At 35.5% G+C, this 144179-nt stretch overlaps 1 protein-coding gene across 1 annotated transcript; it reads right to left on the bottom strand.

The window, feature by feature from the left end:
- Nucleotides 1–58528: 58528 nt before the first annotated feature.
- LOC110660558 (lecithin-cholesterol acyltransferase-like 4) lies at nucleotides 58529–129604 on the bottom strand. The gene is made up of 11 exons (XM_021818906.2): nucleotides 129084–129604; nucleotides 128382–128473; nucleotides 125913–126031; nucleotides 120421–120556; nucleotides 120229–120280; nucleotides 105307–105407; nucleotides 104475–104657; nucleotides 103910–104067; nucleotides 90565–90619; nucleotides 90288–90341; nucleotides 58529–59182 (listed from the first exon to the last, which is right to left on the bottom strand). Exons 1-11 carry the CDS (start codon nucleotides 129328–129330, stop codon nucleotides 58763–58765), a joined length of 1617 nt encoding a protein of 538 aa, XP_021674598.2. The 5' UTR covers nucleotides 129331–129604; the 3' UTR covers nucleotides 58529–58762.
- Nucleotides 129605–144179: the final 14575 nt, after the last annotated feature.

The following is a 144179-nucleotide window of genomic DNA, read 5'->3' as shown; positions in this document are numbered from 1 at the left end:
AAGATGTTATTTCATGTTTGGTTTATGGAATATTAATGTTGAATTATGATAGTTGTTATGGCAGCTTGGGTATATGTATGATGGTGTGAGGTTGGACATGTAAATGAGCTAGGTTAGGTGATTGAATTGTTGTAATTTGAGCTTGAAAAATTCTATACTAAATGGTGCATGTTGAGTGTGATTATAAGCTGCCAAAATGACCAACAATATGTTGTGAAATGTATTTAGGTTAGGGTACAAACCAGAATTGGCATGAATGTATAGTTTGGTAAGTGTTGAAAGTATCCTTTGATGAGTAATGAACAAATGCAATACGGCAATTTATGTTATGGGCCTAGAACCTTAAGTGTGTGGCTCCAATTGGTATGAGACCAATTGAAGGTGAAACTAGGCACAAAATGTGCCAACTTTCATGAAGAAAGCTTCCTAAAATTCTGCTTGTAAGGCAACTTGAAAAGTAACCAAATCCGGATTAGTGCATTTAAGGCCTGAAAATTGACCATTTGGGCAGCAGTTAGTATTTTGGCCATAACTCACTCAAAACAGGTCCAATTGACCTAAAATTTTGACCATGAATAGTTAAGACATATATCTACAAGTCTTATGAAGACACAAAAGCCCAGAAATGACCATAAGCAAGTCAAATAGCTAGCACAAGTTCGGGTCCAAAAATTGGCCGAACCAAAATTGACCTAAAATAACTTAAAGTGACCAATTTTGGTACATTCTGACCAGCAATAGTAAAATGACCATAACTTGGTCTAGTAAACTCAGAATGACCTGAAATTTTGCCCCGCGTGCAATAAGACATAGATCTACAAGTTTGTAGTTTTGACTAAAACTCGAAAGCCGAGGGAACTAGGTCATCTGGCTAGGTCAAATTAGTATACTGAGATTCGACAAATTGCAATAAAACGCAATATACATGGAAATGAATTTGGTAACATGTACCAATACTAAAAGGCTACAAATGTGACATATTGGTAACATTGAAACCTAATTCACCTAGACTGCATCGAGGGTTAACATCTTAGGTTGACTAAGGAAATAATAGAATTCGATAAATTAATTATTGAACCTTATTCTGAGAGACAGTTTAAATGAGTACTGAAACACTTCAAAATTGTGTTTCTCAGTTAGCAAAGACTTAGGGAAGGGGAAGGAAACACTGAGTCAGAGCCAAGAGACAAATATCAGAAGTTTGTGCACAACTAGTTTTTAACTGATTTTGTTTTGAATATTTCATATGATTAAATGACATATTTTTCTTATGTATTATGTTTAACAAGCATTGATTTAATTCAATGATTATTGAAATTGTTATAGTATGTATGAATTTAGCTTTGTGAAATGGTATTTCCACAAGTATTAAGCATTGTTATAGATTGAATAAATTATGTTTTGGAAAATTATGATAGAACATGTTTTTAATTGTGATGGTAATTTTCATAGAAAAATGCAAATTTATGATTTGAATTGTGATGAGTATAAAAATTATTGGATATTGAAATTGAATTTGAATCGAATTATATTGTGATTTATGCTCACTAAAAGGATTGTGATATTGTTTTATATCTCACTATAGATGCTTGACTAGGTTATTACCCGTCTCTCTCATTTGTTGAGAAGACAATGGAGTTAGTTGTGTTTTGATTACCATGGTACGTGCACAGGCTTAGATTTTCCTTTGATTTGAGGTTAGATCTAAGTTTTTTTATCGTTATGACCCTTGCGGAAGATTCATTATTGTGGTGTGTACTGTGCACGATGATTCAACCTCCCCGACCATAGGGAGTTAGAATCTGATTCAACCTCCCCGACCATAGGGAGTTAGAATCACTTCGAACATGGCCCTTTCGGATTAGTCTTGCATAATTAGTGAGATAAAGAATGATTTTTGAGATACAGCATGATTTTTGAGATAAAGAATGATTTTTGAGATACAGCATGATTTTTGAGATACAGCATGGTTTTTGAGATACAACATGGTTTTTGAGATACAGAATGTTTTTGAATAGTAAAGAATTGTGATTTCAGTTATGATTTGTGTATAATTGATTTTGTTGGAACTACCTTAAATGATTAGTCATGATTTGATAAATTGAATTTCGTGATCAAAGTCATTTCATACAAATGATTTACATTATTGGCAATGAATTTTTTGAGTTTTAGAATTTGATGAGTATTCAGATTTCCAAATTATTTGCTGTAAAATTTGTCAATGTATATTGTACTATGTTTTAAATTATAGTTGTGTACCACTGAGTTTACCACTCAGCGATAGCTTTGTATGCTGTCGCAGGTAAGAAGAGCATAGAGCAGTGAGTAAGTTTCTTTGAAGACACATTCAGATAAGCTCTAGGTATATCATAGATATACCCATGTACATAAGTTTTGATGTATGCATGTAATAATATGTATGTAAATTATTTGAGCAGTTGTATAAAAACTCTTGTAAAATATTTTGTTATGTAATTAAATGTAAATTATTGTAAATGTAAATTTGGGATTTCATTTATTTGAATAGTTTTGTAATATTAATTTTGAGTCTTGTAATCAATGAAATGTTTCTTTTATGAGGAGATTGATTTGATTATTGAGATTTGAATTATGGGTTCAAATGAAGTTATTGAAGTTGTATTTGAGAAAACATATTGGGAGTGTGTTCTTTGTAGGTTTTGAAGAACTGTTTTCTCAAAATACAACCAGCACCTTGCCAAAATTTTGAAAAAAATTTTATAACACTAGATTTTAATCGATGATTTAAATTTCATGAAAATTGTTTTAAAATCCCTTTTAGTATATTTAATGGATTATCGGTAGGCGAAGTACAGTAATTCATTAGGTGTACTACGGGATCATGTTACATCTTACAGGGGAGTAGGGTGTGACAGTGCCCCGGTGATGGGCAACCTAACGGGAAGTTGCTGTCTTCACAGCTAGTAGCCCTAAACCCGAGGGAAATTCCGTGAAATAATTTTTGGGACTCTAGAGAAGAGTGACTGAGGTTTCGATGGCATTAGAATGCCAAGAAAATGCTTAAAAAATTTTATCAATCGGTAAAGATGATTTTAGCCTGTTAAGCCAAACGAAGGGCATTTTGGTCATTTCGCCTTTAGAGACGATTTTTGACCTACATGTCCATTTAATTATGTGAATTATATAACCTAAAATGTGAATAAATATTGATAAAAAATTAATTAAAAATGAGTAAAGAAAGAAGAAAGGAAAAGAAAACAAAAAATTGAAATAAAAATCAAATTATGACATAGGATGATGTAATTAACACAATATCAACCAATCATATTTAACCAAGCATAAAAGTAAAAGCCCAAGGACCCTAAATTAAATCATAATTTTTCATCTTCTTCCTCTTTTCCATTAGGTCGAATCCTCTCTCTAGAATCCCCCATTGAAGCTCTTGTCTTAAGCTTGATTCCCTTCACTCCCCACCGTAAAATCCCTTCTTCTCTTCATTAAAACTTGTCCACTCATCTTGGGAAGGTGTTTGGCAGCCAGAAAAGCCAAGAAAGTGAAGGAAAATTTAAGATTGGATGAGGGAAAATTCTACTCACACAAGGGTTCGTGCCTAATCCTTCTTCTTTTCTTTAGATTTTATATTAGTCTCATGAATTATGCTAGGAAATTGAGAAATTAAACAAATATGTGCATGTTAGGGCAACTCTCCATTTTTGGCAGCCATGAGAGGGTTAGGGTTTTGAAGGTTTAGTTTTAATTAAATTTGTAGATTAATGTTAATTGATGTGTATATTGAGTTGGATGATGTTGTATATGTGTTACATGAGATTTACAAAAGTTATAAGTTAAGGTTTAGTATAGAAATTGGGAATTTGATGATATGTTAATAAATTGATGTTGTTGAGATCAATTATGGACTATTTGAAGTACATGGAATGTGATTTGAGGTTGGAAGTAGTGTGGAATGGTGGTATTAGGAGTGTTGTGTTTATGCAGGATTTTCTGGACCTTGAGTCCAGTGTGGTTTTTAGGCCATAAGTAGAGTTGTGTTACTCCAATTGGTGTGAGACTAATTGGAGATGAAACCTAAGACAATTTGACACAACTTTGATGAAGCAACCTTGCCCAGAAAACAAACTTAGAATGACCTAAAAATTGGTCAAATTCGGGAAACCAATTTTGGACCTGGTAAAAGTGAGCAAATGAACAGTGTTTGTTCATTTGCTCATAACTCAGTGTAGAAAGGTCAAATTGACCTAAAATTTATATCAATGGAAATCTTAGACAATTTAGAACAACCTTCATGTAGAACACAAACTCAAATTCTGAACCTAACCAATTCAAATTGCTAGTCCAAGTTAGGATACCAAATCTAGCAGAACCAAATTGCCCAGAAATTCAGGGTACAAGTCAATTCGGCCAGTTATGGTAAAATGGCCATAATGTGAGCTACAAAACTCCAAATGGAGTGATTTAAAAAGGGAATTAAATAAGACACATAAAGGAACAACTTTGATGAAGAAAAGTTTGCCAAATTCTCACTGTATCTTAGACCAATGGAACAGTAAACATAGGACACAAAAAGTAAATTTTTGAAAATACTTTTAGGAGGCTTTGAATTGTAATTGGCAATCAATGCCAACAAACTTAGAACCCAAAATGTGATATAAATATGTATCAAACATTTGTGTACATATTATGAATTAAAAAGTCAACCTTTGAAGGGAAATGGTCAAGTGAATAGTAATTACCAAAAACTTAAGTTGCTAATGGGGTCAATGGTACCCCACTTAAAGGACTTAAATGTATACCTAAATTATGAGAATAGATAGATGGAAATTGTATTCTCATCACAAATAGAACTTAGGAGACATTGTTTATATATTTTGAAATGTAGTTTAGAAATCAACATAAATGAAAATGTTGAACCTAGGGACATGTAAAATGATGTAATAAATTAGTTAAGGAATTAGAAAGGAAAAATAGAGGATATAATTGATAAATTGTGAAGTATATAAATGATATTCATGAATATATGCATTAGATGAAAATGAGTCTAGATATTGTATTTTCACTAGGAAATAAAGTTTAGAATATTGCAACAAATATATATAATGGAATATATAATGAAATAATTATTATAAATTGTGATCATATGAATGACATAGTGAATGAATAAATGAATCATATTAATGTATGAATGAGACATTGGTTCTTATTATTGTGAAAAGGACTAATACTTTGAGTACAATGGTATAGAAGGATAATTGATGTGAATTGCGATCATATGAATGATCAAATGAATGTATAAATTATAATTGGAATTTGTCATGAAATAATGAAGTCATAAAACACAATCTATTAATATTTAATAGTACTATGTGCCCATGTATTACCTAGACACGTGTGCCAGATTGGATAGATTGGCATGTTAGTAGGGTATTGTTTTAGCAGTACTGCATAAGGCTTTATGCCTGTATTCATGGCTATATGCTCGCACTCATGGCTTTTATGCCCGATTATATGTTATCATAGCTTTTTAGCCATACTAACTGCATACGTAGTTGACGTTCCGCGTCCCATGGTATGACGGCCCAAGGCACCGCGGTGTCCAGTGCCAGTGACCCGTTATCCAGTTTAATCAGCCTGTCGTAGGTTACTTGGGCAATGAAATTTATCGAAATGAGTTAAGAATATTAGCAACTGAAAATATTAGTAATTAAATAAATGAGTAAGAATATTTAAAATAAATTGAATTAGTTATTTAGTAGAAAGAATGGAAATGAATTGGAACGATATTAAAATTTAATTATTATGAAATAATCTGCGATAACCTAGAAAGTATTGAATGAAATGATAAAAGATTTGCAAAAGAGATATAAGTATATTACTACTATGAATTTATGAATAAATTGCTTCTTAAGAGGAATAAATTAGAACGAAAGATAGTTGATACTAGAAGTATTATATTAAATTAGATTAAATTCCAGAATATCCAAAGTATAATCCATTTCTTTCTTTATTTGTATATTATTTTCTTTGTTATATTATCACACCACTAAGTAGCAATGCTTAGCGTGATGGATTTGTTTCCTCTTGCAGGTTCTGAAGATAAAGCCCAGTGGATATTGACTGGGATTTTTGGAGTCCGGATCTATAGAAGTGTCAGAAGTGCTCAAGGTTGTCACCTCCTCAGCAATGCATATAGATAGGGCTCACAATAGTCGTATTATGTAATTTGTGAATTATAATTATTTATTATGTTTAATGAAAATTAGGAAATTGTATGTAATATGCACCTGATGTAAATTATGAATTTATGTAATCACTCTGTAAATCATGTAAATTAATGAAACTTGAGAATTTATATATATAAATTGTGCATAAATGGAAATGCATGGAAATTAATATGAAATTGAAATACATAGATGATTTTTGAAATATGAGATGATTATGAGAATAATAGATGAGATTTTTATTGTAAAATATTATTGAAAATTTCAAGCAGGTGAATAATGAAATATGCTAGCTGGAAATAAAATAGGGAAAACTCCACTAGTTTCTCCGTAGAAAAATAATTGATATTAAAATATAACGAGAACAAAATTTTTAAAGGAACAAAGTAAGATAAAATAGGGTGCTCCGACACCGAGTGTGACATGCCTTGCTCGGCTATACTGTAGTTGGGTGAGGGGTGTCACAATTAGGGTTCTTGACTCTTAGGGTTTTGGGGGAAAAATTTGAGAATTTGGTAAATTGATGTACTTTGACCTAGTTGAGGTTTAAAATGGTTAATTGCTGTAATTTAGAATGTGTTTGAATGGTTAAAATTGAAATGAGATTGTGAATGTGTGATATCCAATTCTGGATAGCTTGACCCTTACCCATTCAAATAGGTATAACTGGAAATTGGTTGCTCCAATTTGTGTGAGGATAATTGGAGATGAAAATTAAGACATAATGCAACAATTTTGGTGAAGAAACCTTGTCCTAAAACTGAACACAAAGTAGCATAAAATTAGGTCAAATTCGGGTAAGGTACGCTGCCACTATACAGAAATGACTAAATGAACAGTATTTGTTCATTTGGCCATAACTTGGCCTAGACAGGTCCAAATGATTTGATTTTTAACCATTAGAAAGACATGACATAGTACTACAACTTTCATGAAAAATATAAACCCAAATTATGCCCATAACCAAGTCAAATTGTCAACCAAATTTGGTTGCTCAAAACTGCCAGAACCAAATTTGGTACCTAGAATCTGGGTTTGGACCAATCCGGCCAGCTATAGAAAAATGGCCATAACTTGAGCTACAAAACTCCAAATGGAGTGATTCAAAAAGGGAATTAAAGCTAAGATAATAATGAACAACTTTGATAGGGGATATTTAGCCAAAATTCTACTGTAGATAGACCAATGGAATAGTAGAAACTTGTGACCTAAAATTGAATTTTTGGGATTTTACTTAAGTAGTTTGAAAATTTAATTGGCAATCAACGCCAATAAATTTGATACTCAAAATATGATATGTGGGTGTAGTTAGAGTTAATAAACCTATTAAGTATGGAAAAGTCAACATTTTGACTTGAATAGTGTCATGAATAGTATCATTATACACAATAATGCAAAGGACCCAAATTTATAAACTGTAATTAGTAGGATATGTCTGTAAAAAAATTGTTGGAATTGAATTATTAAAAATAGATACTGAAACACTTTAAATTTATGTATTTCAATTGAAAAGGGATCTTTGAAGGAGAAACGAAAATTTGAGTAAATTGAGTCAACAAAAGAGGTTTGTGCATAACTAGTTTTAAATCGTTCATGTTTTGCATATTTTATTTGATTAAATGATTTTAGTTTCTTTATGTATTATGTTTATCAATTATTGAATTTATTTTAATGATTATTGAAATGTGTTATGGTATGAATGAATTTAGTTTTGGAAAATAAAATTAATTATGATTTTATTTTATTATGACTTGAATGAAACTAGTTTCGGAAAAATTTTGATTGAAATACGTTTACACGGTTTACATGGAAAATTTGATTTGAAAAATGATTTATACTTAGCATGGGAAATGGATTAAATATGTTTTGAATTGTGATGGGCATAAAAAAAATTATTGGATATTGGAATTGACTTTGAATTAAGTTGTATTGTGATTTATGCGCACAAAAAGGACAAAGAGATTCATGATGTGTTTTATATCTCATTATAGATGCTTGACTAGGTTATTACCCGTCCCTTATTTGTTGAGGAGACACTGGAGTTAGCTTTGTTTTGATTGCCATGGCACGTGCACATGCTCAGATTCTCCTCTTATTAGAGGTTAGATCTAAGTTTCTCATGGCCCTTTCGTAAGTTACATTATTGAGTTGTTGTAATGTGCATGATGATTCGATCTCTCCGACCATAGGAAGTTAGAATCACTTTGAAGATGGCTCTCACGGATTAGTCTTGCATAGTTCGTGAGATAAAGAATGGTTTTTGAATAGTAAGAAATAGTGATTTTAAAATAAGATTTTTGCATAATTGATTTTTGTGAAATTAATATTTATTTCCACAAAATGATGGAATTAATTTAAATGTTTTGTTATGATTTGACAAATAATTGGTATTAATGGCAACGTTTATTTTAATCTTTAGAATTTTTATGAATTTCAAGATTTCCAAATTCTTTACTATTATTTTTATCAATGTATAGTATATTATGTTTTAAATTATAGTTATGCACCACTGAGTTCACTGCTCAGCGATAGCTTTGTATGCCGTCGCAGGTGAAAGGAATATAGAGTAGCTGAGTAAGATTCCTTGAAGACATATTGGGACTAGCTCCGAGTATATGATAGGTATACCCTTGTACATTAGATTTTGATGTATTCATGTAATAATATGTATGTAAATTATTTGAGCAGTTGTATAAAAACTCTTGTAAAATATTTTGATGTGCAATTAAATGCAAATTATTGTAATGTAAATTTGAGATTTTTATTTACTTGTATAGTTTTATAATATTAATTTTATTACCTTAATGAATGTAATATTCAAAATTCTTTCTGAGTTTGGTAATGAATGAATTGTTTCCTTTATGATGAGTTTGACTTAAAAATTGAATTGAGTTGCTTGTATTGAATTGGGAGATGAAATTGAGTTTATTTGAGTTGTGGTTGAGAAAACATAGTGGAAGTGTTTTTCTTTTAGGTTTTGAAAAATTGTTTTCTCAAAATATAGCCGGCACTCTGCTGAAATTTTGAAAAAATTTCTTAACACCAGATTTTAATCGAGAATTTGATCCATGACCAAAATTTCAATTAAAGGCTTTTTAATAAATATTCAATGTTCCCACCACTATAAAAATGATCGAAAATTATTTTAAAATCCCTTATAGTATATTTAATGGGTTACCGGTAGGCGAAGTATGGTAATTCATTAGGTGTACTACGAGAGCATATTACATCTTATGAGGAGTAAGGTGTGACAAAGGTATTGTTCTGGGACATTTGATATCAGAAAGGGGAATTGAGGTTGATAAGGCAAAAATTGAGATCATTAAAAACATGCCTCCACCAACATCAGTCAAGGGAGTGCGAAGCTTTTTGAGACATGCAAGGTTCTATAGAAGATTCATTAAAGATTTTTCCAAAATAGCTAAGCCACTTACCAACCTGTTAAGTCAAGATGTTCCCTTTGATTTTGATGAAAATTGCATTGTCTCTTTTAATAGGATCAAAGAAGCCCTGATCTCAGCACCAATAATGTAGCCACCAGATTGGGAGCTACCATTCGAGTTGATGTGTGATGTGAGTCACTTTGCAGTTGGAGCGGTGCTCGGGCAAAGAAAAGATAAAAAGCTCCATGCCATTTATTATGCCAATAAGACACTCGATGATGTGCAAATCAATTATGTCACCACAGAGAAGGTATTCCTAGCAGTGGTGTTTGCAATGGACAAATTCAGATCCTACTTAATTGGGTCAAAATTCATTGTATTCACAGATCATGCTGCCATCCGATACCTTTTGAACAAGAAAAAGGCGAAACCAAGGCTGATTCGATGGATTTTACTCATGCAAGAATTTGAACCTAAAATCAAGGATAAAAAGGGATCCAAAAATGTAGTGGCTGACCATTATTCCAGGCTGAAATTGGAGTACACAGGGGACTTCGAGGATTTGCCAATTGATGATTCATTTCCTGATGAGCAATTACTAGCATTCTCCCAAGCTCCATGGTACTCTGACTTTGTTAATTTTCTTGTATGTAGGGTATTGCCTCCAAACATGACTTATCAGCAAAAGAAGAAATTTCTGCATGATGTGCGGTCCTACACATGGGAGGAACCTCTGCTGTACAAGAGATGTAATGATGGGTTGATAAGAAAATGCATACCGGAAGAGCAAATAGAGAGCATTCTGCAACACTGCCACTCATCATTATATAGGGGACACTTTGGCAGCTCAAAACAGCAGCCAAGATCATGCAAGCAGGATTTTACTGGCCACATTTGTTTAAGGATGTAAAATCCTTTATGTTAGCTTCTGATCAATGCCAAAGAATGGGGAATATTTTAAGAAGAAATGAGATGCCCCTGCATGGCATACTTGAAGTCGAATTGTTTGATGTGTGGGGAATAGACTTCATGGGCCCATTCCCCTCTTCTTTTAGAAACAAGTATATCTTGGTTAGTGTCGACTATGTAACTAAATGGGTGAAAGTAATAGCCACACCGACCAACAAAGCCAGAGTGGTCACAAAGTTCCTTAAGAAAATCATCTTCACAAGATTTGGCACACCACGAACAATAATCAGCAATGGGGGAAGTCACTTTTGCAATCAACAATTTGAAACACTATTAAAGAAGTATGGAGTGACTCACAAGGTAGCCACACCTTACCATCCTCAAACCAGCGGGCAAGTGGAAATTTCAAATCAGGAGCTAAAACAAATCCTTGAGAAAACAGTGAATCGCTCAAGGAAAGATTGGGCCATAAAATTAGATGATGCATTGTGGGCATACCTCACTGCATATAAAACTTCCATTGGAACAACACCTATCCGCTTAGTCTATGGGAAGGCCTGCCACCTACCCATCGAACTTGAACACAAAGCCTATTGGGCCATCCAAACCCTGAACTTTGACCTTAAGGCTGCTAGTGGAAAAAGACTTCTACAGCTCAATGAGTTGGAAGAGATCAAACAGGATGCTTATGAAAATGCCAGGATCTTCAAAAACAAAACCAAAAGATGGCACGACAAGCACATCTCAAGGAAGGAAATCAAAGAAGAGGAACTTGTCCTGTTGTTCAACTCCAGATTGAAACTCTTTCTTGGAAAGTTGAAATCGAGATGGTCTGGACCTTTTAAAGAACCCACATCTTCCCATATGGAGCAGTAGAACTGTGGAGCGAAACCTCAGGTGCATTTAAAGTCAATGGGCAGAGGCTGAAGCCTTACTTTCAAGGAGAACCCGTAGAGAAGGGAGTCAATTGCACATTCGAAAACCCTCCTAACAGACCATGAAAGATGAAAGCAAAGTCCAGCTAAAGATTATAAACAAGCATTTTTTGGGAGGCAACCCAAAATTTTTTTGAACTTTTCTTCTTTCCCTTTCTTATTTCATATTCATTAGTGTTTCATTTTGTAGGACCTTCTGGAAAAGCAAGGAGCTGGAAGCAAGAGAGGAGAGGAATCATCAAGTCAAAACCATAAAAGAGAAAATTGAACAAAATTGGAGAAGTAGCTCTATTGCTAACCTTTACATCCATTTTATGCATTGTGGTGAGAAAAATTTTTCATAAGGGAAAAATTGGAGAATCAGGAAATTACACAGGTTGTGTATAGGTTTCACACGCCCCGTGTAACTTTCTGGAAGTTCGTAAAACTCTTGTAAATTTTAACTCTGAGGGAGACAGGAAGTTACACGGGTTCATAGCCCAATTTACACAGGCCGTATACTATGACAGAACTTAAAATTTTCGAGCAGAAACTTACAAGACCCTACATGTCGGGACTTGTGTAGTGATACACAACTCGTGTATCTCGTCACAGAAGCAACTCCTGGGGCACGAAATGAGCGAAACGAAGGGTCACAATGTCCCTTTAAATGCACCTCTCTTCCTTAAACTGCTCCCTATGTAAAAACCCTTCCTCTCCACCCCTCCTAGTCTATAAAAACCCCTTAAATCTCATCTCCCTTCACCAAACCCTAGCTTTTCATCCTCCAAAAGTCTCCCATGGCTCCTGCAAAGCAACCAGCAAGAAGAGTGGGCTCTTCCTCGAGGCAAGGAGGAGAATCCTCACCTTCTCCCCCTCAGCCATCACCACAACACCCAAGAACAAGGGCTGCACCACCTCCAAAACCCCAACCCCAACCCCAGCCACAAGCACCTCCTCCACCACCCCAACAGCCACCACGATCGGAAATCTCCATCCCTTGGAGATTTCGAGACGATGCCCACAGAGCTTTTTGTACTCAGCTCTACACCCGAAAGATCATCTCAACGAAATACATGGATTTCAGGCTGTTGGAGCAGATAGGGCTGCGAGAAGAAATCAACGGCCTCCTTAATAGTATTGGGTGGACAAGATTCGTCCAACTCCAATTTCCTGCCTACCGGGACACCACCTTAGAGTTCTTGGGGAGTTTCAAGGCCACATTATGGCCCAGGGATAGAGAGGACAGAGGAAGGGTTGAGTTTCAGCTTCTTGGTGTTGATCGGGTGTTGAACATGGATGAGTTCAATGCCATTTTCGGATTTTACAGCACCAGACACTAAGAAATTTCGCAAAACCAAATGGTCTACAACAACATTGACTTCTGGTATTCTATAGCCCCGAACGCGGAGCCTTACAACTTTAACAAGTCAAAATCTTCAGGCATTACTAGCCTTGCTCTACGCTATATGCATTGGTTGGCCGCACACACTATCATGGGCTGTGGGGACAGCCTAGGTGTAGCAAACGCCAACGAGCTATTTTTTCTTTGGTATATGGTGACTGGGCAGTGTTGTAGCATCGGCTCCTTTTTCTGCAACCATCTTTGCTGCCTCTGTCACTAGCCCACAGTGCAAATTGTGCTCGGTGGCCTTATTACCACCATCGTGCTCCACTTTGGATTCGTTTCGGGTCATCACAGGCTGCGCTCTATCACTGGGACCTCAAAGATCGGTCAAACCATCTGTGTATCCATGGGGATATGCAAGAAGATCGGCAAAACATGCTACTTGATCGAAGCCAAAGGGAAAGTCATCCCTCAGAGAGACAAAGAGCAAGAAGGCCCTGGTGAACTCTCACACGCCCAGGAGGAAGCCCAAGACCCACTCTATCACAAGTCTCCCACTCGAGTGCCTCCACATACACCACCATCTGCAGACCCGATCCTTGCACACCTGCAGCGCATGGAGACTATGCTTAACACCAGGATGCAGGCACTTGAGGACAGCCTCTAGGAAGCCCACAACAAAGTCGGCATGATTATGGAGAGGCTAGACAGAAAGGGACCATCCTCACCTTCGAAGACTTTTTAGAGCTAGGACTTAGGATAGGATTTTTCATGTACTAATTTATATGCCCTAATCCTACTCTTGTTCTTTTTGTCCAAACTTTTAATTTCTTAATGCATAGTATGCTTTTTGATAATTTTGTGTGCTTTTCTTTAATTTTGCATATTGTGCTGACATTGAGGACAATGCTCATTTTGAGTTTGGGGGTACATGGTCATTCCATGCATTGCATATCATTACATTGCTTAAAATTATCTATATTATACTTGTGTATCAAAATTCTAGAAAAATTTTACAAATTTTGAACCTTGAGTTTTTAAAACTTAGAACTATAACCTCAATGATCAATGAGCTAATAATTGGACTCCATGGGATGAGGAATGAATGTATCTAGATAGGCAAAGAGGCTTTAATTTATTGTCTGTGAAACAACTTAATCACCTTAGTGGAGCTAGACTAGTTAAAACCCCTTCATAGTTATTAATTTGTCACACTTGACTTGCAAAATCGGGAGAAAATTTCTGAAATACAAACAAACCTAAACTTGCCTTACCAGCTGTAAAACATGTCTCTTGGACTTATCAAGGCGAAATTTTAGCATATGCTTGATAAAGAGATGATTAAGGTATTCTTTGATATAGCCTCGCTAAAGCCTTAGCCATTCCTAATTGAGATATATACCCTTAGTAGCCAACTTGAGACCCGTACAAGTTTCTTTGTCCACCCACAAATTTTTACCTAACCCCTAGCCTAAACACCTACCCTACCCTTTTGAGGAAGCTAAATGCATAAGTAAAAAGTATATTAAGTGCAAAAAGGAAAATGGAGAGAGGATGAAGAACTCGAGAATGAATGCAAGTGTGAAATTGAAACCAAAGAAAAATTTGCCTTCCTAACCCAGCAAAAGCAATGAGTTTGGGAGAGAGGACAAAGGGACATAACAAAAAAAAAAAAAAGAGAGAGAAAAAAAGAGCAAAAGGGAAAAAGAGTCCCAAGATAAGTATCATGGAAGCATGCTTGGCACTATAAGAAATCAAAAGCCCTTAATTTTCGTACAAAATCAATAGAATAAACTTAGTATACTTGATATTTTATGCACACAAGCTATCCTCATATTTGCATTCCCTAAAAACCTTTCATTGATAACTAAGTCATTATCCCTTTAGCTCCATTACAACCCTTTTAAAGACCTTTTGATCTTTTGAAAAGTATATGCTGCATTAGTGGAGATAGAAAATTGAGATATGCCTATGGAGTTGGAATTCAAATACTTCATTACAATCATCCACAATAGAGGCAAATTTGGGAGAGTAAGTGTTTCTCAAGTCTATCTTGATAAAACAGGTTATTTATGACTTATTAATAGCCTTACATAGAGAAATAACTAGTTGAAACACCATGAAGGGAGAGCAAGTCCTAAGCAGGCAACTATTGAAACTCTTATGCCTTGAAAGAGGGTAATTGGTATGAAGGATTGGAGGAGTTCAATCATGTGCTTATTGAATTCTTGGTTATACTCCTAAGTTATCCCCTGAAATGCATCTTAAAATAGAGTTTCGTTTTGCTTGATGATAAGCAAAAGTTTGAGTTTGGGGGTATTTGATACACTTGTATTATGTAGATATTTTTAAGCACATTTGTATAATATTTCAAGGCATTTAGAATAGCAATCTCATGCATAGTTATTGATTTCATTAACTTTTGTAAATTCCAATGCCAGGCTTTAAATTCCATGTTCTGCAGTATTTCAGGTGTTTTGGTGAAGTCCCAGAGCATAGGAGTGCGAAGGGAAGCTTGGAGAGGTCAAAAGACTAAGAATTGCTACTGATACAAAGTACACAGGCCATATAAGAACAACCATTGACCCATGTAAGATTCTGCCAGAAGAAATTCAGAAGAGCCGGGGAAGAAGCCAAGTACACGGGTCGTGTACCTCGACCTGTGTAATATCCCCGGACCCGTGTAAGTCTCTGTCGGGCCAGGCTTGAAAAACTTCCAGAAGAACAAAAGTACACGGGTTGTGTACTTAGATGCGTGTAACCTCCTGCGACCCGTGTAACCTTCTGTGCCAATGCAAGACAGACCCGTTCAGCTCTAGCAAGTTACACGGCCCTGGGCGTTGTAGTGATACACGGGCCTTGTATCTATCGGCAAACAGTTTTCCTAATTTCACTCCAGTTGCAGTTTTTGATAGGGAACAAGACTCCTAACATCTCAAGGACTCTAAAAAAAAGCCTAACCCTAAGACATTCATTAAAAGAGGAGGAGCTGTAGAAACACGCAGAAGAGGTCAAAAAAAAAAAAAAAACACACAGCAAAAGACAAAGAGAAACAACAGAGAAGAGGTAAAAACAGCAGAAAGAGATCTAAGGTTTGAGGAGATAGAGATCCAGACACAGCAATTCATTACTTTCTCATAGCCGTCTAGAAGAGCAGGACATCAGTATCAAAGAGGAGCCTTCAGTCAAAGTTTCAAAAGATCAAATCTGCAGATCCTTTTCTAGACGATTTCTTTTTTACTGTCTTTACCTTTTTATCATGATGTTTGCTGAACTCACCATGAGTGAGTAGTTTTCATATTCTGGAATTGGGAGAGTAACCTTATAATCATTATTATGGATAAACATTAAGTTTTGTTTATTGGATTCGAAAATTGTTTCTTGATTTAATTTCTTGTGAACTTAATGCATGCTATGTGTTGGTACCCACTTAGTATTAATTATAGATATTAATTAAAGGACTGAAAGGTGAAGATTAATATTAGAAAATCAAGATTTTGAACCTAGGAATTCTGACCTAGACATAGGCTGATTACCTTTGTGGAATTTCAAAATTGGTCAATGACCTTAAAGGGTTTTAATTAATTTGATCGCCATAAAAGTCGGGTTTAAGTTAATTGAAATACACCCTAGGTGCCTTGAGAGAGGACTTAGGATACCTTAGGATTAATTTCCATCAAGGCAAACGATTCTCAATCCAGTAAATAAACAAGATAACATCCATAGTAAGATTCAAGTGTGTCACACCGTACCCCTCCGTAAGGCATAACATGATCTCGTAGTATACCTAATGAATTACAACCTTCGTCTACTGATAACCCATTAAATACACGACAAGGGATTTTAAAACTCTTCTTACTTCTTTTTACGGTGGTGAGCACTATTGATAGGTGTTAAAAAATTTTTTTTAACTGAAGTGAAACTATATAACACATTTGAGGTATTAATAATTTCTGTAAAAATTTTGGCAGAGTGCCATCTGTGTTTTGAATAAAACAGTTCTTCAAAAACCTGTAAAAAGTACTTCCAATATTTTTCTCAATCCCAAACTCCAATATCCAATCAACACAATAAGTTTCTCAATATTTGCCAACTCAAATCCATGATAATTTTCCAGTGTTTTCAAAAGCTGAGATAAAAGAAATATATCACAATATTTACAAGCCCAAATAATTTACAAATTTAGTTTACAACTTTAATGCACAATTTTAATGTACAATTTTAATTTATAACTGCTCAAAACCAAGAACAATATATATATATACAGTGAACATACATTACAATACAAAATGCAAAATATGGTATACTTAATATACCCGATGAACTCTCAATGTAGCACTAGCAGCCTAGTCTCACGCCTCTATCGACTGTCTACCGCGACAAAGAATGAAAAGCTATCGCTGAGCCAATGTCTCAGTGGTGCACAACATTAACAAAATGCAACTTTAAATCATAAATCATAAGTCATATAAATAGTGGATACTTAAAACCATAGTTAAATTCAAAGACAGTGAATGTCATAAAGAGTTTAAACTCTATTTCACAATATCACAATAAATATCAATAAATCATACACTCAGCTTAATCATGTTGCCAAAGTCCAATTCGTCCCAAAAGCCGATGGCTAGTGAGGAATAACATATCTAGCTAGCACTAATATGAGTACTCATTCTATTCGTCATCAACTGACACACACCTCAACACTTCAGTCAGAGAGGGAATTCAAAGCCAATTCGTCCCACTAGACAAGCTAGCGAGGAATTCAATCAAATATACATGATAGCTGCAGTTTCAAACCAATTACAATATTTTCAAACAATAAGTATCCATCAAATTTCCATTCAAATAATTTTTCACAATTCAAAACAATAACATACAAAATTCTCATAATTTATTTCAATTGAAAAGTCAAAAGAAATAATTGTTGTGCACAAACCTCTGAAGTGTAGCCTCTTAGCCTTGACTCAGTGTTTCCTTCTCTTTTCCTGAGTCTTTGCCAACTGAAACACATAATTTGAAGTGTTCCAGTACTCATTTAAACTGTCTCTACCAATAAAGCTTAATAATTGATTTATTAAATTCTATTATTTTCCTTAGTCAACCTAAAATGTTGACCCTCGATGCACTTTAGGTGAATTAGGTTTAATGTTACCAATATGTTGCATTTTATAGCCCTTTAGTATTGGTATATGTTACCAATTTATTTTCCAAGTGTATTGCATTTTATTGCAATTTACCAAATTTCGGTGTACTATTTTGACCTAGCCGGACGACCTAGTTCCCTAGGTTTTCGGGTTTTGGTCCAACTAAAAACTTGTAGGTCTATGTCTTATTGCACGCGGTGCAAAATTTCAGGTCATTCTAAGTTGTATAGACCAAGATATGGTCAATTTACCAATGCTGGACAGAATGCACTAAAATGGTAGGCTTAGGTCATTTTAGGTCACTTTTGGTTCGGCTGGTTTTGGTACCTGAACTTGTGTAAGCTATTTGACTTGGTTCTGGTCATTTCTAGTGGTGTCTTCATAAGAATTGTAGATCTATATCTAAACTATTCATGGTAAAAATTTCAGGTCAATTGGACCTGTTTTGAGTAAGTTATGGTCAAAACACTAACTGCTGCCCAATTGATAAATTTTCAGGCTTTCAAGTCACTAATCCGGATTAGGTCATTTTTCAAGTTACCTTCTAGGCAGAATTTAGGTAAGCTTCCTTCATGAAAGTTGGCACATTTTGTGTCTACTTTCACCTCCAATTAGTCTCATACCAATTGGAGTCACACACTTAAGGTTCTAAGCTAAAACATAAACTTTCCTACTACACATTCTTCATCACTTACCATTTACACATTCTATACTTACCAAGCTAACTCTTTCATGCCAATTCTGGTTTGTACCATACCATTAACACACTTTACATTACATTTTGGTCATTTTGGGCAGCTTGTAACCACTCTCAACATACACATTATAACTTAGAATTTTCAAAGTCTAATTACAATAATTTAACCACATGAACATACCCAATTTACATGTCTAAATCCAAGCAATTATTCACATACACATGCTGCCACCGTAAGCAATATAATTCAACAATATTTCATAAACTTAAACACTTCAATCTTCTTCATGAGGCTGCCACAAGTTTACACATACCCATCAACTTCCATTTTCACTTTTCAAGCTTACAAATCAAACTTTACACATGGAATTCAACTTCAATACAATTAAAGATTTAAATCAACATCCAAACAACCATTTACATGCAAGGACAAGCTATTCATGGTGAGGTTTCATGGCTGCCGAAATGGCTCAACTCCAATAATTCATCAAACATCAAAAATTCTTCCATAAATCAGCTACCCACAACCTTAGTTACACTTTTAATGAAACAAGAATTGAAAACACCCACTTACCTCTTTTGGACTTGTTCAAAACCTCACAAAAACTTATCTTTCTTGCTCCAAGTATGCTGCCCAAGGTATGTAGGTAAGGTTTAGTGAAGGAACCTAGTGAAAAATATGGCTAAATCATGGTTGCATGAAGCTTTCTCTCAATCGGCCATGGAGGTTTCTCCCAAGGAAGTTTCGGCTCGTTGGCTCAAAGTTGAAGATGACAGAATTTTCTATCCATATGCTGATTAAAAGTCCACTTAGGTGATGTTAGTGGAGCACTAATGAAGTTATAATATTTGTTAAATCAAAAGTTTCACATTTCCCACATTTAGCCTCATTTCTTTTACTATTTAAATTATAGATCACCATTTTAATTTTCATGATATTTTCAAAGTTTAATATCATTTATTTTTAATGGAAATTTAGGTCAAAAGGCAACTCGGGTGTCAATTGACCACAATGCCTTTATTCGGGTTGCATTCCCAATTTTTCGATAACACCGAGTTTTGTCGGTTTCTCGATTTCTCGTTTTTATTTATACTAATTAATTAACTTTTCTTTAATGTTTCTAATGACATTTATACTTCAATAAGTCTTTAATTATGTCTCAAAATTAAATTTCAAGGGTTCCCTGCAGTCCTGGGCTAGTCAGCGGTCCACACCATAATTTTCGGTGCGGTCACCCATCGCTGCGGTGCTGGCTCGTTTAACTTGGTTTCATTTCATTGCCATTATTTTTCCTTTGTTTTTCTTGTATTTTCCTTTCTTGTATTTCATTATTTTATGTCTCCTCACTAACATTTAAATGTAGTTCTAAGCATCCTAGCTATCCGGACCGATACTGGTCACCGGAACAGTAGAACGCACTACCGAACATAGGGGTGTTACAATTCCCCCCCCCCCTCCCCCTTAAAATAAATTTCGTCTCGAAATTTTACCTGGCATCAGTGTTTGAACAACTATGGGTGCTGTCTCCTTATGTCCTCTTCACATTCCCAAGTAGCTTCCTGGCCTAAATGATGGTTCCACAGCACTTTAACTAAGTGCATCTGTTTATTCCTCAGCTGCTTCACCTCATATGCCACAATTTCTATGGGTTCTTCCTCATATGAGAGGTCTGGATTTACCTCAATGTCTTCAACTGATAGTACATGAGATGGGTCAGATCTGTACCTCCATAACATGGACACATGGAAGACACTATGTATCCTTTCTAGCTTTGGAGGTAATGCCAACCGATATGCCAAAGGACCCACTCTTTCCAGAACCTCATATGGTCCGATGAAACGAAGACTCAGTTTTCCCTTTTTGCCAAATCTCGTAATCCTCTTCCAAGGAGAAACTTTGAGGAATACCTTATTACCCACTGCATATTCAATATCTCTTCTCTTCAGATCAACATAGGACTTCTGACGGTCTGATGCAACCTTGAGTCGATCTCTGATCAATCTGATCTTTTCCTCTGTTTGCTGAATAATTTCTGGCCCAATCATTTTTCTTTTACCTACTTCATCTCAACATAGGGGAGTTCTGCACTTCCTGCCATACAAAACTTCATATGGAGGCATCCCAATGCTTGATTGGTAGCTGTTGTTATAAGCAAACTCAATCAAAAGCAAGTGTGTATCCCAACTACCTTCAAACTCAATCACACAAGCCCGTAGCATATCCTCCAATATCTGAATTACCCTCTCGGGTGGCCATGCATGCGTGAGTGGAATCTTGTCTTTGAAGTTCAATCTAGTTCCTAGGGCTCTCTAAAGACTATCCCAGAATCTAGAAGTGAACCTAGGATCTCTATCTGATACAATTGATACTGGCACTCCATACAGTCTTACAATCTCATTTATGTATAATCTAGCCAATCTCTCCAAACTATAGTCCATCCAAACTGGCAAAAAGTGAGCAGACTTGGTTAGTCTATCAACTATAACCCATACTGCATCATGACTATTCTGTGTCCTCAGAAGTCCCATCATAAAATCCATAGTTCTTCGTTCCCATTTCCACTCTGGTACTGGCAATGGATGTAACAAACCAGCTGGAACTTAATGTTCTGCCTTTAGTTGCTGACAAGTTCGGCATTTGGAAACAAAATCAGCTATATCCCTCTTCATACCCATCCACTAGTAATGCTTTTTCAGCCCTCTGTGCATTTTAGTTCCACCAGGATGCATAGCAAAAGGAGACTCATGTGCTTCCTTCATAATGATCTGTCTCAAGTCAACATCATTAAGAACGCACATTCTTCCTTGATGTGGAAGTAAACCATCATTTCTCACAGAAAATTCAGGTTTCTTGTCCTGCTGGACTTCTTTCAGTAGCTTCTGATATTTATCATCACTCTGAGCAGCCATTATGATCTGATCAATCAACATTGACTGTACATGCCATGCAACTGCTGTTTGTCCCTCATCATCAGTCTCCAAACTGGCATGCTGTGCTTTCAAATCATGTACCATGGACAAAGGAGAAACTAAGAGACTTGCTATAGTCTTGCGACTTAAGGCGTCAGCCACCATATTTGCTTTCCTTGGCTGATAGTCTATTAAGCAATCATAGTCTTTAATCAGTTCTAACCATCTCCTCTGCCTCAAATTCAATTCCTTCTGAGTGCCCAAATACTTCAAGCTCTTGTGATCTGTGTAAATGTAGCATTTCTCCCCATACAAATAGTGTCTCCAGATCTTCAGAGCAAAAACAATAGCTGCAAGCTCCAAATCATGTGTTGGGTAGTTCCTTTCATGCGGTTTCAGCTGGCGTGATACATAAGCAATGACATTCCGATCTTGCATCAGTACACAGCCTAACCCATTGTGAGAAGCATCACTATAAACTGTGTATTCTTTACCCGCGGTAGGTAAAGTAAGGACTGGAGCTTCAGTCAAACACCTCTTCAACTCATCAAAACTCTGCTGGCATTTATCTGTCCACTGAAATTTTACATCTTTCTGAAGCAGCTTGGTCAGTGGAGAGGCTAACATAGAAAACCCTTTTACAAACCGGTGGTAATATCCAGCTAAACCCAGAAAACTGCGAATTTCTATGATATTCCTAGGTGGCTTCCAATTAAGGATAGCTTCTACCTTGCTGGAATCTACCTTGATTCCTTCAGTCGACACAACATGTCCCAAGAAGGAGATTTCTTTCAGTCAAAATTCACATTTCGATAATTTGGCGTATAGCTGTTTCTCCCTTAAAGTCTGCAGTACAATCCGCAGATGTCTGTCATGCTCCTCTGCATTCCTCGAATATATCAAAATATCATCAATAAACACCACCACAAATTGGTCGAGATATGGTCTGAAGATAGTGTTCATCAGATTCATAAAAGCAGCTGGAGCATTAGTTAACCCGAATGGCATTATCAGAAACTCATAGTGGCCATATCGAGTTCTGAAAGCAGTTTTTGGAATACTCTGCTCTTGCACTTTCAACTGATAATAACCAGATCGCAAATCAATTTTGGAGAATACAGCTGCACCCTTCAACTGATCAAACAGATCATCAATACGAGGCAAAGGATATCTGTTCTTTATTGTCACCTTATTCAACTGCCGGTAGTCAATACATAAGCAAGAGTGCCATCTTTCTTCTTAACAAACAATACTGGCACTCCCCAGGGTGACACACTAGGGCGGATGAAGCCCTTTTCAAGTAGTTCTTGCAACTATACCTTCAACTCCTTTAACTCTGCTGGTGCCATTCTGTATGGTGTTATGGAGATTGGATCCACACCAGGCATAACATTAATTTCAAACTGCACCTCTCTTTCTGGAGGTAATCCTGGCAATTCATCAGAAAACACATCTGGAAAGTCATATATTGTAGGGATGTCCCTCAATGCTGCACTCCCTACTTGGGTGTCTACCACATGTGCCAAGTATGCTTTACACCCCTTTCTGATCATTTTTCTGGCTAGTGCAGCCGAAATAATGTTTGATGGCAATAACTGCCTCTCCCTGTGTATTACCACTTCTCTATACTGATGGAGACCAAAAGTGACTGTCTTCAGTCTACAGTTAATCATGGCGTGATGCCTAGCTAACCAATCCATGCCCAAGATGATATCATAATCTTTGAAGGGCATTTCAATGAGATCAGACAGAAAAGTGTGTCCTTGGATCACCAAAGGACAATCCCTATACATTCTATTGACCCTGACCTCCTGTTCTAGCGGACTTGTTACTAGCACCTCAAAGTCCATTTTCACACACGGAACAGCAATGCAATCAATGATGCTAGTACTCACATAGGAATGGTAGAATCCAGATCAAATAACATGAACACATCCTGATTAAAAGTTGAGAAGGTGCCAGCCACAATATCAGATGTCTCTGCCTCTTCTCTCTGTCTCATTGCGTAGACTCTGACTGGAGCACTGCCTTGCTCTGATTGATTCATTGTGCCTTGGCTACCTGCTGGACTACCTCTACCCCTGCCTTTACCTCTGCTAGGTTGTTGTGAACCTCTGGTGACAGGATTCTGAACGGACCCTTCAGTAGTAGTAGGAGGTGGCCCAACTCTACGGGCACTGGTGCAGTCCTTAGCAAAATATCCTGTGCCTCCACAGTTATAACAGGCTCCTATGGCCTTATAGCATACCCCACCATGGCTTCTACCACAAGTTTCACATTGGCGGGGAGGGCAAGAACTTCTAGTACTCTGCTAGCTAGATGGAGGAGGTTTCTGTCCTGAATATCTTCCCCTACCGGACTTTTTACCACTTCTGTTGTGTCCCCCAAAGTTCTTTCTCTTCCCAGTAGGACCACTGGAACTCTGATCTACTGACTTCCCCTTTTTCTCTTTTTCTATCTTCTCTGATTTCTTTTTCTCTGGGGCTGCTTCTGACTCAATTCTCTCTAATTCCAGTGCTTGAGAAATAAGCTTAGAAAAGTTACTATGTTTGAATCCGACCACTTGTAATATGATATAGGCTTCAAGCCGGTTTCAAACCTCTTACATCTTTCCCTACTGGTAGCAAGGAGACTCCCTGCATAGTGGCTCAGGCGGGAAAATTTCCTTTCATATTCTGCCACTGACCTACTTTCCTATTTCAGACTTAAGAACTCCTGTAGCTTCTGGTCCACATAGGCATCTGGGACATAATTTTGTCTGAACTCCCATAAAAAGTCATCCCAGGTTAGTGCTGGAGGTTCCACCAAACTATGAGGAATGATTTTCCACCAGTCATATGGGTCTCCCTGTAGTAGTGGCACTGAATACTCAAATCTAAGCTCCTCTGTACAATGTAGTTTCTTGAACACTCTATCCATTCTCTCTAATCATTGTTCTACCTCTAGAGGATCTACTGTCCCCTTAAACTCAGTAGCCCTATATTTAATCAGCTTGTCATACTGCCTAGCTGAAGACTGTGGTTGTACCACTGGTGTCTGTAGTGGGACTTGAGTAGGCATGTTACCAGCCATCTGTTGGAACATTGCAGCCATCTGCTGAGCGAACTGAGCAGGGAACTGCGGTACTGAGGGGGTTGGTGCGGCTGATCCCCTCTTCCATAGTCAGTTTAAGGATCTTAGACCTCTTGAACAAATAACACAAGGAGATTTCCTCCCGTTAGTGCATATTTATAATGTAATGTACTATATATATCAAACAATGACATTGAGCAGTTGTACTATGAAGAAAGAATATTCAAATTACAGGTGAAAACAGAATTTAAAAACTAGCTCTGATACCACTAAAACATGTCACACCCTACCCCTCTGTAAGGCATAACATGATCCCATAGTATACCTAACGAATTACCAACTTGTCTACTGATAACCCATTAAACACACTACAAGGGATTTTAAAACTTTTCTTACTTCTTTTTACAGTGGTGAGCACTATTGACAGGTGTTAAAAGTACTCAATGAGTTTGTTTCTAATAATAAAATCTAACATTTAAATTTTCTTGGTACTATTCCCTTTAATTCATTTCATTAGTCAACCTATAATGTTGACCCTTGATGCACTCTAAGTGAGTCAATTCTAATGTTACTAGTATGTCACATTTTATAGCCCTTTAGTGTTGGTATATGTCACCAATTTCATTTCCAAGTGTATTGCATTTTATTACAATTTATCGGATTTCGGTGTACTATTTTGACCTAGCCGGACGACCTAGTTCCCTCCGTTTTCGGGTTCTGGTCCAAACTAAAAACTTGTAGGTCTATATCTTATTGCACGCAGGACAAAATTTCAGGTCATTCTGAGTTGTATAGACCAAGATATGGTCAATTTACCAATGTTGGACAAAATGCACTAAAATGGTAGGCTTAGGTCATTTTTAGGTCACTTTTGGTTCGGCCAGTTTTGGTACCTGAAATTTTGCAAGCTATTTGGCTTGGTTCTGACCATTTCTGGGCATTGGTGTCTTCATAAGAATTGTAGATCTATGTCTAAAATATTCATGGTAAAAATTTCAGGTCATTTGGACCTGTTTTGAGTAAGTTATGGTCAAAACACTAACTGCTGCCCAAATGGTCAATTTTCAAGCTTTCAATTCACTAATCCGGATTCGGTCATTTTTCAAGTCACCTTCTAGGTAGAATTTAGGTAAGCTTCCTTCATGAAAGTTGGCACATTTTGTGCCTAGTTTCACCTCTAATTGGTCTCATACCAATTGGAGTTACACACTTAGGGTTATAGGTCTATTTGCACACTGCCCTCTACATGCTTTTCAAACACCACACCAAACACATGTTTACCAATTACATTTTCACTTCCCATACCATTCTGCACTTGGCACTAACCAAAGCCATTTAATTCTCTACATTATAGGTCAACTTGGACAGAATATAACCACTTCAAAATACACCAAATGCAGTCACAATTCACAAAGTTCAATCTCAATAATATATACACATAAATACTTCTAATTATCACACAAACTTCCATCAACAATTCACATACATTATCACTGCTATTCCACACACATGTGCTGCCATTTTTTTGTACAATACCTCAAAAACATTTCATGAATTTGAACATTACCAATTTCCATTTTGAGGCTGCCCAAAAATCACACATACATATCAAACTTCCATTTTCACTTTTCAAGCTGACCATTCAAACTTTATACATGGAATTCAACTTCAATACATATAAGCACTTAATTAACTTCATTACCCATCAAATTCATATAAGAACAAACCACTTACCTTACCCTTCCATGGCTGCCAAAAATGGACAGTTTATAACTCAACCATTTCTTCAAATTTCTTCACCCAAAATACTACCCATAACCTCAACACAAGTTTTAATTAAGGAAGGGAAGAAAATAAGCACTTACCTCTTATTGGAGCTTACTAAAACCTCACCCAAACTTCTTCTTTTTGCTGCCAATGTCTTCCCCAAGCTGAGTATGCAAGGTTTAATGAAGAAACTTAGTGTAAAAGAGGGCTAAATGTGGAGTGCATGGAGGTAGAATGAGGTTTGGCTATGGAGGATTTTCTTTTGGGAGGATGAATTCGGCTGGTTTGCTTGTGAGGTTGAAGATGATAGATTTTCTGTCCCAAAATGTTGTATTTTAATGTCCCTTCATTCCCCTAAGTGGAGCACTAACTTAGTTTTAAGATTTAATAATCCAAAATTTTCAATTTTGCAATTTTGTCACCGTTTTTCCACTATTTACATTATGCACCACAATTTTAATTTTCATGACATTTTCAAACTTTAATATCATTTATTTTTAATGAAAATTTAGGTTAAAAGTCAACTAGGAGTGTCAATTGACCGCAATGCCCCTGTTCGGGTTATATTCTCGATTTTTCGGTAACACCAATTTTTGTCGGTTTCTCGATTTTTCGTTTTCCTTTGTAACAATTAATTAATTTTTCTTTGACATTTCTAATGTCATTTATACTTCAATAGATGTTTATTTAAGTCTCAAAAATATTTTCCAGGGTTTCCCGACGTCCAAGGCTAGTCAACGGTCTACGCTGCAACTTCTCGGTGCGGTTAGCCATCGCTACGATTTTTGGCTCGTTTAACTTGGTTACATTTCATTGCTATTATTTTTCCTTTATTTTTCTTGTATTTTCCTTTCTTGTATTTCATTATTTTATGTCTCCTCACTAACATTTAAATATAATTCCAACCATCCTAACTGTCCGGACAGACACTGTCACCAGAATAGTAGAACGCACTATTGAACAGAGGGGTGTTACAAGCAAAGAGAGTCATGGATCTGAAGGTGGTGGAGCTGATGGATCTGATGGAGGGAACTCGGAGGATATATGCTAGAGTAGAGAGAATATCTAAACCATATGCTCCTCCATGCCCTGCTATCTCTCTAGCATCTAAATTTGTCTATTCTCCATCTGCAATTGTTTATCCTCCATCTAGATTTGACAGTCCTCCATCTGGATAGATTAAAGCTCCAAGGGAGCCAAGGCATCATAGATATCATATGAAGACCGAGAAAACTTGTCCTGATCCGTAACTCTACTGGGACCAGCTACTCCTGTAGCTGTTACACCCTGATCTATAGGCTTTAGCACAATTGCTCTCTGAGTTTTTGGCCTCTGGGATGGTATGGATCTGTTTTTCTGATACACATGTATCATATAGGTATTTTAAGACTCCTTTGCATTGCATTTCATAGCATTTAGGTAATTAATTGCATGAATTTTACTTAGGATCATTGGTTTTTGTTAAGTTTGATAATCTTTGCTTGATTTCATATTTTCTACATCTTTTCAGGTGTTTTAATGGAGATCTAAGGCATAGAAGTCAATTAAACAGATTGAGAAGTTAGAAGAGTGTAGAAAGCTTGTTGCATAACAGTACACGAGTCGTGTAAGCTAAAGGCATGACCTGTGTAACCTCCTAGCTAAGGGAATTTGAAAGAACATGGAAGGATTTTAGTACACAAGTCGTGTACTAGACCCTGTGTAACACCCAAGACCCGTGTAACTTGCTATCCACCCTAAAACATGAAGAACAAAATGGTCCAAAGATTTACACGGGTCAGGCTCGTGTAGTGCCACATGGGTTGTGTACCTTATACCAAATAGACTTCTACTTTAACCTGGATTCTACTGCACTCGTTCTGAATAGACTTCTAAGGCTTTTGGAACTCTAAAACATGACCTTTAAGCACCTGATATAAGTACTAAAAGATCGAAATAGGCAAAAGAGGATGAAGAGTTTTGTAACATCCTCACTTTAGCAATTCTGTACATTCTACTGTTCAGGTGACCAGTGTCAGTCCGAACAGCTAGAAAATCAGGAAAAATATTTACACTAAAGTCAGGAGCCATAATTAACTCAAATATTAATAAGAAAAAAGTAGAAAAAATTTTAGAAATAAAATACAACCAAGTTAAATGAGCCGGGGCCCTAGTGATGGGTAACCCAGTGGGAAGTTACGGTCATTGCAGCTAGAAGCCTTAAACCCGGGGAAAACTTCATGAAATAATTTTTGGGACCTCAGAGAAGGATTATTGGGGTTTCAATGACAATAAAATACTAAGAAAACACAAGGAAAATTTAATCAATCGGTACACATAATTTTAGCTCGTTAAGCCAAATGGAGGGCATTTTGGTCATTTCGTCTTCAGAGATGATTTTTGATCAACTTGTCCAATTAAGTACGTAAATTATATGATATTAAATATGAATAAAAATTGCTAAAAATGAAATTAAAAGTGAGTAGTAAAGAAAAAGAAAAAGAAAAGAAATAAAGATAAATTGAATTATGAGGTAAGCATGAGGTCATTTAAAAATTTTTTGCCAGTCAAATGCAATAAAAATCATTCAAAATACATTAAAAAGAGAGGAAAGAAGTCAAAAATTTGGAAACAACTATCAGCCACCTTCCTCCCAAAGAAGCCGCACCATAGTCTCTATTCCTCTCCTCTATTGCCAAGCTTTGGAAAACTTCATTTCCATGGTTTTTCTTCAACCAAACCCTAAGTTCCCAACACAAAACCTTACTCTTTTATCTTAGTGAAGCTTTTGGGAGCAAAAAAAAGTAAAAAGGAAGAGCTTTTACAAGCTTGAGATTAATTCCATTAAAGGTTAATGTCCAATCTCCTACCTCTCTTACTCAATTAATGTTTAATGCTATGAGATAAGTGGAAATTGTAAGAAAAATAAAATAAAATAAAATATATATGTATTCATCCCTACAATTTTGACAGCTTAGCGATGGTTAGGGTTGATGAATTTTCTTGAAGCAAAGTGGTTTATGAGCTGCCCTTAGCATGAGATGAGTGATTGAACATTTAAGTGTAAGTGTGATGCAAGTGTAATGTATAAATGGAACTTGAAAACTTGGACACTTGAACAAAATTAGGGTTTGCTCATGTAATGGTATATAAACATTGTAATGGTCAATTAGTGACCATTTGACTATGTATGAGGAGGAATTGAAGTGAGTTAGGACAATGGAATTGAGCTTAGGCATGCTGCCCTTGGTGACCTGCAGGACTGGGTGTGAGTCCAATAGGTTTGGGTAGCTATAACTTGAGTTGTGTAGGTTCAATTGGTGTAAGGCCAATTGGACATGAAACTAGACACATAATGGCACAACTTTGGTGGAGAAACCCTACCCAGAAAACCAAACTAAGTTGACCTAAAAACTACCCTAATCCAGGTGACCAACTTGCTATCCCTAGAAAATGACTAAATAAACAGTGTTTGTTCAAATGGTTATAACTCAGTGTAGAAAAGTTCAATTGACCTGAAATTTTACCAGTAGAAAGATGAGACATAGCCCTACAACTTTCATGAAGAAAACAAACCCAAATTTTGACCATAACATATCTAAAAACTGACCTACAATCAGTATACAAAAACTATAGAATTAATTATGCCCAGAAATTCTGGAAAAATTGCAATTCGGCCAGTTATGGTGTTTAGGCCATAACTTGAGCTAGAAAACTCCAAATAGAGCGATTCAAAAAAAGAAATGTAACTAGATATAATAAGGAACAATTTTTATGAAGAATATTTGGCCAAATTCTCACTGTAAGATGTCCTAATGGAATAGTGAATTATAACTCTCAAAACTAAAATTTCTGAATTATTCTCCATTGGTTTTAAGTATTGTTTGGCAACTAATGCCAACACTTTTGTAAACCAAAATGTGGTATCTTGGTGAACTTAGGTTCAATAAATCTATTATAAATCAAAAAGTCAACCTTTAAGTAAAATTAGCCAAGTAAATAGTGACCTCTACATTACAAAAATAAATAATTAAATCATGAACTGTGTAAAATGCCCTAGTATGCCTAGAATGATTGGTTTGGATAGGTTGGCATGCCAATAGGGTTTAGTTAGCAGTACTGCACATGGCATTATGCTATTTTGTGATTTTATGGCTTTTAGCCATTCTGATATCAACGTGATACTTGGCCCTTGCCCAATGTTTATTACGGCTTATTAGCTATTCTGTTGCACACCGGGAGATACAATGTGACCGATGGTGTGCTGGCCCGAGGTACTTGGTATCCAGTGCCAGTTTACCAATTTATCTAGTCCAATCGACTAGTATAGGTTACTCGGGTAATCAAAATAAATCTTACTAAATTTTAATCAAATAATACTATAATAATTGCTAGGAATTTAGTCTACATAAAATGTCAGTATACATTCTGCATATCCATTTTATTTTAGTTATTTTATTTTATATTGGCACCACTAAGCAGAATTGCTTAGCGTGTCACTTTTGCCACGCGCAGGTACTGGAGACATAGCTGGGGAGTCCAGCAGACCTCAGACCGGGTGATTTGTCAGATCTGCACAGAGTCCAGAGTCACCTCATATCTGCAGTGCACTTGGTAGGATATTAGGATTTTGGATTGTATTTTGTACTTTGCATTTTGTACTAGTTTTGATTGTAATTACAAACTTATGAAATCATATGATAATGTAAATATATGAAATTTCATGTTATTGTAATTATCAGTATATTTTGTTGAAAAGTAAAATGTTGAGGAGTTATTCATGAAATTAATTCAAATTGTGATGTGAACAAAAATTTTGAAAATTGTGTTGAGATTTGGAGATTGAGTTGATATGGATGTATACTGGAGTTCTGAATCTGAAAACCATATTGGAAGTGTCTTTTTAACAGGTTTAGAATAATTGTTTTCCAATTTACAGCCGGCACTCTGCCGGATTTTCTATAAAAATTTATGAAAAATTCTGATTAATCAAATTTGTAAATAAATGATATAATTGGTAAATTTTGCACTTGGTGCATAATAAATACATAAATTATGGAGGGTAAATTGTTATGAAATAAGTTATGGTGCTCTGCACACTGTGTGACATATTTTGTTCGGCTACACTGTAGACGAGTGAGGGGTGTCACAAATTCACTTTACTTACAATTAGTTTTCTAAGCAATTTGGAGAGAATCTGCATCAAAGCTCTAGGAGAAGGACTCTCAGCTGAGGTTCCACAAGTTTAAGGCTGCAGATCTTTGTTTTGGGTTCTTTTATTTTATTTCTTCATATTGTCTTATGTTCTTTTGTTTTAATTTTGTTATGTTTGTTAAACTCACCATGAGTTTAACATAACTCACCATAAGTGAGTAGTTTGTTTAATTCTAGGGTTAGGAGAGTAACACTTTCAATTTCTATTATGGATCTATACTAAAGTTATTTAATGAATTTGAGTTTTGTTCTTTGATTCAATATTTTGTGTTCTTAATGCATGCTATATATTGGTACCCACTTAGTTATGATATAAGATACTAATTGATGAACTGAAAGGTGAAGGTTAGTATTGGAAATCAAGATTTTGAATTTAGGAAATCTGACCTAGAGATAGGCTGAAATCCTTTGTGGAGTTCCATAATTAATCAAAGAGCTTAAAGAGTTTTAATTAAAATTGATTGTCACGAAAGTAAGATTCAGGTTGATACACTTGTATCATATAGGTATTTTAAGGTATTATTAGATTATATTTCACAGCATTTAAGTAGTCAGTTACATGCATATTACTTAGTTTGATTAATTTTTGTTAATTCTACTAATCTTTACTTAATTTTGTGTTTTATGTATCTTTTCAGGTGTTTTAAGGAAGATCCAAGGTATAGAAGTCGATTGGACAAGCTTGGGAAATAGGAAAAGCAAGAAGGACTGCTGCATAACATTACATGAGTCATGTGAGCATGGAGCTTAACCCGTGTAACTCCTTGGTCAAGAGAAATTGAGGAAGGCATGGAGAAACCATAGAACATAGGTCATGTAATAGTACCTGTGTAATGCACCAGACCTCGTTAACCTTCCGGAGTTAAGACTTAGAGAACCAAGGAGAGATGATAGTACACAGGCTGTGTGAATTACCCTATGTAACCTTCCTACCCCCATGTAACTTGTTGTCTCCCTCATGTACGAAACTTGAAGTAGTCTAGAGACGTACATGGCCCTGGGCCATGTAGTTCCATACGGGCTATGTACTTGGCCGTAGAAAGACTTTTATTTCAACTTAAATTCTCTTCCACTCATTCTGAACAGACTTCTAAGGCTTTTAGGGTTCTAAAACATGACTCTAAGGCACCTGATATAAATACTAGAATACTAAAACATGCACAGAGAGAGAGTTCAAGTTTGTTTAATTTTAGTTCGATGAGTTCACCTCACATACAAACCCTAGTTTTCTAAGCAATTTGGAGAGAATTTGCATTAAGCTTTAGGAGAAGGACTCTCAGCTAAAGTTCTATGAGTTTAAGGTTGTAGATCTTTATTTTGGGTTCTTTTGTTTTATTTCTTCAAATTGTATTATGTTATTTTACTTTAATTTTATTATGTTTTTTAAACTAACCATGAGTGAGTAGTTTGTTTAATTCTAGGATTAGGAGAGTAGCACTTTCAATTTCTGTTATGGATATATATTGAGGTTATTTAATAGATTTGAGTTTTATTCTTTGATTTAATATTTTATGTTCTTAATGTATGCTATGTGTGGGTATCCACTTAGTTATAATATGAGATACTAATTAAAAAAACTGAAAGGTGAAGATTAGTATTAGAAGTCAAAGTTCTGAACTTAGGAAATCTAACCCAGAGATAGGATAAAATCCTTTGTGGAGTCTCATAATTAATCAAAGAGCTTAAAGGATTTTAATTAAGATTAATCGCTATGAAAGTAGGGTTCATGTTAATTAAAATACACCTTAGGTACCTTAAGAGAGGGCTTAAGATATCTTAGGATTAATTTCCATCAAAATAAGAATCCTCAATCTATTAAATAGGTGAGGTTAAGTCCATAATAAAGTTGAAGTGTGAAATCTTAATTCTAGAATTGTTTTAGTGAATTGATTTACAAATTAACTTTTTGGCTTTGTCTTCCTTTAATTCTCAGCATCTGTAGTAGTTTAAAATTAATCTCTCAACACATTTGGTAGTTTAAACAGTTAAAATTACTATCTAGCTTGGTACTTATACCTATAAATTTCTCGTGAGAACGATACTCTACTCCCTATTATATTACTTGTTCATAATTCGTTACGGAGTTATAAACTAATAAATAAGTTTTTAGCATCGTTGCTAGGGAATTTTAGTAATATTGAGTAATAGGCAATTTAGCTGATTTAGATATTTATTTTTGTTTATTTTATTTATTTCTATGTTTTATTCCTTTTTCAGGCTTTCTGTGTAGTTTATGACTAGAACAAAACCTGAAAAGGAACTACTTGAATTGGATTCCGAAATAGACAAGACTCTTAGAGCCATTAAGAAAGGAAAAAGACATCAAGAACCAGAACCTGCAACTTTTGAAACTCCAGTCATGGCCAACAACAACAATAGGCCAAGACCCTTGAGGGACTATGGAGCCCTAACTTTCCAAGGATTCCAATCTAGTGTTACCAAGCCTACAATGGAGGCTAACAACTTCGAGCTCAAACTGGCATGGGTCCAGATGATTCAACAGACTCAATTTGGAGGTTCGCCTATGGAAGATTCACATTATCACCTTCAATGCTTTCTTACTTTGTGCGACACCTTTAAGATGAATGGAGTCTGTGATGAAGCTATTAGACTCAGACCATTCCCATTCTCTTGCAGAGATAAGGTAAGAAAGTGGTTACTTTCTTAACCAACTAGAACATTCACCACCTAGGAGGATCTTTCACAAGCCTTCTTAGCAAGGTACTTCCCACCTGCAAAGACTGCAAAATTGAGAATAGAGCTGAACACTTTCAGGCAAAGGAAAAGTGAATCACTCTATGATGCATGGGAGAGGTACAAAGACCTACAAAGGGAGTGTCCACACCATGGCATAGAAGAGTAGCTCCTAGTTCAAAACTTTTTATAATGGATTGCTACCATCTATAAGGAGTACAGTTGATTTTGCAGTAGGAGGAGACCTCATGGAAAAGATAGTTAATGAAGCTCTTAAACTTCTAGAGAAGGTTGCTTGTCATAATTTCAAATGGTCAAATGAGAGAGGTGATGGCTTAGGAAGCGTGGATTTGGGCCATTAGTAGGTTGGATTTCAAAATTTTATCTAGGGTTACACGCTAGCATACCATAGTAGCTTATGAACCTAGCCAACCTTCTATGCCCATGGGTGTGCCAAAACACCTTTTAGCATGTTTTATTAGTTCATTTGCCATTAAGGATTAGTGTTTAGTATTTAATCACATTAAATGCTAATTAAAAGAGGGATGAAGTTCAACTAACCTCCAATGCACTGAATCAACCTTCTTAATTCCCTTTGGGAGTTTCCAAGAGCTACAATTGTAGCTCCTCTAGCTTGTCCACCACAAGCTCACCAAGGATCACCAAATTGCAGCCCCAATCCTCTCTTGAAGCTTGCCAATCACTAAAAACTTAGGGTTTTACTTTTGGTGAAGATTTTATGAATGTAATGCACTAGAAACCCTTTCTAGTATTTTTTATTCAAGAGAAAAGAAAGCTTTCTCTTAGCTATCAATGGAAGAAAAATAGAGGAGGGAGAGAGAGCTAGTGTGCCGGCCAACAAGAAGAGGATGAAAAAGATTGCTTCTTCCTTTTGTCTTGCATTTATATACAACAGACAAAATCTAACTAATTGGTGCCACATGTCAAGCCATGATTTAATCTTCCTTTTATTTGTCTCAATCTCATTAAGACAAGTGTCAAAGCTTGATTAAATCATCATAAAGTTGTCTTCCATCATAGGAAGACAAGTGGCATACTCACATGGGTGCCACATGTCACCATCTCATGGTGCCACGTGTCAGCATATAAAATTACCAATTTGCCCCTTGTTTGCAATTTTGAGTTCTCAATCCAAAATTGTATTTTCTCCTTTAAATTAATTTATATCACATATAAATTAATTAATCTCCATTAATTAATTTTACCATTTGATTTATATTTAAACTCTTTAAATATAAATTTGATTTATGTTACACATCCAATAACCTAGATTTGGTTTCAAGTCATGCTAGGGACTTTGCAATCTCATTACAAACTAAACCTATTTAATTAATTAATTAAACTCTTTAATTAATCAATTAAATCATATTTTACTTAGTGATTAACTTGTGTATATGTGTGACTTACTATTACTAATTGGCAATAAGAAATGATATCAACTCTTTAATATCATTAGAACTCTTTCTTATCATAAATAATTTCTCTAAATCATTTTAGGCATCTCATAGACCATTGTTAACACTTAGCATAGCATGCCATGGCCACCCAATCAGTAATAAGAAATACCTTAAATAAACCTTTAATCATGTGTTACCATGCACTAAAATCTTTCCGTTACAAAATTCCAATTCTAGCTGGAGTCATGGTTAATGTCAAACTCCATGTGCTATGAATCTTATGTTCTCTTTTAATTCCAGTTCTTGATTAATTAGACTTTCTTGTCAGAAACACCTTTCTGGCTAAGTCTATCTGTCCTAGCCAGGAACTTGAATCATCAAGAACAATTAAATGAACATAGGATTTTATCCCTATTTACTTAGGGTAATGGATCCCATCTTGATCAATGCCTATCTCCATATATAACTAGTAGGAGCCAACACATGCCCGTATACCCATACACAATACGAGTATGAAAGCAGTATCAAACTCAAACCACCTATATACAAGATAACTGTGTTATCTCAGGTCTAAAGATTATATGCACTGATATGATATATGACAATGCATTAATAAAAGTAAACTCCACGTGCTTATCATAAGCGTCACTAGTTCGGCCTACTTATCATCTATAAGTGCATATCTTGTTTGTTATGTGACATGAGACTCACCACTCTAACTTATTTATATCTCATAGTAATACTTTGAGAACAAACATGATTACAATCTTTCTGGATAAGTCATGTCCTTTGTAAAGTATCCTCGATTGTGAACCAATTTATGATACTTTGTACTAGAAATACTGTCACTTATATTCTTAACAACTTAAGAATAGTATTTTTTAGCCAAAATATCGATGGACCTTTTCAATTACACATAAATAGATTATGTAAATAGAAAAGTGTAATTGTCTTTTATTAATAAAATATATACAAGATACATACAAAATGATATGCTCTAGGGCATACTACTAACAAGAGGAGATATGAGGAGAACAACATGGATCCTAAAATTGGATGCTCTAAGCATGATCAATGCTCAGTTTGACCAACTTACAAGGAGACTTGACAAGATGCAAGCTAATGCAGTAGGGTCAAGCAATCAACACTATAACAATTGTAAAGGAGGCCACATGACTTTAGAATGTAGCAACTACAGTAAGCCCTCCATAAAACAGATAAACTATGTGAATAACAAAGGAAACTTCAACCAGAGGCAGGTTAATAAGCCATACTCAAACACTTACAATCCTAAATAGAGGAACCAAAAAGAAAAATAGCACCAAGGGTGCAAACTTAACAATTTTAAAATATTTAAACTCTAATGTTTTATGCAATAGGCAAATTCTTTATGCTATTATAAAAACACATATTTTAGGTTACAACACTTGTAACTTAATTGCTAAAAAGCCTATTTGCCATTAGAAAACTTAGACCTTAAAATTATTAAGATAAAATTAAGGACTTTACCCATATAGGCACAGAATCACATTCAACACCCTATTTGGGAGGCTAAGATAGCCAAGAGTCGATCCTTTTGTCCGTCCACATGAACAAGATGACCAAAGCACCAATTTTTAATCAAAAATCCTTTGTGCTTCCTCTCCTTGTCTTGACCAATCTTGCACAAAGATGAAGTTTAAGGTTTTTATTAGTTTTAAGCTTATGAAAGTATATAGAAACAATTTCTCTATCTTTAATTCAAGAGTGACAACTTCAAATTCCTCTTGAATTAAATACAAGGAAGAAGATGGGAGAGCTTGGTTTTTGAGAAAATGGAAGATGGAAAGAAAACAATTCTCTTCGAATATATTGTCTTCTAATATCTAACAATTGGAGATAGTAATTCCTTAAAGTCAATTGGTTGTTGACCACTAATGATTATCAACTTTATAAGTGTCTATATTTAATTCACCAATTAGATGTGTTTTCTAATTTTGATTTGGCCACTTGTCAAGTTTAAGTAAATTAGGGAATTAAAACACTAATTAATTAGTATTATGGAAAACACTAATTATGTAACACCCCCTACCCAATCTACAGTGTAGATGTGCAAAGAAATGCCACATCCTGTGTCGGAGCACCTAGTCTTGCTGTAGTTTATTTCCTTGTCACATTGAGTCTGTTACAATTCAGTTTAGAATTTTTTTTTTCTTTCGAAGAAACTGTAAGAGTCTCCCTTGTTTTATTGACATTTTTCCTGTTAAAATCTTTACCTGTTTAAATATTTCAATAATGTAAATCTCAATTTCATAACTACTCAATATCATAAATCATGTTTCCATTTCATTCGCATCCATTTCATACATGGATTTATCTCATTTCCTTAATTGACTCAATGTACATTGTTTGCATAATTTTTATACAAACTCAAAATTTAATTACAGATTTTACATTTAATTATAATGTGCAAAATATACATTGCTTTGGAACCGTGAGCCCTACCAAAGTGATATGCTGAGGTGATAATAATACTGCAGATTTGTCTCAAAATCCCAGTCTGATATCTATTGGGTCTTATCTCTAGTACCTTAGGGAGAAAAAACTATCGCGCTAAGCATTTCTGCTTAGTGGTGCAATAATATACCAAAATACAATATGTAAAAGTTAAATTAGCTAACATGTTGTGAGGAGTAAGCATAATTCACATATGAGTTTTAATAAAACAATTTGATTGTAATATAGGTTTCATGCGGTCAAATGTCTATAGCTTCTACATAGGTTTACTATGTAATAAATTCTGGGTACTTTTCATATTTTCATGATCTTTGGATTCATTCCTTTTAGAGGATCTTTACTTTTTTTTTTTTTACTTTGTTGTACAACTTTTTTGCTTACTTTCAGTGCCCAAAGTAACCTCTAACAAATTGTTAAGACTGGATACACTGGTATATTAGCACTGGATACTCGGCGCTTGCTAGCCATCTTACTATCGAACACTCGGTGCCTATCGTGTAACACCTCTCACTCGACTACAGTGTAGCCGAGCAGGGCGTGCTACATTCGGTGCCGGAGCACCCTAACTTATCTTACTTTATTTCTTTAAAAATTTTGTTCTCGTTATATTTAATATCGATTATTTTTCGACGGAGAAACTAACGTAGTTTCCCCTATTTTATTATCGTTTGACATATTTCACTATTTACCTGCTTGAAATTTTCAATAATATTTTACAATAAAAATATCAGACATTCATGCTCATCATATTCATCTCACTTTCAATTCTTGTAATTCACATCTCATTCATATATCTCAATTTCATATTCATTTCCATTCATGCACAATTTATATATATAAATTCTCAAGCTTCATTAATTTACACAATTTACAGAATTAATTACAGTTCCATAATCTATATTTCAACATACAATTCATAGTTTACATTACAAATGATAACTAATTATAATGTACAAAATACATAATATGATCTATATGGGCCCTATCTACATGCATTACTGAGGAGGTGACAACCTTTGATACTTTGCAGATCTGGACTCCAAAATCTCTGTTTAGTATTCGCTGGACTTTAACTTCAGTACCTGCGCGAGGAAACAAAATCCATATCGCTAAGCATTGCTGCTTAGTGGTACAATAATATAATGAGAAATAATGTATACAAATAAAGATAATTGGAGTATATTTTCTATACTCAAGAATTTTACTGGATTCATATGAAATTTGCCATACAGTATATTTTTTGTCATTTATGTTGCTCTCTAGAATCACTTTTATCATAAGTTTACAATAATCATTTATATAATGTATAAATAAATCTAAAATTTAAACTTATACTTATATTCTTATGAAAGTCCCATTTGTAATGTTATTATGTCACAGAGGTGACTCAATCCCACATCGGCCAAGTATGGGGGAGTGACTGGGCTAATATGAAGGGGGTGGCCTTACTTGGGTAGACGCGTTTTGGGTTGGGCAGAGGCTTGGCCCAAGAACAAAACCGTGCGGGCCGAGGCCCAAAGCGGACAATATCTACCCACGTGAGGCCCTCGTGGCAGTTGGTATCAGAGCCGACCCATCTTGGTCGACTCAAGCCAAGTGCACAGAGGTGTAGGCAGGGTGGCCGGACTGCAACGAGGTCGTTGCAGGATTGGGTGGGGGAGATGTCACAGAGGTGACTCAATCCCACATCGGCCAAGTATGGGGGAGTGACTGGGCTAATATGAAGGGGGTGGCCTTGCTTGGGTAGACGCATTTTGGGTTGGGCAGAGGCTCGGCCCAGGAACGAAACCGTGCGGGCCGAGGCCCAAAGCGAACAATATCTACCCACGTGAGGCCCCCGTGACAGTACTAGTTTTTTTATCACTTCCTTGATATTTTCTAAGTTGTTTACAATCATTTCATAATATTTAAAATTTTTAGAACTAATTTTATTTACATCAGATCATTCTAAGAAACAAATCTTTTTGAGCTAAACTAATTTATTTTAGAACTTCTTACTCATTTATTTGCTTTCTAGCATTTTTAATTGCTAATATTTGTAACTTATTTTAATAAATTAGACTGCCCAAGTAACCTATGACAGGCTGACTAAACTGGATAACGGGTCGTTGGCACTGGACACCGCGGTGCCTCGAGTCGTCATATCATGGGGCGAGGAACGTCAACCACGTATGCAGTCAGTATAGCCAAAAAGCCATGATAACATATAATTTGGCATAAAAGCCATGAATGCGGGCATAAAGCCATGAGTGCAGGCATAAAGTCATGAGTGCGGACATAAAGCCATAAATATAGGCATAAAGCCTTTCGTAGTACTGCTAAAACAATATCCTATTGGCATGCTAATCTATCCAATCTGACACACGTGTCTAGGCAATACATGGGCACATAGTACCATTAGGAGTCTATATGTTTTATCATTTCATTATATTTTTCGTTTATATTTTTATAGCATTCTAATTTTGTTTATAGTGGAAGCATAATTTCCAAATTCACATTTCTGGGTAATTTATTCATTCATCGTAATATTCATACTAATTTCAATTTACATTCATTTGATTTCAAGTACCATTTACATTCAAACATCTTTCCTTTCTCTCTTTGATGGGAACCTAAATCCCAAATGACACTTTTATCTCATTTATACATTCAACAATCTATTCACGTAAAGTACATTTCATATTCAAGTGGTATCACTTATATTTTATTAGACCTACTAGTAATGGGAATACAAATCTTAACTATATACTCACATAACTTAAATGTTCATTAAGTCATTTAGGTAAATTACTATTTCTATTCCAAGTAATCCATGAACATTTCATGGATTCCAAATTTCATACCTTAATTTCCTCTACCAATTTAGTTCTTACACTTTGTGTCTTTATATTACTATTCACATTACTATTCACCCAAATTGTTGACTTTTTAATACATAATAAATTTATTGAACCTAAGTTCACCAAGATACCACATTTTGCATTCTATTTTTGTTAGTATTGATTTCCAATACCATTACAAAGCTTATTTTATGTTATTCAAAATTTTCAGATTTCATACCCTAAGTTCACTGTTCCATTGGTCATTGTTACAGTGAAAATTTGGAAAAATTCTCTTCATCAAACTTGTTCCTTTATGTATCTTCTTTAATTTCCTTTTTAAATCACTCCAATTTGAGTTTTGTAGCTCAATTTATGGTAATTTTACCATAACTGGCCGGATTGACCTGTACCCAGAATTTCTGGGCAATTTGGTTCTGCTAGATTTGGTGACCTAAGTTTGGTTCACAATTTGACTAGGTTATGGTCAGAATTTGGATTTGTGTTCCTCATGAAAGTTGTAAGGCTATGTCTCAGCTTTCTTCTGGTAAAATTTCAGATCAATTGAACTTTTCTACACTGAGTTATGACCATTTGAACAAATACTATTTATTTGGTCATTTTCTAGGGACAGCATGTTGGTCACCCGGATTAGGGTAATTTTTAGGTCATCTTGGTTTGGTTTTCTGGGTAGGGTTTCTTCACCAAAGTCGTGCCATTATGTGTATAGTTTCATGTCCAATTGGTCTTGCACCAATTGAACCTATACAACTCCATTTATGGCTGACCAAACCTGCTGGACTCATATCCAGTCCTGCAGGTCACCAAGGGCAGCATGCCTAAACTCAACTCCATTATCCTTACTCACTTAAAATCCTCCTCACACACATTCAAATGGTCACTAATTGACCATTACAAGGTTAATATACCATTTCATAAGCAAAACTCCTATTTTGTCACAAACCCTAATTTCCAAGTGTCCATTTCATGCTATCCATACCATCCAACACATCCAACACACATAATTCCACATCTAACTCAAGTTATCTCATCACAAACCACTTCTAAACAATTCAAGTCATAAAAATCAACAAATCTCATCCTTCTCCCATGGCTGCTAATTTCATACATACTTCAATATAATTGTTTTGCTCAATTTTACAATAAATTCTCATTTAATTTGTCTTCCTAACAAAGATTAAAAAGATAGGGAAGTTAGTATAGGCACTAACCTTGTTGGAGCTACTCCCAAGCTTGCCAAAACTTTTCTTTTTCCTCTTCAAATTGCTGTCCAATGCTTGCTCTAGTGGTAGGGACAATTTTTCATGAAGAGAAATTAGGGTTTGGAGGTGATTTGGTGGGTTTGCTCAAGCTTGATCAAGCTTCCATGGAGTTTTCTTTCCTCTCTCTCTCTCTCTCTCTCTCAATGTTTTTTGGCTGGCCAAAGGTTGAAGATGCAGATTTTTTGTCAAGTTTTGGTCTTCCTTATCCCTTTTAATGAGTTTAATAAATTGTGATTGGTGAAGGAAATTTAAATGACATCATATGATGTCATAATTAGCATTTTCTTTCATTTTCTTTTCTTCTCTTCTCTACTCATTTCTAATATAATTTTTAGCAATATTTATTCATATTTTATGTCATAATAATTATTTACTTAACTGGACAAGTCAGTCAAAAATCATCTCCGAAGATGAAATGACCAAAATGCCCTCTGTTTGGCTTATTGAGCCAAAATCGTCTGTACTGATTGAAAAATTTTTCTAAGCCTTTTCTTAGCATTCTAATGCCGTAGAAACCTCAATGACTCTTCTCTCAAGTCTCAAAAATTATTTCACGAATTTTCTCCTGGGTTTAGGTTTTCTAGTTGCGAAGACCGCAACTTCCCACTGGGTTACTCATTGCTAGGGCACCGGCTCATTTAACTTGGTTGTATTTTATTTCAAAAATTTTTCCTAAATTTTTCTTATCATTATTTGAGTTATTCATGACTCCTCACTCTAGTCTAAATATTTTTCCAGACGTTCTAGCTATCCAGACTGACACCGGTCACCAAAATAATAGAATGTACGGAATTACTACAGTGAGGGTGTTACATATTGGGTATGTAATATTGGTCATAAAGCTATGGGAATAATCACATCCGACACTCGGTGCCCGCCCGTGATTATTCAAGTCATCATTAATAAGGGATAACCATATTGAACACTTGGTGCCTGCCTATGGTATCCTAGCATAGAAGCCGTGTGCAGTACTGCTAATCTCATCCCTTCTTGGTATGCCAATCTATCCAACTCTTACACTACTGTCTAGGTATCATTGGGCTTATTTATTATCATTAGCAGTTCCATGTTCATATTTTTTCATCATTCATCATCATTCTTTCATCATGGCATTATCATCTCAATCATAGTTGGAACATAAGTCCCAATCACATATTCACATGTCATATATGTTCATCAAGCCATTGGCATTAAGTACAATTTACATTTCAAGCCATTTTATGGATATTTCATAAGTTCCAGATTTGGTACTTTAACTTTTCTAATAGATTTGGCCAAGATGCAGTAACAATTTGGCCATCCTTTCTTTATAAAATTTATAAGTTTAGGTCTTATGTTTATTTTGGCTTTCGAATCACTCAATTTGCATATGTGTAACTCAAGTTATAGCCATTTTACCAAAACTGGTCTAGTGACCAATTTCAGGTTTAGGACATTTTAGAATAGGGCAGATTTCTAGAACTATTTTGTCAAGCCATTTTGGGTAGGTTACAATCACAATTTGACTTCATGTTCTTCATATGAATTGTTCCCCTGTGTCTCAGGGTTACACAGGCTCAAGAATCACTAAATTTGGGATTTTGTAGAGTGAGTTATGGCTAAATTTCCAATCCTGGTTCACAGATGCATTATCCTGTGATTTCTAGGTTTCCAAGTGTTTGGGTCAATTTTGCACTCAATATTTAAGCGTCTTACACCCAGAATTTGGACAAAGTCTCTAAAACAAAGTTGTAGTCTTAGGTTTCCAGATCATTTTAAATCATCTCAATTAGATTTTTACAATGAAAGTTATGCCCTAATTACTACACAGGGGTCACAAGGCATTTTGCTAAAATCACTGGGAATTCCAGTTTCAACCATACAGAATTTCTCTAGGAATTTGACCTATTTACAATTAGAACTGAGCAGTTTGTTCTTCATGAAAGTTGTTCTGTTATGTCTCAGCTTTCTAACAAAATAAAAATCACCTCATTTGGAGTTTCCTAGTACAAGTTATGCTCATTTTAGTGTATACTATTAATTGGGTCATTTTTCCAAGATTCTAGATTTTCATTTTTGGATTCAACTCAGAATACAAGTGACTTCCAGTCAGTTTCAGGTCAAGTGTTCCCATGAAAAATTTAGTATTTTGTTTTATCTTTAATTTGGATTTAGTTTCATATCATTTGGAGTTGCCTAGCTCAAGTTATGATGTCACACCTTACCCCTCTGTAAGACATAACATGATCCCGTATAATACCTAATGAACTATCGAACTTTACCTACCGATAACTCATTAAATACCCTACAAGGGATTTTAAAAACCATTTTCTTACTTTTCTAAAGTGGTGAGCATTTTCTTACATTTAATAGAAGTTTAAAAGCTAGTTAAAATTTTTGTCCATTTTTATTTGTTCGCAAATTTTGGAAAAATTTTGGCAGAGTGCTGTCTGTATTTTAAGAAAACAGTTCTTCAAAAACCTGTAAAAACACTTCCTATATCTCATTTCATCAAATCCAACACTACCACAACACCATTTCTCAATTCAATTGTCATAAAAAATAGTACTCAATAATTCCATTCATTTCTCATTAAAGTAAAATCAATTTACATACATCAATCCAAAATTTACATTAGGAAATCCAAAATAATATTATTACAAACTCTATACAACTGCTCATGACCAATTTATATATGTACATACATTTACATACATCAAAATAAATATTACAATCAGTGTATATAATATACCCGGTGGAACTTCAGGGAAGTAGCTCCAAAATCCTCGGCAGCTCACTTTGCTGCTCCTCTAGTCTCTATATGTGCGACAGCAATAACAGCCATTGCTGAGTACTATGACTCAGTGGTGCACAACATACTAAAATAACATTTACACATAATTCAAATTACATTTATTCAAATACGGTACTGAAAATGAAAGGCAGATACAAAACATGATTTATAAACTTTTAATCCAAACAATTTCATTTTGGAAGTCTCAAAACGAATTTTATAAAAACACAGTTATATTATGCCATTCGAAACATATTCATCTCAATAGTTGGAGGCTTATGAGAAATCACTAGGCTAGCTAGCTCAAACTATGGGTACCCATTCAAATTTCTTCTTCTACTAGCACACACCTCAACACTTCAGCCAGAGAAGGAATCAAAATTCGAAACTAATTTCTCCCACTAGTCATGCTAGTGAGACATTCAAATATATGGTCATGACACTGTGGTTTCAAAACTATCTTATCAATTTATCAAACATTTACTGACAATTAGATCACATATCATCCAATTTCTAACAATTTAGATAAAAAACATAGTGTACATTTCAATCATTATTTTACAATATAATTAAACCACAAATCATTTCATGCACTTTGCTAAGAAATTTTAAAGAATGTTTATGTTGTGCACAAACCTTAAGCGAGTCGCCTCTTGGCCTCGACTCGATGCCTCGGGTTCTTTCTCGGTATTCTTTTTAACTGAAACACACAGTTTCACAGTGTTTCAGTATCATAATTTATCATAAGTCCAAAATAAATTCAAATCTATTTATACCTAGCTTTAATATGCTAAACTTGATGTTCTTTAAAATTTGTATTTTGGTGTTACTATTTACGATACTATTCAAGTCAATTTGTTGACTTTCTAATGCTTAATAGGTATGGAAATTCTAATTTCACCCACATACCACATTTTGGTTACCTAATTTATTGGTTTTGGTTGTTTCCCCAAACTTCAAGTCTCTTAGGCACAAATTTCAAAATTTCAGTTTTGGTGTTCATTTTTGCACTGTTCCATTGGTCATATTTCTGTGATAATTTGGCTAAGTTTTCTTCATAGAAGTTGTTCCTTATTGTCTTAACTTTATTTCCCTTTTTGAATCACTCCATTTGGAGTTTTGTAGCCCATGTTATAGCTATTTGAACATGGCTGGCTGGATTTGGTGTTACCCAGAATTCTGGGCAAACTCTGGATTTTGGCAATTTTGTGAGTTGACTACAGGTGATTTTTCAAACAGGTTATGAACAAAATTTGGGTTTGTTTTCTTCATAAAAGTTGTAGGTCTATATCTCAGCTTTCTATCGGTATATAATTCAGGTCATTTAGACCTTTTCTAGACCAAGTTATGGTCATTTATGTAACTACTGTTCATTTGATTATTTTTGTACAGGTCAGTGTGCCCAATCCGAATTTAACCTAATTGTTCACTAAGTTATGGTCATTTTCTGGGCATGATTCCTGAATGAAAAATGGTCCATTTTGTGTCTAGTTTCCTTCCTAATTGACTTCATACCAATTAGGTTAGTAAATTTTCACTTTTGGTCCCTGAAAGGGACCTAGGTCAAGCTGCCATAATAGTGACTCTCGCCAATCCGAATTGTAATCTCATTCTACCATTTCACACACATCACAAATGGTCCAAAGTGACCATTTCTCAACTCAATTAAAGTCAATTGCATCAATTGACCATTTTCCCAATTTTTTTTTCCAATTTCCATGGCTCAAGAACCCTAATCTTCTAATTTCTTCAATTCATGCAATTTACACATACACATCATCTATACAACATCAATTCACCAAGAATTCATAGTTAATTTAACTAAACACCATCAAAACTCTAAAGGACTATGGCTGGCAGAATTTCTTTCATTAAAGTTCATAAATAATTTTTGTGTTTTCTAAAGTTAAATTCTTATCTTCAAGCTTATATCTATGCATACAAAGCCTAATTAGTTTAAAAGAGAGCTTACCTCTTATGGAGCTCTTCTAAATTCTTGTTTCTTCAAGTTTTTCTCCATAAATCTTCTTCTTGAGGTTCAATTTGAGGTTTCTACTATTTTTCATAAAAGATTTATGGTGTAATTTGGGGTTTAAAGAGCTTGATAATAAGCTTTAATGGAGGAAATTGGAAGAGAGGGTGAGGAGGGAGAGAAGTCACTGCTAAGGAAGAAGAAAAACAATAAAATTTGCTTTTCACTTTGTCTTTTTATTAGTATAATTATCCTCAAAATAATTAAATTAGAAATTAAATTAATTTTGGTGTCATGCATACATCACTTAAGTGATGTCATGATGCCTTTACTTTTTGAATTTTTCATTTTCTTTTTCTTTTTATTTTGTTTTCTTCACACTTCTTTAATTTAATTATATATTTCAAAATTTTCATTTCTCAAATTTTATTAGACAGTTAGGTCAAGTGTCAGCTCTAGGGGTGAATTGACCAACTTGCCTCTCGCCGGTTCGATCCGGTTTGCAAGTTATTCGATATTTCTTCCAGATCCCTAACCTAATTATTTGATTTGTTTAACAATTCCTTTTCGTGATTTTCTCTTTTTCACTGTGTTCACAATAGTCTTAAGGACCGTAGCGTTATATTTTATGGTTCAAAATTTGAGTTTAGACTGACCTCACAGTCATTCCCGAGAAGGTCACCTATCGCTGTGACTCCCGGCTCATTTAACTTCTTGTGTTCTGTTTTTCTTATTTATACTTAACTATTTGGCAATTACTAATTATTTGCGTTCAGGGCTTATCTAGGTGTCTTAGATGTGGTTCTAATTCTCTTCATTATCCGGACCGACACCGATCACCGGAATAGTGAAATATACCAGGCTATGCAAATAGGAGTGCTACAATTCTCCCCCCCCCCCTTAAAATAAATTTCGTCTCGAAATTTTACTTGGTATCAGTCTCTAAACAACTATGGGTGTTGTCTCCTCATGTCCTCCTCTCGTTCCCAAGTAGCCTTCTGGCCCGAATGATGGTTCCACAGCACTTTCACTAACGGTATCTGCTTGTTCCGTAGCTGCTTCACCTCATAAGCCAGAATCTCTATGGGTTCTTCCTCATATGTGAGGTTTGGATTCACCTCAATCTCTTCTACTGGTAGTACATGAGATGGGTCTGATCGATACCTCCTCAACATAGACACATAGAAGACATTATGTATCTTCTCCAACTCTGGAGGTAGTGCCAAACGATATGCCAAAGGACCCACTCTTTCCTGAACCTCATATGGCCCAATGAAACGAGGACTCAGTTTCCCCTTTCTGCCGAATCTCATAATTCTGTTCCAAAGGGAAACCTTGAGGAATACTTTGTCACCCACTGCATACTCAATATCTCTTCTTTTCAGATCAATATAGGACTTCTAACGGTCTAATGCAGTTTTGAGTCGATCTCTGATCAATCTGATTTTCTCCTCAGTTCGCTGAACAATTTCTGGCCCAATCAACTTTCTTTCACCTACCTCATCCCAATACAACAGGGTTCTGCACTTTCTGACATACAAAGCTTCATATGGAGGCATCCTAATGCTTGATTGGTAGCTATTGTTGTAAGCAAACTCAATCAAAGGCAAGTGGGTGTCCCAACTGCCCTCAAACTCAATCACACAAGCCCGTAGCATGTCCTCTAAGATCTGAATTACTCTCTCAGACTGGCTATCTGTCTATGGGTGGAATGCCGTGCTGAAGTTCAATCTAGTTCCTAAGGCTCTCTAAAGACTACCCCAGAATCTAGAAGTGAACCTAGGGTCTCTGTCTGATACAATGGATACTGGCACTCCATTCAGTCTTACTTTCTCATCAATGTACAACTTGGCCAATCTTTCTAAACTGTAGTCCATCTGGATAGGCAGAAAATGAGCAGACTTGATTAGTCTATCAACTATAACCCATACTGCATCATGACTCTTCTGTATCTTCGGAAGTCCCATCACAAAATCCATAGTTATTCTCTCCCATTTCCATTCTGGTACTGGTAGTGGATGTAACAAACCAGCTGGTACTTGATGCTCTGCCTTCACTTGCTGACAAGTTAGGCATTTAGAAACAAATTCTGCTACATCTCTTTTCATACCCATCCATCAGTAGTGTTCTTTCAGCCCTCATACATTTTTGTGCCACCAGGGTGCATAGCAAAAGGAGATTCATGTGCTTCCTTCAAAATGATCTGCCTCAAATCAATATAATTAGGAATGCACATTCTGCCCTGGTGTAGCAGTAGGCCATCATCTCTCACTGAGAATTCAGGTTTCTTGCCCTGTCGGACTTCTTCTAACAATTTCTGATACTTCTGATCATTTTAGGCAACCATTCTGATTTGATCAATCAACACTGGCTGTACATGCTATGCAACTGTTGTCTACCCCTCATCATTAATCTATAAGCTAGCATGCAATACTCTCAACTCATGTACCATAAACAAAAGAGTAACCTGTAGACTTGCCACAGTCTTGCGACTTAAGGCGTCAGCCACCACATTAGCTTTCCCTGGCTGATAGTCTATTAGGCAATCATAGTCTTTTATTAACTCTAACCTTCTCCTCTGTCTCAAATTCAACTCCTTCTGAGTGCCCAGATACTTCAAACTCTTATGATCTATGTAGATGTAGCACTTCTCCCCATACAAATAGTGTCTCTAGATCTTAAAAGCGAACACAATAGTTGCAAGCTCCAAATCATGTGTCGGATAATTCCTCTCATGTGGTTTCAGCTGGCGTGATGCATAGGCAATGACATTCCGCTCTTGCATCAATACACAGCCTAACCCATTGTAAGAAGCGTCACTATAAACAATATACTCTTTACTCGGGGTAGGTAAAGTAAGGATTGGAGCTTCGATCAAACATCTCTTCAACTCATCAAAACTCTGTTGGCATTTATCCGTCCACTGAAATTTCACATCTTTTCGAAGTAGCTTAGTCAATGGAGATGCCAACATGGAGAATCCCTTCACAAAACGGTGGTAGTAACGGTGGTAGTATCCAGCTAAACCCAGAAAATTGCGAATCTTAGTGATATTTCTGGGTGGCCTCCAATTTAAGGACAGCTTCTATCTTACTTGGATCTACCTTGATGCCCTCTACCGATACTACATGCCCCAAGAAAGATATTTTTTTCAGCCAAAATTCACACTTCGACAATTTAGCGTATAGCTGTTTCTCCCTCAAAGTCTGCAGTACAATCCGCAGATGTTTATCATGCTCCTCTGCACTCCTCGAGTAGACCAATATATCATCTATGAATACCACAACAAACTGGTCAAGGTATGGTCTGAAGATAGTATTCATCAAATCCATAAAAGTAGCCGGAGCATTAGTTAACCCGAATGGCATGACCAAGAACTCATAATGGCCATAGCGGGTTCTAAAGGTAGTTTTAGGAACACTCTGATCTTGTACTTTCAGCTGATAATAACCCGATTTCAGGTCAATCTTGGAGAACACAGCTGCATCCCTCAACTGATCAAACAAGTCATCAATGCGAGGCAATGGATATCTGTTCTTTATTGTTACCTTATTCAACTGCTAGTAGTCAATACATAAACGGAGAGTGCCATCCTTCTTCTTAACAAACAACACTGGCGTTCTCCAAGGTGACACACTAAGGCGGATAAAGCCCTTATCAAGTAACCTTGCAACTGCACTTTCAATTCTTTCAATTCTGCTGGTGCCATTCTATATGGTGTTATGGAGATTGGGTCCACACCGAGCATAACATCAATTTCAAACTGCACTTCTCTTTCTAAAGGTAATCTTGGTAATTCATCAGGAAACACATCCAGAAAGTTACATACAGAGGGGATGTCCCTCAGTGTTGGACTCCCCACTTGGATGTCTATCACATGTGCCAAGTATGCTTCACACCCCTTTCTGATCATCCTTCTGGCTAGTGCAGCCAAAATGATGTTTGATGGCAGTAACTGCCTCTCCCCATGTATTACCACATCACTGTACAAAGGGAGACCAAAAGTGACTGTCTTCAGTCTATAGTCAATCATGGCGTGATGCCTGGCTAACCAATTCATGCCCAAAATGATATCATAATCTAAAAGGCATTTCAATCAAATCTGACAAAAAGGTGTGTCCTTGGATCACTAAAGGACAATCTCTATAGATTCTGTTAACCCAGACCTCTTGTCCTAACGGACTAGTTACTAGCACTTCAAAATCCATTTTGGCACACGGAACAGTAAGGAAACTCACTATGCTAGCACTAACATATGAGTAGGTTGAACCCGGATCAAATAGTACAATTACATCTTGATCAGAGATAGAGAATGTACCGGCTACAACATCAGAAGTCTCAGCCTCTTCCCGCTGTCTTATCGTGTAAACTCTGGCTGGAGCACTCCCTTGTGCTGACTGGCTAACAGTATCCTGATTGCCAGAAGCATTACCTCTACCTCTGCTTCTTCCTCTACTAACCTGTTGTGAACCTCTAGTAGTAGGACTCTGAATGGATCCTTCTGCAGTAGTAGGAGCTGGACCAAATCTAGGAGCACTGGTGCAGTCCTTAGCAAGATGGCCCTTGCCTCCACAGTTAAAGCAAGCTCCTGTTGCCCAATTGCATCCTCCTTCATGAATCTTGCCACATGTCTCACAGAGGCAGGGAGGATATAAACCCCTGGTCGACTGCTGACCAGACCTAGGGGGTCTCTGACCAGAGAATCTACCCCTTCCAAACCTTCCACCTCTACCTCTGCTTGGTCCCAAAATTTTTTCTTCTTTCCAGATGTACCACTGGGACTTTGCTCCACTGATTTTTCCCCTTTATCTTTCTCTGATTTCTCAGTCTTCTCTGATTTTTTCTTTCGCTGGGATTGCTTCTAATTCAATCCTTTCCAACTCAAGTGCCTGAGAGATGAGCTCAGACTCGGTCTTAAATCTCTTGCACCTTTCCTTGCTGGTAGACAGGAGACTCCTAGCATAGTGGCTTAAGCGGGAGAATTCCCTTTCATATTCTGCCACTGATCTATTGCCTTGTTTTAGACTCAGAAATTCTTACAGTTTCTGATCCACATATGCATCTGGGAAATATTTCTGTCTGAACTCTCTGATGAAGTCGTCCCAGGTCAATACCGGCGATTCAGCCAAGCTATGGGGGATGGTCTTCTACCAGTCATACGCATCCCCTTGCAACAAGGACACTTTCAAATTTTAGTTCATCTGGGAAGTGCAGCTTCTTAAACACTCGATCCATCCTCTCCAACCACTGCTCTACCTCTAAAGGGTCTACTGTACCCTTAAACTCTGTAGCCCCATACTTAAGTAGCTTGTCATACTGCCTGGCTGGAGGCTGTGGTTGCACCACAGGTGTCTGAAGTGGAGCTTGAGTAGGCATGCTTCTAGCCATTTGTTGAAACATTGTAGTCATCTGCTGGGCAAATTGTGCAGGAAACTGTGGCATTTGTGTGGCTGGTGCCACCGACCCACCAACATTTTAGAGAGCTGGGGCTTCCCCTTGGGCCTCAGCCTCTACTGACTACTCAACAGAGCGATCCCCTTCTTCCATTACAGTCTGGAGTTAGGATATCTCCTGAACAAATAACACAAGGAGATTCCCTCCGTTAGTTCATATTTATGATATAACGCACTGTATGTAACAAATAAGGATATTGAGCAGTTGTACTTATCAAAGAAAAGACACAAATTCAAAAGTAAAAAAAATTCAAAAATTTCACTCTGATACCACTAAAACATGTCACACCTTACCCCTCTGTAAGACATAACATGATCCCGTAGAATACCTAATAAACTACCGAACTTCACCTACGGATAACTCATTAAGTACCCTATAAGAGATTTTAAAAACCATTTTCTTACTTTTCTAAAGTGGTCAGCATTTTCTTACATTTAATAGAAGTTTAAAAGCTAGTTAAAATTTTTGTCCATTTTTATTTATCGTTAAATTTTAAAAAAATTTCGGCAGAGTGCCGTCTGTATTTTAAGAAAACAGTTCTTCAAAAACCTGTAAAAACACTTCCTATATCTCATTTAATCAAATCCAACACTACCATAACACCATTTCTGAATTCAATTGTCATAAAAAATAGTACTCAATAATTCCATTCATTTCTCATTAAAGTAAAATCAATTTACATACATCAATCCAAAATTTACATTAGAAAATTCAAAATAATATTATTACAAACTCTATATAACTGCTCATGACCAGTTTATATAAGTACATACATTTACATACATCAAAATAAATATTATAATCAGGGTATAAAATATACCCGATAGAACTTCAGGGATGTAGCTCCAAAATCCTCAGCAGCTCACTCTGCTGCTCATCTAGTCTCTATATGTGCGACAGCAATAACAGCCATCGCTGAGTACTATGACTCAGTAGTGCACAACATACTAAAATAACATTTACACATAATTCAAATCACATTTATTCAAACACGGTACTGAAAATGAAAGGCAGATACAAAACATGATTTATAAACTTTTAGTCTAAACAATTTCATTTTGGAAGTCTCAAAAAGAATTTTATAAAAACACACAGTTATATCATGCCATTCGAAACATATTCATCTCAATAGCCGGAGGCTTATGAGAAATCACAAGGCTAGCTAGCTCAAACTATGGGTACCCATTCAAATTTCTTCTTCTACTGGCACACACCTCAACACTTCAGCTAAAGAAGGAATCAAAATTCGAAACTAATTTCTCCCACTGGTCATGCTAGTGAGACATTCAAATATATGGTCATGACACTGTAGTTTCAAAACTATCTTATCAATTTATCAAACATTTACTGACAATTAAATCACATATCATCAAATTTTCAACAATTTGGATAAAAAACATAGTGTACATTTCAATCATTATTTTGCAATATAATTAAGTCACAAATCATTTCATGCACTTTGCAAAGAAATTTTAAAGAATGTTTATGTTGTGCACAAACCTTAAGCGAGTCGCCTCTTGGCCTAGACTCGATGCCTCGGGTTCTTTTCCTGTATTCTTTTCAACTGAAACACACAGTCTCACAGTGTTTCAGTATCATAATTTATCATAAGTCTAAAAATAAATTCAAATCTATTTATACCTAGCTTTAATATGCTAAACTTGATATTCTTTAAAATTTATATTTCGGTGTTACTATTCACGATACTATTCAAGTCAATTTGTTGACTTTCTAATGCTTAATAGGTATGAAAATTCTAATTTCATCCACATACCACATTTTGGTTACTTAATTTTTAGTTTTGGTTATTTCCCCAAACTTCAAGTCTCTTAGGCACAAATTTCAAATTTTCAGTTTTCGTATTCAGTTTTGCATTGTTCCATTGGTCATGTTTCTGTGATAATTTGACTAAGTTTTCTTCATAGAAGTTGTTCCTTATTGTCTTAACTTTATTTCCCTTTTTGAATCACTCCATTTGGAGTTTTGTAGCCCAAGTTATAGCTATTTGAACATGGCTGGCTGGATTTAGTATTACCCAGAATTCTGGGCAAACACTGGATTTTGACAATTTTTTGGGTTGACTGTAGGTAGTTTTTCAAACAGGTTATGATCAAATTTTGGGTTTATTTTCTTCATGAAAGTTGTAGGTCTTTGTCTCAAGTTTCTATCGGTATAAAATTCAGGTCATTTGGACCTTTCTAGACCAAGTTATGGTCATTTACGTAACTACTATTCATTTAGCCATTTTTGTACAGGTCAGTGTGCCCAATCCGGATTTAACCTAATTGTTCACTAAGTTATGATCATTTTCTGGGCATGATTCCAAATGAAAAATGGTCCATTTTGTGTCTAGTTTTATTCCCAATTGACCTCATACCAATTAGGTTAGTAAATTTTCACTTTTGGTCCCTGAAAGGGACCTAGGTCAAGCTGCCAGAATAGTGACTCTCACCAATCCGAATTGTAATCTCATTCTACCAATTCACACACATCACAAATGGTCCAAAGTGACCATTTCTCAACTCAATTAAAGTCAATTGCATCAATTGACTATTTTCCCTTTTTTTTTTCCAATTTCCATGGCTCAAGAATCCTAATCTTCTAATTTCTTCAATTCATGCAATTTACACATACACATCATCTATACAACATCAATTCACCAAGAATTCATAGTTAATTTAACTAAACACCATTAAAACTCTAAAGGACTATGGCTGGCAGAATTTCTTTCATTAAAGTTCATAAATAATTTTTGTGTTTTCTAAAGTTAAATTCTTATCTTCAAGCTTATATCTATGCATACAAAGCCTAATTAGTTTAAACGAGAGCTTACCTCTTATGGAGCTCTTCTAAATTCTTGTTTCTTTAAATCTTCTTCAAGTTTTTCTCCTTAAATCTTCTTCTTGAGGTTCAATTTGAGGTTTCTACTATTTTTCACAAAAGATTTATGGTGTAATTTGGGGTTTAAAAAGCTTAATAATAAGCTTTAATGGAGGAAATTGGAAGAGAGGGTGAGGAGGGAGAGAAGTCACGGCAAAGGAAGAAGAAAAATAATAAAATTTGCTTTTTACTGTCTTTTTATTAGTATAATTATCCTCAAAATAATTAAATTAGAAATTAATTAATTTTGGTGTCATGCATACATCACTTAAGTGATGTCATAATGCCTTTACTTTTTGAATTTTTCATTTTCTTTTTCTTTTGTTTTCTTCACACTTCTTTAATTTATTTATATATTTCAAAATTTTTATTTCTCAGATTTTATTGGACAGTCAGGTCATGTGTCAGCTCTAGGGGTGAATTGACCAAATTGCCCCTCACTGATTCATTCCGATTTGCAAGTTATTCGATATCTCTTCCGGATCCCTAACCTAATTATTTGATCTGCTTAACAATTCTTTTTCATGATTTTCTCTTTTCCACTGTGTTCGCAATAGTCTTGAGGACCGCAGCGTCACATTTTACAGTTCGAATTTTGAGTTTAGACTGACCTCGCAGTCATTCCTGAGAAGATCATCCATCGCTGTGACTCCCGACTCATTTAACTTCTTGTGTTCTGTTTTTCTTATTTATACTTAACTATTTGATAATTACTAATTATTTACGTTCAGGGCTTATCTAGGTGTCTTAGATGTGGTTCTAATTCTCTTCATTGTCCGGACCGACAACGGTCACTGAAATAGTGAAATATACTAGGTTATGCAAATAGGGGTGTTACATATGAGCATTTGAACTCACTGGACTTGGGCTGTCCAGGAGCAGTCCGAATTCAGCACTTCATATTCGCTCAATTGTTTTGCCATCTCATTATCATATCCCAACATTTATGCATCCAATAGCCATAATATATGCTCAATTTTAGTAAACAGGTCACAAGCAATAAAAACCCTAATTCAATTGAAACCCTAACTTAATTTACTATAAAATTGCTAGTCTTAAAAGCAGCTTTGATTCTAGCTTCAATTGGTTATGTCACTTGTTGAGCAATTTGAGCGCCAATGCTAGCTACATCAAATGTAATTGAAGCCATCTCTTGTCCTGCGGGTGACTCGTTGTTAGGATCTTATTTTTCATTGTTATTGAGTTTAGCTTTATCAGCTACTCTTTCAGGGTCGAGCCTTGTGGCTCTTTTTTCATAACAAATCATTGTTTTCGGCATGATGTCCAAAACTATTTTATGAAAACTATGAACTGAACGTGAATGAAGAGAATAGAAAGTAGAAATAGGTCCCATTGAATGTGCCAAAATTGTTTCTGTGTGAAATTGATTTTACTCAATTTACACGTGTCAAAAGCAGATATGACCTTTTTTTGCATGTGAGAGTTGGATTACGAGCATGTCAGGGATGTGTATGATCCCATTTATAAATGTATTTGCGCCGTTCTGACTTTCAATTTGAGCGATTGGCGAGAAACAAAGGATTGAACTTTCCTTTGAGTTTCTTAACTCCACTAAAATACGCTTCGCAAAGATATCTACTTGATCAACTTGAAAATTTTGAGAACTAGAGTTGGTTGTTGGGAAATCAAAAGATCGCTTGTGCATGAAAGAGTAAATATTATGCTTGAAAAGTAAAGGTTGTTCATGATTGATTGCTTCGAAAAGTAAATCTGTGTAGAAAATGTAAAATTTGCGCTTAATTGAAAGAGTAAATTGCTTGTTGAAAAAATATAAATATGTGCAAAAAGTATAAATGACAGCTTTTAGACATTGAAAGACTTATTTGCTTGAAAATATAAACATTGGCAGAAATTAGTAAATTGGCTTACTGAAAAATTAAAGAGCTGATTTGCAGGAACTAAAATATGAATAGAAAATTGTAAATTGCATTGAAAATTGAAAGATTGATTACAAGAATGGAAATATTTGTAGAGGAATTAGAAATTGATTGCTTGAATTGAAAATGAAAAGCTGAAATTGAAACTAAATACTAGACTGAAATGTAAATAATCGCTTAAAAATGTAAAGGGATTACTAAATTAGAGAAAATTTGAGCCAAGATATTTTGTTTGCCAAGTGTTGATTGATTGGTTGTTGTTCTGACTGAAGCCCAACCTTTCAATTTATAGGCAAAGCTCTACTTGGTGACCAAGTTTGGTGACTAACACTTCCACTACTTACACCTTTTTCTCTCCACCAACCTACTTCCTGTGACCTCCCATAACCACCTTAACACCACTCTTCATCTTCATATCCACCCACTCACACCACTTTTCCACAATTACACTCCATGTTCATCATTCAATAGATATTTTTCAACACTAAATATCTATAGCTACCCAATAAATAATACCACTTGTATGGGTAATTATTTAATTAGTCAGCCTCCACATAATTAACACCCGTTAATCTTCTGCTAGCTTGAGTTATGGATTCAGCCATATTAAATTGACAATTTAATTTAATATTTCAAAGTCATTAATTAACTAAAATAAAAAAATATTGAAATTGAATTGTGATATAAATAAATACATTACCCGGCGTGCATCATTGAATTTTTTTTTTCTTTAACTTCTTAAAATTGACGGTGCACAACTAATTCTACCATATAAACTTCTAACAGTGAAACGTTTTCAAAAGGTTTTTTTGGGTATATTATACTCCGAATATGGAAATAATAATATTGACCTCCTCACATGGTAGATTTAAAAAAAAAAAAAAAAAAAAAAGAAGGGCACACAACTCTCCCATAGAAAAGAGCTGGAATGTATTTCATGGAAATTAACTAACATAAATAACACCGCTAACGGTAATGGTTAAATATGCAGACATTGTTTAAGCATTTAATATTAAAAACATTCAACCCGCCCTTTAAAAATTATAATTTTGTCAATTCTCATATTTAAAATAAAAAAATTCAATTATTTCAATTTAAAATAAAATAATACATTTAAAAAAAATAAAATTCATACATTAATTGTGTGAAAATTATATGATTTATCCAAAAAAATCCAATGAAACTTACGTACCTAAAATGAAAGAATTCAACTTTAAATAATAATAATAATAATAATAATAATAATAATAATAATAATTTATTTTAAAAAAATAAAATTCGAGCATTGATTGTGTGAAAATTGAAAATGAAGCTTATTTTACGAAATTAGCATCAGTACCATAACAGACCAAATTCCATGAAGTATAGTCCTTCTTGAACAAGCATTCCCTGTAGAAGTGCACAAATTTGGATACCACCAAGTTGCACCACGGTCACTGTTACAAGCAACTGTTATATACATTGCATACAAGATCTACATGCCATCTTTAAGCAACCCAACACTTTTCTGTCTGAGAGTACATTCAACTATCAACAGACACACTAATAGCATTTAGCTGAATGTGTTGCTTCCCCTCATTCTGAGAATGAACAATCAAAGTGGCATATGTTTCTTCCTGCAAAGATTTACCACCTCCTGCATGAGAAACTGATATTGAACTTACTACAGGCTTTTTGTCGGCCATAATATAGTGGTCGTCTTGATCCCCTGAGATGATTTCCCATTCCTCTTTGAGTGATGTAAATTGTAAGGCATTCTCTTTGTGCGTCCCAACTTCAAAAGCAGTGGGTAGAATCACATAATCATTTACCGGGTTGTAGTAAGGATCTGGATCGCCTGCCTTTAGCCAGTGTTTGAGAATCCTAAACACATGATGGTCACTGAGAATTCCTCGGTGCTCACCAGGGACACCAACCCTTGCTTCTGCATTGAGCCCATCAGCCTAAGTAGATGAAAGAGAAGAAAACTTTAGAGAATGCCACAGCATATTTTAATGGCATATTGTCAGACTTAAAGGCCATATATAGGAGCCCTACATTAGTTTCATTTGTCTACTTTTCTAAAAGAAGAATCTACTGGCGGAGCCTCAAATGGCCAAAGAATGTATAGTAAGAACCCAGGCATGAAAGGCGGATTAATCCTGACAGTATAATGCACCCAAAGCAAAAATAGGTTGACCCACTGACGACAGAAGAGCCTCCAAGTGAAGAAAAAAGTTCTCACAAAATTTTATTTCTGAGCTCCATTTAATGGTGTTTTAATCACTAATCCCTAGTGAGACAGCCATTCCAAATGTACCATAAAAGATAAAATCACAAACAAGACCTTTTCAATCGAACTACCTATCGTACTCATTATGCCAGCCTCCAACAGAGCTGTAGTTCAGGCATCCATCAAAATGAGCTACACAATTAATCTAGAAGAAGAGGGAAGAAGCAAGTTCTCTGAGCAATGCAAAAACCAACTTGTAACTCCTAAATTACCATGAAGTGCAATAACAGAAAATCTCAATATAAATAATGCTTCTTCCCCGCAAACCATTGACACAAAAGTCATTAACTTAAATCACTCGAGTATGGTAATCAACATTGCTAAAGGCTCAAGGCAAATCAAGGTACCAAGGGGTCCTAGAGCCTAGGTGCAAGGGCGTGCACCTGGATGAGGTGAGGCGCAAAAAGAAAAATTTATAAAAGTCAAATAAATGTATTCCATCAAACTTAAACTAACATAATCTAAAAATAATAATAACTAATAAGCATTCAAGTACTAATATGTTAAAACTTGAATAATTTTTTTAATGTCTCAAAACTAAACTCTAGCAATTATAAAATAACTACTCTTCAATCTTTATCAAAAGTAGCATCATAATCTTCTCCATCCTCTTCTATACCTTCATCCTTTTGATACTCATCTTCAAAATCAATATCTTCATCATCTTCCTCATCTTTAAGAACTAAAGGAGTATTATTTAATTCTTAAGTTAGTGAATGATGTTTTTCCTTTTTCTTTTGGCAGAGATCTTGAAATAGGTGTATATGCAATATTTTTTTAAAAAAAGATAACAAGAGAGTGGTAGTGTTGAAAATGAAAATATGATAGTTTTATGATTTGGGTATGGTGATTTGATAACATTTTGGAAATTAATTATCACCAATGATACTAATTTCAAAAATTTCCAAGTGCGTCAATTTCGGATTCTGGTAAATCGACAAATTTCGAGTTCAGTGGAAATAAAGAAGGCGCGTCTTTCTAGAGCCTTGCATCTTGAGCACAGCACATGCCTAGGCGTATAAAGCGGCGCGTCTTTCTAGAGCCTTGCATCTTGAGCAAGGCACATGCCTAGGCATATAAAGCGAGGGCCTAGTGAATGTCGCCCACCTTTCTCCTATAAAGGCGCTAGTCAAGCCTATAGCGCGCCTTTAATAACTATGATGGTAATACTATTCCAATATGTGAAAGAATGCATATTATAATGTGGAGGACAAAGTATTCTCGCATCCTACCAAACACAAAACAAAAATAATAGATACAGACCAGACAGGCTCATGTCACAGAAAATCCTAATTTTAAGGTTTCCCATTTAGAGGAGAAAATCCTAATTTCAAGGTTTCCTATTGACAGGAGACAGAGAATAGGAAGAAGAAAGAAATAGCAGATAATGGTGGAAAGTGGCAGAAAGAGATGAGGAAGAGAAGAAATTGCGAGAGAAGAAGTATCGGGATTGTTTTTTATTCTAGAATGCCTCTCACACAGGTATTACTCAGTTTTTACAAAAATCTAGCTACAATAACTGTTTTGACTTTCTTGCTAACTAATCTTGACTTCTCTAAGAGCCTGTAACTAATTGGCAACTGATCTCCTAAATAGCTCATTACTTTCCCTCCATAACTATAAGCTATAAACTTCGTATTCCTCTGCCTTCATTTATATGAGACAGCTCATTTGTTTCACAGAAAATATTTTCCTAGAAAAAATTTCAAATGAATAGGAAAATTGGCAAATAGATAATGTTTTCCTAGTTAAAGAGTCATTTTCAAGGATAATGACTTCTGGTTTTGACATTAACAAACTCATAAATAAAGAAAGAACACATAGACACTAGTCCACCAATCACCATGGATCTCTGGCACTGCAGACAGTAAGCATTCAGCAACCGAGTTTCCCCTTATAAATATATAATACTTGTAACACCCCCGTTTGCATAGCCTGGTAGATTTCACTGTTCCGGTGACCGGTGTCGGTCCGGACAATTAAGAAGATTAGAATCACACTTAAGTCAATTAGAGAAGCCATAAACACAAATATTTAGTCATGTTCAATTAGTTAAGTATAAATAAGAAAAACAGAACAGAAGAAGTTAAACGAGTCGAGAGTCACAGCGATGGGTGACCTTCTCGGGAACGACTGCGAAGTCGTTTTAAACTCAAATTTCGAACCGTAAAATGTGACGCCGCGGTCCTTAGGACCCTTATGAACACAGTGGAAAAGAGAAAATCATGAAAAAGAACTGTTAAGCCAGTCAAATAATTAAGTCAGGGAGCCGGAAGAAATATGAAATTAATTGCAAACCGGGATGAACCGGCGAGGGGCGATTTGGTCAATTGACCCCGAGAGCTGACTCCTGACCTAACTGTCAAATAAAATTAGAGAAAAGAAAATTTTGGAGTTGGAAATTAAATTAAAGAACTAATAAAAAAAAAAAAGGAAAAGAAAAGAAAAAGCTAATTACATCACTTTATGACATTAAAATGATGTCAAAATTAATTATTTTAATTCCCACAATTTTTGACCCATTCAAATACATAAAGTAAGTCTTAAAAAAATATAAAAGAAAAAGAAAATTTAAAATAGTTTATTAACTCATGCTTACCTCATTGGATGACATCATCATGATGTCAAAATATAATTTTAATTTGCCTACCTAAATTGACCAAGTCAATTCTTGTTAATAAGACATAAAATAACAAAAAAAAAAATGAAAAAAAATCACTTTTTGGTCTTCTTCTTCCTAAGTGCCGTCCCAATTTTCTCTCCACTATTTCTTATTTTTTCTTCCACCATTTTTAAGGAACAAAAGCTTGAACTCTTTGGTTCCTTTCCATAAATCCCCTAAATCCCAACATTAAATCTTACCCTTAAACCTAGATAAACACTTTGGGAGCAAGAAGGGAGAGAAAACTTGGAGAATTGAAGAACTAGGGAATCTACAAATTGAGGTAAGTGCAACTTCAAGTTAGATTCTTATTGAACTCATGAATTTAAGTTTATGTGTGATGAAATTGCATTAGAAATAAAGGAAACCATGCTTAAATAAGGAAAGAGAGAATGTGGCAGCCATGGAACCTTAAGGTTTTGATGGTATTTAGTTAGGCTATACATGAAATCTTGGCGAGTAGATGTTAGATATGTGAATTTTATAATTAGATTACATGAATTGTGAAGATTGGACAAACTTAGAGTTTTGGACATTAGGGTTTGGAGACCAAAAATGTGAGAAACTTGTAAATGGCGTTTTTGACCTAATGTAAAGTAAGAAATGGTCATTTGTAACCTAATTAAATGTGTTAGAAGTGTTGGAATCAAAAGCCAATTCGGATTGGCTATGAAGCATGACAAAAAAAACCTCCTTTGAGGGACCAAAAATAAAATTTTACAAGTCCAATGGATATGGGACCAATTGGGGATGAAAATAGGCACTAAATGACACAATTTTCATTTAGGAAGCCTGCCCAAAAAGTGACTAAAACCCAGTGAACAAAGTGACCGAAGTCGGAAAATCGCGGGCTGCCTCTGCACAAACTGACCAAATGAACAGTGTCTGTTCATTTGGTCATAACTCGAGCTAGGTAGGTCAAAATGACCTGAAATTTTACCAGGGGTTAGATGAGATATAGATCTAAAACTTTCATGAAAAACACCAACCCAAATTATGCCATTAACCAAATCAAATTACTAAACAAATTTTGTGACCTGAATCTGCAGAACTGCAGAGTGCCATATGAACAGTAAATTTTCAATGGCTATAACTCTCTCTAGAAAACTCCGATTTAGGTTTAGGCAATTCTTGAACCGATGGAAACCTAAGACATAGTAGAACATTTCATATGAAGAAAATTAGACCAAATTATGGACCTAACTTGATCAAATTGCTGAACGAAGTTGGAATCAATAATCTGCCAGAATAAAATTCTGCAGCATGAACAGTAAACATTATTTGCTTATAACTTGAGCTACAAAACTCCAATTGGGGTGATTCAAAAAGGAGAATAAACTTAAGACAATAAGGAATATTTTCTATGAAGAAAGTTTTGCCAAATTCCAACAGTAAACTGACCAGTGAAACAGTACAATTAGGGACACCAAAACTGAAAATTGGCAATTTTGCCTAAAAGACCTAATTTTTGAGAAAATGACCAAAACCAACAAGTTTAGTAATCAAAATGTGGTATGTGGGTGAAGTTGGAATTTCCATACCTATTAAGCCTTAGAAAGTCAATAATTTGACTTGAATAGTGTAGTGAATAGTAACCCGAAACACAATTTCAAGAACGTCGAATTTAGCACGTTAGAGCTAGGTAAAAGTGAAGATAAATTTATTATGGGATTTATGCTAAGTTATGGTACTGAAACACTGTGAAATTGTGTGTTTCAGTGGAAAAGAATACCGGGACAGAACCCGAGGAGTCGAGTCAAGGCCAACAGGCGACTCGTTTGAAGTTTGTGCACAACGTATACTTTTTATAATTATCTTCTGCATACTGTTTTGAATAATGTGAAATATTGAATTATGGCATTCTTATGATGTTTGATTTAAATTGTGAAAGTTATTGTGTATATTTGAAATGAAAATGTTTAGTAAATTGTTAAGATAAGTTTTGAAACCACAGTGTCATGACCATATATTTGGACACCTCACTAGCACGACTAGTGGGGGTAATTAGTTTCAAATTTTGATTCCTTCTCTGGAGAAGTGTTGAGGTGTGCCAGTAGAAGAGGATGTGAATGGATATCCATATATTTGAGCTAGCTAGCCTTGTGATGTGATTTCTCTTTAGCCTCTGGCTATTGAGATTCTATTTGTTTCGAATGGCATGATCTAACTGTGCGTTTTTATGAAATGTGTTTTGATACTTTGAAATGAACTTGGTTTGCATTTAAAATCTCACAATGCATGATTTGTACTTAATTCTCATGTTCAGCCAAATTTTTGAATAAATGTGATTTAAGTTTTGCATAAAGATTATTTTAGTATGTTGTGCACCACTGAGTCCTAATACTCAGCGATAGCTTCTATTCTTTGTCAGATCTGAGAGACTAGAGGAGCAAAGAGATTTCTTGAGGTGTGAGGAGCTATCAGCTTAAAGTCTTCGAGTATAATTTATACCCTAACTGTAAATATTTCTCTTGATGTATATATTGCACATAAATGTATGGACATGTAAAAATGGGTCTTGAGCAGTATGTATAAAATTTGTATAAAGTTGTAATATATATAGTAGTTTGAAATTCTCTTAATGTAAATTTTATAATGATGTATCTAAATTGTTTTGTCTCTAATGAAATATGAATGGAACTATTTTATTTAAATTGAATGAAATGGATTGTTAGTATTTTGATGATCATTGGGTAGTGGATTTGAAATTTGAAAGTTGATAAATGTGTTGAGAAATTGATTGAGATTGAATATGAAATTGAAGCAGTTGTTGAGAAAAATTTTTAGAAGTGCTTTTTATAGGTATTTGAAGAACTGGTTTCTCAAAATACAGACAGAGCTCTGTCAAAATTTTTATAAAATTTGCGAAAAAATAAAATGGGCCAAAATTTCCAACTAGCTTTCCACTTAATTACATGTTTTAAATACTTATTAGAAATGCTCACCACTTATCAAAAATAAGAAAATTATTTCAAAATCCCTTGTAGGGTATTTAATGAGTTATCGGTAAGTGAAGTTCGGTAGTTCATTAGATATTCTATGGGATCATGTTATGCATTACAGAGGGGTAAGGTGTGACATGTTTTAGTGGTATCAGAGCAAATTTTGAAGTATGTTTTAAATTGTGAATTTCTGTCTTTTCTTTGTTAAGTATAACTGCTCAATGTCCATAATTGTTACATACAGTGCATTACATCATGAATATGAACTAACGGAAGGAAATCTCCATGTGTTACTTGTTCAAGAGATACCCTAACTTCAGCCTGAAATGGAAGAAGGGGATCGCTCAGTTAAGCAGTCTGTTGAAGTTGAGGCACAAGGGGAAGCCCCAGCTTTACCGAATGTCAGTGGGTCAGTAGCACCAGCCCCGCAAATGCCGCAGTTCCCTGCACAGCTTGCACAGCAGATGGCGGCGATGTTTCAACAAATGGCTGGGGGTATGCCTGTTCAAGCTCCACCCCAACCACCAGTGGCACAACCACTGCCTCCAGCCAGACAGTATGATAAGTTATTGAAGTATGGGGCTGCAGAATTTAAGGGTACAGTGTACCATTTGGAGGCAGAGCAATGGCTTGAAAGAATGGGCAGAGTATTTAAGAAGCTGCACTGCCAAGATGAGTTGAAGTTTGAGTATTCTGTGTCGCTACTGCAAGGGGATGCATATGATTGGTGGAAGACCATCCCCCACAGCTTAGCTGAACCGCCAGTGCTGACCTGGGATGACTTCATCAGAGAGTTCAGACAGAAATACATCCCAGATGCATATGTTGATCAGAAACTACAAGAATTTTTTAGTCTGAAACAAGGGAACCGATCGGTGGCAGAGTATGAGAGGGAGTTCTCCCGCTTAAGTCATTATGTTGGGAGTCTCCTTACTACCAGCAAGGCAAGATGCAAGAGATTTGAGACGGGTTTGAAGCCCAGTATAAGGATGCAAGTTGTGGGATTTCGACACAGCAACTTCTCAAAGCTTATGTCTCAAGCACTTGAACTGGAGAGAATTGAATCAGAAGCAACCCCAGTGAAAGAAAAATCAGAAAAAGCTGAGAAATCAGAAAAAGACAAGGGGGAAAAATCAGTTGAACAGAGTTCTGGTGCTACCTCTGGAAAGAGAAAGAAATTTAGTGGACCCAGCAGGGGTCGAGGTGGAAGATTTGGTAGGGGCCAATTCTCCGGACAGAGACCCCCTAGGTCTGGTCAGCAGTCAAGCAGGGGTTCACATTCTGCCCGCCCCTGTGAGACTTGTGGCAAGATTCATGGAGGGGAATGCTATTGGGCCACTGGAGCCTGCTTTAACTGCGGAGGCAAGGGTCATTTAGCAAGAGACTGCACTAGTGCTTCGTCTTCGAGATTTGGTCCAACTCCTACTACTGCCGAGGGATCTATTCAGAGTCCTGCTCCCAGAGGTTCACGGGCGGTTAGGAAGAGGCAGAGGTAGAGGCTTGACCGATCAGTGGCACGATTGGTCAGTCGGGACAAGGAAGTGCTTCAACCAGAATCTACACAATGAGACGGCGAGAAGAGGCTGAGACTTCTGATGTGGTAGCTGGTACATTCTCTATCTCTGATCAAGAAGTATTTGTATTGTTTGATCCGGGTTCAACCCATTCATATGTTAGTGCTAGCATAGTCAGTTCACTTGCTGTTCAATGTGTGCAAATGGGTTTTGAAGTGCTAGTAACTAGTCCGTTAGGACAAGAGGTCCGGGTCAACAGAATCTATAGAGACTGTCCTTTGGTGATCCAAGGACATGTTTTCCTATCAGACTTGATTGAAATGCCCTTCAGAGAGTATGATATCATCTTGGGCATGGATTGGTTAGCCAGGCATCATGCCATGATTGGATCAGATCAAGACGTCACTTTTGGTCTCCCTTTGTACGGTGATGTGGTAATACATGGGGAGAGGCATTTACTGCCATCAAACATCATTTCAGCTGTACTGGCCAGAAAAATGATTAGGAAATGGTGTGAGACGTACTTGGCACATGTGATAGACACCCAAGTGGGTAGTCCAGCATTGAGGGACATCCCTACTGTATGTGATTTTCCGGATGTATTTCCTGATGAATTACCAGGATTATCTCCAGAAAGAGGTACAGTTTGAGATTGATGTTATGCCTGGTGTGGAACCAATCTCCATAACATCATACAGAATGGCACCTGCAGAATTGAAGGAGTTAAAAGTGCAATTGCAAGAATTGCTTGACAAGGGCTTTATCCGCCCTAGTGTGTCACCTTGGGGAGCGCCAGTATTGTTTGTTAAGAAGAAGGATGGCACTATCCGGTTATGCATTGATTATCGGCAGTTGAATAAGGTGACAATAAAGAACAGATATCCATTGCCCCGCATTGATGAATTGTTTGATCAGTTGAGGGGTGCAGCTGTGTTCTCTAAAATTGACTTGAGATCAGGTTATTATCAGTTGAAAGTACAAGAGCAGAGTATTGCCAAAACTGCCTTCAGAACCCGTTATGGCCATTATGAGTTTTTGGTTATGCCATTCGGGTTAACTAATGCTCCGGCTGCTTTTATGGATCTGATGAACAATATCTTCAGACCATACCTCGACCAGTTTATTGTGGTATTCATTGATGATATATTAGTCTATTCGAGGAATGCAGAAGAGCATGATAGACATCTGCGGATTGTACTGTAGACTTTGAGGGAGAAACAGCTATATGCCAAATTGTCGAAATGTGAATTTTGACTGAGGGAGATATCCTTTTTGAGGCACATAGTATCAGAAGAGGGCATCAAGGTAGATCCAAGTAAGATAGAAGCTGTCCTTAATTGGAGGCCACCCAGAAATGTCACAGAGATTCGCAGTTTTCTGGGTTTAGCTGGATACTACCGTCGGTTTATGAAAGGATTCTCCATGTTGGCATCTCCATTGACCAAGCTACTTCGAAAAGATGTGAAATTTCAGTGGACGGACAAATGCCAGCAGAGTTTTGATGAATTGAAGAGATGTTTGATCAAGCTCACCCGACTTTACCTACTCTGGGTAAAGAATATACAGTATATAGTGATGCTTCTCATAATGGGTTAGGCTGTGTATTGATGCAAGATCGAAATGTCATTGCCTATGCATCACGCCAGCTAAAACCGCATGAGAGGAATTATCCAACACATGATTTAGAGCTTGCAGCTATTGTGTTTGCTCTTAAGATCTGGAGGCACTATTTGTATGGGGAAAAGTGTTACATCTACACAGATCATAAGAGTTTAAAGTATTTGGGCACCCAAAAAGAGCTGAATTTGAGACAGAGGAGATGGTTAGAGTTGATAAAAGACTATGATTGTCTGATAGACTATCAGCCAGGGAGAGCTAATGTTGTGGCTGACGCCTTAAGTCGCAAGACTATGGCAAGTCTACGGGTTACTCCTTTGTCTTTGATACATGAGTTGAGATCATTGCATGCCAGCTTAAAGATTAATGATGATGGGCAGACAGCAGTTGCATGGCATGTACAGCCAGTATTGATTGATCAGATTAGAATGGTCGCCGTAATAATCGTATATCGTAAGTCGTTGGAAAAAGTCCGGCAGAGCAAGAAACCAGAATTCTCAATCAGAGATCATGGTCTACTGCTACACCAGGGCAGAATATGTGTTCCTAATGATGTTGAATTGAGGAAGATCATTTTGAAAGAAGCACATGAGTCTCCTTTTGCCATGCACCCTGGTGGCACAAAAATGTATAGAGGGCTAAAGGAGCATTACTGGTGGATGGGTATGAAAAGAGATGTGGCAGAGTTTGTATCCAAATGCCTAACTTGTCAGCAAGTGAAGGCAGAGCATCAAGTACCTACTAGGTTGTTACATCCACTACCAGTACCAGAATGGAAATGGGAGAGAATAACGATGGATTTTGTGATGGAACTTCCGAGGACACAGAAGAGTCATGATGCGGTTTGGGTCATTGTTGATAGACTGACCAAGTCTGCTCATTTTCTGCCAGTCCGGATGGACTACAGTTTAGAAAGATTGGCCAAGTTGTACATTGATGAGATTGTGAGACTGCATGGAGTGCCAGTATCCATCGTGTCAGACAGAGATCCTAGGTTCACTTCTAGATTCTGGGGTAGTCTTCAGAGAGCCCTAGGAACTAGATTGAACTTCAGTACTGCATTCCATCCACAGACAGATGGCCAGTCTGAGAGGGTAATTCAGATTTTGGAGGACATGCTACGGGCTTGTGTGATTGAGTTTGAGGGCAATTGGAATACACACTTGCCTTTGATTGAGTTTGCTTACAACAACAAATACCAATCAAGCATTGGGATGCCTTCATATGAAACTTTGTATGGCAGAAAATGTAGAACCCCGTTGTGTTGGGATGACGTGGACGAAAGAAAGATGATTGGACCCGAAATTGTTCAGCAGACTGAGGAGAAGATCAGGGTGATCCGAGATCGACTTAAGATTGCATCAGACCGTCAAAAGTCCTACATTGATCTGAAGAGAAGGGATATTGAGTATGCAGTGGGTGAGAAAGTTTTCCTCAAGGTTTCTCCTTGGAAAAGAATTATGAGATTTGGCAGAAAGGGGAAACTGAGTCCTCGTTTCATTGGGCCATATGAGGTTCTTGAAAGAGTGGGTCCTTTGGCATATCGTTTGGCACTACCTCCAAAGTTGGAGAAGATACATAATGTCTTCCATATGTCTATTTTGAGGAGGTATCGATCAGACCCATCTCATGTACTACCAGTAGAAGAAATTGAAGTGAATCCAGACCTCACACATGAAGAAGAACCCATACAAAGTCTGGCTTATGAGGTGAAGCAGCTACGGAACAAGCAGATACCATTGGTAAAAGTGCTGTGGAACCATCATTCGGGCCAAGAGGCTACTTGGGAACGAAAAGAGGACATGAGGAGACAACACCCACAGCTATTCAGAGATTAGTACCAGGTAAAATTTCGAGACGAAATTTATTTTAAGGGGGGGAGAATTGTAACACCCCCGTTTGCATAGCCTGGTAGATTTCACTGTTCCGGTGACCGGTGTCGGTCCGGACAATTAAGGAGATTAGAACCACACTTAAGTCAATTAGAGAAGCCATAAACACAAATATTTAGTCATGTTCAATTAGTTAAGTATAAATAAGAAAAACAGAACAGAAGAAGTTAAACAAGCCGAGAGTCACAGCGATGGGTGACCTTCTAGGGAACGACTGCGAAGTCGTTTTAAACTCAAATTTCGAACCGTAAAATGTGACGCCGCGGTCCTTAGGACCCTTATGAACACAGTGGAAAAGAGAAAATCATGAAAAAGAACTGTTAAGCCAGTCAAATAATTAGGTCAGGGAGCCGGAAGAAATATGAAATTAATTGCAAACCGGGATGAACCGGCGAGGGGCAATTTGGTCAATTGACCCCGAGAGCTGACTTATGACCTAACTGTCAAATAAAATTGGAGAAAAGAAAATTTTGGAGTTGGGAATTAAATTAAAGAACTAATAGAAAAAAAAAAAAAAAAGGAAAAGAAAAGTATAGAAAGAGATGATTCTCATTGATTTCAATTAATCTGTACATGGGTATTTATATACAATTGATTCCTATAATTGTGTTATACTAATTAGGAAGAAATCCTAAATAAGAAATTCTAAATAGGAATACAGAATACAGAATATACACAGAAATAATATAATGATTGACTTTCCATAACACTCCCCCTCAAGTTGGAGCATAGATGTTAATCATGCCCAACTTGTTACAAATGTAGTCAATCCTAGCTCCATTCAGAGCTTTTGTGAAAATATCTTCTAACTGCTCTCCAGTTTTGATATGTCCTGTTGAGATGATCTGTTGTTGAATCTTTTCACGAACAAAGTGACAATCAATCTCAATATGTTTGGTCCGCTCATGAAATATCGGATTAGAAGCAATATGGAGAGCAGCTTGATTATCACACCACAATTTCGCAGGCAGGGGGGTCTTAAAACCTGTCTCATCAAGTAATTGAAATATCCACATTACCTCACATACTGATTGTGCCATGGCTCTGTATTCGGATTCAGCACTAGATCGAGAAACTACACTCTGCTTCTTGCTTTTCCAAGACACCAAATTTCCTCCAATAAAAACACAATATCCAGTAGTTGACCTCCTATCAACCTTAGATCCAAATCGGCATCGAAAAACATTCAACATTCAAATGCCCATGATTACCATATAACAAACCTCTTCCTGGAGCTCCTTGGATAGCACAAGATTTGTCCCAAGGCTTCCCAATGAGCAATAGTTGGGGAAGACATAAACCGACTTACCACACTAACGGCATAAGCAATGTCGACGAGTGACAGAAGGTAGTTCAATTTTCCTACCAATCTCTGTATCTCTCGGATCTTCAAACAACTCACTATCCCCTACTTGATTTGTAAATTTGGAGTCATTGGTGCACTACAAGGCTTAGCACCTAATTTTCCTGTCATCAATAGATCGAGGACATATTTTCTTTGAGACAAGAAAATACCCTTCTTACTTCTCATAACTTCAATACCCAAAAATACTTTAATAATCCCAAGTCTTTGGTCCAAACTGGGTTTGGAGGAAGGTTTTAAGAGATGAAATACCTGCAGAGTCACTCCCGGTGATGATAATGTCATCCACATAGACTACCGGAGAATTAGACCGACCTCAGTTGCTTATAAAATACCGAGTAATCACACTTACTCTTTTGCATACCAAATTCTGTCGCTTCACTGAATCTCCCAAACCAAGCCCTAGGACTTTGTTTCAAGCCATAAAGAGACTTCCGAAGCCTACAAACTTTACCCAACTCCCCCTAAGCAACAAACCCAGGTGGTTGCTCCATATACACCTCCTTCTGAAGATCACCATGAAGGAAAGCATTCTTGATATCCAATTGGTGCAGGGGCCAATCATATGTAGCTGCTAAAGAGATAAACAAGCGAACAGAAGTAAGTTTAGCTACAGGAGAAAAAGTGTCAGAGTAATCAACCCCATATGTCTGAGCATATCCTTTTGCTACAAGGCGTGCTTTTAACCTAGCCACAGAACCATCAGGATTTACCTTTACTGTAAATACCCATTTGCAACCTGTTATGGAAAGTCAATCATTATATTATTTCTGTGTATATTCTGTATTCTGCATTCCTATTTAGGATTTATTATTTAGGATTTCTTCCTAATTAGTATAACACAATTATAGGAATCAATTGTATATAAATACCCATGTACAGATTAATTGAAATATATGAGAATCATCTCTTTCTACATGGTATCAGAGCAGGTCATCTATCTAGGGTGATTATTTGTTCTCACCACCCATTCGGGAGAGACCTTGGCCGCCGACCTACTGCTTCGACCGATCAACATTGCCGTCGCCTCAATCCCCTCATTCCACCACTGTGTGTCTTTGTTGCACGATCCAAGACACCATTAAAGGACTTACGAGTTTGGCTCTCGATCCTATTTCGGATTTGCTTGATTTGTGATTTTGGATTATTTTGTTGTCACAAGACTTTGGTTTAGCGTTTCGTTTAGGTTACTTTGTCTCAAAATATGGCAGTGAATAAGATTGTTATTGCTGATGTGATTACGATGATGACTCAGATAACTGAACACAAACTTAATGGTTCGAATTATCTGGAGTGGAGTAAGACTGTTAGGGTCTATTTGCGTAGCATTGATAAGGATGATCACCTTACTAAAGATCCACCTACTGATGATACACAACAAACTTGGCTAAGGGAGGATGCTCGGTTGTTTTTGTAGCTTCGGAACTCGATTCACAGTGAGGTAATTAGTTTAATTAATCACTGTGAATTTGTTAAGGAATTGATGGATTACTTAGATTTTCTGTATTCTGGTAAAGGGAATATCTCCCGTATTTATGATGTTTGTAAGGCATTCTACCGTCTTCGTACAGAGAGTACCAAATCTTCACAGCCTGCCAGTAGTGCTCTTATTAGCCGTAATCCAAATGGACAACAGGGTAATAGAAGAGGAAGTAGAGGAGGAATTACAGGCAACAGAAGTAATCAGCGTAATGGAGAGGCAAGTTCTAATCAGGACTCAAGAGGAGTCATTTGTTATTATTGTCATGAGCCTGGCCATACAAAATATAATTGTCCGCAACTTCAGAGGAAAAATCAGCGATCACAGATGGCAAATATGGCAGCAGAGGATTCTACAGTATCTTCCTCTGAGAAAACTGTTTTGGTATCCGCAGAGGATTTTGCACAGTTTTCCCAGTATCAGGCATCTCTAAAGCCTACCAGTTCCCCTATCACTGCGATCGCTGAGTCAGGTAAATTCACTACATGCCTTGTGTCTTCCTCATCCAAATGGGTTATTGATTCTGGTGAAACAGATCACATGACAGGTAATTCTAGTCTTCTATCTACTTTTCAGTCTAATCCCACTTCCTCTCATACTTTAGCCGATGGTTCTACTTCTTGTGTCATGGGTTCTGAATCGCGAATCCGACTTCACAATTTCTTTGTCATCTGCTTTGTGTCTACCAAATTTCTCTTTTAATCTACTACTGTTAGTAAACTTACTCGTACCTTAAATTGTTCTATTTCCTTTTTTCTCGATCGGTGTTTGTTTGAGGATCTTACGACGGCGATTATTGGTAGAGGACGTGAGTCGTGGTCTCTACATTCGAAAATCATGTACCGCGATCGCTTGTTTGCTCCAGATACCTTAACACCTCTTGAAGCTCATTGTAGATTGGGTCATCCTTCTTTGTCTACCATGAAGAAGTTGTGTCCTCGATTTGATCTTTATCAAGACTAGAATGTGAGTCGTGTCGGTTGCAAAACATCATCGTTTGCCTTCTGTGTCTAGAGTCAATAAACGGGCTTCATTCCCTTTTGAGTTAGTTCATTCTGATGTTTGGGGTCCTTGTTCTGTTACTTCTAAAACTGAATTTCGTTATTTTATTACTTTTGTTGATGATTACTCGTGTTACTGGTTATATTTAATGAAGAATCGTTCGAGTTGTTTTCTATCTTTTGTGCCTTTTGTAATGAAATCAAAACTCAATTTAATATTTCATGCGCATATTAAGAAGTGACAATGCTAAAGAATATTTTTCAAAGACAATTTCGTCTTATATGACACAAAATGGCATTCTTCATCGCCTTTCCTGTGTGGATACCCCATCCCAAAATGGCGTGGCGAAAGAAAAATCGGCATCTTCTTGAGGTAACTCGTGCTCTTCTTTTCATGAAAGTCCCTAAACACTTTTGGGCGGATGCGCTTTCTACGGCATGTTTTTGATCAATCGTATGCCTTCTTACATCCTTAATGGGGATATTCCTTATCTTTGCTTTGTTCCCTACAAAATCTTTATTTCCGTTGAACCCGTATTTTTGTTGTACTTGTTTTGTACGTGATGTTCGTCCACAGTTACTAAATTGGATCCAAAGTCTCTCAAATGTGTCTTCCTTGAGTACTCCGGATCCAAAAAGGGTACCGTTGTTTCTCTCCTACTCTTAATCGTTATCTTGTTTCGCAGATGTCACATTTTTGAGTCCACTCCATTTTTTCTCAATCATCCGTGTATGAGAGTCAGGGGGAGGAACATGATATCTTAATATATATTGTCCAACCAATGTCTAGTCCTCTCTCACACCTATTTCTTCCATCTCAAGACCTACTCGGCCTCCCGTTGTTCATGTTTATTCCAGAGATTGAGATTCCCGACTCGGATCCTCCACCGGCTACTTCGTTGGGAGATCCTGCACTTCACACCGATCATGATTCGATCTAGACTTACCCATTGCTCTTCGTAAAGGTAAACGTTCATGTACTTACCCTATCTCTTCTTTTGTTTCTTATAATCAATTGTCTTGTTGTTCTCGGTGGTTTGTTCCTTCTTCAGACTCTATTCCCATCCCTAATCATTGGTGAGGCCTTTGTCTCATCCTGGTGGTGTCTTTGCTATGAAAGAGGAAATGGAGGCTTTAGATGCTAATGGTACATGGGAACTGTTGCCTTTGCCCACTGGTAAGAAAGCTATTGGTTGCAAATGGGTATTTACAGTAAAGGTAAATCCTGATGGTTCTGTGGCTAGATTAAAAGCACGCCTTGTAGCAAAAGGATATGCTCAGACATATGGGGTTGATTACTCTGACACTTTTTCTTCTCAGAGCTAAACTTACTGTTCGCTTGTTTATCTCTTTAGCAGCTACATATGATTGGCCCCTGCACCAATTGGATATCAAGAATGCCTTCCTTCATGGTGATCTTCAGGAGGAGGTGTATATGGAGCAACCACCTGGGTTTGTTGCTCAGGGGGAGTTGGGTAAAGTTTGTAGGCTTCGGAAGTCTCTTTATGGCTTGAAACAAAGTCCTAGGGCCTGGTTTGGGAGATTCAGTGAAGCAGTACAGGAATTTGGTATGCAAAAGAGTAAGTGTGATCACTCAGTATTCTATAAGCAATCTGAGGCTGGTCTAATTCTCCTGGTAGTCTATGTGGATGACATTATCATCACTGGGAGTGACTCTGCAGGTATTTCATCTCTTAAAACCTTCCTCCAAACCCAATTTCAGACCAAAGACTTGGGATTATTAAAGTATTTTTTGGGTATTGAAGTTATGAGAAGTAAGAAGGGTATTTTTTTGTCTCAAAGAAAATATGTCCTTGATCTATTGACAGAGATAGGAAAATTAGGTGCTAAGCCTTGTAGTGCACCAATGACTCCAAATTTACAACTGTTAGCAGGGGATAGTGAGTTGTTTGAAGATCCAGAGAGATACAGGAGATTGGTAGGAAAATTGAACTACCTTACTGTCACTCGTCCTGACATTGCTTATGCCGTTAGTGTGGTAAGTCAGTTTATGTCTTCCTCAACTGTTGCTCATTGGGAAGCCTTGGGACAAATCTTGTGCTATCTGAAGGGAGCTCCAGGAAGATGTTTGTTATATGGTAATCATGGGCATTTAAATGTTGAATGTTTTTCAGATGCCGACTGGGCTGGATCTAAGGTTGATAGGAGGTCAACTACTGGATATTGCGTTTTTGTTGGAGGAAATTTGGTGTCTTGGAAAAGCAAGAAGCAGAGTGTAGTTTCTCGATCTAGTGCTGAATCCGAATACAGAGCCATGGCACAATCAGTATGTGAGGTAATGTGGATATTTCAATTACTAGATGAGACAGGTTTTAAGACTCCCCCTGCCTGCGAAATTGTGGTGTGATAATCAAGCTGCTCTCCATATTGCTTCTAATCCGGTATTTCATGAGCGGACCAAACATATTGAGATTGATTGTCACTTTGTTCGTGAAAAGATTCAACAACAGATCATCTCAACAGGACATATCAAAGCTGGAAGCGATTAGGAGATATTTTCACAAAAGCTCTGAATGGAGCTAGGATTGACTACATTTGTAACAAGTTGGGCATGATTAACATCTATGCTCCAACTTGAGGGGGAGTGTTATGGAAAGTCAATCATTATATTATTTCTGTGTATATTCTGTATTCTGTATTCCTATTTAGGATTTCTTATTTAGGATTTCTTCCTAATTAGTATAACACAATTATAGGAATCAATTGTATATAAATACCCATGTACAGATTAATTGAAATATATGAGAATCATCTCTTTCTACACAACCAATAGCTTTCTTACCAGTGGGCAAAGGCAACAGTTCCCATGTACCATTAGCATCTAAAGCCTCCATTTCCTCTTTCATAGCAGCACACCAGCCAGAATGAGACAGTGCATCACCAACAGTATTAGGGATAGGAACAGAGTCTAAAGAAGTAACAAAACACCAAGAATAAGAAGACAATTGATTATAAGAAACAAAAGAAGAGATATGGTAAGTACATGAACGTTTACCTTTACGAAGAGCAATAGGTAAGTCTAGATCAGAATCATGATCAGTATGAGGTACAGGATCTTCCAACGAAGTAGCTGGTGGAGGATCTGAGTCAGTAATCTCCAATCTCCTGGAATAAACATGAACAACGGGAGGCCGAGTAGGTCTAAAGACAGAAGAAACAGGCTGTGAAAGAGGACTAGACATTGGTTGGACAGTATATATTAATATACCATCCTCCTCCCCCAGACTCTCATATACAGATGATTGAGAAAAAAAAGGAGTGGACTCAAAAAATGTGACATCTGCAGAAACAAGATAACGATTAAGAGTAGGAGAGAAACAGCGGTACCCTTTTTGAATCCGGGAGTACCCAAGGAAGACACATTTGAGAGACTTTGGATCCAATTTAGTAACCTTCGGACGAATATCACGTACAAAACAAGTACAACTAAAAATACGGGGTTCAACAGGAAACAAAGATTTTGTAGGGAACAAAGCAGTATAAGGAATATCCCCATTAAGGATAGAAGATGGCATACGATTGATAAAAAAACATGCCGTAGAAACTGCATCCGCCCAAAAGTGTTTAGGAACTTTCATCTGAAAAAGAAGAGCACGAGTTACCTCAAGAAGATGCCAATTTTTTCTTTCGGCCACGCCATTTTGGGATGGGGTATCCACACAGGAAGACTGATGAAGAATGCCATTTTGTGTCATATAAGACTGAAATTGTGCTGAAAAATATTCTTTAGCATTGTCACTTCTTAATGTGCGCACAGAAATATTAAATTGAGTTTTGATTTCATTACAAAAGGCACAAAAGATAGAAAACAACTCAGAACGATTCTTCATTAAATATAACCAGGTAACACGAGAGTAATCATCAACAAAAGTAACAAAATAACGAAATCCAGTTTAGAAGTATGAGAACAAGGACCCCAAACATCGAATGAACTAACTCAAAAGGGGATGAAGCCCGTTTATTGACTCTAGACACGAGAAGGCAAGCGATGATGTTTTGCAAAGCGACACGACTCACATTCTAGTGCTTGATAAAAGTGGCGATGACACAACTTCTTCATGGTAGACAAAGAGGGATGACCCAATCTATAATGAGCTTCAAGAGGTGTTACGGTACTGGAGCAAACAAGCGACCGCGGTACATGATTTTCCAGAATGTAGAGACCACCTGACTCACGTCCTCTACCAATAATCTGCTTCGTCGTAAGATCCTGAAACAAACACTGATCAGGAAAAAAAGAAATAGAACAATTTAAGGTACGAGTAAGTTTACTAACAGAAAGTAGATTAAAAGAGAAATTTTGTAGACACAAAACAGATGACAAAGAAATTGTGAAGTCGGATTCGCGATTCAGAACCCATGACACAAGAAGTAGAACCATCAAAAAAGTGATGAGGAAGTGGGATTAGACTGTAGCGGATAGAAGACTAGAATTACTGTCATGTGATCTGTTGCACGTAATCAATAACCCATTTGGATGAGGAAGACACAAGGCATGTAGTGGATTTACGACTCGTGATCGCGATGATAGGGAAACCGTAGGCTTTAGAGATGCACGATCTTTGGGAAAACTGTGCAAAATCCTCTGCAGATACCAAAACAGTTTTCTCAGAGGAAGATACTGTAGAATCCTCTGCTGCCATATTTGCCATCTGTGATCGCTGATTTTTCCTCTAAAGTTGCGGACAATTATATTTTGTATGGCCAGGCTCATGACAATAATAACAAATGACTCCTCTTGAGTCATGATTAGAACCAGCCTCTCCATTACGCTGATTACTTCTGTTGCCTGTAATTCCTCCTCTACTTCCTCTTCTATTACCCTGTTGTCCATTTGGATTACGGCTAATAAGAGCACTACTGGCAGGCTGTGAAGATTTGGTACTCTCTGTACGAAGGACCCGTGTGAATGTTTCATGCAAAGAGGAAATCTCAGAACTGGAAAGAATCTGAGATTTAGCAGTCTCATACTCTGAAGGAAGGCCTGCAAAAAAACTCATAACAACGATTGCTCCCGTTGGGCTCTTTGAACTTTCACATCAGAACTAAAAGGCAACAATACATTAAGTTCCTCATATACCCGTTTAAAATCCATAAAATAAGCCGTGAGATACTTATTCTCTTTCTCAGCACGGTAGAATGCCTTACAAACATCATAAATACGGGAGATATTCCCTTTACCAGAATACAAAAAATCTAAGTAATCCATCAATTCCTTAACAAATTCACAGTGATTAATTAAACTAATTACCTCACTGTGAATCGAGTTCCGAAGCTGCAAAAACAACCGAGCATCATCCCTTAGCCAAGTTTGTTGTGTATCATCAGTAGGTGGATCTTTAGTAAGGTGATCATCCTTATCAATGCTACGCAAATAGACCCTAACAGTCTTACTCCACTCCAGGTAATTCGAACCATTAAGTTTGTGTTCCGTGATCTTAGTCATCATCGGAATCACATCAGAAATAACATTCTTATTGTCTGCCATTTGTTGAGACATGAAAAGATTCAACAACAGATCATCTCAACATGACATATCAAAACTGGAGAGCAGTTAGGAGATATTTTCACAAAAGCTCTGAATGGAACTAGGATTGACTACATTTGTAACAAGTTGGGCATGATTAACATCTATGCTCCAACTTGAGGGGGAGTGTTATGGAAAGTCAATCATTATATTATTTACATTGTATATTACGTATTACGTATTCCTATTTAGAATTTCTTATTTAGGATTTCTTCCTAATTAGTATAACACAATTATAGGAATCAATTGTATATAAATACCCATGTACAGATTAATTGAAATCAATGAGAATCATTTCTTTCTACATGGTATCAGAGCAGGTCATCTATGGTGACTATTTGTTCTCACCACCCGGCTCTGATACCATGTAGAAAGAGATGATTCTCATTGATTTCAATTAATCTGTACATGGGTATTTATATACAATTGATTCCTATAATTGTGTTATACTAATTAGGAAGAAATCCTAAATAAGAAATTCTAAATAGGAATACAGAATACAGAATATACACAGAAATAATATAATGATTGACTTTCCATAACAAAAAGAAAAAGCTAATTACATCACTTTATGACATTAAAATGATGTCAAAATTAATTATTTTAATTCCCACAATTTTTGACCCATTCAAATACATAAAGTAAGTCTTAAAAAAATATAAAAAAAAAAAGAAAATTTAAAAAAGTTTATTAACTCATGCTTACCTCATTGGATGACATCATCATGATGTCAAAAAACAATTTTAATTTGCCTACCCAAATTGACCAAGTCAATTCTCATTAATAAGACATAAAATAACAAAAAAAAATATGAAAAAAATCACTTTTTTGTCTTCTTCCTCCTAAGTGCCGTCCCAATTTTCTCTCCACTCTTTCTCATTTTTTCTTCCATCATTTTTAAGGAACAAAAGCTTGAACTATTTGGTTCCTTTCCATAAATCCCCTAAATCCCAACATTAAATCTTACCCTTAAACCTAGATAAACACTTTGGGAGCAAGAAGGGAGAAAAAACTTGGAGAATTGAAGAACTAGGGAATCTACAAATTGAGGAAAGTGCAACTTCAAGTTAGATTCTTATTGAACTCATGAATTTAAGTTTATGTGTGATGAAATTGCATTAGAAATAAAGGAAACCATGCTTAAATAAGAAAAGAGAGAATGTGGCAGCCATGGAACCTTAAGGTTTTGATGGTATTTAGTTAGGCTAAACATGAAATCTTGGTGAGTAGATGTTAGATATGTGAATTGTATAATTAGATTACATGAATTGTGAAGATTGGACAAACTTAGGGTTTTGGACATTAGGGTTTGAAGACCAAAAATGTGAGAAACTTGTAAATGGTGTTTTTGACCTAATGTAAAGTGAGAAATGGTCAATTGTGACCTAATTAAATGTGTTAGAAGTGTTGGAATCAAAAGCCAATTCGGATTGGCTATGAAGCATGACAAAAAAAACCTCCTTTGAGGGACCAAAAATATAATTTTACAAGTCCAATGGATATGGGACCAATTAGAGATGAAAATAGGCACTAAATGACACAATTTTCGTTTAGGAAGCCTGCACAAAAAGTGACTAAAACCTAGTGAACAAAGTGACCGAAGTCGGAAAATCGCAGGCTGCCTCTGCACAAACTGACTAAATGAACAGTGTTTGTTCATTTGGTCATAACTCGAGCTAGGTAGGTCAAAATGACCTGAAATTTTACCAGGGGTTAGATGAGATATAGATCTAAAACTTTCATGAAGAACACCAACCCAAATTATGCCATTAACCCAATCAAATTACTAAGCAAATTTGGTGACCTGAATCTGCAGAACTGCAAATTGCCATATGAATATTAAATTTTCAATTGCTATAACTCTCTCTAGAAAACTCCGATTTAGGCGATTCTTGAACCGATGGAAACCTAAGACATAGTAGAATATTTCATATGAAGAAAATTAGACCAAATTATGGACCTAACTTGATCAAATTGCTGAACGAAGTTGGAATCAATAATCTGCCAGAATAAAATTCTGCAGCATAAACAGTAAACATTATTTACTTATAACTTGAGCTACAAAACTCCAATTGGGGTGATTCAAAAAGGAGAATAAACTTAAGATAATAAGGAACATTTTCTATGCAGAAAGTTTTGCCAAATTCCAACAGTAAACTGACCAATGAAACAGTACAATTAGGGACACCAAAACTGAAAATTAGCAATTTTGCCTAAAAGACCTAAGTTTTGAGAAAATGACCAAAACCAACAAGTTTAGTGACCAAAATGTGGTATGTTGGTGAAGTTGAAATTTCCATACCTATTAAGCCTTAGAAAGTCAATAATTTGACTTGAATAGTGTAGTGAATAATAACCCGAAACACAAAATTTCAAGAACGTCGAATTTAGCACATTAGAGCTAGATAAAAGTGAAGTTAAATTTATTATTGGATTTATGCTAAGTTATGGTACTGAAACACTGTGAAATTGTGTGTTTCAGTGGAAAAGAATACCGGGACAAAACCCGAGGAGTCGAGTCAAGGCCAACAGGCGACTCGTTTGAGGTTTGTGCACAACGTATACTTTTTATAATTATCTTCTGCATACTGTTTTGAATAATGTGAAATATTGAATTATGGCATTCTTATGATGTTTGATTTAAATTGTGAAAGTTATTGTGTATATTTGAAATAAAAATGTTTAGTAAATTGTTAAGATAAGTTTTGAAACAACAGTATCATGACCATATATTTGGACACCTCACTAGCACGACTAGTGGGGGTAATTAGTTTCGAATTTTGATTCCTTCTCTGGAGAAGTGTTGAGGTGTGCCAGTAGAAGAGGATGTGAATGGATATCCATATATTTGAGCTAGCTAGCCTTGTGATGTGATTTCTCTTTAGCCTCTGGCTATTGAGATTCTATTTGTTTCGAATGGCATGATCTAACTGTGGGTTTTTATGAAATGTGTTTTGATACTTTGAAATGAACTTGGTTTGCATTTTAAATCTCACAATGCATGATTTGTACTTAATTCTCATGTTCAGCCAAATTTTTGAATAAATATGATTTAAGTTTTGCATAAAGATTATTTTAGTATGTTGTGCACCACTGAGTCCTAGTACTCAGCGATAGCTTCTATTCTTTGTCATGAATCTGAGAGACTAGAGGAGCAGATCGAGTTCTTGAGGTGTGATGAGCTATCAGCTTAAAGTCTTCGGGTATAATTTATACCCTAACTGTAAATATTTCTTTTGATCTATATATTGCACATAAATGTATGGACATGTAAAAATGGGTCTTGAACAGTTTGTATAAAATTTGTATAAAGTTGTAATATATACAGTAGTTTGAAATTCTCTTAATGTAAATTTTATAATGATGTATCTAAATTATTTTGTCTCTAATGAAATATGAATGGAACTATTTTATTTAAATTGAATGAAATGGATTGTTAGTATTTTGATGATCATTAGATAGTGGATTTGAAATTTGAAAGTTGATAAATGTGTTGAGAAATTGATTGAGATTGAGTATAAAATTGAAGCAGTAGTTGAGAAAAATTTTTAGAAGTGTTTTTTACAAGTATTTGAAGAACTGGTTTCTCAAAATACAGACAGAACTCTGTCAAAATTTTTATAAAATTTGCGGAAAAATAAAATGGGCCAAAATTTCCAACTAGCTTTCCACTTAATTACATATTTTAAATACTTATTAGAAATGCTCACCACTTATCAAAAATAAGAAAATTATTTCAAAATCCCTTGTAGGGTACTTAATGAGTTATCGGTAGGTGAAGTTCGGTAGTTCATTAGGTATTCTACGAGATCATGTTATGCCTTACAGAGGGGTAAGGTGTGACAATACTATTTGTAATTCTATTCAATTATAAATCGAAAAATATAAAATCCTCGTACTCCAAACATTTTCATAGCTTTATTAAATGCAGTAGCATAACTTCCAAATGATTTTCAGAGTTGCAGCCAAACTAAAAAAGAAAAAGAGTAACTTTCATAGAAAAAATATTTCCAATGCCATTTTAACCTTGCGCAATTAGCTAAAAGGACAAAACCAGAAAAGTTCTCCCAAGTCAAATTAAAATTGCCAAACCACTTTAGGTATTTACCTTCATCTTTAATATCTTCTCAAATATACTAAATACAACAATCCCTTCCAATTATCCTACTCAAAAAATCAATAACAAAATAAATAGAAATGAAGACAACGGGTCATCTTGCATTGTAAATTGACAATGTCCACATTGTCAAGATCCAACTTTTAGACCGATAATTAATAGATTAAAAAACAAATAAAAGAAATGTAACAGCTATCAATCTACCTCCACCAACTGGCTCCAAAACCATTTGCTTCAGTAACCTTTGCCAAGGAAAGCCCAACTCCTTCTATCTTTTAGACGTTGCAAAATCCAATTTAATAATAATTACAACTAACTTCTAAAAATCTCCCACAAATTCAGTTGTTATTAAGGCAGCATTAAAAATCTGTCTACCTGTATACAAATACTCTGTGTACCTGAATCCAATTGAGTCTCAAGTATGTAACATTTTCTTAAACATACATTAGTTTGCGATACCTAGGCTTATTATTCACCAGTTCACTTTCAAAGTTTTAAGACAATTGGTAGCCAAATCCAAAATTTTCCTATCCAAGCATAGCCTTTGCATGCCATTATTATATTTGCCCCATGAACAAATGCTAAACATCTTTGTTCATAACATTCTGTGAACATCCACAGTTATCAGTATTCAGTAGCTAGCTAATTCCCCCTATTTTTACTTTTGTCTACTTAGCTTAAGCTGTTATAAGCTTAATTTTTTTTTGGACTTAACAATAAATTAAAATGGTATCAAAGCTTGCTTTCCTGCAGGTGTGCTTGTCTCAGTGGACCAGACAGACAAGGCATGGCACACAATTCTCCAAGTCTTACGTTTGGTGCACTAATTGGATAGGACAAGAATGTATTCTATTCCAAACCAGTAGTAGGGGTGAGCACTTTTCGGTTTAAACCAAATAAACCAAACTAAACCACCATAATTCGGTAATTCAGCTCAGTTTTTAAGGTAACTTAGTTCGATTAAGCTTTGGGATTTAAAAATTTCGATTATCTTTATTCAATTCGGTTGAACCAAACTGAACTGAACCAAATTATGACCAATACGCTATATTTTACAGCCTATATAACCTCCCCAAGTTTTACACAGACCTCTTCTTCCTTTTACAAATTTAACAACCAACCCTTCTTTCCTTCTCATCCTCTTCCTCCTGTTCTTCTTCTTCTTCTTCTTCTTCATAGATCACACATCTCTTTAAGAGAAGACCCACTACACTCACGATCGCTGCTACAGCCACAGGCACATAACGACAAATCCACCACCATCTCCTCCACTCTCTCACTCCTATGAGGTCCGCGATCTAACCATTTCCCTACTCGGTCCGGTGCTTATTTGCATGTTGCGCCTTCTAAGCTTGCCTCGCGACCCTCGCTCGCCTAGTGCTCATTTGCTTCATGCCTTGCTCGCATGTTTTACTCTCAACATCTCAACATCTTGATTGTTTTGCTCTCAGCGTCTCGATTGCTTCAAGGATTGCACTCAGTCTCAATTGTTTTGCATGCTTGGTGCTTTTTGATTCTCTAGGCTTGTATGTTTGCATCTAAATGGAGTTACTGGTAATTGTAATTCTATAATTTTGTTGGTCTTCACTCTTCTCTTTTGTCATTCTTTACTATGCAAATTGGGTTTGTTGGTCTTTTGTGGAAATTGAAGGTTGTTGATTGTAGAAAGAGATGATTTTCCTTAATTTCAATTAATCTGTACATGGGTATATATATACAATTAACTCCTATAATTGTGTTTTACTAATTAGGAAGAAATCCTAAATAGGAATACAGAATACAGAATATACAAAGAAATAATATAGTGATTGACTTTCCATAACACTCCCCCTCAAGTTGGAGTATAGATGTTAATCATGCCCATGATTACCATATAACAAACCTCTTCCTGAAGTGCCCTTTAGATAACACAAGATTTGTCCCAATGCTTCCCAATGAGCAACAGTTGGGGAAGACATAAACTGACTTACCATCCTAACGGCATAAGCAATGTCAGGACGAGTGACTGTAAGGTAGTTCAATTTTCTTACCAATCTCCTGTATCTCTCTGGATCTTCAAACAACTCACTATCCCCTGCTAACAGTTGTAAAGTTGGAATCATTGGTGCGCTACAAGGCTTAGCACCTAATTTTCCTGTCTCTGTCAATAGATCGAGGACATATTTTCTTTGAGACAAAAAAATACCCTTCTTACTTCTCATAACTTCGATACCCAAGAAATACTTTAACAATCCCAAGTCTTTGGTCTGAAACTGAGTTTGGAGGAAGGTTTTAAGAGATGAAATACCTGCAGAGTCACTCCCAGTGATGACAATGTCATCCACATAGACTACCAGGAGAATTAGACCAACCTCAGATTGCCTATAAAATACTGAGTGATCACACTTACTCTTTTGCATACCAAATTCCTGTACTGCTTCACTGAATCTCTCAAACCAGACCTTAAGACTTTGTTTCAAGCCATAAAGAGACTTCCAAAGCCTACAAACTTTACGCAACTTCCCCTGAGCAACAAACCCAGGTGGTTGCTCCATATACACCTCCTCCTGAAGATCACCATGAAAGAAAGCATTCTTGATATCTAATTGGTGTAGGGGCTAATCATATATATCTGCTAAAGAGATAAACAAGCAAACAGAAGTAAGTTTAGCTACAGGAGAAAAAGTGTCAGAGTAATCAACCTCATATGTCTGAGCATATCCTTTTGCTACAAGGCGTGCTTTTAACCTAGCCACAGAACCATCAAGATTTACCTTTACTGTAAATACCCATTTGCAACCAATAGCTTTCTTACCAGTGGGCAAAGGCAACAGTTCTTATGTACCATTAGCATCTAAAGCCTCCATTTCCTCTTTCATAGCAGCACACCATCCAGGATGAGACAGTACCTCACCAACAGTATTAGGGATAGAAACAGAGTCTAAAGAAGTAACAAAACACCGAGAACAAGAAGACAATTGATTATAAGAAACAAAAGAAGAGATAGGGTAAGTACATGAACGTTTACCTTTACGAAGAGCAATGGGTAAGTTTAGATCAGAATCATGATCAGTATGAGGTACATGATCTCCCAACGAAGTAGCTGGTAGAGGATCTGAGTCAGGAATCTCCAATCTCCTGGAATAAACATGAACAACGGGAGGTCGAGTAGGTCTAGAGACAGAAGGAACAGGCTATTGGAAAGGACTAAACATTTGTTGGACAGTATATATTAAGAGATCATCCTCCTCCCCTTGACTCTCATACACAGATGATTGAGGAAAAAATGGAGTGGACTCAAAAAATGTAACATCTGCAGAAACAAGATAACGATTAAGAGTAGGAAAGAAACAACGGTACCCTTTTTGCAGCCGAGAGTACCCAAAGAAGACACATTTGAGAGAATTTGGATCCAATTTAGTAACCTGTGGACGAACATCACACATAAAACAAATACAACCAAAAATACGGGATTCAACAGGGAACAAAGATTTTGTAGGAAACAAAGCAGTATAAGGAATATCCCCATTAAGGACAGAAGACGGCATACGATTGATCAAAAAACATGCCGTAGAAACTGCATCCGCCCAAAAATGTTTAGGAACTTTCATTTGAAAAAGAAGAGCATGAGTTACCTCAAGAAGATGCCGATTTTTTCTTTCGGCCACGCCATTTTGGGATGAAGTATCCACATAGGAAGACTGATAAAGAATGCCATTTTGTGTCATATAAGACTGAAATTGTGCTGAAAAGTATTTTTTGGCATTGTCACTTCTTAATATGCGCACAGAAATATTAAATTGAGTTTTAATTTCATTACAAAAGGTACAAAAGATAGAAAACAACTCAGAACGATTCTTCATTAAATATAACCAGGTAACACGAGAGTAATCATCAACAAAAGTAACAAAATAACGAAATTCCGTTTTAGAAGTAACAAAACAAGGACCCTAAACATCAGAATGAACTAACTCAAAAGGGGATGAAGCCTGTTTATTGACTCTAGACACAGAAGGCAAACGATGATGTTTTGCAAACTGACACGACTCACATTCTAATACTGATAAAGACTGAAACTGAGGGCAAAGCTTTTTCATGGTTGACAAAGAAGGATGATTCAATCTACAATGAGCTTCAAGAGATGTTAAGGTACTTGAACAAACAAGCGACTGCGGTACATGATTTTCCAGAATGTAGAGACAACCCGACTCACGTCCTCTACCAATAATCTGCTTCGTCATAAGATCCTGAAACAAGCACTGGTCAGGAAAAAAGGAAACAGAACAATTTAAGGTACGAGTAAGTTTACTAACAGAAAGTAGATTAAAAGAGAATTTTGGTAGACACAAAACAGATGACAAAGAAATTGACGAAGTTTGGTTCGCAGTTCCAGAACCCATGACACAAGAAGTAGAACCATCAGCTAAAGTAACAGTAGAGGAAGTGAGATTAGGCTGAAAAGCATATAGAAGACTAGAATTACCTGTCATGTGATCTGTCGCACCAGAATCAATAACCCATTTGGATGAGGAAGACACAAGGCATGTAGTGGATTTACCTGACTCAGCGATCGCAGTGACAGAGGAACTGGTAGGCTTTAGAGATGCCTGATACTGGAAAAACTGTGCAAAATCCTCTGCAGATACCAAAATAGCTTTCTCAGAGGAAGATACTGTAGAATCCTCTGCTGCCATATTTGCCATATGTGATCGCTGATTTTTCCTCTGAACTTGAAGACAATTATATTTTGTATGGCCAGGCTCATGGCAATAATAACAAATGACTCATCTTAAGTCCTGATTAGAACTAGCCTCTCCATTACGCTGATTACTTCTGTTGCCTGTAATTCCTCCTCTGCTTCCTCTTCTATTATTTGGATTACGAATAATAAGAGCACTACTGGCAGGCTGTGAAGATTGGGTACTCTTTGTACGAAGGACCCGTGTAAACGTTTCATACAAAGAGGAAATCTCAGAACTGGAGAGAATCTGAGATTTAGCAGTCTCATATTCTGAAGGGAGGTCTGCAAGAAAACTCATAACAGCCAGTTGCTCCCGTTGGGCTTGCTGAACTTTCACATCAGGATTAAAAGGTAACAATACATTAAGTTCATCATATACCCGTTTAAAATCCATAAAATAAGCCGTGAGAGACTTATCCTCTTTCTCAACACGGTAGAATGCCTTACAAACATCATAAATACAGTAGATATTCCCTTTACCAGAATACAGAAAATCTAAGTAATTCATCAATTCCTTAACAAATTCACAGTGATTAATTAAACTAATTACCTCACTGTGAATCGAGTTCTGAAGCTGCAAAAACAACCGAGCATCCTCCCTTAGCCAAGTTTGTCGTGTATCATCCGTAGGTGGATCTTTAGTAAGGTGATCATCCTTATCAATGCTACGCAAATAGACCCTAACAGTCTTACTCCACTCCAAGTAATTCGAACCATTAAATTTGTGTTCCGTGATCTTAGTCATCACCGGAATCACATCAGAAATAACATTCTTATTTTCTGCTATTTGTTGAGACAAAGAAAACTAACCGAAACGCTAATCCAAAGTGCTTACAACAGCAAAATAACCCAAAATCACAATCAAGCAAATACCAAAATAGGATCTGAGAGCCAAACCTCAGAAGTCCTTTAATGGTATACTGGATCAGGCAACCGCACACAGTAGTAGAATGAGGGGGTTGAGGCGACGCCGGCGATGTTGATCGAAGTCGAAACGGCCGGTCGGAGGTCAAGATCTCTCCTGAGCTGAGTGGTGAGAACAAGTAGTCACCCTAGATAGATGACCTCCTCTGATACCATGTAGAAAGAGATGATTCTCCTTAATTTCAATTAATCTGTACATTAGTATATATATACAATTGATTCCTATATTTGTGTTCTACTAATTAGGAAGAAATCCTAAATAAGAAATCCTAAATAAGAATACAGAATACAGAATATACAAAGAAATAATATAGTAATTGACTTTCCATAACATTGATAAAATTAAATTAATTATGTGCTTAATTATTGATTGTGTTTATTTGTTTGTTTTTTGTTTGATTTATTGATTGGGGCTCTGACTGAAGTGTGAAGGCTAGGAATGGAAAAAGGTGTGACTTCGTGAAAAAAAGGGAGATATTGGAAGGAGGAGAAGAACCGAATTTTTAAACCAAATCGAACCGAATTATTTCTGTTTAATTTGGTTTGGTTGTTTACTTAGGAATGAATTTTGGTTTTCAGTTTATTCGATTCAGTTTCGTTCTGAACGAACTGACCGAATGCTTAGCCATGTCCAATCAGACAAGAGTGGATTCTTCTCCAAGACTTATGTTTGGTTCACTAATTTTTCTGTCCCATATTGTCCTATCTCTCACACCAAAGGCACCAAGAGTAGAACTTTCATTTCCAGTTTCACATGCTAGTGCTGGTGCTAAAAGTATCAACTGCTCAAACCAATCAGCCAACTCTTGGCCCTAACAATAAACTAACGAGAATATCGAATGCCAATACCTTGAGATTAAAAGAGAAATGCTATGCAGTAAACATTTATAAGACCATATAATGTCATCCATAAATTCTGACAAAAATCAAGCGTTAAAACCATTGAAAATTTCTGAGCAATATTACTTTGGATAGAAAAAGGAAAGTTAAGCATACCTTGGCTGATTCAGCAGGAACTGTCCCATCACCATCAACACATACATATTTAGGCTGAAAATATAGAAAAATAATAAGTCAGGATTTGTGACAAAGTTTATACTCATCACTAAAGATTCATACCGATGAATTATCAAAACAAAACATGAATTGGTCAAAATAAGAAATGAAAGATAAGCGTAGATAAAAACTAGTATTCCATAACATTTGTAAAATATGGCCCCAGGAAAATTCCAACAGTATTACATGAGCAGAGTATATTTGTATAGGCAACGACCTGGAAAAATTTCAGTTCTTGGACATCTGTAACAGGCTCTTCCTCACTTCCATAGCTGCAAAATTCAGTTAAAATTAGAAAAAAAATGCCAACATAATGACAAAAGGAATCTAAAAAATGTAACCTTATATGATGCAGAGATTGGGTGAAGCTTGATTGAAGCTGGAAGACTGCAGTTTGGAGGTTTTTATTTGGTTGAGCTATCAATTGAGAGTTTGAGGATTGAAAAGATTTAATTATGATGCATGAAAGGGCATAACACCCCCATAAACAGAGCTCTAAAGATTTTAAAACTATAATATCATTTCTGATTCGCTGGAATATTTATTAATTCTTAGGTTGTGCTAGATAAAACTGAAAATAAGGGCTGAAATAAACTGAATTAATAGGTGCTAGACATTTTTTAAAATAAAATGATTTCCCTTGAAGGTAATTGTACAGTTTGACAAATATTATTTCTCAATTTGAAGAAAAAGATTATGACGGTCTGAAGAAAAATAGCTATGATGATACTGATAATGGTGGTGTAATGACAGTTGGAGTTGCCAAGGGAGCTGTGGTTATGGTGAATGGTAGCTCTGATTCTTCTGATATCAGAGAGTAATGATAGATAACAACTTCAGTAGTGATGGTGATTATGATAAGAAAAATCATTGCTAACTTAAAACATAAAGTAGATTTTCTTTTAATAGTCTGGAAAAAAAAATATCATGCTTAAAAAATTTAAGTGCAAAAGATATTAGTTGAAGTGCCTAATTCTTTATCAAACACCATTTAAGATGCATGGAAACGACACTGGTTGGCACTTGCCCATGTCAGAATCGTTTTCGGCATGGAAACAGTGAGACACATGAGGGAGGCGTGTTGGGGCCATTTCCTCAAATATAAAAAGTTGGAAACGCGTTTCTACCTCTGGCACGCGAGCCGAAGACCCTAGACACAGCAGGCTGCCGCTTGAAATAGAGAAGAAGAAGAAGAAGAAGAAGAAGAAGATGATAAGGAGGATGAGGAGGACAACTTACCTAAGATGTGACGCAGGTGAGGATCTTTAAGCTTCCATGCTCTCTGTTTTTTGTATATTGGGTCATGAATCTTTCTTCATCAATGGTTGGTTTTGTTATAGAAGTCTACCTTGTAAAGAGTCCGTAGAAAGAGATGATTCTCCTTAATTTCAATTAATCTGTACATGGGTATATATATATATACAATTCATTCCTATAATTGTGTTCTACTAATTAGGAAGAAATCCTAAATAGGAATACAGAATACATATAGTGATTGACTTTCCATAACACTTCCCCCTCAAGTTGGAGCATAAATGTTAATCATGCCCAACTTGTTACAAATATAGTCAATCCGAGCTCCATTCAGAGCTTTTGTGAAAATATCTCCTAACTGCTCTCCAGTTTTGATGTGTCCTATTGAGATGATCTGTTGTTGAATCTTTTCACGAACAAAGTAATAATCAATATCAATATGTTTGGTTCGCTCATGAAACACTGGATTAGAAGCAATATGGAGAGCACCTTGATTATCACACCACAATTTCGCAGACAAGGAGGTCTTAAAACCTGTCTCATCTAGTAATTGAAGTATCCACTTTACCTCACATACTGATTGTGCCATGGCTCTGTATTCAGATTTAGTATTAGATCGAGAAACTACACTCTGCTTCTTGCTTCTCCAAGACACCAAATTTCCTCCAACAAAAACGCAATATCCAGTAGTTGACCTTCTGTCAACCTTAGATCCAGCCTAGTCGGCATCTGAAAAACATTCAACATTCAAATGTCCATGATTATCATATAACAAACCTCTTCCTGGAGCGCCCTTCAGATAACACAAGATTTGTCCCAATGCTTCCCAATGAGCAACAGTTGGAGAAGACATAAACTGACTTACCACACTAACGGCATAGGCAATGTCAGGACGAGTGACTATAAGGTAGTTCAATTTTCCTACCAATCTCCTGTGTCTCTCTGGATCTTCAAACAACTCACTATCCCCTGCTAAATGTTGTAAATTTGTAGTCATTAGTGCACTACAAGGCTTAGCACCTAACTTTCCTGTCTCTGTCAATAGATTGAGGCCATATTTTCTTTGAGACAAGAAAATACCCTTCTTACTTCTTATAACTTCAATACCCAAGAAATACTTTAACAATCCCAAGTCTTTGGTCTGAAACTGAGTTTGGAGGAAGGTTTTAAGAGATAAAATACCTGCAGAGTCACTCCCAGTAAAACAATGTCATCCACATAGACTACCAGGAGAATTAGACCAGCCTCATATCGCCTATAAAATACTGAGTAATCACACTTACTCTTTTGCATACCAAATTCCTGTACTGCTTCACTGAATCTACCAAACCAGGCCCTAGGACTTTGTTCAAGCCATAAAGAGACTTCCAAAGCCTACAAACTTTACCCAACTCCCCCTGAGCAACAAACCCAGGTGGTTGCTCCATATACATCTCCTCCTGAAGATCACCATAAAGGAAAACATTCTAGATATCCAATTGGTGCAGGGGCCAATCATATGTAGCTGCTAAAGAGATAAACATGCGAACAGAAGCAAGTTTAGCTACAGGAGAAAAAGTGTCAGAGTAATCAACCCCATATGTCTGAGCATATCATTTTGCTACAAGGCGTGCTTTTAACCTAGCCACAGAACCATCAGAATTTACTTTTACTGTAAATACCCATTTACAACAAATAGCTTTCTTACCAGTGCGCAAAGAAAACAGTTCTCATGTACCATTAGCATTTAAAGCCTCCATTTCCTCTTTCATAGTAGCACACCAACCAAAATGAGACAGTGCCTCACCAACAGTATTAGGGATAGGAACAGAGTCTAAAGAAGTAACAAAACACTAAGAAAAAGAAAACAATTGATTATAAGAAACAAAAGAAGAGATAAGATAAGGACATGAACGTTTACCTTTACAAAGAGTAATGGGTAAGTCTAGATCAGAATCAGGATCAGTATGAGGTACAGGATCTCCCAACGAAGTAGCTAGTGGAGGATCTGAGTCAGGAATCTCCAATCTCCGGGAATAAACATGAACAATGGGAGGTCGAGTAGGTCTAGAGACAAAAGGAACAGGCTGTGGGAGAGGACTAGACATTGATTGGACAGTATATATTAAGAGATCATCCTCCTCCCCCTGACTCTCATACAAAGATGATTGAGGAAAAAATGGAGTGGACTCAAACAATATGATATCTGTAGAAATAAGATAACGATTAAAAGTAAGAGAAAAACAGAGGTACCCTTTTTGGAGCTGAGAGTACCCAAAAAAGACACATTTGAGAGACTTTGGATCCAATTTATTAACCTGTGGACGTACATCTCCCACAAAACAGGTACAACCAAAAATACGGGGTTCAACAGGAAATAAAGATTTTGTAGGAAACAAAGCAGTATAAAGAATATCCTCATTAAGGACAGAAGACGGCATACTATTGATAAAAAAATATGCCGTAGAAACTGCATCCGCACAAAAATATTTAGGAACTTTCATCTGAAAAAGAAGAGCACGAGTTACCTCAAGAAAATGCCAATTTTTTCTTTCGGCCACGCCATTTTTGGATAGGGTATCCACACAAAAAGACTGATGAAGAATGTCATTTTGTATCATATAAGACTGAAATTGTGCTGAAAAATATTCTTTGACATTGTCACTTCTTAATATGTGCACAGAAATATTAAATTGAGTTTTGATTTCATTACAAAAGGCACAAAAGATAGAAAATAACTCAGAACGATTTTTAATTAAATAAAACCAGGTAACACGAGAGTAATCATCAATAAAAGTAACAAAATAACGAAATCCAGTTTTAGAAGTAACAGAACAAGGATCCCAAACATAGACTGAACTAACTCAAAAGGGGATGAAGCCCGTTTATTAACTCTAGACACAGAAGGCAAACGATGATGTTTTGCAAACTAACACGACTCACATTCTAGTACTGATAAAGACTAAAACTGAGGACACAGCTTCTTCATGGTAGACAAAAAAGGATGACCCAATCTACAATGAGTTTCAAAAGGTGTTAATGTAATGGAGCAAACAAGCGACCACGGTACATGATTTTCCAGAATATAGAGACTACCTGACTCATGTCCTCTACCAATAATCTGCTTCGTCGTAAGATCCTGAAACAAACACTGGTCAGGAAAAAAAGAAAGAACAATTTAAGGTACGAGAAAGTTTACTAACAGAAAGTAGATTAAAAAAAAATTTTGGTAGACACAAAACAGATGACAAAGAAATTGACGAAGTCGGCTTCACAGTTCCAGAACCCATGACACAAGAAGTAGAACCATCAACTAAAGTAACAATAGAGGAAGTGAGATTAGACTGAAAAGCAGATAGAAGACTAGAATTATCTGTCATGTGATCTGTAGCACCAGAATCAATAACCCATTTGGATGAGGAACATACAAGGCATGTAGTGGATTTACCTGACTCAGCGATCGCAGTGACAGGGGAATTAGTAGGCTTTAGAGATGCTTGATACTGAGAAAACTGTGCAAAATCCTCTGCAGATACCAAAATAGTTTTCTCAGAAGAAGATATTGTAAAATCCTCTGCTGCCATATTTGCCATATGTGATCGCTGATTTTTCTTCTGAAGTTGCGAACAATTATATTTTGTATGGCCAGGCTCATTGCAATAATAACAAATGACTCATCTTGAGTCCTGATTAGAACTAGCCTCTCCATTACGCTAATTACTTATGTTGCCTGTAATTCCTCCTCTACTTCCTCTTCTATTACCCTATTGTCCATTTGAATTACGGCTAATAAGAGCACCACTGGCAGGCTGTGAAGATTGGATACTCTCTATACGAAGGACCTGTGTGAACGTTTCATGCAAAGAAAAAATCTCAGAACTGGAGAGAATCTGAGATTTAGCAGTCTCATACTCTGAAGGAAGGCCTGCAAGAAAACTCATAACAGTCAATTGCTCCCGTTAAGCCTGTTGAACTTTCACATCAGGACTAAAAGGCAACAATACATTAAGTTCCTCATACACCCATTTAAAATCCATAAAATAAGCCGAGAGACTTATCATCTTTCTCAGCACAGTATAATGCCTTACAAACATCATAAATACAGGAAATATTTCCTTTACCAGAATACAGAAAATCTAAGTAATCCATCAATTCCTTAACAAATTCACAGTGATTAATTAAACTAATTACCTTACTGTGAATCGAGTTTCGAAGCTGCAAAAACAACCGAGCATTCTCCCTTAGCCAAGTTTGTCGTGTATCATCAGTAGGTGAATCTTTAGTAAGGTGATCATCCTTATCAATGCTACGCAAATAGACCCTAACAGTCATACTCCACTCCAGGTAATTCAAACCATTAAGTTTGTATTCCGTTATCTTAGTCATCACCAGAATCACATCAGAAATAACATTCTTATTGTCTGCCATTTGTTGAGACAAAGAAAACTAACCGAAATGCTAATGCAAAGTGCTTACAGCAGCAAAATAACCCAAAATCACAAATCAAGCAAATACCAAAATAGGATCTGAGAGTCAAACCTCAGAAGTCCTTTAATGGTGTACTGGATTAGGCAACAGCACACAATGGTGGAATGAGGGGGTTGAGGCGACGCCGGCGATGTTGATCGGAGTCGAAACGGCTGGTCGGCGGCCAAGGTCTCTCCTGAGCTGAGTGGTGAGAACAAATAGTCACCCTAGATAGATGACCTTCTCTGATACTGTAGAAAGAGATAATTCTCATTGATTTCAATTAATCTGTACATGGGTATATATATACAATTGATTCCTATAATTGTGTTCTACTAATTATGAAGAAATCCTAAATAAGAAATCCTAAATAGGAATACAGAATACAGATTATACAGAGAAATAATATAGTAATTGACTTTCCATAACACTCCCCCTCAAGTTGGAGCATAGATGTTAATCATGCCCAACTTGTTACAAATGTAGTCAATCCTAGCTCCATTTAGAGCTTTTGTGAAAATATCTCCTAACTGCTCTCCAGTTTTGATGTGTCCTGTTGAGATGATCTGTTGTTGAATCTTTTCACGAATAAAATGACAATCAATCTCAATATGTTTGGTCCGCTCATGAAACACCGGATTAGAAGCAATATGAAGAGCAGCTTGATTATCACACCACAATTTCGCAGGCAGGGAGGTCTTAAAATCTGTCTCATCTAGTAATTGAAGTATCCACATTACCTCACATACTGATTGTGCCATGGCTCTGTATTCGGATTCAGCACTAGATCGAGAAACTACACTCTGCTTCTTGCTTCTCCAAGACACTAAATTTCCTCCAATAAACACGCAATATCCAGTAGTTGACCTTCTGTCAACCTTAGATCCAGCCAGTCGGCATCGAAAAACATTCAATATTCAAATGCCCATGATTACCATATAGCAAACCTCTTCTGGGCGCCCTTGGATAACATAAGATTTGTTCCAAGGCTTCCCAATGAGCAACGTTGGGAAAGACATAAACCGACTTACCACACTAACGGCATAAGCAATGTCGGGCGAGTGACTGTAAGGTAGTTCAATTTTCCTACCAATCTCTGTATCTCTCGGATCTTCAAACAACTCACTATCCCACGCTACTTGATTTGTAAAGTTGGAGTCCTTGGTGCGCTACAAGGCTTAGCACCTAATTTTCCTGTCTCTGTCAATAGATCGAGGACATATTTTCTTTGAGACAAAAAAATACCTTTCTTACTTCTCATAACTTCGATACCCAAGAAATACTTTAACAATCCCAAGTCTTTGGTCTGAAACTGAGTTTGGAGGAAGGTTTTAAGAGATGAAATACCTGCAGAGTCACTCCCAGTGATGACAATGTCATCCACATAAACTACCAAGAGAATTAGACCAGCCTCAGATTGCCTATAAAATACTGAGTGATCAAACTTACTCTTTTGCATACCAAATTCCTGTAATGGTTCACTGAATCTCCCAAACCATGCCCTAGGACTTTGTTTCAAGCCATAAAGAGACTTCCGAAGCCTACAATCTTTACCCAACTCTCCCTGAGCAACAAACCCAGGTGGTTGCTCCATATACACCTCCTCCTGAAGATCACCATGAAGGAAAGCATTCTTGATATCCAATTGATGCAGGGGCCAATCATATGTAGCTGCTAAAGAGATAAATAAGCGAATAGAAGCAAGTTTAGCTACAGGAGAAAAAGTATCAGAGTAATCAACCCCATATGTCTGAGCATATCCTTTTGCTACAAAGCGTGCTTTTAACCTAGCCACAGAACCATCAGGATTTACCTTTACTGTAAATACCCATTTGCAACCAATAGCTTTCTTACCAGTAGGCAAAGGCAATAGTTCCCATGTACCATTAGCATCTAAAGCCTCCATTTCCTCTTTCATAGCATCACACCAGCCCGGGATGAGACAAAGGCCTCACCAACGATATTAGGGATAGGAGCAGAGTCTAAAGAAGTAACAAAACACGAGAACAAGAAGACAATTGATTATAAGAAACAAAAGAAGAGATAGGGTAAGTACATGAGCGTTTACCTTTACGAAGAGCAATGGGTAAGTCTAGATCGTAATCATGATCGGTATGAGTGCAGGATCTCCCAACGAAGTAGGCGTGGAGGATCTGAGTCAGGAATCTCCAATCTCCTGGAATAAACATGAACAACGGGAGGTCGAGTAGGTCTAGAGACAGAAGGAACAGGCTGTGAGAGAGGACTAGACATTGGTTGGACAGTATATATTAAGAGATCATCCTCCTCCCCTGACTCTCATACACAGATGATGGAGGAAAAAATGGAGTGGACTCAAAAAATGTGACATCTGTAGAAACAAGATAACGATTAAGAGTAGGAGAGAAACAACGGTACCCTTTTTGGAGCCGGGAGTACCCAAGGAAGACACATTTGAGAGATTTTAGATCCAATTTAGTAACCTGTGGACGAGCATCACGCACAAAACATGTACAACCAAAAATACAGGGTTCAATAGGGAACAAAGATTTTGTAGGAAACAGAGCAGTATAAGGAATATCCCATTAAGGACAGAAGACGGCATACGATTGATCAAAAAACATGCCGTAGAAACTGCATCCGCCCAAAAGTGTTTAGGTACTTTCATATGAAAAAGAAGAGCACGAGTTACCTCAAGAAGATGCCGATTTTTTCTTTCGGCCACACCATTTTGGGATGGGGTATCCACAAAGAAAGACTGATGAAGAATGCCATTTTGTGTCATATAAGACTGAAATTGTGCTGAAAAGTATTCTTTGGCATTGTCACTTCTTAATATGCGCACAGAAATATTAAATTGAGTTTTGTTTTCATTACAAAAGGCACAAAAGATAGAAAACAACTCAGAACGATTCTTCATTAAATATAACCAGGTAACAAGAGAGTAATCATCAACAAAAGTAACAAAATAACGAAATCCAATTTTAGAAGTAACAGAACAAGGACCCCAAACATCAGAATGAACTAACTCAAAAGGGGATGAAGCCCGTTTATTGACTCTAGACACAGAAGGCAAACGATGATGTTTTGCAAACTGACACGACTCACATTCTAGTACTGATAAAGACTGAAATTGAGGACACAGCTTCTTCATGGTAGACAAAGAAGGATGACCCAATCTACAATGAGCTTCAAGAGGTGTTAAGGTACTGGAGCAAATAAGCGACCGCGGTACATGATTTTCCAGAATGTAGAGACCACCTGACTCGCGTCCTCTACCAATAATCTGCTTCGTCGTAAGATCCTGAAACAAGCACCGTCGGAAAAAGGAAAGCAGAATAATTTAAGGTGCGAGTAAGTTTACTAACGAAAGTAGATTAAAAGAGAATTTTGGTAGACACAAAGCAGAAGACAAAGAAATTGGAAGTCGGGTTCGCGATTCGAACCCATGACACAAGAAGTAGAACCATCGGCTAAAGTAACGATGTTGGAAGTGAGATTAGACCGAAAGCGGATAGAAGACTAGAATTACTTGTCATGTGATGCATGCACGTAATCAATAACCCATTTGGATGAGGAAGACACAAGGCATGTAGTGGATTTACGACTCATCGATCGCGATGTGAGGAAAGCGGTAGGCTTTAGAGATGCACGACATCTTTGGAAAATTGTGCAAAATCATCCGCAGATACCAAAATAGTTTTTTCAGAGGAAGATACTGTAGAATTCTCTGCTGCCATATTTGCCATCTGTGATCGCTGATTTTTCTTCTAAAGTTGCGGACAATTATATTTTGTATGGCCAGGCTCATGGCAATAATAACAAATGACTCATCTTGAGTCCTGATTAGAACTAGCCTCTCCATTACGATTATACATTTGCTGTAATTCCTCCTCTACTTCCTCTTCTATTACCTGTTGTCCATTTGGATTACGGCTAATAAGAGCACTACTGGCGGTGTGAAAATTGAGTACTCTGCATCGAAGGACCGTGTAAACGTTTCATGCAAGAGGAAATCTCGAATCGAGAGAATCTGAGATTTAGCAGTCTCATACTCTGAAGGAAGGCCTGCAAGAAAACTCATAACAGCCAGTTGCTCCCGTTGGGCCTGCTGAACTTTCACATCAGAACTAAAAGGTAACAATACATTAAGTTCCTCATATACCCGTTTAAAATCTATAAAATAAGCCGTGAGAGACTTATCCTCTTTCTCAGCACGGTAGAATGCCTTACAAACATCATAAATATGGGAGATATTCCCTTTACCAGAATACAGAAAATCTAAGTAATCCATCAATTCCTTAACAAATTCACAGTGATTAATTAAACTAATTACCTCACTATAAATCGAGTTCCGAAGCTGCAAAAACAACCGAGCATCCTCCCTTAGCCAAGTTTGTCGTGTATCATCAGTGGGTGGATCTTTAGTAAGGTGATCATCCTTATCAATGCTACGCAAATAGACCCTAGCAGTCTTACTCCACTCCAGGTAATTCGAAACATTAAGTTTGTGTTCCGTGATCTTAGTCATCACCGAAATCACATCAGAAATAACATTCTTATTGTCTGCCATTTGTTGAGACAAAGAAAACTAACCGAAACGCTAATCCAAAGTGCTTATAGCAGCAAAATAATCCAAAATCACAAATCAAGCAAATACCGAAATAGGATCTGAGAGCCAAACCTCAGAAGTCCTTTAATGGTGTCTTGGATCGAACAACGATGCAGTGGTGGAATGAGGGGGTTGAGACGATGCCGGCGATGTTGATCGGGGTTGAAACGGCCGATCGGCCGCCAAGGTCTCTCCTGAGCTGGGTAGTGAGAACAAATAGTCACCCTAGATTGATGACCTGCTCTGATACCATGTAGAAAGAGATAATTCTCATTGATTTCAATTAATTTGTACATGGATATATATATACAATTGATTCCTATAATTGTGTTCTACTAATTAGGAAGAAATCCTAAATAAGAAATCCTAAATAGGAATACAGAATACAGAATATACAGAGAAATAATATAGTGATTGACTTTCCATAACAGATACCATGTAGAAAGAGATAATTCTCCTTAATTTCAATTAATCTGTACATGGGTATATATATACAATTGATTCCTATAATTGTGTTCTACTAATTAGGAAAAAATCATAAATAAGAAATCCTAAATAGGAATACAGAATTCAGAATATACAGAGAAATAATATAATGATTGACTTTCCATAACAGAGTCCTGTATAGAGAAATTTTCCTAGATTGTGAAGATTCCTAACCCGTATAGGTTTCTTATCTAATGCAGTATTCTTTGTCTAAAAATATCTATGTGCTCTTAATTGAAATTGATATATAGAAAAACCACCTTCCTCTTCATGATATCGGAGTAGGTCCCATAGCCTAAATTCTTTCCTAAGATTTTTCTATTAAACTGATCGAAACCAACTGTAACCTAGGATGTGACCTACTTGGGTGTCTCACCACCAACCTCAGAATGTGACCTAGGTGCCGACCAGCCATCCTTGAAAGTCCAGTGACCGCATTTGGAAAGAGTGGCCTCCACGCACCACTCTTAGTTTATGTATCCTGTTCCACACGCCGGTGAGTGACCACACGTGTGTTATCCTCTGGCGACGTCTAGCAGTCACCCTTCATGTCTGAACATCGCCTCGACTTGGTGAGTCCATTCCCATGGGCCTTTGATTAGTTTGGTGCATTTTTTTGGGATCTGAAAGGTTCGAGATCTTTTCTCATCTTTTGAGCAGTTCTACTTTTGTGTAATTTCATGTTATGTTTCAAGGAATCTCTATTGTTTCTAAGAATTATTGTGTTTATTTGAGGATTGGGTAGTGTTGGTACTTGTTTTATTGGTACCCATTGAGTTTGCTTTGTTTAATTGAGAATCGGGATAAAGTTGACAATTATTTTGTGATAAAATTTTGTTAATTTTATCTAATGGCGAACAAAAAGCTTTTTTTTTTTTATGTAGTTCCAGTGATGATTAAGATCAAGGAACACAAACTTTAATTGTTTAAATTACCTAGAATGGAGTAAGACTAGCAGGGTTTGATTGTAAAGCATTGATAAGGATGACCACCTTACTAAAGATCCACCCACTAATGACACGAGGCAGGCTTGGCTCAAGGAGGATGCTCAATTGTTTCTGCAACTTCAAAATTCGATTCACGGTGAGGTAATCGATTTAACTAATCATTGCGAATTTGTTAAGGAATTGATGGGATTACTTGGGGTCCTTCTTCCATTACTTGTAACTCGCCTGATGTTGCATACTCAGTCAATGTGGTGAGTCATTTATGACTTCTCCAACTGTTGCTCATTGAAAAGCTTTGGGACAAATCTTATGCCATTCGAAGAGAGCTCCAGGACAAGACTTGTCATATAGTAATCATGGGCATTCCAATGTCGAGTGTTTTTCAAATGCAAACTAAGCAGGATCTAAGGCTGATAGAAGGTCAACTACTGGGTATTGTGTCTTTATGAGAGGTAACTTGGTATCATGGAGAAGTAATAAGCAGAATGAAGGCTCACGATCTAGTGTTGAATCGGAATATAAAGCTATGACACAATAAGTATGTGAAATAGTGTGGATACTACAATTATTAGATGAAGTGGATCTTAAGGTCTCTTTGCCCGCGTGGTTATGGCGTGATAATCAAGTTGCTCTCCATATTGCCTTCAACCCATTTTTCATAAATGGACCAAGCATATTGAGATTGATAGTCACTTTGTTCCTAAAAAAATTCAACAAAAGATCATCTTAACAGGACATATCAAAACAGAAGAGCAGTTAGGAGATATATTTACAAAAGCTCTAAATGGATCTTGGGTTGACTACATTTGTAATAAGTTGGGCATGATTAATATCTATGCTCCAACTTGAGAGAAAGTTTTATGGAAGACTAGCTCTAAATGGATCTTGAGTTGACTACATTTGTAATAAGTTGGGCATGATTAATATCTATGCTCCAACTTGAGAGAGAGTTTCATGGAAGACTACCTTGTAAAGAGTCATGTATAGCAAAATTTTCCTAGTTTGCGAGGATTCCTAACTAGTATAGGTATCCTATCTAACGTAGTATTCTCTATGTATAAATACCTGTGCACTCTTAATTGAAATTGATATATAGAAAAACCACCTTTCTCTTCAGTTTTTAGCATCTGGGTTTGGTTTAGATTGAATAAAATGGGTTTGATTTCTTAACCAATGGCTTGGTTTTTGAGCTGCACCTCAGCATATGGGGAAAACCCACAACAAATATTGGCCTACACATCTCAACACTCCATAAAAAATTATTATCATAGGCTTAAATTTTAATTAATCCATTAATCATAATTGCACGATAAAATTACTCTTAAATAATATATATATATATATATATATATATATATATATATATATATATATATAACCACTATATTTTTTATATTTACGCATTTCCCCCACATTTCCGTTTCTATATTTTTTAAAACACCATTTCCACATGTCCATTTCAGCATTTCTCAGTATCCGCGTTTCCATTTTCATGCTACACACCAATAGGCAGCTACTCCTCCTAGGTTTCCAATTGCAAACTACTTCCATTTTTCTAATGCAGGTCATTTTCATAAACTATAATTTGGTCTACAAGATATTAATTCTAAAAAATCCAAATCCACACAAATACCACTAAAGTATTGCCCCCATATAGAAAATTGAAGTGTTCAATCTGAAATCTAAAACAATATAAAGAAAATCTACATTGACTGAAACCATAACGTAGAACTTCTTTGACCTTTGACCATTTGTTATTTGCATCATTATCCCATAATGCCTTCATTATATTTGTTAAGTATGAAATATTTTATGGAAAGAATAGATAGAAGCATCACCAAACACTGTGAGGAGTCTCGAGGTTAATCCCATATATATTGTAGAATTTCACTTGGGAAGGAACTTTAGCAGAAGATAAGATCTCCTTTGTTTCATTAGCCCATTTCAAGATCTCTAAGTTGAAAGGTAGAGGAATATCCACTCCATCATAATTGACCTAAAAAAGAAAAATTAAGACATTATAACTCAAACACCGAACATATGCGCTCTTTTTTTAACATAGTCTCATTGTAAAATTACTTATCATGATTAACACAAGTAAATTAAACGTGTTTATTGATTGAATGAGATATCTATTTTTCATCTCAAATAAATAAATAAATAAATAAATATATATATATATATATATATATATATATATATATATATATATAAGAATGGATCAATTGTTAATAACAGATATTTAGCGGTTGAGAAGGTGAAATTTCAATGTTCTTAAAGTGTGATAGTTCTGTAATCCATAGATAACAAACCTTTTATCTGAAGACGATATCATTGCTTCACCATGAGATTGTGTAAAGCTTCATAACTAAGCATTGCACACAAGAAAAGTTTTGAGCTTACCTTGTTACTTGAAAGAGCATCTTTGAAAACTTTTATGCTTCCTTCAGGGGGATATGACTCTAGGATTAACTGAGGATTATCATCAATGTCTTTCTTCTCTCTCCAGATTTCCAAAAGAGGAATATGTTGCCAATTAAAATGTGGACAAGCCATCAACTCATATATTGATGGACATTCAATGAGCTGAAAAATCATCACATCACGGATAAGATATAGTAAGCTCATGAACATATACACACAGATCAAACTTAAGTCACTAAAGCAAGAAAAAGTTTTCCTTAGAAAGTGCAGACAGTGTCTTCAAGAATCGGAGTGAAATAAAATTAATACTGACAAATTTCTAATTAACATAGTGAGCAGAGAAAAGAAAATAAATTGTCTAAACATTAAAAAGAGGGTGATACACAACTCTTCAATATATATTTCTGTGGATCAGAGTGACAATTAAAATGGGAATTTCTTTGCACATTCAATAGATAAAAGCAAAATTGTACATTTGAAGCCCCAGAAAAAAATTGCTATTTCTTTTTCCTTCAGGGAAAGGAAACACAATTTCATTTTTTTTTCCCAATTTTCTTTCTTGTTCTGTAACGTCATGCATTATCATCTACTTTATTTAGAACAGCCTCCAGATAGTTTTATAATGACTATTGTAAGAGTTTTATAATGACTATTGTAAGTGTGGAGCAGGAAATAGAAGGGACAGAGACTAAATAAATCCAACAGAAAGAGAACTAACTTTTAAACCACTCATAATTCAATATCTAACATTAGCACATATGAAACCCAAACAAACATGTATTTAAAATGCTGAAGCAGATGGGGTTCCCACCAGCTGGTGCATGCTCCACTTTGATATAAAAAAGTTCTGTTCCCACCCTTCAACAAATGACATCCCATTTAGAAAAGTAGAGGTGATGTAACCAGGTGCACCTGTTGGACAGAAATAACACTACACTTACAACATTAAATAAAAATTCCAAAAAAGTTCTGCAATTTGAAGCTAGAGAAATTGAAAGCTAAAAATTAGAAAGAAATGCAACATGATAAATTTTTAATACAAGTCCAACTGTGTGATTAATGAAATACAAATTTCAGGCTACAGAGTTAAAAGTTGTATTTCAGTAAAGAGAATATTTGGTTGTAGCAAAAATGCAAACAATGCAACACTTCATCATCATCTATGCAATTGTTTAAAGTTTATATCAACTTAGGGTGCATTAATAAATAATAATCCCCATTATGCACTTGATATCAAAATTTTCAGTATTTTATTTTAAAAATATGCATGAAATTAACTTTTCAGGCTTTAACATTTTAAGTGCATTTTGAAACATTTTTATTTTTAGGCTTTAGCAAAAAATTGAAAAAAGAAATACCTAGTATATTAGTGTTAAAAAAAAAAAAAGGTTCTACTTAATGGGTTACATTAAGAGTTATTATTTTCCTAACTATTACCACAAGCATTGAAATGGTTTTAATCTACTAAATACCATCACCACTGCCACCATTAGTCCATTACCACAACTGTCACTCCAAATACCATGGTTATCATTCACTACTACCATCATCATATCCACCACTACCACAGTTCTCAACACCACTATAGCTATCATCAACCGCCACCATTACCATTACTATATCATCAACTACCACTAACATTACAATTATCACCCCAACAACCACCAAAATCAATGCCACTGCCACCATCACTAACCAATAACCACTCATTATTCTTTATGCAATATAATTGAATCTACAAATCTTCAATTTTAAAATTTAACACTTGATAATTAACTTATATTTTAACTCCTAATTTGAGGACTAAAAATATTCATCTCTTATATTTTCAGCAATGAAACAACACTCCTAAAGAACATTTTTACACGGAGTCTGATACATCCATACAGAAAAAGGAAACATTGATACACGGAAATGCGAAAACAGACACAGGGAGATGACATTTCTCAAAAATATAGGAATCTGAAGCTAGGGGAAATGTCTAAATATTAAAATTGTGGGGGTACATTTATGAAAATTATTTTTTGAAAAGTGCTTGACAAATTGTCTATAGCTTTTTGTGTAAATATACAGTTGCCAAGAGCGAAATTAATGCCCAATGCTACATTTCTCCTAACTTAAAGACTTTGGCACAGCATGACGCATACAAGTGATTTCCCTGATGCAGAGCATGTTCATGTGGATGCTGTATTTTTATTTTTTATTCTTCCTATTCAGTTTTAATGTTTCTTAGTCTAATTAGGTTTTTTTATTTTATTTTAGTTTCCTATTCCATCTAGGACTTAGTTTATTTTCCTATTCTAATTAGGTTTTAATTTAGTTTTCCTATTTCATAGTATTAATTATTTTCCTATTTTATATAGATTTCCTATTGCATTTTTAGTTTATCTAAAATTCCTAAATAGTATATCAATTTTACTGTTAGGTTTAGGAGATCAAGACTTCATAAATAGCCCATATATCCTATGTATTTTAGAGTTTTAAGAGATTTAATTAATAAAATATGCATAGTTTTTATCTCAAATACTTGTGTATTGTGTGTCAGAGTATTCTACTTGAGCTTCATGCTTCATTAGATAATATCAAAGCAGGGAAATCGCCTCAATCAGATGGCTTACCTTGATGTAAATGGTAATTATAGTGGTTCTGCTTAAGAAAATAGGCCGGGCCTGACTCACCTCCAAAAACCAGTTCAAGGGGAAAAGAGTGCCCAAGGCCATATAAGAAGCACATTACCCCTATTCCAAACCAATGTGGGATCTTAACACACACCCCTCACGCTCAAGACCGAACATTTGGAGTGTTAAATACTTATGGAAGGTCCAAATATTGGTTGGAGAGACTCTGATACCATCTTAAAAAAAAAAGGTCACGCCTAACTCACCCCCAAAAGCTACCTTTTGGGAGGAGGAGGAGGGGGGGGGGGGGGGAAATACCCAAAGCCATATAAGAGGCACATTTCCTCTATTCCAAACCAATGTGAGATCTTAGCAATTCTCATGATGGTGATTGAGGAACTAGAGCCCTCAGTTATAAGGATGAGTTGCAACTTTTGGAGTAACAAATGAATGTCAAGTTTGAGCATATCGAGAGACACTTCGAAAAAATTGCAAAAAGTCTTCCTGCTTTAGGAACTAAAACAAACAACTAAGGGTAAATGTAGTTCATTGTGACCTATCAACATACCTTTTCATACACGTAGGCAATATATCTTCGATAAAGATTCAGATGAAAAGATGACTATCAGCCATTCTAATTCAATAGACATCAACGGTATGGTGGCAATAGGAGAAGAGGCGTGTATGGGAATCATGAAAGGGAAAATCGATTGAAAATTGATATGCCTAATTTTTATGGAGATCTCCAAATAGAAGAATTCTTAAATTTGGTAATGAATGTGGACGATTCTTCGACTCTGTTTACACAGCATTTTAAATGAGTCAAATTGGTGGCTTCATAGTTGAAAGGTGATGCTTATGCTTCGTGGGAACGGCTATAATCTATAAGGAACCAAGGGAAAGGCCAATTTGTACTTGGCACTATTATCAAAGGCGCGCCTTAGGCGCAGCGAGCATCGACCGAAGGGAAGAGGGCACAGCATATCATTGAGGAGCACCAAGGCGCACCCCAAGAAGGCCAGGCGCCGAAAAATAAAACTATAACTATGAAGCCACATACATACATACATATATATATATATATATATATATATCGGCATCAAGGGAAGAGGGCCTGACATATCATTGAGAGCACCAAAAAATAAAACTATAACTATGAAGCCACATACATACATACATATATATATATATATATATATATATATATATATATATATATGTATGTATGTATGTGGCTTCATAGTTGAAAGGTGATGCTTATGCTTCGTGGGAACGGCTATAATCTATAAGGAACCAAGGGAAAGGCCAATTTGTACTTGGCACTATTATCAAAGGCGCACCTTAGGCGCAGCGAGCATCGACCGAAGGGAAGAAGGCACAGCACATCATTGAGGAGCACCAAGGCGCACCCCAAGAAGGCCAGGCGCCGAAAAATAAAACTATATATATATATATATATATATATATATATATATATCAAAGGCGCGCCTTAGGCGCAGCGAGCATCGATCGAAGGGAAGAAGGCACAGCACATCATTGAGGAGCACCAAGGCGCACCCCAAGAAGGCCAGGCGCCGAAAAATAAAACTATATATATATATATATATATATATATATTAAAGGATTCTAGGGTTTCTTTTAAAAGCCTGTCGGCAATACCAAATAAAGAGAAGAAGAAAAAGAAGAAGAAGAAGAAAAAGAAGACCAAAACCTGTGATTTCCAGTAGCTCTAGCCGAGTATGCTTCTCCTTCTCCTGTGATTTCCAGCAGCTCTAGCCAAGTATGTTTTAATTTTTCTCCTTCTTCTTCTCCTTCTGCTTCTTCTCCTTCTCCTGTGTTTTCCAGTAGCTCTAGCCAAGTATGTTTTAATTTTTCTTGTTTCTCCTTCTGCTTCTTCTCCTTCTGCTTCTTCTCCTTCTTCTCTCTCTCTCTCTCTCTGTGTGTGTGTGTGTTTCGTCAGTGCACTACTGCACTTCTTTTTCTTTTTTTTTGCTACCATGCTCTCTTCATCCCATATGCCTCTCTCTTTCTCTCTGTTTCGTCAAGTCCCAGTGGCTGTGGTTGTGGCTATTTTTTTCTTCTGCCATGCTCGTATGCCATATGCTTTTTTTATTTTTTCATTGTCTAAATTTGTGATTTTGTTTAGTGTGAATGTGAAGGAATGTTGACAATTTGATATGTGATGTCCATTTGTTGAGAATTGAGATGCTAATTCCATTACTCTAAATTTCTTATTAGTTATTAGCTTTTAGTTTTATGATTGATTTAAATTGGGTTCATTTTCTTATTGCTAATTGCTATTAGTTCTTATTATAAATTATTAAAAATATTGTAATTGAGTTTATGACTATGTTATCAAAAGTATTAATATCTCTTATTATAATTAGAATATGGTATTATAACTTGGTTTGTATATTGCATTGTTGCTACTTGCTATTAGGTAAATATGGTTTATGTTATTATAAATTATTAATTTCCTTGTCTCTAGTTTACTAGAATTTACCAGTTTATTAAATTTTAACTTTTTGTAGTTTATTAGTGTCTTTAACTTTTAGTAGTTTAATTTTTATCCCTTTTGGATTGCAAAATTATTATTACTTGAACGCTTGTTGGTTATTATTATGTAGTTTTATGTTACTTGAAGTGTGATCATAGTTATTAAAGGCGCACCTCATGCACGCCTCAGGCTCCAGCCCTAAAGACTCTACAAGAGAAAGGTGGGCGACATGCACCAGGTCCTTGCCTTATGCGCCTAAGCGTGTTCCTTGTTCCAAGTGCAAGGCTAAAAATGCGTACCTTTTTTATTTCCACATTCGGCGAGTACTTCCATTAACAAAAAGCACTACCACTCAACTCGAAATTTGTCGATCTAAAAATTTTCGAAATTAGTATTGTTGGTGACTAAGTTGAAAATGAGTATTAAGAGGATAAAGGTGTAGAAGAAGATAAAAAATATTATGATGCTACTCTTGATGAAGATTGAAGAGTAGTTATTTTATAATTGCTTGACTTTAGTTGTGAAATATCAAAAGACTAGTCAAGTTTTAATATATTAGTACTTGAATGCTTATTAGTTATTATTATTTTTTAATTTTATGCTATTTGAAGTTTGATGGAATATTCACATTTATCTTACTTTGATTTTTTTTTTTTTTTTGCACCTCCCCTCGCTCAAGCGTGCGCCTTCGCCTTACGCTTTACGCCTAAGCTCCGGAACTCCTTAGTGCCTTAGTGTGCATTGAGCCTTTAATAACTATGAGTGTAATAAAGGCTTAGTTGAGTTGAGTTGAGTTGAGTTTGTGTCTTATCTCTCTCGGGCGCTTATGCGCCTTGCGCCTAGACTCCAGGACACTTTGGCGCCTTGGTACGCCTTTAGCCTTTAATAACTATGGTACTTAGTACATGATGAAGCATTTGTTGGAACAAGAATTTCTGCTTCTAGATTATTAGTAGATTTTATTCTAGCAGAATCCATTAGTGACTAAAAAATGAAAAAGAGAAGAACAAACAAAGGAAGCTTTGGGATTCAATAATGAAACTTGAAGTGGATGTTGGAATAACGTCTGTTAGTCCCTATTTTGTAGGATTTTTTATTTCTTTCCTTCTTATAGCTATATTCTTCCTTTTGTTTAGTTTCCTAATTAGTCTAGAATTCCTGTTGTATCTAAATTTCTTGTATATAAATAGAAAGAGTATATAAAGCATATTAATACTTAAAATACAGAGAAATACACTGATTTTTCTCCCAAAACTAATTTGTTCAATGTGGTACCACAGCTCTGCCATCCTTCATTGGCCAAAGCAGTTAGGCTTAGGGTTTGCTTGGTCAAGCTTCTAAGCAACGTCTGCAAGGGGGTTTGAGGTACACCACCCACGTCAAAAGGGAGACTAGCTGCCAATCAGCCTTGACAAAGGAGCCATTGTCCGGTGACGCGTGACTCCACGTGCTGCAACAACATCCAACATCATTCCCACGCATCGGCGCATGAAGCTTTTTCCGATGATCTTTTCCAGCCATTCTCTTTTTCGATTGGCCTTCCTTGTGAGTTGCGCCTCTGCCCAGCTAGTTAGGTCTTTGTTACCTGGACCTCTTGTTTTTGAACGACTTCTATAATTTTTTTGGTACTATTACTCTACCTACTATAGCTTTTTAGTATTGTTATTCCTTTTTTTATTGAAAATGGCTGAGAAAAAAAAAAGAGATTTCAGAAACTAAGATGAGTATTATGACTAACAACCCTTCTTTACAAAACAATCCCGTAAAGCTTGATGGTATTAATTATCTTGCGTGGTCAAGATCCTGTTTATTGTTCATTCAGACTAGAGGACTGCAAGGACATGTCACGAGGATAAATCAAAACTGAAAACATAAATCAAAATTTAAAACTGAAAGTATCACTTATAGCCAGTGGGAATCGGAGAATTCCCTTGTTATGTCTTTTGACTTGTTAATTCGAAGCAGCCTCAGATAGCCCATGGGTATTTGCTGTTGAATAGTGCAACAGCTATTTGGAATGCAGTTTCCCAAACCTATTCTCAGATGGGCAATGATTGATGCATAAATTTATAAGCTTTGAAATAGGGTCCATAGTACGAAACAAGGTGAGATTACCATTGCTTAGTACTTCACTGAATTTAGTGGTTTATGGCAAGAATTGAACTATTATCAGGATTTTCATGCCACGTGTACTATTGATTCTGTTAAGTTCCAAAAACATATTAAAAAAGAGCAAATTTATGACTTTCTTATTGGGTTAATCATAGAGTATGATTAGATTCAGGTCCAAGTACTTGGCAAGGATCCTATGCCTTCCCTAAGGCAAACCTATTCTTATGTACAATAGGAAGAAAGTTGTAAAAGTGTCACAATCTACTCTATACCTATGGACAAGGCTAGGTCAGTAACTACTTCTTCTCGAGAACAGTCACATGCCTTTTATAATGGTCCATCAGACAAAAATAATCTACACTATGACTACTATGGGAAATCCAGGCATACGAAAGAGCATTGTTGGAAACTGCATAACCACCCAACGAAAGGGCGTGGTGGTAAACGGATGGGCTCAACAAGACCTCAAGCAAATGTATCTAAGATAGTAGATTGTTCTAAAAACACAAATACCATTGGGATCCTCTCTAATAAAGGAGGACAATCCCTAAGGCATTTGCTGTCACAGCTGGAATCTCAAACTCCCACAATTGTCTCATCTAATTTTGTCAAATCAGGTAATATTTTTCTACCATGTTATATGTCAGTGAGTGTTGGACACTGAAGAAGCGTATGTGTCTAAGATAAGAGTTGCGAAGATGAAAATGTTAAGATGGATGAGTGACCATACTAGACTAGATAATGTCCGTAATAAGAGTATTAGAGAAAATATAGGAGTGGTGCCAATTGAGAATAAATTGAAAGAAGGGAAATTGAGATGATTTAGTCATGTGAAGCGTAGACATATGGACGCTCCAGTTAGATCAGTAAAGCACATTGGGTTAGAGGATAGAAAGAAAAGAAGGGGTAGACCTAAACTGACTTGGAGGAGAGTAGTACAACATGACCTAGATGCATTACACATTTTTGAGGATTTAACCCAAAATTGTTTAGAGTGGAGAAAGAGAATCCATATAGTCAACTCCAAATTTTTGAGATGAAGGCTTAGTTGAGTTGAGTTAAGCTGAATTAAGATTCTAGAGCAAACAGGCAAATGACAAGCTCTTCAAATAAGTTCACAACCTATTCCCCATGTTCAAAAAAAGAAAAAGGCTGCATAATGGATGGATCCTTATCCAATATGTCTGGAACAGGTTCTGCTGAATGTACTCCCACTATAAATCTCACTTCAGTTTTACTTGTGCCTAGTTTTCCTATTAAACTTTTTGTCCATTAACTCTATTACTAAAGCCCTTAACTGCAGAATTAAATTTATTTTCATGCCCATTTATATTTCAGAAATTGAAAACAGAGAGAACGATTGGCAATAGTAGAGTACAAGATGGCTTGTATTTGTAAGATAATAGTGTTGATTTCTCAAATCCTAAAGCTTTGCTAGGAAATTTAATAACAGCTGATCAGGAGATTATAAGTGGCATAGGGGATTAGGACATCCCTTGTTTTCAACCTTAGAAAAATTATATCCCATTTTGTTTAGACAATGCAAATCAGAATTATTAATTTGTGATACTTGTGAACTTGCTAAACACACAAGACATTCTTATCCTTCAATAAATAATAAAGCTTTGGTTCCATTTATGACTATTCATTCTCATATATGGGGTCCTACTCAAACAGTCTCTTCATTTGATTATAGATGGTTTGTCACTTTATTGATTGTTACGCTAGATAGACTTGGGTTTATTTGTGGCAAGCTAAAAATGAAGTGTTTTCGTGTTTCCAATAATTTCATAAAATGATTCGCACCTAGTTTGATGCACAGGTCAAAATTCTAAGAATTGATAATGAGACAGAGTATATGAACAGAAACTTCCAGTCTTATTTAGATTCCCATAGGATCTTACATCAAACTAGTTGTGTGAATAATAGTGCATAAAATAGTGTTTGAAAAGAAAAATAGGCATTTACTTGAAGTAGCTAGATCCCTTGTGTTCACAATGAACCTTCCCAGATCTTACTGGGGGATACTATTTTTTCTATTGCATATCTTATCAATTGCATGCCTCTTCACATACTAAACTTTAAGAGTCCTTTGGAAGTTCTTAAAGGTAAGAACTCTTATATTGTTTGTCCAAAGGTTTTTGGGTGTTTTCGCTTTGTTCATAGGTCACATGTTGAAAAATTAGAACCTAAACCCTAAAATGTGTGTTTGTGGGTTATTCTGGAACTCAAAAAGGGTATAAGTGATATCCTCCTCTTTCAAAGAAATACTTTGTGAGCATGGATATCACCTTTAGGGAATTTGAACCTTATTTCCAATCACCTATTCAAGGGGAGAATAAGAAGGAAAATGTTACTTTCCCTACCCCTATACCTTTTCAAAGGGAGATTCTTAGACCTGAAATCAATCTGAGTAGCAATGATAAGGACCAATCAATTGCTCCTCAAACCATAGAGATACTAAATAGGGTGGATTTAAGAACTTACACTCGTCGTGAAAAGACAGATGCAGTCATTGAGCTTGATACACCTAATCAATCAAAATCCCTGAATTCAACTCCTGAACATCCTGAACTTGAAGAATTACGCAGTGAGTCTCCTTCTAATACTCAAATCGAACTCCAATACTCCTTATGATGATCTTGATATACCCATTGCTTTAGAAAAGGAGTTAGGACATACGCTAAACATCCTATATCCAACTTTGTTTCCTATGATTCTTTATCTCCCTCCTATAGAGCCTTTGTCTTGTTTGTTTCTTCTATTTCTATCCCATAGGATTGAAAGAAAGTATATCTTGATCTAAATTGGAAGGAAGCCATGGTAGAGGAGATAAAGGCATTAGCAAAAAATGAGATAAAGGATCTTTTTACTCTTCCATTAGGAAAGAAACTGGCAAGATGTAAATGAGTGTTTACAGTGAAGCATAGAGCAAATGGTTCCATTGAGAGGTATAAGGTCAGGTGTTACATAGCAGAATCTCAGAACACCATAAAACCAGAATTAGAAGAAGAAGAAGAAGGAGAGAGAGAGAGAGAGAGAGAGAGAGAGAGAGAGAGAACAATTAGAGAGGAAATAACTGTTGGATTGTTGATTTGATGATCATTCCTATCAATTACAATGCAAATGGCTATTTATATCATTCACTAACTACTTAGTCATAACATTCCCCACCTCTTGAAATCATTCTTGTCCTCAAGAATGAAGAAAGGAACTATAATCAGCAAAAACATATTGCAATTACAAACCACCTGCTACAATTTTAAGTCCTCAAATGAATTGTAATGTTCAAAACTAATATACTGAAATTGTACTTTCTATCCTCATATTTCCTTTTCTTTCTCTGCCTTCTCCATTTTTCAAATTCATCTTCTTTAAGACTTACAAATGCAGCTCCCTTCAAGATTAATTTCTTCTTCAGCCTTCTCGATTTCTCTCATTTATCCTCCATGGAAATTAAGAATACACAAGAATAGAACTTGTAATCTTGGTCCTTTTAATTTGGTAAGATCAATTCATCCCCATTGCACCAAGAAATTGCAATTTCCGGTAAAATTTTCGTGTGACAAGCAAATTTTCTGAGCTGAAAAAGGCAATTCGATAGCATCCCACTCCATTTCTCGAACTCCAGCAACAAGAACCTCATTTTGGTTGGTTAACACATGTTGAAGGCCATGACGGAAATTTTGGACTTCCTTCACAACACAATGCTCAAGAAATTCTGAATTTCTTGATTCAAAATTCTGTTCATGAACATCTTTAATCCCAAAATCAATGTAAATTGCTTCTTGGATTTGAGAAAATATTTCACAATCATCCTCAAGAAATTCCTTTGTTTCTTTCTTTATTTTTTGCTTAAATTTTCCTTGTTGATCTATCATGTCTTCATCAGTTCCAAGGGTTATGGATTCTGCACTCAGAAATTCTTCAACAGTAGCAATATTTATCAATATTGCTTTGATCTTTCATTTGTGGATTAGCTGGATCCTTTGGAAATATTAGCAAACCACTACTTTCGGCTCCCCCAACTCCAATACCCTCAGTAGAGACCTCATTGTCTTTTTCCCTTACAAATTTACTCACAAAAGATCTCAAATCCTCCCCCAATGTATTGTTGTCAATAGAGACTCGATCCAATTTATCCACGGTAAGGACCTTCTCTTTCTCCTTTACGAATGTAATCATGAAAGATCTTAAATCCTCCCTCAATGCATTGTTATCAGCAGAAAATTGGTCCAATTTTCCTTTCAACACATTAAATCTTTCCTCTATTGAATTAAATTTCCCATCCACATTCTCCTGCATAACCCTAATTCTTTCTTCCAATTCACCAACCCTAAACAACTCAGAACTAACCACCATAGACTAGTCTTTATTGAGACAGTAATGCAGTAAAACCCAAGAACTTCAAGAACGGGGTTTTCAGTATGATATGGAGTTTCAAGAATTTCAAGAAACAAAGAAATCAAGAAAGAACATAGATCTAATTCTCCGAAAGCAGAAATTTTGAGTGAGGAAGACGATTTCAAGAAATTGAAGAAAATACAAATTCCCACCAAAACCCTAACTTTAGGGTTTGTACCTTAAAGAAAAGAACTAACAGGAAGAATAAAGAAGGAAGAGGAAATAAGGGGAAGAAAGAGAAGAAGGAAGAAGAAATAGAGGAAGAAGAAGAATAGAGAGAAGACAAAGATCTCAGAGAAGAAGAAGGAGAATTGGAAGAAAGAGGAGAGGAAGAGAGAAGAATAGAAGGAACCTGGTATTTGGGAAGAGTAATCTGCCATAAATGTTGTCCATTGATCTAACAGCTCTGATACCAGTTTGCTACATAGCAAAATCTCAGAACACCATAACACCAGAAGAAGAAGAAAAAGAAGAAGAGAGAGAGAGAGAGAACAATTAGAGAGAGGAAATAACTGTTGTATTGTTGATTTGATGATCATTCCTATCAATTACAATGCAAAGGGCTATTTATATCATTCACTAACTACTTAGTCATAACATCAAGCTAGTGGCAAAAGGCTTTACTCATACATGTAGGGTGGATTATTAGGAGACTTTTCCACCTGTTGTAAAGATGAATACTATCAAGCTCTTACTGTCCTGTGTTGCAAATCTTAAATGGGACCTACAGCAGTTTGATGTTAAAAATGGTTTTTTGCATGGAGATTTAGAAGATGAGGTATATATGGAGATTCTTCTAGGATTTAAAGATGAAAAGACCAAGAGAAAAGCCTGTAGATTGAAGAAAGCATTATATGGTTAGAAACAGTCACCAAGAGCATGATTTGACAAATTCAAAAATTCAATGATTTCCTTTAGTTTCTATCAAAGCAATGCTAATCGGTATTTATGAAACATCTTAGAGGTAAGATTATACTGCTTATTGTCTACATTGATAAAATAATTATGATAAGAAATGATAAGGAAGAGATTACCCATCTTAAGGATCGCTTGGCCCTGGAATTTGAGATTAAAGACTTGGGTAAGTTAAGGTACTTCCTTGGAATAGAAGTTGTCAGATCAAACAAGGAATTTTAATTCCTCAAAGGAAGCACATATTAGATCTCCTATATGAGACTGGCATATTGGACTGTAAAGCAGCAAAATCTCCGATTAAAGCTAATCACAATCTACAAACAGGAGTTGAGGAATCAATTGACATAGAGAGATATTAGAGATTAGTTGGGAGATTGATTTATCTCTCTCATACTAGACCTGACATAGCCTATGCTGTAAGCCTGGTGAACCAGTATATGTACGATCCCTGAGAACCTCACTTAGACTTTGTCTTCTGCATTTTGAGGTATTTAAAATCTGTACCTGGAAAGGGACTTCTTTTTTCAAAGCATAGCCACCTCCAGATAAAAGCCTTTACAGAAGCAAGTTGAGTTGGATCTCTTGATAATAAGAGGTCAACATCAGGTTATTGTACCTTTGTCAGTGGCAATTTAATAACTTTAAGAAATAAGAAGCAGAATGTAACAGCAAGATCTAGAGCAGAGGCAGAATTCAGAGCTATGGCACAGTGTATTTGCAAGTTATTATGGGTGCAGAAAATGATGGGGGAAATGAGACTATCAGAAGCAAACAGTTTGTCATTGTTTTGTGACAACAAAGCTGATATCAGTATAATTCATAATCCAGTTCAACATTATCAAACCGAACACATAGAGAATGATCGACACTTCATAAAGGAAAAAAAATAGTGGATGAGTCATTAAGTCTCTCATGTAACTTTAAAGGAACAAGTTGCTGACGCGTTTACTAAAGGATTAAGCAGCAAGATATTCCATACTCTAGTTTGCAAATTATGCGCGTGTGATATACATGAACCAACTTGAGGGGAAGTATTGAAATCCCGTCTGTCAGTCCCTGTTTTATAGGATTTTTAATTTCTTTCTTTCTTATAGTTATCTTCTTCCTTTTCTTTAGTTTCCTAGTTAGTCTAGAATTCCTGTTGTATCTAGATATCTTGTATATAAATAGGAAGAGTACATAAAGCATATTCATACTGAAAATACACAGAAATATACTTATTTTACTCCCAAAACTAATATGTTCAACAGTGGAGGAGCCTAATTTTAAGAATCTGAACTACAAACTTTAATGAAATTTTCTTTAGCTATGGCTGAAGATGAAGAGCTTGAGCAATGTGTCCCATGGAATAGAAAATATCATGTTTTGGAGATCCCATTGGAAGTTGAAGAAAAACCATCAATGGAGACGATATTGGAAGTTGGAGAAAAACAAGTCATGGCGATGCAAACTGAAAATTTATCTGACTCCTTAATTTCTATTGATTTTATTAGTCTTGGTGTTTTTTGGATACAAAGGAAAATGTGATGATGCTCACTTCAATTTTGTCTAATTCACAATTGTTTATATTAACTAAGAAGACTATATGATGCACTTACCCAATGAAGATTTTCAGTCTCTTTTACTTTAAAATATGAGGAAGAGTTAATTCCAAGTGGGGCAGAATGGTATGAAAGCTTACAACAAAAATTTTCAGGTCGTTGCAAGTTGTTCTAACTCGAAGACGAGTTTTTATTCCAAGCGGGAGAGTATGATGTGGAGCATGTTCACGTGGAAGCTGTATTTTCTTTTATTATTATTAACTTTTCATATTCAATTTTGATGTTTCCAATTCTAATTAGGTTTTCTATTTTAGTTTCCTATTCCATCTAGGACTTAAATAATTTCCTATTCTATTTACGACTTAGTTTATTTTCCTATTCTAATTATGTTTTAATTTGGTTTTCCTATTTCAACTAGAATTAGTTATTTTCCTATTTTATCAAGATTTCCTATTGTATTTAGTTTATCTAAAATTCCTAAATAGTATATTAATTTTTCCCAATAGGTTTAGGAGATCAAAACTCTATAAATAGCCCCAATATCCTAGAGTTTTTAGAGACTTAATTAATAAAATTCTGCAAATTTTTCCTCTCATATTTGTGTACGGTGTGTGGAGAGTATTCTACATGAACTTCACGCTGTGTCATTCACCCTTGCCAATTTTTATACAATAAATATTTTTTAAAAAATCCATTCAAGTAAATATTATCATAAATTATGCAAACATTATTAAATCAATTCATCAGAATTCCTTAATTGAATATATAAAAAAAAAATACAGCAATAGTCCTCAAAAGTCAAAAAAGAGGGGAAATACAAAATACAAAACTGGAAAAAAAATTGAAAGATGAAATAGCAAAAGAAAAAAAAAGGACAAAAAACAGTTGAAAAGAAACAACAAAAACTCATAGCAGCCAGCAAGGTTGAGTATCATGGATTTAAATAGCACTCGAAAAAATTGCAAAATTTATGAAATTAATAGATATTTGAAGATATAGAAAGTAGAGACACAGAAGGGGAAATTAGAAACAAGAAAGAAAACAAGATCTCTGCCTTTATGCTTCAAAATAAAAAGGACTTTTGTGCCCACATGATTAACAGCATAAATGAGAAACTAGGCCAAACATAGTTTTCCTTATTTGGGAGTTTTTTAGGACAATGAAATATATTTGGATAAACCTACTCACAGCATAAATGAGAATCTCGGGCAAACATAGTTTTCCTTATTTGGAATTTTTCTAGCCCTCTTCCTTATTCTGATGACTTCATTCCATTTCCTATCATGCAGTTGGCTCCATTGCCAACATAAGATGACCTATCTGTTTGAATCATTGTCCGTTAATCAACAAAATATAGTCATTTTTTCTCCTTCTTTCTCCTGTTGAACTTCACTCTCATTCCTTACCTCTATTCCTTCCCTCTTTCCCGCTTTGCCTTCTCTTCTCCATCCTGTGATATCTGTATCCTTGTCACTATTACTTGATCCTAGTTCTAAGACATATTTCCAGAAATATAATTTAAATTCTCCACTTCAGGCAATGCATGGTTATTCAGTCTGAATGTGGCAATGTTGGACCTTTTCCACAAGAATATTACATTCTGTTAGACTGTCCATTGATGTTGCCAAATTACACAAAAATCTTACCCCGGAAAGGTGCAGCAATGGCAATCCAATTCTTCACATATTTCTCGAAAATCTGCCATAAGAAACAAAAATTGTGAGGTCCTCATTGGAAGGGAAAACCATCAAACTATAATTACGTCAGCCAACACACACATTCACAGAGCAAAGAAAGGAAAAAAAAATGACAACTCAGGGAAAGTGAGGGATTGTTACATCACTGTGCAAGGACATGAAACATTTAACCAGAAGACCACCCATAGAATGGCTTATGATGTTTATCTTCTTCCCACCAGAAGCAATATACACTGACTCTAATTTTGTAGCAAAGCACTCCATTGTCTCTGGCAACCTAAAAGACAAATAAAGAATGAATACAAACATGAATTACATGCTTTCTTCCAGCAAACTATTATCGTATACAAAGTTCAACATTTGACACTAGATATCAAGCTCCAAAAATTAGATTAGTCACCACTATACAGCATACTAACTGCATAAAATGTCACATATTTGCATTCTTGCATTTGGTGTTTTGTTTCACATTCTTGAGCTATTTTAGTGTTTATTATGTTTAATGTAAGTTTTGCAAGTGTTCAAAGTGACTGAAAGTGATTTGAAGTCATTTGGAGCTAAAATGAGCAAAATTTAAGAATTGTAATTTTTGGTGGGGCCCTCTAATGACGTGGCATATGACATAGCAGCCACAAGGGTGGCATATGACATTGGCATGTAGGGTGACTTGGCAAAGCATATGTGGGCGTCTTATGGGAGTGTTTGGTTGCTTGAATTAGTTGTTCTCCTTGGAGGACTAAGATTTGACTATTCCAAGATTATGGAACATATGCAATTAATGTGAGATTCTCTTCTTCCTAATGAGGATGAGATATTCATATTCAAGTTTTGTAAACACTAAAGAGAAAGAATTACAATCAAATCCTACCTAGGAAAGGAGAAAAGTGGTACACATTTTAGGCACCACCAACATGGACGAATTTGCTTATTTGAATACCATTGTTGCACCTTAAACACTATAAATACATGCATACAAGAGGCTGGACATTTGCTTCTTCGCTTTCTCTTTGGTGTACATCCATCTCATCTCATCTCATCTCATCTCTTTAGCTTGGAATTGTGCTTTTTCAAGACCTTGCTTTGGTGCATCACTTTTCCATAATCTTCCATCATCATTGGCGAGTTTTTGGTGTGTTTAAAATGTCTTGTTTGTCAAAAAGTGCTGCTAGTTTGGCGTGAAAGTGTTCTTCCCCTTAGTTGTGCAACTTTGCTTCATTCCTTCTTTGTGGCGTGCTTGCTCCCTTCAAGCTTCTTGGTGGCGCATCATGTTCTTTTTTGTTCGTATTATTTTTGTTGTGTTTTCTTTTGTAACTATAAGCAGTTTTGTTAAAGGCCAAAAAAGGCGTCAGATGAGGTGAGGCGTGCCCTTGGTGCCTTTGCCTGGCTTAAGCAAGTCAAGGTGAAAGAGGCGAGTGCCAAAGAGTGTTGTGGCGAGAGGCGTGAGGCGACCAAGGCGACGCTTGAGCAAATAACATCAACTTTCCCTTTTTTTCTATTTTTTTTTTAAATGGCAAAAAATAAAAATAAAAATAAACTGAAAACTAACGCTTCAACTTACGCCACTAGCAAACTTGGAGCATACCAGGTATTTCTTCCTTCCTCTCTCTCCTCTGCTCTTCTTCAAAATTTCTTCTCTCCTCTCACCAGTGCATCCACTTCTTCTCCCCTCTCACCTGTGCATTCAGTCACGCCATTTTTTCTCCTCTCTTACTTATTTTCCTACGTTTTCTTTTTTTTTTTTTTTTTACTTTTTTTTTCTTCTCGTCTTCTCCTCCTCTCTTCTTCTATGCTTTCTTCTCTTAGAGACACTATCATGCCACACTTCTTTTTTTTAATTTGTTGTTTCATTGTTTATTATATGGGTATTGTATATTGTGATATGCATTTTGTTATTGTCAATTGTGATATGACTTTTATTAAATGAATATTGTGAATTTCATTAGAATGGTTATTTAATTTAATTTTAAAATGATATAGGTCCTATTAATTAGAGGTTTGATATGCTCCACTTGGGTTAGGATAAATGGGTATTGTGCATTGTCAATTGTGATATGATTTTTATTAAATGGGTATTGTGTCTTTGCAAATGGTTATTTAATTTTAAAATGGCTTAAGCTCCTCTTGGTTTAGAATAAATGGGTATTGTCAACTGTGATATGATCTTTATTAAATGGGTATTATGTATTTGCAAATAGTTATTCAATGTTAAAATGGTTTAGGTACTATTAATTGAAGGTAGACATAGGAAACCCTGTCGCCTATCGCCTTAATAACAATAACCATGAGTGAGTAGTTTTCTTGTTCAATGGAGAAGATTGTTGAAACCATGAAACAATTATCATAAGAAAATTTTAAGCTATCAATTAAATCAGCATTTTCTTCACTTTATCTATGCATTCTCTTGTAATTCATCAAAAGATGGCATGTGTGATTGATCAAGAACGCTACTATTTGATTATGCATGTTGATCTAATGGTAGTTAGAATGATTAAGTCCGTAATTGCTTGCCTAACATACATAGCAAAGGTAATATTGTGTGAATTAATCATATTGCTCAGAGATTCATACACTAGGTTAAATATTATGCCACTTGTTGTACAATTGTTACCTAAAATTGGTAATACCTCTCTAGTGTTTTAAGAGCTGCCATTGAGGTAAATCTTGCGCATGACTAAGGTTGTTGAATTAGTTAGGGGTTAATTAGATGCTTGCTTTGATTAATCTAATAAGGAAAGACAGGGAAATCAACACTTGTTTAGTTTCTATAGCAAATTTGTTTAAGTGAATAAATTTATGCATTATTATCAATGATTTATAATTAATTTCCATGGTAGATACATATATCTCTACTGAGCCGTTTACCATATAGTGTTTTTCATATTTAGTTGCATTCTTGTTACTTTGATCATTAGTGATTTGCATACCTTTAGTTTTTAGTTTAATTTACTTAGAATTATGTTAGCAAACCTTTGAAGTTTTACAAGAGATTCACTCATGGGTGAAAGAAAAGAATAGAAGGAGATCAGGTCCAAGTCAATTCTGACAGTTGAGATAGTGCTGCCACATTCTTAGTGCCACTGCTATAATGCTGCCATGTTCTTAGTGCTGCTAGTGCTGCTAGTGCTGCTGTTACGATCATGCCATGTTGTCATTTTTTAATTGTTAGTTCGAGAAGTAAATACCACATTTCAGTTATTATTTTTATCTTTATTTCCTTAATTGTAGGAGGGTGATCCTCCATGTTGTTTATGGTTCCTTGTCTTTAGGAGATGGTTATCTCTTCCTTTTGTATGTAAGTGCAGCACATTAATAAAAGAAGTATTAAAACAATTTCCAATTAAGTTTTTTAGCACTTTAACTTGAGATTTTCAGGTTCTCTCTAATAAGCTTGTTTAACTACAACCATAGGTCGCAAAAAGAAACTCTCAATTCAGACTTCACTTTCTTATCCTAAATCTCTAGTCCATAGGCCCATAACATGATCCATCTCGAGGGACCATAACAAAGTACTAAAATTCGTAAACCACCCCCACCCCCCAACCCTGTTTTCTTTCTTGTTGGTGTGTGTAAGTACTTGGATTCATACTGCTAATTGGTCAATCATTCTCTGTGGGATTGACCTCCGCTTGCTCTTGCTATTGGTTAGTTAAGTAGAGTATCATATTTAATTGGCGCATTCAGCAAGCATCACAACAGAACTTCCAGATCATGAAGCTGATTTTCAAAATGACCAACTTGAAAAAAAAAATGTAATATCCCAACTTAAAAGCTGCTATATATTAAAATGTGGATAGGTTTTGAGAATATCATATATAAAAAATTTAATTTCAAATTCCTTACTACGAACCAATTTTCAGCAACTCCAAGTCAGAAAGAAATGGGGGAGAGAGAGAGAGAGAGAGAGAGAGAGAGAGAGAGAGAGAGAGAGAGAGACCATTAGCCAAGGAGGAATGTCTATATGCATTTTGTCAAACAATAAATGCATAGTTATTAAAGGCTAAAGGCGCACTAAGGCACTAAGAGCTGTTGGAGCCCAGGCATACGGCACAGGCATGCAACTGAGTGACATGAGGGGCAAAATAATGTAAATTTAATAAAAAATTAAAATTTTCATCAAATATTCATAATAAGATCAAGATATTAGCCTTATTTAACCCAACTACCTAAAGATAAAAATTTTCAAAGTATCATTCAAAGTTAATTAAAATACACAAAATAAATGGTTCACCATACACAAACACATATGCTTCAAGATGGCACTTGTTAGGAAAAAAAACAAAATCAATACTTGGACACCTAGAAACAAACCCAAATAGATTAGTTTACACCTAGAAACAAACCCAAATACACTATTAATAGTGTTATTGTTAAAAAGAGAAGGGGCAAGAATAGAAAGAAAGAAAAAAATAAAGACAATCCATAATAAAAAAAGACCCAAACAGCTTTATTAGCAAGTGTTGTTTAAAGGGGAAGACAACAAAAAGCAGCCACAAAACAGAGGAGTTGACCAGTTAAGCAATATGAAAGAGAATTAAAGATGATTGAAAACCAGGTATTAGGAAAGAATTTAAAGCAAGTGTATCACTGTGTCTTGGAAACATAAGCATCAATGGCAGGCAACTTCAAATGTGGTGGTCTAACAATTTTCCGGCTACATCAATTCTGGTGACTTTCTGAAGCTTCAACACCAGATTCTGGTAGATCAGGAAGTTTAAGTTTGATGGTAGAGTCTTTTTTCAATGCAATTGCTTGCGGAATGTGGAAGTTAGATAGTCGAGCCTTTTTAGAGCATTGTTCTTGGAAGAAGACGCACAGCTACATGCCTAGGCGCAAAAGGCGAGTGCCTGAGAAACATCAACCACCTTTCAATGGTAGAGGTGCTACCATTCTACGGCCAGCAACCAATGCGCCTTGCGCCTGAGCGGCGACTTTTAACAATTATGGATAAATGTGCTAGGTATATGTTTCAAATTAGATCAACACATATTTTCCATTTCTTTTATCGTTAGAAAGATACATTCATTCAACATTTCAACCAATCCATCACTTGACTTGATCTTTTCATATACATCATGCTTATCATATTCATAAAGGTTGTAACTTTGGAATCTCATCTTCTTTATACTAAACATTATTTTCCATTATATTTCACAAAAGTAGACAATCTACAATTCCTTATATTCATTACAAACACACTATAAAAATCAAAATTGGAGCAAGGATAACAAAGATTACCTTTCATCATCATTATGGACTAATTGTTTCCAACACTTTAGCACAATGATGAAGGAAATAATTAAGAGAATGACAAGCATAGCTTAATTTGAACACCATATAAACAATTTTTAATAATAACAAAGGATAATATGAGAAAGTTAACAGTAATAACAATTTGGAAATTGATAAAAAAGGAAAGATAACTCTCTTTATGAGTTTGAGCCGTAATTCCAAATATACATGCACAAAAAAGATCTTTCTTCAATGCACTGATGATTTATATTCTTGTATAATACAAAATCTACTTTCGTCAATTAAAAAAATAACAATAAGATGATGCATTGAAAAATGGCTATTAGTAAAATTTAATATTAAAATATAACATCACTGATGGGAGTTTCTGGTTCAGCGCATACCTATTACTTTGACGAAAATCATACCCAAAACCAAACAAAGTTTTTCCCTCTTGAAAACCCCACTTGATCATTTCAACAATCATATCATGGAAATAATAGACACAATCACGTCCTATTACCTGTAAAGGGAAAAAAATCATTTTGAAATGCATCCATAGTGATGTAGAACAAACAAGAACAAATAACAAAACAAGGACCAATCCTTGGAAAAAAGAACTAATTTTTAACAATTTTATTAATCCCAATAATAATCATGGTCTAAAGCTACCGAATAATGGAAAATTAGCTATTTATAGAGCTTACAATCCTAAACAAATTAGGAATAGAAACCTCATCAACTCTAATTAGGTATACTAAATAAGATAAATTAGGAAATAATAGACCTAATAATAATAAAATTCCTAAATAATAAAAACTTCCTAAATTTCTTAATTCTATAATAATTAAAATTCTTAAATAAAATTCTAAACTTCCTATTATGCATTATTCTCCCCTGGTCGAAAAGAACTCGTTCTTGAGTTTTGAAGTGTTGAATGATCACAAACCAGATACAGAGAACATACAGTAAAATCTTCTTGGACAGTAGCAACAAAATTGACTTGAAAAAAGTTTACATCTCTTTTGTAATCCTAGAGACATCAAGACATATAAAATCAATAAAAATAATAGTTGAAAAGTCCTTTAGAACAAGATTCCAACTTTCAAATTGTTTTTTTGGCTCCACAAGTTTATTTTCTTCTATTTCAATAGGAGTTTCCACAGCTTGATCAACTCCATACTCTAGAATATGCTCTTCAATTGGTGAAGGTTCAACAATCAAAACTTAGGATTTTTCAATTTCAAACTTAGGTTCTTCAAGTTGCTCATTTTGTTCCTCATTTTCATCTTCATGTTGCTCTATGAATTCTTCTGTTCGTTCATCTTCAACGTCAAGCTTCTTTTCTTACTTTACAATTTTAATTTCTTCTTTAAGTTCTCGCACAGCTACCGATAACTTATTAAGCTCTATTTTAGATACTCATAAACCTGTACTTCTACTTTTGATAACTTATCAAGTTGTGCTTTCAATTTTTTTGACACCTGAAATCACAAATTCTTCCTTGCATTCTTCAAGCTTTCTTTCCTTAACTTGTAAGAACTATTGTAAGTCTTTTATCTAGTAAAATCTGTTTGACCTCTAAATATTCACCACGAAAGAAAGAACACCTATCACGATAAGGTCTATAACTATAATTATCTATCCGATGTCATAGAGATAGTAATTGACTCTTATGAAATCCAATGTTTCATAGAGATAGTAATTGACTCTTATGAAATCCAATGTCATAATTAGTTTCTTCGAGAGCATTCTTTTAGTAATTGATTTCCTCTTCTAGCCTCTAAATATAAGATTTCATGGCCTTTGGAATAAGAAAACATACCTTACTTGAAGAAAAAAAAAACTCAAATTTTTTTCAAAATTCAGCTTTTAAGAGTTGCTTCTGTAGAAAATGAGCTATAAAATCAGATTCAGGACGTTGAACTTAGCAAGGAAAGAAACTCTTAAAATTTTGATGGTGTGGCAGTGATGGCAAGTGATGTGGCTTTAAAGTGGCAAGCTGATGTGAGTTGTTGCTAGGCTACATCTATTGCTTGTAGGCTCACAATAACATGAGTGAGCTTGTTGGTGTGGAAGCAGATCCGGATACCCGATCCATCGGGTTAAAGCTCCAGGGGCGTCAAACTTAAGATCCAACAATGGAAAGAGACAAATCAGCTGACATCGACCTGCTAGGTTCTTCTAGTTTTTGACCTTTTTTTTTGGTTGAACTGTAGAGAGCAAGGATTTTTGAAAGGGCAAGGGTACTAATTTTGAAGGCTTGAAAATTTGCGGAAGCTAAAGAAATTTAGATTGATTTTGGCTATAATACCAAAATTGATGTAGAACAAAGAGGAACAAGGAACTAATCCTTAGGAAAAGAGAACTAATTCTCAACAAATTTATTAATCTCAATAATAATCATAGTTTAAAGCTACTGAATAATAAAAACTAACTCTATTTATAGAGCTTACAGCCTTAACCAAATTAGGAACAGAAACCTAATCAACTCTAATTAGGAATACTAAATAAGATAAACTAATAAATAATAGACCTAATAACAATAAAATTTATAAATAATAAAAACTCCTTGAATTTCCTAATTCTATAATAATTAAAAATCCTAAATAAAATTCTAAACTTTCTATTCTGCATTTTACATAGTTTTCGCTCAACATCAATGCATAAATAGTTAAAAAACAAAAGGTGATTTTTGTATTTCAATATATCCACTGGGCTTTTATAGCATTTTAGTGCCCCACATGTCCCCTAATATCACTAATAGCGGGTCAGAAGAGGTAATAAACAAAATATGCCAGGTTGTGTAGATTTTTAATGTGAAAACTGAAACCTTGTAAAATAAGCATAAGAGGGAAGGGGACAAAAAGTACCAGGTCAGGATCCAAGACATCAATTGCATACAATCCATATCTATCCTCTGGTACCAGAATACTTGTTTTTGGATCTAAAGACACGGTTTTACCTGTTTCATACAAGCAACATAATCATGCAACACATAATTAAGAAAATTTAGAGAATAGATAACAAAAAAAAAACACAGCAATCATATGATAATAAGAAAATGAATCAATGAAACATGCTTTAAATCACAAGACCCACGATGTTTAATTCGATTATTAAACATCATAATTTAGAATATAATACTTCAAAAGTAGAATGGGATGGAAAAATGTACAACTTTCAATAAAATATAAGAGATATTAAAGAAATAAAAGAATTCCCCAATTTTAAGGAATTTCATACCGAAATTGCTAATGCAATCTATTACAAACAGCAGTTGACCTCATGCAACCCTATTTAGGCAGCATGAAATTTCTACACACAACGAAACAACTATCCAAAATGAAGGTGTGGGATGGACATGGGGTTTCATAATTATTTAATCCAGGCATGCCCTCTGTATAAGTTGTGACAGAAAACGACGGAAATTTACTCCACAAACATCAAGCATTTTCGGAGCTTAAGAGCTTGAATTTTCCTTCCTTCTCTCACAATTAACATAAATAAACTGAAATTGAGCTCATCAAGCAATTTCAAGGACGGTATCTCAGTGAATTAAGTAATGTTTATACCAGTAGAAGGATCGAAGCGCGACCAAAGCTTAGTGCGGAACTTATAATCGGCCCTAAGAATTCGAACCCAAACCCGTTCATCCCTTTTACAATTGTCAGTGTCCATTGCCTTCAGAATCGAACCCGCGATACCAGGCACCAACAAGACCGGGTCGAGATTGGAATCCACATAAGGTTGCGACTCCTTCTTTATCAGCTTCAGCCATAGCTCTACCGATTGCAAAATGTCCTCCAGCAACACGGCCATATCCGATCAAAAAACCCAAAAAAAAAAGAAAAATTACGCGCCCGATTCTTCTATAACAGAGACGTTTTGCAGGGATTACGATTTTGATGATGGCAATTTAAAGAATAAAATAGACTTCGGTAAATGAAAATAGCACAAAGGTTTGAGATTAGGGGGGTTGGGGGTTGTCTCGATTAGGAACCGTATAGCTACAGATGAAAACGAGAGCGAAGCTTTTCTGGCTACCGAGACACAGCAACAGTCAAACAGATAAGGACACGATAAAATTAGTTTGCTATTAATCTACTTCTAGTCATTTGCCCGCTATAATACTTTTAGCTAGCAGAACGCTCCTGCTACACACAGTAACATAAAAAGAGTAAAATAGATAGAGAAAGGTTGTATTAAATTTAATTAACTAATTAAATATTATTAATTAAAAAAATATTATTTTAAATTAAAAAAATTATTTTTAATTAAAAAATTTAATATAATTTTGATTAAATAAATTAACAGTTAAACTTAAATTAATAACCTTAATAATCATAGGTTATTTATTATTTATAATAATTAATTAGTAATATCAAAATCTAAAATGCCTCTAAAAGAAAAACTTCCTTTTATATATATATATATATAATTTAATGTAAATTACTTAAAGTTCAAGCGTTGATGTATCTTTAAATTTTTAATTGTTAATTGATAAAATTGATTTCAATTGTTGAAGATATTTTTTTTAGTTTTGTTTTTTGAAATATTTTGTTTAATTTTAAAATTTAATTTTTTTTATATTTACTGTACATCTATTATAAAAACGAATTCATAAAACTGAATGAAATCAAATTTTTAATTGAGATTAATCATGTCAAAATTAATTGTAGACAAGAAAAACTATTATTATTATTATTATTATTATTATTATTATTATTATTATTATTATCAAATTAGAGATCATGAAAATGAAATGAAAAAAAATTATCTATTTCAATCAAATAAAACTTTTTATCTAGAAAAATAAAAAACAAGTATAATTCCTAAGAAAAAAAATTTAGAATTGAATAATAAAAATGATAATTAAATTGAAGTCTATACAGGATATATGTTTAAATGACTTCTTAAAACATCTTCCTTTTGTTTTTTCCTATATTTAGTTAAAATAAATATTATTTAATAAGATATTTAAAGATGATTTTAATAAATGAATTTTATTGGTGTACACTAAGTCGGTTGGGTTTCAAACAATATTAACCGATAAACAGAAATGCAAAATTTTAGAGACCGAACCAAATCGAAGTAAAAGGAAAATAGAATTGAAACGAATCGAAAATTTTCAGTTCGGTTGATTAATTTACATAAAGCTCAAACACCGAATTAACATACAATGAATGCACAATTATAGTTTTTGGAATCCAAATTAACATAACCACAAAATGTATATTAACATATAACCACGATTTTACACCTTAAATAAAAAATGAAACAACCAAATCCAGATCATAGCAAGGCACTATTAGATCTAGAACATTGACATCAAAATGAACTCAACTTATTTACATTAAAAAGGAAAAAAGAACCAACCAGATCTAGAAACAAAGACCTTATGCAAATCATAAATAGAACCCAAGAATCATAGAATCCTTAAACATAAATCACCCATACATATGACCCATATGAGATAGTGATGTAACACTCTCATTTTAAGTAGTTCGTACATTCTACTGTTCCAGATATTAGTGTCTGTCCGGATGGCTAGAGTGTCTGTAACTATGCTTAATTCACATAGAAAAGCCATAAATAAAATTTACAAAGAGCAAATGAAGTTGGATTAAAATAGGAGTAATGAAGTACAATTAGGTTAAATGAGCTTAGGTCCCAAGGATGAGTGACCGAATCGGGAAGCGACTGCGAGTTTAGTTGCTACTCTAAATTTGTGTGGGACTCTATAACATTCCTAGTTAAGGGATAATTGTGAAACCATTGAGAACTAGAAAATTTTGAAAATAAAAAGAGAACGAGTATAAATAAGTGAATAAGAACTTAAGGACTCATCGAGTATCATTAAAAAGATGGATTATAATCGATGAGGGATATTTTAGTCAATTCACTCTTAGAGGTGACTTTTGATCTAAATGTCCATTAAATTGTATGAGACTAAAATATTGAAAAAGAAATATAAGAATGATGTATGGAAAAGAAAATGAAAGAAATAGAGCATTCAAAATTTAATTACATTTATGACATCATAATGACATTAGTATAACACAATTAAAATTTTAATTTTGATTATTTAAATTTTATAGATAATTATCTACATAAAAGACCAAAAATTAGATAAAAATAAAATAAAAAAATTTCTATCTTCTTCCTTAGAGTGGCCGGCTCCCCTTCTCTCTCCACCTCTCTCATATTTCCTCCATTGTTACACGCTTTGAGCTCCTAAAACCCTAATTTTACACCATAAAATCCATAGCCACTTCAACAAAAACTTGGTAATTAAGCTTGAGTGGAAGATTGAGAGTAAAATAAATCAAAGAGATTAAAGGAAATAGAAGATTAGAAAATCATTAAGTGAGATAAGTTGATTTCTAAGCTTTCTTCTTATATATTCATTGAACTTAAATTCAAATAAGTAGAATTAACTTGATATAGTGTCACACATTACCCCATTGTAAGGCATAATATAATCCCGTAGTATACCTAATGAATTACAAACTTCACCTACCGATAACCCATTAGATATACTACAATGGATTTTAAACCAATTTCCATTCATTTTAAAGTATAAGGTAATGTTGAATAATCATTAAAAAGCCTTTAATTGAAGTTTATGTCATGAATTCAAATTTTGATTTATTTGGGATTTTGAAAATTTTACAGAAATTTCGGTAAAATGCCGGCTAGAAATTGAGAAAACAGTTATTCAAAACCTGTTGAAAACACTTCCAATATGTACAATATCCACAACTCCATTTAATCTCAAGACAATCCCATACAAATCAACACAATTTCTAGCAATCTCAATATCATTTCATTCAGTTCAACTTAAATATAAAATTTTTAATTCCAGAAAAAAGAACTTAATATTAATATTATAATTTTGATTGTACAACTGCTCAATTAGTTCTATAGATGCATATGAATAATAATTTACATAAAAAAAATTACAAAGGTATAAAATATTATACCCATAAAAGTTTTTAAAATTTCCTTCAACTGCAGCTATAGCAGCTCACTTGTTGCTTTATCCTTCTCTTTATCTGTGACAGCAAGAAAAAGTAATCGCTGAGTAATTTACTCAATGGTACACAACAATAATTTTTAAAGTCGCTAAAAATATAATCATTCATCGATAAATCGAAATTCAAAATTTTTCACAATCATAATCCACAAAATCGATGCCAATATATTTTTTTTAACAACAATTTATCAAATAAATTGTAAATAATAGTGTTGCCAATAATTACAAAACTTAGGTCATGACACAAAATTTCATAATTAATGCCGTGTTGTACACCACGATAAAGCAATCTACAATCTCACTAACCGAAATTAATGAGGGAGGTGGCTAGCTAGCTATATGAGTACTCATCCAATCTCAACCTCAAACTGGTAAGCTAGAGAGGGAGGAAAATAATCAATCTCAACTCCATAATGAAGAAGCAACACAATAGATTTACCATGCCAAGCTTGAATTCAAAATCCAATGCAAACCATTTCATTTAAACAATTTAATTTCAACACTAGTCATGTATCATTCAAAATTTTCACTTATAATTTAGGTAACACAATATTTTTCAAATAAATTTCTCAAAGCCATAAAAATCATAAATTGTTCACAACACACTTATCCAAATAAATTTTTTAATAGAGACAAAGAATATAAAAATTGTTGTGCACAAACCACTTTTGCTTGCCTCAACTAAATCTACTCCACCTTCTTCCTTGGAAGGCTCCTTTCCCACTGAAACACATAATTAAAATGTTTCAATACCCATTCAACTTATTTCTAAATAATTAAGCCAATAATTAAATTTTTCATACTCAATTTACTTATAAAGTCTTTTATGGTTGGGTTCTTTGCATTTTATGTTAGTGTGGTTACTATTCACATTACTATTCATGTAAATTTTTAACCTTTTCATAATTAATAAGTATACAATTTCTAAAATATATGGTCTTACCACATTTTGGGTCACAATTTTGTTGGCATTGGTTGCTAATTATAATTCAAGGCTTATGAGGAGAAATTTCAAATTTTCAGATTTCATTACCTATGTTTACTGTTTCATTGGACCAATCTACAGTGGAAATTTAGCTAAACTTTCTTTATCAAAGCTGTTCCTTAATGTCTCTAATTTAATTTCCTTTTTGAATCACTCTATTTAGAGTTTTGTAGCTCAAGTTATGGCATTTTTACCATAACTGGTCGGATTGGTCATTGTCCAGAATTTCTGGGCAAATTTGGTTCTGGCAGTTTTAATAACCTAATTTTGGTTAGCAATTTAATTAGGTTATGGTCAGAATTTGTGTAACACTCCTATGTTCGGTAGTGCGTTCTACTATTCCGGTGACCAGTGTTGTCCGGACAGCTAGGATGCCTAGAACTACACTTAGATATGAGTGAGGAGACATAAAATAATGAAATACAAGAAAAAAATACAAGAAAAATAAAGGAAAAATAATAGCAATGAAATGTAACCAAGTTAAACGAGCCGAGAACCCTAGCGATGGGTGACCGCACCGGGAAGTTGCGGCGTAGACCGTTGAATAGCCCTGGACTGCAGGGAACCCTAGAAAGTATTTTTAAGACTTAAATAAACATCTATTGAAGCATAAATATCATTAGAAATATCAAACAAAAATTAATTAATTAGTACAAAGAAAAATGAGAAATCGAGAAAACGACAAAACTCGGTGTTACCGAAAAAATCGGGAATATAACCCGAACAGGGGCATTGTGGTCATTTGACACCCCGAGTTGTCTTTTGACCTAAATTTCCATTAAAAATAAATGATATTACACTTAAAAAATATCATGAAATATTAAATTGGTTGTACATAATTTAAATAGCAAAAGATAGGAGTTAAATGTGGAAATTTAGAAACTTTAGAATAAATAAACATTAAATTGTAAAATGGTGCTCCACTAACTCCACTTAAGTGGACCACTAAACATATTGTGGCAGAAATAACTCAACTTCCTCACCTTGCCAAAACCAGCCGAAATTTCCTTGAAAGAAAACCTCCATGGCCGAAGCTTCCAAGCTCTATGCAAGCTTCACTCCTTCATCTTCAAGCCATGATCCTTACATTTTCCTTCACTAAAGTTGTTCTACACAACTTGGGCAGTAGATAGGCAACAAGAAAATTAGTTTTGGTGAGGTTTTGAAGAATTTCAAAAGTGGTAAGTATGTATTTTTAATTCTTGTTTCATTAAACTTTGAATGGGTGTTGTAGGTAATTGATTTGTAGAAGGATTTTTGAAGTTTGATGAGTTAATGGAGAGGTACATTTTGGCAGCCATGGAACTTCAATAAGAACAGTTTATACTTGCATGTAAATGGTGGTTTGAATGATGATTTATAGGTTTGATTGTATGGTACTTGAATTCCATGTATAAGGTATAATTTTGAAAGCTTGGAAGCTAATTGAAAGAGATGTACAAATCGACAACTTTGAAGTGTAGATCAAAATGTGTTGTTTCATGGTTTGGTTTATGGAATTATATTGTTGAATTATGATGCTTGTTATGGCAGCATGTATATATGTATAAAGGTTTGAATTTGGACATGTAAATGAGATATGTCATGTGACTAAATTGTTTGTAATTGGACTTGGAAAATTCTGGGTTATAGTGTGCATATTGAGAATGGTTATAAGCTGCCAAAATGACCAAAAATGACTTGCTAAATGTGTTAATGTTATGGTACAAGCCAGAATTGGCATGGAAGAGTGACTTGGTAAGCATAGGATGTGTAATTGGTAAAGGGTGAACAATGTACAATAGGGCATTGTATGTTTTGGCTTAGAACCTTAAGTGTGTGACTCCAATTGGTATGAGACCAATTAGAGGTGAAACTAGGCACAAAATGTGCCAACTTTCATGAAGGAAGCTTACCTAAAATTCTGCCTAGAAGGTGACTTGAAAAATGATTAAATCCGGATTAGTGCTTTGAAAACCTGAAAATTGACTATTTGGGCAACAGTTGGTATTTTGGCCATAACTCACTCAAAACAAGTCCAATTGACCTGAAATTTTTACCATGAATAGTTTAGACATATATCTATAATTCTTATGAAGACACCAAATCCTAGAAATGGCCAGAACCAAGCCAAATAGCTTGCACAAGTTCAGGTCCAAAAACTGGCCGAACCAAAAGTGACCTAAAAATGACCTAAACCTATCATTTTGGTACATTCTGTCCACATTGGTAAATTGACCATAACTTGGTCTACACAACTCAGAATGACCTAAAATTTTGCCTCACGTGCAATAAGACATAGACCTACAAGTTTGTAGTTTTGACCGAAACCCGAAAACCGAGGGAACTAGGTCATCCGGCTAGGTCAAATTAGTATACTGAAATCCGATAAATTGCAATAAAATGCAATATATATGAAAATGAATTGGGTAACATGTACCAATACTAAAAGGCTATTAAATATGACACATTGGTAACATTAAAACCTAATTCACCTAGACTGCATCGAGGGTCAACATCGTAGGTTGACTAAGAAAATAATAGAATTCAATAAATTAAGTATTAAGCCTTATTATTAGAGACAGTTTAAATGAGTACTGAAACACTTCAAATTGTGTGTTTCAGTTAGCAAAGACTCAGGGAAGGGGAAGAAAACACTGAGTTAGAGCCAAGAGACAGTTATCAGAGGTTTGTGCACAACAGTTACTTCTTTTGAATTTTCAATTGAAATGAATTATGATAAATTGTCTATTATTGTTTAAATTGTGAAAAATTGTCTTAATGATATTTGATGGATACTTATTGCTTGAAAAACATTATAAATGGTTTGAAACCACAACTATCATGTATGTTGATTGAATTCCTTGCTAGCTTATCTAGTGGGATGAATTGACTTTGAATTCCCTCTCTGGCTGAAGTGTTGAGGTGTGTGCCTGTTGAGGACGAATGGAATGAGTACTCATATTATTGCTAGCTAGCTATGTTATTCCTCACTAGCCATCGGCTTTTGGGATGAATTGAATTCCTCACTAGCCATCGGCTTTTGGGATGAAATGAACTTTGACAACATGATTAAGCTGTGTGTGTGTGATTTATTGATAGTCATTGTGATATTGTGAAATGGAGTTTAAATTCTTATTGACATTCACTGTCTTTTGAATTTAACTATGTTTTAAGTATCCACTATTTATATGACTTATGATTTGTGATTTAAAGTTGTATTTGGTTAATGTTGTGCACCACTGAGACATTGGCTCAACGATAGCTTTTCATTCTTTGTCGCAGTAGACAGATCGATGGCAAATGACTAGGTCATTAGTGCTTCAGTGGGAGTTCATCGGGTATATTGAGTATACAATATTTTGCATTTTGTATTGTAATGTATGTTCATTGTATGTATATAGTGTTCTTAGTTTTGAGCAGTTGTAAATTGAAATTGTACATTGAAGTTGTAAAATAAATTGTAAATTATTTTGGTTTGTAAATATTGTGATATATTTCTTTTATCTCAGCCTTTGAAAATACTGAAAAATTATTGTGGATTTGAGTTGAGAAACATATTGTGTTGATTAAATTTTAGAGTTTGAGATTGAGAAATATATTTGAAGTACTTTTACAGGTTTTTGAAGAACTGTTTTATTCAAAATACAGATGGCACTCTATCAAAATTTTTACAGAAATTATTAATTCTTCAAATGTATTATCTGGTTTCACTTCAGTAAAAAAAAAAAAAATTTAACACCGGCAAATAGTGCTCACCACTGTAAAAAGAAGTAAGAAAATGTTTAAAATATCTTGTAGTGTATTTAATGAGTTGTCAGTAGACAAATTTGGTAATTCATTAGGTATACTACTGGATCATGTTATGCCTTACGGAGGGGTAGGGTGTGACAATTTGGGTTTCTATTCTTCATAAAAGTTGTTCAACTATGTCTAAGCTTTCCAATGGTTCAAAAATCAGGTCATTTGGACCTCTCTACACAAAGTTATGACTATTTGAATATGTATTATTCATTTATTCAATTCTGCCCAGATTTAGGGCACTAATTCCATATTCAACCTAATTTTAGACTAACTTATGGTCAGTTTTTGAGCAAGGTTTCTTCATAAAAAATATAGCGTTATGACCCTAATTTCATCTTCAATTGGCCTCACAACAATAGGAGCTGCCTAGCTATACTTATAATCCTAAATGTATACTAGACTCAGAGGTCCAGAAATCAGCAACACCACAACCCTTAACTTTCTCAATTTCATTCATCAATTCCCAATTCAAAACACACTAAATTACCAAAATTAAGCATTATAAACACCACTTAGTCAACATTTCTTAAATCCTAATTTATTCACCAAAACTCTAATTTCTCCCAATTTCCTTATTCATGTAAATTTACTTCACTAATCATACATAACACCTCATAAAACATCACAAAACATGTTCAATGTAAATCAAACTCATCAAATCCATATCCCTACAAGCTGGCCAAATTTCATAATCTTCCTTTCATGAATATTTCTTTCAATTTCTCCTAAAATCCCCTCTTATTCACCCTTAATCTAATGAATACATATTCAATTTAACTAGAAAGGAGACTTACCTTTGTTGAGCATAATTTGTGTCTCCCAATCTTCAAGCTTTCTTGATTTATTTTACTCCTAATCTTCTTATCAAGCTTAATTATCAAATTTTTATTGAAGGAGCTGTGGATTTTATGGTGTAAACTAGAGTTTCTTTGGAGTTCAAGTGTCTAACAATGAAGGTTTTTTAGAGAAAATGGAGAGAGAGAGGGACGGCAATTTGGAGAAGAAGAAGATAATATTTTTTTTCTTTTTAATTTTCATTTTATTCTATTTATTCTTATCCACAAATGAGTTAATTAAATTATAAATTTTTATTGTGTCATGCGTACATAAGGATGATGTCATAATCACTTTAATTTTTTGAATTTTTCTTTTCCTTTTTCCTTTCTTCCATGCACCTCTTCACTTTTCATATATTTTTTACAATTTTAATTTCCTACATTTTAATGGATATTTAGGCCAAGAGTCACCTCTAATGGTGAATTGACCAAATTGGCCCTTATCGGTCTGAGCAATTTTTCCAATAGCACTAGGTTACTTTCTAAACTCTGATTCAATTATTTGAACTTGTTTTCTATTCTTTTCTATGGTTTTCACATTACCATTAGTTTCGTAATTGTCTCTTGGCCTGGGGTGTTACAGAGTCTCACACGAAATTAGGATAGCAATTGAACTCACAGTCACTTCCCGGTTCGATCACCCATCGCCGGGACCTCGACTCATTTAATCGATTATGCTTTGTTTTTCTTATTTCCATTTCACCTTCATATAATTTCTATTAATTTCTGTTTATGGCTTTTCTAAATGACACAAATATAGTTCTAAATATCCTGACTGTCCGAACATACACTAGTCACCTGAATAGTAGAACGTATAGACTACTTAGTATAGGGATGTTACAGATAGTATGAAAATCATGCATGAATGGGAAGGATGGGATTCGGCCAACCATAGGGAAGTAAGATTTTGATGTGTTTTAGTTGAATTAAATATGAAATTGAGCTTATAAGAAGTGGTATTCATGAATTGGGTGTTAAGCTTGCATGACTTTGCATGAATTAGTAAGATGAAAAATTTAGGGCTTATCGAATTTAGGGCTTTTATATTATGTTATGCCATTGATGGTTATAAGGCCTAATTATGGTCATTTGGCATGTTTTGATTGAGAATTGATGTGAATTGATCAAAGGAAAGAAGAGATTGGTGGTGTGTTCAATTGTAGGAATTCTGGACCTTAGAGTCTAGTAGTTTTGAATGAGTATAATTTAAGCTACATAGCTATAATTGGTGTGAGGCCAATTGGAGATGAAATTTAAGACATAGGGCTAGAATTTTTATGAAGAGACTTTGTCCAAAAGCTGACCATAAGTTACCCTAAATTTGGCTTGAATTCGGATTACAATTATGGACCTCACAAAAAATGACCAAATGAACAGTGTTTAGTAATTCAGGCATAACTCACTCTAGAAAACTCCAATTTAAGTGATTCTTGAACCAATGGAAACTTAAAACATAGTAGAACAATTCTTATGGAGATCATGAATCCAAATAATGACCCTAAGTTGATCAAATTGCTAGGCCAATTTAGTCTCTCAAATCTGCCCTAATGGTGGACTAACCTGGAAATTTTGGACAATCACCTATCCGACCAATTTTGGCAAAATTACTATAACTTAGGCCATAAAAATGCAAATTAGGTGATTCCAAAGCCAAAATTTTCATGAGACATAGAACTAAAATTTCATATTTTGACTAGAACTCAGATCCTAAAGCAATTTAGGGAAAAGGTTTGGAGAAGTAAGGACTTCCCAATTTGGAATTCCAGCACTAGAATCATTTTAGTCATTTGACCCCAGGACAGTAATTGGAATATAACTTTCACTAAAAAATTTCAAATGGTATGAACCAAAATGATCTGAAAACCTAAAAATTAGGGTTATAACTTTGGTTTAGAAACCTTACTAAAATTTTGGGTGTAAGACCCTTAAATATCAATTGTAAAGCTGATCAGAAACTTGGAATTCTGGAGTTGTAGGATTCATGAGTCTAGGTTGGTTAAATTGCCATAACTCACCTAATAGAGCTTCAAATTTAGTGATTCTTGAACTTGTGTAACCATGAGACAGAGGAAAACTACTCATATGAAGAACACCAAGCCAAATTATGACTATAATTAGACCAATTAGCTTGATAAAATTGAGTCCTAAAATCTGCCCTGATCTGAAACAGTATTGGTCACTGGACCAGTACTTGGTAAATTTATCATAACTAAAGCTACAAAAACTCCAAATTGAGTGATTCAAATTGGAAAATAAATCTAAGATATAGAGGAACAACTTTCATTAAGATCATATTATTATATGAGGACTGGAAGTAGGTTGAATTTGGGTTCTAAAGTCAAGATTTAAAACTGTCCAAAACCCAAATTCCTTGAGTTTGCATAAGTAACTTAGGCATTCATTAGGCATTCAATTGATTAGTTATTAGAGATAATTAGAATAAGTATTGAGACATTTTTATTATGTATTTTCAGTGAAAAAGGAGCCTCCTAAAGAGGGAAAAGGTTGAACTAAGTAAAATAAGTATAAAGAGGTTTGCGCACAACTACCCTTTTTCCTTCTTTTTTTCCAACTTACAATTGATTTAAAGAAGTTGTATGAATGAGTTGTGAATGTATTGCATTGAGAACTATGACTTGTGAAAATCATGTGTTTAAGAAAATTTTGTGTTGCCAACCCTTATATGAGAATTTATGATGAATGAATTAGTAATTATTTGATTTTGGAAATGTGATTATTTGTATGAAAATTGTGTAGAGATGTTTTGAAACCACAGTTAGCATGGCAATTATAATTGTGTCCCCCATTTATAATGATCAATGTGGTAAGATTGATTATATTGTTCCCCATTTATAATAATTAATGGGGTGAGATTGATTATGTCCCTCTCTGGCTTACTAGCTGAGGTGAGATTGGATGAGTATTTATATAGCTAGCTAGCCTTTGTATCTCCTATAACACCCTCACTTTAGCTAGTCCATGCATTCGACTGTTCCGGTGACCAATGGCTATCTGGAAAGCCAGAATGTCTGGAACTATAATTAGACTAGAGTGAGGAGTCATAAATAATTCAAATAAGTGTAAGAAAAATTAAGGAAAAATTTTAGAAATGAAATACAACAAAGTTAAATGAGCCGGTGTGTGACACCCCTTACCCGTCTACAGTGTAGCCGAGCAAGATATGCCACGCAGTATATCGGAACACCCTATTTTAATTCAATCATTTTTTTTCCTAATTTATTTATTATTTTTTTTTCATAGTTATGAAGTAAAATTTATGAAATATAATTCATTTAAGTCATTTATTGAAATTATAATTTATTTGAGGTTCCGAAAATTTTATAGAAAATCCGGCAGAGTACCAGCTAAAAATGGAGAAAACAGTTCTTCAGAACCTGTGAAAAACACTTCCAAAATTTTCAACCAATCCCAAACTCCATTTCATCATCAAAATCTCAATATTTTTCAACAACATTTCCATTTCTCAATCATTCATTTCTCATGGTATTCATATACAAGCAATAAATAAATACTCAATTTTCTATTCATAAACACAATTTCCACTATTTACATTAATATGAAAATATATTACATAAGTCTCAATTACACAAGAGAAAATAAAAGTTAGTTACAAAAAACCAAAATGAAACCTAGTGTCCTACCAATGCACTGAAGATGGTGAGGTGACACGGACACTATACAGAGCTGCAGGAGGTCTCACCCAGTCTGTGGTCTACTGGGCTCTCGGTCAGTATCTCCAGAACCTACGCCTGGCAAAAGCAATGCGCTAAGCAATAATGCTTAGTGGTGCCAATAATAAAATAAAAAGAAATAACAAAAAATAAATATGCAGTGAATGTATTGATGTCTCATTGCAAATAAATTTTCGATGAGTATTTGTAGTCGTACTTATTTTGTACTGGTTATATTCATTATTTCATTAAATTTATCCACTTTCATTTTTGGTTGCCCAAGTAACCTATACTGGACGACTGGACTGGATAAACGGGTAAACTGGCATTGGGTATTAGGTACCTCGAGCCGTCACACCATTGGTCACATATGCGTCTCCCGGTGTGCAACAGAACAGCTAATAAGCTGTAATAACATTAGGCACAAGGCCAAGTATCAACATAATGTCAGAATGGCTAAAAGCCATGAAATCACAGAATGGCATAATGCCATGTGCAGTACTGCTAACTGAACCCTATTGGCATGCCAAGCTATCCAAACCAATCTTGTTAGGTATACTAGGGCATTTTACACTTTTAAGTTTTACAATTTTTGAATTTCAAGTTTTGGTGTTACTGTTCACTTCATTAGTCAACCAAAATGTGACTTATGCATGGATAATAGGTACATTGGTTTTAATACTCCCAACATATCACATTTTGCATTCAAAATTTGTTGGTATTGGTTGCCAATACCATTTCTAAGCTTAAAGTTAATTGAGCAGAATTTTCAGTTTTCATACTTTATTTTTACTGTTCCATTAGTCATTTTTGCAGTGGGAATTTGGCAAAATGATCAACATGAAAGTTGTTCCTTATTTTGTCTAGTTGAATTTCCTTTTTTGAATCACTCCATTTGGAGTTTTGTAACTCATGTTATGGTCCAAAAACCACAACTGGCCGGATTAGAATTTTTCTGGACTGACCATATCTACAATGCAGTGAATAGTAAATGCAACTCACTTGTTGGATAGGTTCTGGTCATAATTTGGGTTAGGTTTCTTCATGAAAGTTGTTGATATATATCTCAGCTTATTGCTGGTAAAATTTCAGGTCAATTGGACTATTCTACACTGAGTTATGGCCAAATGAACAGTCACTATTCATTTGGTCATTCTGCAGAAATAGACTGCAGGTCACCCGGGTTGGGGCAAGCTTTTGGTCCACTTGGTTTGGTTTTATGGGCATGGTTTCTTCACCAAAGTTGTGCCATTATGTGTCTAGTTTTATGTCCAATTGGCCTTGCACCAATTGAACCTCTACATTTCAAGTTATGGCTGCCCAAACCTGCTGGACTCATGTCTAATTCTGCAGGTCACCTAGGGCAGCCACACTAAACCTAAATCCCATCACTAAACACACTTCATTTCTTGTTTACCAATAACCAAATGGTCACTAATTGACCATTAAAACTCACTTTCATCATTACATAATCAAAGTCTCAATTTCATGCTCAAACCCTAACTCTAATTTCCAATTCATGGCATACACACACCAAACTCATACCAAATCACTTTATCCATCATCTATACTCATCAATAACATAATTAAGCCACTTAATTTCATCAAAACCCAACAATCCTTAAACTTTCTCATGGCTGCCAAATTTAGAGATTTCATTTACTCAAGTTTTTCTTTTAATTTCATACAATTTCTACTTGATTTAGCATGCTTACAAGATTAAAGAAAGAAAAGAAATTGTTTAGGGCACTAACCTTGAATAATTTCAAGCTACCCAACTTCTTTTTTTCTTCCTCTTTTGGCTGCCTAGAGGATGTTCAAGTTGCTAGGTTAATTTTTTGTGAAGCAAGTTTGTGGTTTCAAGGTGAAATAAGGTGAGGTTTGGGAGCTTTAGTGAGCTTTCATGGTGGAATGGCTTTGGGAGAGAAAGTGACGCTGGTTTGGGTGAGGAAGAGCAGATGGCTTTTGTTTTTTTTTTTGTCTCAATTATCCTCTTTAATAGGTTAATTTAAGTGGTGCTTAATTGTGATTGGTGGATAGGTTTTTAATGACATCATATGATGTCATAATTAGGTATTTTCTTTCATTTTCTTTTCTTCTCTTCTCTACTCATTTCCAATTTAATTTTTAGCAATATTTATTCACATTTTATGTTATAATAATTATTTACTTAACTGGACAAGTCGGCCAAAAATCACCTTTGAAGGCAAAATGACCAAAATGCCCTCCGTTTGGCTTAACAGACCAAAATTATCTGTACCGAATGAAAAATTTTTCTAAGTATTTTCTTGGCATTATAATGCCATAGAAACCTCAATGACCCTTCTCTGGAGTCC

This window comes from Hevea brasiliensis, chromosome 4 (genome assembly GCF_030052815.1).
Source record: "Hevea brasiliensis isolate MT/VB/25A 57/8 chromosome 4, ASM3005281v1, whole genome shotgun sequence".
NCBI lineage: Eukaryota > Viridiplantae > Streptophyta > Magnoliopsida > Malpighiales > Euphorbiaceae > Hevea > Hevea brasiliensis.
The sequence above is the reverse complement of the archived record's forward strand: the minus strand, read 5'-3'. Positions and strand labels throughout refer to the sequence as shown.

Bases quoted from the DNA above. Each gene is read 5' to 3' on its own strand.
- LOC110660558 (XM_021818906.2), bottom strand. From the start codon at position 129,330: ATGGCCGTGTTGCTGGAGGACATTTTGCAATCGGTAGAGCTATGGCTG. The intron at 90,342-90,564 runs GTCGTTGCCTAT...CTATATTTTCAG, and splicing joins AAGAACTGAAATTTTTCCAG to CCTAAATATGTATGTGTTGA. The intron at 59,183-90,287 runs GTATGCTTAACT...TCATCTACTTAG, and splicing joins TTCCTGCTGAATCAGCCAAG to GCTGATGGGCTCAATGCAGA.